Source organism: Mya arenaria, chromosome 11 (assembly GCF_026914265.1).
Source record: "Mya arenaria isolate MELC-2E11 chromosome 11, ASM2691426v1".
Taxonomy (NCBI): Eukaryota; Metazoa; Mollusca; class Bivalvia; order Myida; family Myidae; genus Mya; species Mya arenaria.
The window spans coordinates 51,844,763-51,962,693 of NC_069132.1; the positions used below are offsets into that span (position 1 = coordinate 51,844,763).

At 34.3% G+C, this 117,931-nt stretch overlaps 6 protein-coding genes across 7 annotated transcripts; 2 read left to right on the forward strand and 4 right to left on the reverse strand.

The window, feature by feature from the left end:
* The first annotated feature begins 4,627 nt into the window (after positions 1-4,627).
* On the forward strand, positions 4,628-8,651 carry LOC128207433 (uncharacterized). Its single transcript, XM_052910344.1, has 3 exons — positions 4,628-4,728; positions 7,149-7,250; positions 7,757-8,651. The coding sequence occupies exons 1-3, from the start codon at positions 4,703-4,705 to the stop codon at positions 8,154-8,156; spliced, it is 528 nt and encodes a 175-aa protein (XP_052766304.1). The 5' UTR covers positions 4,628-4,702; the 3' UTR covers positions 8,157-8,651.
* A 7,261-nt stretch (positions 8,652-15,912) lies between these two features.
* Positions 15,913-18,966, forward strand: LOC128207216 (uncharacterized). The gene is made up of 5 exons (XM_052910016.1): positions 15,913-16,132; positions 16,557-16,656; positions 17,542-17,796; positions 18,020-18,265; positions 18,389-18,966. Exons 3-5 carry the CDS (start codon positions 17,748-17,750, stop codon positions 18,550-18,552), a joined length of 459 nt encoding a protein of 152 aa, XP_052765976.1. The 5' UTR covers positions 15,913-16,132; positions 16,557-16,656; positions 17,542-17,747; the 3' UTR covers positions 18,553-18,966.
* A 15,890-nt stretch (positions 18,967-34,856) lies between these two features.
* On the reverse strand, positions 34,857-61,201 carry LOC128208608 (uncharacterized). The gene is made up of 7 exons (XM_052912159.1): positions 60,944-61,201; positions 59,402-59,516; positions 45,423-45,445; positions 40,314-40,737; positions 39,905-40,002; positions 36,039-36,450; positions 34,857-35,564 (listed from the first exon to the last, which is right to left on the reverse strand). The coding sequence occupies exons 1-6, from the start codon at positions 61,199-61,201 to the stop codon at positions 36,337-36,339; spliced, it is 1,032 nt and encodes a 343-aa protein (XP_052768119.1). The 3' UTR covers positions 34,857-35,564; positions 36,039-36,336.
* Positions 61,202-78,716: 17,515 nt separating this feature from the next.
* Positions 78,717-91,474, reverse strand: LOC128209253 (E3 ubiquitin-protein ligase MYCBP2-like). 2 transcript variants are annotated; one of them, XM_052913207.1, is made up of 10 exons: positions 91,192-91,474; positions 89,375-89,608; positions 88,584-88,823; positions 88,374-88,443; positions 87,619-87,824; positions 87,384-87,443; positions 86,952-87,161; positions 80,188-80,298; positions 79,807-79,906; positions 78,717-79,471 (listed from the first exon to the last, which is right to left on the reverse strand). In XM_052913207.1, exons 1-10 carry the CDS (start codon positions 91,312-91,314, stop codon positions 79,323-79,325), a joined length of 1,503 nt encoding a protein of 500 aa, XP_052769167.1. In that variant the 5' UTR covers positions 91,315-91,474; the 3' UTR covers positions 78,717-79,322. The 2 variants fall into 2 exon arrangements, with proteins under 2 accessions (XP_052769167.1, XP_052769166.1); XM_052913206.1 differs by having other exon boundaries at positions 87,336-87,443.
* Positions 91,475-97,939: 6,465 nt separating this feature from the next.
* LOC128207323 (tumor necrosis factor receptor superfamily member 16-like) lies at positions 97,940-101,573 on the reverse strand. Its single transcript, XM_052910172.1, has 4 exons — positions 101,442-101,573; positions 99,129-99,293; positions 98,564-98,987; positions 97,940-98,205 (listed from the first exon to the last, which is right to left on the reverse strand). Exons 2-4 carry the CDS (start codon positions 99,228-99,230, stop codon positions 98,018-98,020), a joined length of 714 nt encoding a protein of 237 aa, XP_052766132.1. The 5' UTR covers positions 99,231-99,293; positions 101,442-101,573; the 3' UTR covers positions 97,940-98,017.
* A 6,127-nt stretch (positions 101,574-107,700) lies between these two features.
* On the reverse strand, positions 107,701-109,398 carry LOC128207220 (tumor necrosis factor receptor superfamily member 16-like). The gene is made up of 3 exons (XM_052910027.1): positions 109,137-109,398; positions 108,612-109,035; positions 107,701-108,300 (listed from the first exon to the last, which is right to left on the reverse strand). Exons 1-3 carry the CDS (start codon positions 109,239-109,241, stop codon positions 108,119-108,121), a joined length of 711 nt encoding a protein of 236 aa, XP_052765987.1. The 5' UTR covers positions 109,242-109,398; the 3' UTR covers positions 107,701-108,118.
* Positions 109,399-117,931: the final 8,533 nt, after the last annotated feature.

Below are 117,931 nucleotides of genomic sequence, written 5' to 3' on the forward strand. Positions count from 1 at the left end.
ATCAACAATAGCACTGTTAATCGGAGTACCTGAAATCAATGACTGCGACAATGTCTGCGAATATGTCAGATTACTGATGTCACCAACCGTCTGCGTAAGTGGCACATGTTCCGGAAAAGGCCTGCTACTGGCCTGTTGCTGTGTAAGCGCTGGCTCGGCAGATCCCGTCGTGCTAAGGGGCACGTCCTCACCTGATACAACTTTACCACAAGATGTCGAACCAAAAACGCCACTCACCGCTTGAAACGCCGACGGATCTCGTGTCGGCGCGGTTTCACTAGTTACATATGGCGTAGAAGGTCGGGGTATGGGTTTTGTTAGTAAAGTATGCCAGTTCGGGAATTCATTTATAATCGTTCGGTTATCTACCACGAGTTCGGCTGGATATTTCAGTTGCACTCAATAGTCCCTATCCACGTATCTTGACCCAGCCAAATATCTTGATAAGATATGCTTGTTGATATTGAGATGCGGGTCACTTGCAATTTATCTGGTGAGTCACACTTACACTTGAAATTTACTAAGCGATAGGTTTTCACGATCGATTGGGTATAAATAAGTGTAAAATAGCATGTATGTTATTATTTAGTTGACAGTCATACTGTATACAGAATAATAATAAGAAGTTCTGTTGAATCATTATGTGTTTATTAAGTGTTGTAAGAGGAATATTTTCGACTCTGTCTTTGTTATTTGGTAAGATTTTGATCGCATTATTATTTTAGTAGGAGTAGTACTTTAGTAGTTTAGTAGTAGTAGTAGTAGTAGTAGTAGTAGTAGTAGTAGTAGTAGTAGTAGTAGTAGTAGTAGTAGTAGTAGTAGTAGTAGTAGAAGTAGTAGCAGTAGCAGTAGCAGTAGCAGTAGCAGTAGCAGTAGTAGTAGGAGTAGTAGTAGTAGTAGTAGTAGTAGTAGTAGTAGTAGTAGTAGTAGTAGTAGTAGTAGTAGTAGTAGTAGTAGTAGTAGTAGTAGTAGTAGTTGTAGTAGTAGTAGTAGTGGTAGTGGTAGTGGTAGTGGTAGTGGTAGTAGTAATAGTTGCAGTAGTAGTTGTAGTGGTAGTGGTAGTAGTAGTAGTGGTAGTAGTAGAGGTAGGGGATGTGGTGGTGGTGGTTTTAGTGGTAGTGGTAGTGGCAGTGGCAGTTGAAGTGGCAGGGGCAGTGGCAGTGGCAGTAGCTATAGAACGTAGTAGTAGCGGTAGCGGTAACGGAAGTGGTAGGAGCCGATGTCGTGCCGATAACATACAAGGGGGAACAGTGCTGACCAACGGCGATCAATGTGTATATTTTTTATAGTATGTCCCTTTAAGTAAATTTTACTCAATACATAAAAAATTCACATACTTATATGTTGTATATGTAACACATTTAACAATTACAAAGTATGTACACTAATTTAATACATTTTCTTTAGGTATCATTTTTAAATACGTTTTGAAGATGAATTATTATTTATCTAACTGTATATTTTTTATTTGGTGCCCCCATCTTCGCACCGTTGCACTATGACCTAAACTTTATTTCAACACTGAAACAACAAAATTTGCTTAAACAATTGTTAGGTTACTTTGAAATCACAATGGTCACACTCTGATATTATGAAGCAATACAAATACTACTGGTTCATATCAGAAAGTGTTGATGGTCAACCCGGCAGCCAGTAACGGCCCAATGGTGTGCAAGACATTAGGCCGGTACCGGGTAATTGCCGTCGGGCTGACTGGAAAGGAGCAAGAACTAACCTTTAGCTTATTAATGAAAATATAACCCTTATTATTCACATTAATGCGTATGATCTTTGTTTGTGACATAAAGAACAGAACCAAACAGAATATGTATTAACCCAGTGTTCATAGATCCATGTTGCTGAATATACAGCTATAAGTCAATGTACTGACAGTAAATGATGTGTTTCAGGGAAAGGTCTTCGCTATCTAAAAAGAAATCACCCAGATATCAAACCTGGAATATTTATTAAAATGATGGAAAGAGATGAAAGGTGAGCTATCCCCCGAACAATCATTTGGTTTGCCTCTATGTAAAAAAGATTTAAACTAATTGTAAATCAAAACAACATTTAATATTCAATGAAACATGGACAAGGTCCTCAACACTGCTCTATTCCGTTATGTTTACGTTCAAGAACTTAAAAGTTCCTGAGTCTCGATCAACCCCTTCTTTCTTTCTGCCTCTGAATATGGATATCAGTACTAGTTCCCATTATATATTTTGTTTTCAGGATTCAAATCATACATATTTTATGCGCCCCCTTTAAATCTTCCAAGTTAACCTTTTATTGAACTGTAAGAGGAAAATAACAATAAAATAGGCTTAAAATGCACCATTTTTGAATACAAATTGTTAAAATGTACTGGAGGAAAAATTCCTCAAACCCCATCATGCAAACAATATATGCCATATACATTTGGTTGTGAGAGTTGCGCCGCTAAGTAATGACCAGTCTTACAGCAATTGCTGGTCCGCCCCTGTTTATAGAAAAGTATAATGCATTTATTCACAACATACCATTTAAGTTAATAAAATATAAAAATAAAAAGTGTATTGTACACAGCCTATGTGTATTGATCTTAATCTAATTGCCTAATTGTTTTATCATATCTATGATAACAGTATCTTGCTATGCACTTTTGGAGGTTTTATTGTGGAAATGGACCCTAAATGGCCCTGAGCCAATAAACAGGAAATTTGCCGCTACAGTGACATCAGTGCAATTAGCAGGAGATTCACAGAGGTTGATTGTCATGCCAAACATTCCTTAATCTAGGCATTTAAGCAACCGCTTTTTTCATTTTCATTGTTTTCAGTTTATAACGTAATTTATTGTGTCTTTTCTGTAGTTGCAGTTCTATGTACGCCCCCATAGACATTGAAGCTGCTAGAGAACAAGAGGAAGAGGAGGAGGAGAAGTCTATGTCCATCTGCGAAACGGAGAAAAACATTGTATGGATAACATTAACATATAAAATGTTCCTTTAAGGATTTAAACTATTTAATCTTTTATGTCTCGCAATTTTCTCATTTAACTGCTTTTGTCTTTGGACAGATTCAATTTTCACAAAAAGTAACATGTGTAATTCTGGCCAACACAAACTCCTCTATATAAATTTGAGATGTATGTTTAAACAGTTAACCTAGCTGTATCGAAAGCGGTTCATCCATTTAGAACGTGAAACAAGTCAGGTTTAATATGGGGACATAAAACTGGAACTGCTCATTTCAAATGTATGTAAGGTTGAAATATTGTCTCATTTAAGTAAATTTGGATTATGTCATTAGGTGACAAACTATTTTATGTGTTTGTCGAAGTTGAAAATGCGCAGTTGTGCTGAATAAGTTATGCTTTTATGTCCGTTATGAATTTACACTTTTGTTTGTTATATTTGAGAAGACAAGGTGCAAGACAAAGTGCTAGCATGTCCTCATTAAATGTCATGAAATAGTGCCCGAATGAATTATTTCTTCCTTCAAGCAATACATCAAATTATATGGCACATTACATAGTTTATGGCCCAAATATTTAAGTGCTTAATCGTAGAAATTATTATACAGAAATTGCAATCAATGGATTTATTGTAAAAAAATCAAGTTCAAACACCATCTAGTTTTGCTTCATATTGTCAAAGCTTTACCTATCCTTGGTAATATATCGTAAATAACAAATAGATTTGTTGTTCTCACATATTTGTGAGCCAATGACAATCGAAAATGTACCCTATTTACTGTAGCTCCATATCATGTAGTGCTGATTTTAAGGTTTCAAACATTTATTTTCTTGAATAGCATTTTGCAGATCTACATGGTTTGGTAAAGTCGTATATTTTTCATAGATCCTTTAACCCTCTGCCCATGCGTGAAGTTATTATACTTGACATATTAGGGTGCCGCTGTCAAGAGACAGATGAGACCCGAATTGGAATTAAATGAGTCATCAACTATCAAATCTTATTGACATATATTCAGTGAACAATTAAATTCGCGCAGCGATCACTATCTCAACAACGTCCACTATTGATAACTATTAAAATCTACATTAACTCTGGAGATAATTAAATTTGTTACAATTAAAGTAATTCTTGTAAGTCCAAGATCATCTACACCATTCATAAATTCCTGCAAATGCTATTTGTACTGTCAGCCAATAAAACGCGACGATTCCCCATTGAAAAAATATCTCGAGGCAAGTTTAAACGACCTGTTTATACTACAAAAATATGTAAGCAAATCAATGAGTATTATATATGTATAACTTATTAAGCTGCAAAACTTGGTATTGTCTTATTTCCTTTATCATGCCTGTTAGTATTTTGTCACTGTACCCGGTGGTAAATTGAAATGGCCTAAATTGGTGTTTTTCGACATGTTGATTATCGAATTGTCTGTATATGCTATTACATGTCTGTTGTAACGATATGTTACCGTGACAAAATAAAAAGTGAATGTTGTTGTGAAAAGTATTCATGTGACAAAAATCAAATAGAAATCTTTGTCTATATTTTTTCCTTAAATATGCTCTTTAAAATATACAACCAATCAAGCAAACTCAATACCAAAATGTGCAATAAGACATCAAATTTACAAACCGTAACAACATTTTAATCCAATTCCAGACAACTTTTCGGCAAGGAAGATTGAACTTGTATTTGTACGTTCTTACCAACAAACTGTGTGAGCATTCTACCACAGAGGCAATGGACCATCAAGAGCACCACCATTGGTTAGTACTTAAGGCGATTGTTCATGCAAGCATAAACGTTAATCAAACACTTTTTGCTTGTACTTTCATACACGTATGTTTAGCTATACCATAGAGCGATTGCAATATCCAACAGATTAAGACAAGCTTTCAAAGTACCTTCCTGAGCGGATCTGTCTTAACACTGCCTGCTTAGTCCCGTATATGCACTACCTGCGCAAAATCAATATGCTTATTAAGCCATATCAGTAAAACAAACCTGCGAAAGGCAGCTGAGTCAGAGATATTTGAGCAATAATGTATTATCTAATCAGTCAATTTGAATAGTACATGCAAAGGTTGATTAAAGTCTCTGATATCCTTGACTATTTTATGCATTAAAACATGTAATTGATGTAAGTAAATACCTATCTAGCGTCTTTTTATGACCTTTAAAACATTGAATACTTGATTCATTTCATGGGCTACTGAATAATTAGTTGACCGTCCTTTAATATCTTACTGCAGCTAATTTCCCCTCATACGATACAGCTTTTCAATGTGGTAATCTTCATTAAATTGAAAAATCTGCAACATGTCCTTGTTCCTTGTCAAAATCGCATGGTGCTAGGTCCGGCGAATGAGGGGGTGGGGCAGGATCTCCGCTTCAAGCTGGATTGTCGCGGTAGTCTCGGCCTCCGCCGATCTATACGCTGGTGCATTATCCTGGTGAAGAATCCACCCATCATGCAACGCCTGTAGTCTCTTTAATGCCATCTCCCTGTACAAGTCACGCCTCAAAACCCTAAATGGAGAACATAACTGAGGCTTATAACATAATGCATTTGTCACGTTTTGCGTGATTTATCAAATATCATCATTAATACTAACACTTATTCAATCCCATATTTTTAATCATACACATTTTTAAACATTGTTTTATACAGATTTAATCAAGAACTAAATATTGATAAAAATTAATTTTGTTATATAACACTTTACCTTAGAATAGTAAGCACCCGTCACAGATTGGCCCTGCGGAACTGCATGGAGTAGAATAACACCGAGCACATCAAAGCAGACAATGAACACATGCTTTCCTATCGAGCGGGATGATCGTGCCTTCTTCGGAGGCGGGGAACCGGTAGTCTTCCATTTACTGATTTGCTGTTTTGTCTCAGGGGCGTAATGAAACAACCAGGTTTCATCGCAAGTGACTATCTTCTCAAGAAAACGGTTTCCTTCCTTTTCGTACCGAGCTAAGAATCGGCTTGATTCCTGTACTCTTTTGCTCATCTCATCTTCTGTCAGCAGCCGTGGAACCCAACGCGAACTCACTCGACTCAAACTATCTTTCATTATCCTCCGTACCGACCCATCACTCATGTCCAACATCTTGCATATTTCATGAAGAGTGACTCGACAATAAGCGTCAACGATGTTTTTCACGGCCTTGACGTCACTCTCCGTAGTTTGTGAAACCGGTCGCCCAGACCTCACGTCGTCACAAACGCTGTCCCACCCCTCACTGAACCGCTTGTGTCACTTGTACACGAGCATTCGCTTCACTGGAGTTTCGCTCGATGCTTCATTCATTAGTTTAAGTGTTTGCGATGGAGTTTTCTTCGGATCACACAGAACTTTATTACTGCCCGTTTCTTTCAATCTGTCTTCTGGCGTCATTTAAAGCAAAATTTAACTATACCGCTTAGTCTAAAATGCTTCCTTTGAAATGAACAAACAAACGCACTGACTTAAAACTTCACGCCATCACACCTTATTGACGTCACATCAAATGTGCAAACTTTCGCGCCGTTTTATTGGTTTCAAAGTGAGTGGTCAACAAAACAAGGTATTGTCATGGGTTATTTTAGCAGCTGCGGAGGAATGCGCGAACACCTGTTTCCATAGTGATCACTACGTTGCCGTAATAACTTGCTATTAGATGAAACTTGCATTCCTAATTTCAAATTACCTGATTATTATTGTATGAAAGTTTTAAAGATATGCTGCATATTGTTTTCAATTTATCAAGCTTTTCCACGAACTTTTGACCATGCCCTCGTATTTACTGACTATGTTCCAGAAAAATAAATTTTACCAGAAATAACGTGACTGTTATTGTTTGACACTATCCTTGATGTCTTAGCGATGCTTGTAAATAGCGCTATAACAAACGGCCGTAGTACTATAATATTTAAATTAAGATTGCTCAAAAGTCAATATGACTTGTTTACATAAATTTTGCAATAGCTTTTTGTTCCGATAACCTTTGTTATAAACTTACTTAACTGAAGGTGAATGCGTTTTATCAAGCAGTTACGGGTTCCATTAGTTATATGCTTATTTTTAAAGGCGTAATTTAGATTTATGTCCAAGACATATTCCTCAAAATTGACATTAAGTTCTTTTTTTCTTTATGTTTTAAATTATTGATTTACTGACCATTTATTTCAATTCAGGTTTATGCATCAAGTAATTCATGCGTTGTCCAGAACATTTTCAAAGCATAACAAGTATGGAAGTCTGCATCAACACGAGGAGATCATTCACGGAACAGAACGGTTGGTATTCTATTAAAATCTATGTTACCTCATAGCAAGGCATGACATTGGGAAGGGCTTGGTTAATCCGGAGCTGCTGCACTGTATAGAGATTACTGTTAGGCTCTCTTACTATCCCAATTTTAACAAATGTTGTATTCAGATTATTTACTGATTTACTCTACGCATAAGTGTACATTTGTGAAAACTTATAAGCGGATAAAACATAAGCATTCGGAAAATGTTCAAGATTGACTAATTTAAAAGCAAACAATGATATACAGTCGAAACATGCCCCACAACACCATTGCCATGATGTGTACAATTTTACTTCTTTGTTCGCATAACTTAGGTCGGAGTATCACGTTTAATATTGGAATCACTTTTAAAACCAGAAGAAGAGTTAAGATCTGGAATTTCTGTCTTCTTGTCGTGTTTAATTTGTATGCCAGAAAACAAGCGTCGATGCCGTAGATAAATCAATTTGGATGTATTAAGTATGATATTCTTGATATTTTCTTCTCCAGAACACGCAATCAAAACATGGAGACAAACTACAGGGCAGGATTACAAAGCGAACACAAATTTAGAAGTGTAAAACCAGTTATTAGAAACCCATGCAAAAAGACATTTGATATTTCGGAGGAATCGTTGAACTATGCAACTGACTATTCATGTAATGATAAAGCTACAGAGGTTCCAAAAGCTCAGCTGAAAAAAATCAATAACGAAAGTTGTCAAGAATTCGGTAGAGAATATGATTCGATCAATAGGTTGGCAGAGGAGGAATTTGTAATTGCAAAGGAATTGCACCAAGAGAATGCAAACTTGTATAAGAAAGCTAAGAAAGTCTTGCGCCAAGAGACAGACAAACTCATGACACAGTTGCAGGAAGAAGCCAGACAACTAAAGACACTATTAAGGTGATGCCAGCATACATCCTCACGTATACATACCTGCCGGACAGATATTGGATTCCCGTCACTAAGCGGATTTCTTCTCCGAAAAGGATACCCGTTTAACCGATCGTAATGTAATTAAAAAGGCAACACACCCAGTGAATAACAAAAGAAATTGACAGGATCGAATTGTTTGAGTATTTGTTTTAGATGTTTTATTGACATGATCAGTAAACAGTATGTGACATATAATAAAAACAACAACATTGTATTGCCAGAGCCATAATGTATGGAAGTGAACATTATTTCTTGCACACAAAACAAGCATTTCAGAAGAATAAGGTCATGTTGGAAAATTCCACCTGGCATCTCATGCCAGATAAGTCACGGGCAACAACGGGCCGCTTTTCACTTTTTATAAGATAGAATATGAAAACTAAACTATGGCATTTCAAAACAGATAAAAAAAATATAATATTAAAAAAAAAAGATCGTAACAAAAAAATATAATCACCTTGTAAAAGCTCCGATTTAGAAGAATTTTTGACGTCACAATCGAACTACAATTGCTTCACATTATGACCTTAGTCAACCCCATCAAGTCCCGTTACCGGCATCCGCTCGTGACCTCGGGTCGAAATTTTATACCGACCAGAAACAAAAGATGGATTTATGAATCATCTCACTTTTTAATAAAAGAAACTATGATTAATAATCAGTTTTTTTACCTTTAATTGCACAATATTTCGCTAATTCTATTTAACAATCATTCATCTTGTGTTCACATTTTGTAATTATGCTTCTTGCATTTAAAATGTTTCAAATATCAGTTTTGACATATGGAAATATATAACAATAAAAATGTTGTTTTCGAAGATTTTTTTGACTTCAATATTGCTCAATGTGTTTTGATAAAAAGATACGTAATTAACGTATGTTACGTATGTTACCGAATGGTTCTAGGTCGATCGTTCTTTTGTTGAGTCACAACGGGATAATTAATACACAGAGAGTTGTTTTTTGGGGGTCATTGAAATAGTTTTATATATCCTTAAGCAGAACTGGAATACGCAGAATTAAAAGTGTATGACTAGAATAAAATTAGAGTCTAGCTAATAAAATCTGTTCTGTTTTTGAAACATTTCAATGCCAGTTACGTCAGTGGATCATCAATCATTGGTGAAAGACGTAATTGTCACGTCCTTATGAGCATCGTATCAATACTTTTAACTACATCTTGCCAAGTTTCCAGTGCATTCTTTGAGGCAAGTTGTTTCAATTTTCTATAAATGAACCTGATGACGCCGTGGTAATTTGTGTTCGTGTGAATTGTTTGACATTTCACCCGGTCATTAAACGTTTATGCCAGTGTTAAAGTAATAACAGAATACAAGAATGTGATGCATTCAGTTGCATTTGTATCGCATTGCTATGTGGTTATTCGTTTCGGGCATTTGTCCCTTTTGTTAATCTAAAACACTTTATTTAGTTATGTGTATGTCCAGGATTATTCATTTCGTCTTTTATAGATATGTGTACAGATTTGGCAATATTTAATTGAATGAATATATTAAAAATATTGAAAGAATATTTGGTCGTATTCGATATATATTTTGCTTAATTACAACATACGATTTATTAATTCACAAATACGTTTGATTTACCAAAAGGTATTGTGTTGGGATTGAACAAATATATTGAAATAAATGTTGCATGGATAAAATAAATAGTTCACGCCATCAAATAAATATATTTAATATATATTTCAATGAGCATAGTATCCTGACAGCCATATCGCGCTTTTAACTCATTATCTAATTATTATCATTTTTACTGTGTCTGCTCTCGATCGAATTAAGCATTTCTTTACAATGTGTAATAATACCCGGATGGTCTCATATACCATAAACCAGTATTACTAGCTTGTTGATTTCACCAAATGATGTCAGTGTGTATGCTCAGTCAAATAAACCAGGGAAGTGTTCCACACTTGTTATTTAATAAAGTTGAAAGTATGACGAAAATCAGTTTATGATATGTGAGGAAAAACTTCATGGAATGTAATGGAATACAATTTCTTATAGCGTCATTCGATGTCAGGCCAATTACCTTAGAGTACGTCCAGTCACTCCTCAGGTTCTAAACAGAACCACCGACAAAGTACAACAATAAGAACTATAATAGTACTACTATACAACTTCTACGTTTCCTTAGTGGTTGTTTTTAGTTTTGCCTATTGGTAAATTAGTAAATGGTAAAAACATGTAAAAAAAACATATCAAAATATATCTTGCTACCTCAAGAATAGTACAACTATACAACTTCTACGTTTCCTTTGAAAAAATGTACGATAAGGGTTTAGGTATTTCTTTCAATAACACAACGGGGTATTCAGATTGTCCATATCGTATGCATAATGCAATTATATGAATGACCTATAATGATAACATAAATTGTTTATTGCATTAAAATTAAAATTTACAAAATACAAATACAGCTCTTATACAACAGCTACGTCATCGGTTCTTACTCTATGTGCATACTAGATCGTTTTCCGTTTTGCAAGGTAATATTTCGTCCTGAATTTCGCTGCAAGTTTTACAATATTTACATGCCCATCGAGTTCCATCAACATAGAAAGTTCCTTCACAACATTTGCGGCATCTTGTGGCTTTACAAGGTAAGTATTGTCTTCTTATGACGTAACATTTATCACAAACCGTGCAGTTTTGGCAAACACAGTTTCTCCATCTTTAAATGTCCCTGGTGGCCAAAGTTGGCACCCGGTATTCTGGTTCTTACTTCATGGTGATACTTCACATAACCCTTAGCACAGGGTCGGCACTTCTTGCATTGTCCAACGCCGTTCTTGTAGTTGTTGAGGTATTTCGCTGGGCCTCACATAGATGGAGGTTTTAAAACTTTAATAAGATATGGAACCTGAAGTAAAAAAAATGGTATGTGTTATCACTACTTGAATGATGATGTATTGCATTTATTAAATTTATGTTGTGTAGTAAAAATGGTATATGTCATGCTTTCATTATTTGGCTGATTTTGTATCTGATTACATTTCTTAAATGTATTTGTTTTACCTAGATTCGTCTACAGGGTTGTTTTAATAGTTTCAACAATAAAATATTTACCCAGTCAAAATTTATGTTGAAATTATAAGTAAGGGTCAACGGCCATACATTATTTATATACAAGCAAAATGATGGCCTATGAATTATTTTATTTTTTTTGTGGTGCAAAACGTTCGTAACAAATGCATTACGTTATTGCTCGGAATGCAAAAAATAATTATATTTTTGAAACTTGGCTAATAAACAGCGTGCGTAACAATTTTAGCTAGGTATAACAGTCATATTTTTTGACATTGTTATTCGTTCGGCTAAGGTTAGCCAAAGCAATTATTGGTACAATAATTACTGTTGACTAATCAAATTGCTTTAAAATGCAAAAATCCAAACGAAAACCTGTCAATAACTTGACTACTTTTATACCATTGGCTGCTGGTATATTAACATGCATGTAAATATTATTCAAATATTCCAATAATAATTACACAGTCAGTTTTGAAAGAATACCACAAGCAATAACATTAATGTGGAACATATTTATATCGATAATAATAAAAAAAGTATTCGTAACAGGAACTATATTATACAAACCGGCTCGACCAAAAAAACCGTCGACACTTGAAACCCTAGCATAACGAAACAGGTAATTATGGAGATAACCCTGCCCTGCATCTTAAGATAAGTATGCTATTTCCCAGCTCGTCCATTTTGAACATTTGTTGAAAACATAATCGCAAAGAAAATGCTTTTTAATATTATTCCTACACAGCCGCGAGATAAAAGTCGTTTCATTTTAAATCAATATTTATAAACAATCTTTGACCTGAATACTTTCATCACCGTTTGATCACGAAGAAATTTCGATTTTATTTCAAGCCTATCAACTTTATTTGGGTCTAGATAACATTTGAAAATCAAGTCTTTTCCAAATCTAACCATCATATTTTTACCCATTTTCAATCTTTTTGAATCAGCAGTCGTTAAACCCAACTTGATTTTATTGCATATTCGAAAACATGTCATGTTGTTTATCTTATTGAAACATGTGATTCTGCAAACATTTTTTTGAAAGTTCAATAACCATGATTATAACCTACTAGTAGGTTGTTCTTACAATTCCACCAAAACATTTCTTATGTTATGCCTTTAAAAGAGATAGCTATGACTTAAGAATGTTGCAGTAAATAACACTTAAGACAGCCTCATAGTAAGCTTCTTTGCTTATTTTTTTATTAATTGATATACAAGACAATCACCCAGGTTGAAGATGGTTTATAGAGTTTTGAAATACAATCTTGTTTTGATGATTTTGTGTATAAATTGATAGTGTAAATTCTTATTTTGGAGTTTTTGGTTTGCTCTTTTCGCCTTAAGCTATGGCACTTAGAAATGGATTTATAAAAGCTCAAAAAAGACTGAAACAGTTTTGATCCCAGTTTTAGTTTAAATGTGGCGGTTACATCTTTTTTGATAATTCTCATCGTTTTTTATCTTCGAGTTTTTGATCTCCATGTCAACAGCGTTGTCAGAAAATATTGCCATTTATATACACTCATACGGCAATTCTACTTTGCCACTCGTCATATTTGGTCTACAGAGTTTAACGGTTAGATTTGTTTTTTTACCTTGAAGTCTAATCATCGACATTTATGCCTACAGTAGTTATTGTTGTACATTTCATCATTGGTATTTTGCGTTCGAAAGTGACATTATAAACAAAGTGTGCAAGGTGTGCTTGCTATATACCTTCCCGTCATCAGCCATACAACCTGCTTGAGTAACCCCGCTTTTTTTCTGTCAATAATCTATCACTGATAGTGCTAAAACGTTATTTCAATATGATTTTTGCAACATCTTTTAAAATTTAATATCGATAAATAAGTTCTGTCTCGAAAGTCGATTTTGAGGTTCTTCGGTTTGTTCAAAGGGAAGTAACAACAATTGATTAAAAAATTTGTTCTTATAAGTTATTATTTTTATGTCTTATTATTCTCTATTACACCTCATGTCTGTATTCTTCTGTGATTTTTTTGACTGTCTGTGTAGCTTCATATTAATGTATTGGAACTGACAATAATAATTCTGAATATCTATAAAGCCTTTTACCCAACCTTGGGTTATGGCATTCGACCGACATGAATGATTCTTTGATATCTTCATTAACCTAAATGTATACACATATAATAGCCAAAGTTTAAATAGTTGCTCTTCATTTGTCTCGTGACATTCTTTGTTTCTCGCTTAGCGTCTGTAAGGTTTTAATCCTACAATACTTGTTCGTGGCTCGATTTTTATTGTGGTCAAGACAGTCAAATAACCATTCCTGCAGACTTCTTAAGAAAATTAGCATTGTATTATAAATTGAGAATTCCTTGCAGCGTCCGATTTATAATCAGTTAAGGAAACACAAAAACAACTTTCCATCCTAGAACGTGCAAAGGACGTTACCCTAAAAAACTGATGGCGATATTTAGTCTGTACCTAATTGATAGGCCCAATCGTAGACTCTCCTTTTCAACACGTGTTCGTACAATATATTACCGTATCGGAACGCACGCGCGTACATAAAATTCTGTAGTTTTTCGGTATTTTCCAATTCCCAGGACCCATGTTAAACCTATGGTAAAGACCGAGACGCGTGAAAGGCTTTGAATGAAAATCGGAATCTACAGACGCCATAAAGATATATAGAGTGAAAACCCTCTTTAATAACCATGATCAATTCTCGTCTTTTTTTTGTACACAAAAAGTCAAACCTGACATTAACACTTGATATATAAATAAAAATATAATTATTATATTTGGAATAATGGCTAAGAATTTCCTGCCTAATGCAGATTAATAACAAAACAAATAACGGTACTTAACTTCCAGAGAATGAATAAGTCTAAGGAGAGACGTGACATACCCTTTTTATTGCTTAAATCAATTGGTTATTTAATTCAACATTAAGGAAATGAAAAGTTATCATATACCTGACACACTAGAAATGGCATGTTGTAAGTATGAAACTTAGCCTTTTTTATTTTGAAATGTATATAAAAAGAATAAAAAAGATTGTACCCTAATCGGCATTAAAGTTTGATATTTTTCGAAGGTTTCCCATATACGTTAATTTACAATGGATAATACTCTATACACATGAAAAGAATGATATGCGTTCTAGTTAACGCCTTTACAGTCAACATTTGTTATCTATAGATACATAGTGTCATCGATAGATAATCTTAACACTGATTGTTCCATAAACTAATGTGGATAGTGTGATGTGATGTTCTTCTAAATGGAATGTTTTAGTAAGGTTTAACCATGCTAAATAAGTAAATATGGACCTATTACAAGGTATGTTCAAATTAGTTTACGTTCAATGTTTTATCTTTAACCATTGAATGGTTTCGTTTTTTCTAATCAATATCAAAGCTTTACGGACATATTTGTATTCGTCGAAATGTATTTTTCTCTAAACATATTGCACTTTTCGACAACGTAATCATGATTTTTTTGGGGATCATTTGTCGATAATGTCTGGAAAGCTTGTATACTTTATTACGTAGAGATTTATAAGCGGGATATTTTGTGTTATTAAAATGGAACTGTTCTATATATATATAGCAGTATCCCTCTGGGAAACCACTCGCAAGTTTTCAATATCACAAAACGAAAATGAGATTTAACCAAAGTTGTAGCATTGGCTGTTTTTTACAATTTGAACTTATAATTACTATACATGTACACAGTGTAATATCTGGGAAACCACTTTTGAAACGCCAATGGAGATTTACTTGTAATGTACTAGCCTTATGTGAAAGGTTTTGGCAAACCAACTATTGGTTTGATATCAAATGTATATTGGAAAAGGGATAGTATAAGGTATAAATTCAACGGATAATGTAAACATAAATCAATCCGATGAACGTGCGTATACAACCCGTTTGTACCACTACTTTGGTTACATTTTGTTAACACTTCTTTCGTATTTCTTTTGCCCTAGGTTGATTCTTTTAAAAATAGTGAATACATTCGTTGCTTATCTCCATGAATCTCGGTTTTATTAGTGGAGGGTTATCCTGGTGAATCCGCACGACTTTTCTACACTTTTGGGGTTCTTTGTGTTTTTAACCTTAGCGCTATCTTAGTGCATTCGAAATTCAGTCCGGCACATTCAAACAGACAGTCGTTGCAAATCGTGGTTAATCGTGGATGAACGTGACGAATAAATAGGACTGGTAATAATATTATAAGCACTGTTACGACCTGTTCCTTTTTATTAAATAAATAAAGAAAATGAAATGGCACTGCTACAGATTTTTGAACAGTTAAATATCAAAATTATCGATAGTCTGATAATGGTGTTATTTGATAGCCAAACCATCTACCAGTATCGATAGCCTGATAGGTTACACTGTATTTTTCGTGTTTGTTTGGTCTTGATCCAATTTCTTATTCAGGATCCAGGTATCATCTTTGCATGTTTTGTCACTGTGGCTTAGATTTTTTATAATTATATATATTATTTTTGTGGTCATCTTTGATTCAAATCTCAATGACATCTGGGAACATTCTGTGTGTGTCGCTATGTCACATAATACGTATACTCTAAATAAACTACTTTGGAAACACACCGGAACAAAGATATAATTATAATTATATTCGGTTTAATTACAACTGTGTATAGACAGTAAAAATAAGTGCAACACTATGTTTTAATATTTCAACCATGATATATCATTCATTTAAAAGAAATATATTACCCATTGTGAAATGCGTTTTTGATTTACACCTTGAGGCTCGCCGTCCATCTTAAGGAACACGATCGTCCAGTATTGTGACTTGCAGAATGAACTCTGCAAAGCTTGTGATGATGTACGTGATGATTGCTTCACCGTGCAAATGCAGAAGAATTGCACCGACTTTTGCCACGGTAAAATCACAATTTATCCTCCTTATTTAAAAAGGTCGACAGGGCGACAAGTGGCTAAGTATAAAATGATGTCGGTGGGAGAGACAATGCGTATGAAAAAGCTGTGTTGATATCGGTTAAGTTTATGCAAATGTATTGTATCAATTTTAGTATTCAATTGAAACGCTAATGCTTTTAAAATTGGTCGAAACATTTTAAGGAAATCTACATCAGAAGTTTTTTGAGATTCCGGCTGCTATTAACTTGTGTAAGAGAACATAACATGGTATTATATGTAAAGCTTTAATGTAAACAAAATTGGATAAGTGAGCTTATTTGAACGCAGCAGGGAAAATAGCTTGAATCTAAATAGCTTTTATTCTGTTCGTAAACACATACGTCTCTGAGATGTTTTTGCTCTGTAGCGAACCTTATTTTGTTTTAGCGATGAGGATATGATCTATTTTTTAGATTTAAAGGCAAACAAGAAAATGAAAGAACTAAGAGGCAAGCGGCTTTATTTATGGAATATTATATTAAACTTTGTAAGTAGAATGCAGCAGTATTGCATGTCAAGAAACAGGTAATGCATATTATTTAGGGAAAATGTATCTAACAATAATGGAAGATTTGATTTAAAATCGAAATTTATTGTCAAATGTCAGAGGTCACAGTGCAGGGGTTTTAATACAATACTTATTAGTACTTTTGAAATATTGGAACGTGTATACCTCACAATGCAAATGTAAGATATTTTATAAACATTGTAAATCTCACAGTGGATATCAGATTAGTGGTTCCTCAAGTCTCAAGTGCAGCGTTAATGGTAACTGGAACGGTAAACAAGGATCATGCGAGGGTATGTCGTTTGAAGACATTGCGAAACTAAACACGCCACTGAGATAAAGATACAATATTGCTTATCAGTGATAATTTGTTGAATATGTGTATTATGATGTCCGTGTAATGAATGCAAATTGTTTCTCATGATCACGCTGGTTATTTAAATTATTCTTATTGTTTATAGAATACGCCTTTGAAATCAGCAAGTAAATGTATATTTTTATTGAGAAAAGTCTTTAAATATAAGCATAACAGAAGCAGACCAGGGTACATAAAATATGTCAACGTGGAACATAATTCACATTGGTGTTAAATATACATTTCATTTTAACGTAAACTATAAGCTGGTTGATAAAAGTGTTTTACCTGCTCAGAAAATGGTGAACTGAGAAACAGAAAATTGCTAGGATTGTAATAGAAAAAGAGTTAGGAATTTGTAAAGCAAGTAAAATGGCAATATAAATTGACATAAATTATACTGTTTAATGAAATCGGCTCTAAACTTAAATTTATTTTTGTTTAATCACACCGTTCCATCACTGAGTACCTGAAGAATAAATAATGCATCAGAAATATTTCTATTTCAGAAATCACATGTTGGGAACTCTTGCCATCATTATGGTGGGTTTATAATGCAACCGGACCTGCATGACCGGGAACAAAAGCTCAGATGAAATGTGAAAACTCGAATGACAGCGTTAGTGGGACTGCTTTAATATGCTCACAAAACGGAACTCGGGTGCCGGAATACATGTCGAGAAGCAATTAACCTACCAATGACCAAAACACTTATATGTTCCTTTGCGAACAAAAAGGAGATAGGAACAAAGAAGTATTGTTATGTAAGTAAATATAAATGATTATAATTCATACGGGAGGTTATTTGCATTGAAGGCATTGACTGTTAATCGATTGTTTTATTTATGTTGTCTACAAAAGTAATTTAAAAGTTCATATATATTCAGTCAATGAATACAGAGGAAACAAATAAAACATAATCAACCATCATGTATAACAAATGTGTTTGAAAAAAAATGAACTATACACGAACATCTATATTTTCAGGGTTGGTAATAGCTCTTTGTATACTCATCTTTATACTAGTTGTTGCTGTGTGTAACAGGATTTTAAAATTGAGATGGCAACGAAAGTTCAAAACTAAGTCATCGGACTCCTTGGACGAAGGCAATAAAGATGAACAAGAGCCATTTGTGGATGTTGAAAACCCAAGAACAGGCCATAACACTAACGAACAACAGGAATCAAGCAGTATTCAATTTGTGCATTACAACGAAAACGGTAGTGTCGGAGGTTTGTTTTTGCATTTTCATCTTAATTAATTAAAGTAATAAATGTATTCTGTCTTATCATGTAAGGACATGTTTAATGAAATACTTATATATGTCATATACAACTCATGCTTTCATATTGCAGGTGAAATGTGTCAGTTAATCAAAAATGTCACTGTAAATTATTCTCAAACAATTAACCAAGAAATCCACACACACGTTCACCAGAGCCACCCTGCTGATGGCGTCGATGATTTTTGGTCGATAATTCTTAAGGGGGAGACTATTGGGATGGAGGGCAACCATTAACACCTGAAGATCCATTCCCTACCCAAGAAAGCAATGATCAAGAAAATGACGAAATACAGCCTAAAGGTCAACAATCAACAAATGCTCAAGCTTACAACAGTAAATATTCCTAAGAATTCCAGAGGACCAGTATACTTCACATAAATTATCCACTAAATTTACCAAGGCCATATTAAAATGTATCGATAACAGTGTAAACAAAAACAACGAATGCACTGATAATGTGTTACGGGAACGTATTAAAGGTCCAATCATGTTAAATGCACAACACATTTTTTTAAGAAAAGTGAACAAAACAACTGACGAACTAGATAAGTGGACGTTTAAAATTATCTTAAACGGTGCGAACACCTTTAACTGTATCATGATGTGATTTTAAAAATGTGTTATTGTATTGTATTTGTGAAGATTATAATGCACGATTTGTACCTTGCTTAGTCAGAGATTAAACTTAGATTTTAAACTTTTATATTTTGTATTGTTCTTATTAAGTCAATGTGTTAAAACTAACTTGCAAACGTTATGCGTATCATTATATAAATAAATGAGATAAAAGAAAAGTATTTTTGATTTGTTTGGTCTGTTGACCACCAGACCGTTCGGACTCATCCTTTCGGTGAAGTTGGCCCAGCGCTAACATTCTGGCTTGATAGGCCTTTGAAACAATTGCATGATTCCTGATTGAACTAAAAACGATGACTAAACGGACATGTAGTGATTTAAAACAAATGTGCCGTCAAGTATCAATTTAATCTAAAATTGAAATATATTCTACCCCCCCCCCTCCATTTCATTCAGAATCCTTTTGAAAACAACTTCATCCGAGAGTTAAATTGAGTCAAAAAAAATCAACCCCCCCATTTAAGCCGGGCCTGAAAGTAATCTTTAAAAAAAGCTAATGGTTATGTATTTAATTAATTTAAAAAAAAAACATAACATAAACTTTTGTAAAAAATGTGCTTCTAGATTGGTTCGAACCACTTCCATTGACCCCAAAAAAGATTTGTATTCCTGTACTTCACAACATAGGCTAAAGCATTAAAACTGAAAAGTTTAATATAAGGTGTATGCTACCTAAAAAATCAAGATCCGTCCAGCGATCCAGTTGGTGTGGACATGAATGTGTATAATAATAAAATCAAGAATACCCTCAACGACTGCTGAGAGAACATGATATTTTAAAGACAATTTGTACATAAGACGGTTGCATATAATGACGTGATATGCCGGACATGGCGTCTTATATCAAAAGAAGGGCAAATTTCGTTAAAAGTATAGTGTTTATGCTGTGATTCTGAACGTATACTGTCTAAGGTGTATTTTACTTATTAACATAATTAAGACGATCGAATATATATATATATATATATATATATATATATATATATATATATATATATATATATATATATATATATATATATATAATATTTCAAATAATTACTAGCACTACATATATCCAATGCATTGGAACTGGCATTGCTTTGTAGTATTTGGCTCATCGGCAACGAAGGTACCCCAGGTAGGTATTGTTTTGCTATCTGTTACCAGATAAAGCTTGTGATAACAAGAGTTCGACTCTCGTCATCGTATAATTCAAAATTTAATAAAACTCATCCAAAGGCTCGTTATCTTTAATATTTCATGAACTCGTTGAATAAAAGAGTGTATTACATGACGACTCGTGACAGATCCTGTATAAAGATCCGTTGAATGCTACACACATGTCTCAAACCGAATGTTTTAATTGTCTCAAGTGATCCAGTGTTATGAGTTGTTTATCTTTAAATAATTTTATGATCTCAGAAAAAGCGACTGCCATATTGGTTTTCCAAGAAACTTCTTACGAAGAGAACTTGGTTTCCATCGTTTTATTGGAATATAGATTGTTTTGTAGTACAATATAAAACATTTGGATGGATTTAAATTGTTTTTCTTAACTTTCAACAAAAACAGCTAAACTTGTATAGTTTTGAAAAATAATAAACAAGAACATATCATACATTCACAAAATCTCTTATTTAAATGCAACTTGCAAGAATGAATTTGTAATTATTAATGTTTGAATACGTATAGTCAATATATTATAATAAATGTAGTTTGTATTTAAACAACCCTATAAAATAGTCAATGCGAGTCAACCTTCTACATTTATCGCCTGCATATAAGAAAAGTAAACATAAATATCACCGTGTTCTTTTCCAAATATTTGTGTTAATTAAAATATATTGAAAACGTCAATAAAATGTCACGTATATCAGTAATTAAGGATTGTTTAAATCTTGTTTTAAAAATGTTTTCTGTTTCACCAGATAAAACATTTAAACATAATTATATTCAGCAAAACAGATCGAGGCCGTACTTTTGTATTTAATAATTTTACCACCGTGCTCCTTTCATGAAAACGCTGTAGAAGAAACGACCATACGCATATCAGTTTACGACCCTTTGTAGGAGCATCGCTTCCCATTGCAGTTATCTTTTTTCATAGTTGCATTGTTCTGGTCACCTTGTTATTTTGGAAGGGCAGAAATTAGAATACTAAATAAGATGGAAAATGTAATATCAGTATACGACACTTGTGAAACAGCGCTAACCACTGTAATTTTATACCTAAATATTGACAGTGTATTATTTGGGAAATAAACACCTAACAAACAGATCATAAGCCTGCTCCTCTTTTTGTTTGCCAGCGTATAATATCATGAAACGTAATCATAAGGTGGTTTTTCTAAGGAAACGGACGAAAGTAAATGCAGTAAAGACTTGTACAGTTCTGTTCCATTGAAGTGAATTTTTTTGGATATCTTTGATAAAAAATCTTAGTGTGATGAGATCATTTTGCCTGTAAGAATTATTTTACTTCTTCTGTACCAAATAAATGTAAACATCAATTGTTTCAACACTCAATTAATCAGAGATCGTCTGATTAACCTGCGAGAAGTTGTCATTCAGGGAAGTACTATGACGAGGAGACTCAAGGAAGAGGAGCTGAAGGAAATGTGTTGCAGAATATTCGCTATAATATAAATTGGTGAACCTCAATTAAAACTAAAAGTAATGATAGAGGATTTTTTCTCTCTCTAATTTTGAAGTAAGAATGATTTATAACATAACACATCTGTTGAATTTATGACTGTCTTTATGATAATTAGTGTGTGCATGCTTATTTCCTTACAATACAGGTCGCATTTCCAGTTATATTCTTGGAGATTGTGGGGTTATTGTTTGGAAAACAGTTGAAAACAAGGAAATAAATTTTAAAAAAAACACGAGCCGTGTAAAAAAACTGAAATTGGTGTTTAATTGTGGTCAAGAATTCAAAGGGCTGGTCAAGGTGAATATATTATCTGAAATAAAGAATAGATAACAGCGGTAATTAAAACATTAAAATTAGAACATCGGACATTTCATTCAATTAATCGATTTTGATAATAACGCAAATATAATATCATATGTTTTTTTTGCCTTATATACAGTTAATGCAGACAGTAATTCACGAAAATCCAGAAAATTTCTTATAAAGAAGTCAGAACACTTGATTTTTTGATAATTCTAACAAAATAAAACCAAAGAGTGGATCTGTTAGTGTTAAAAGTTAAGTAAAGGACTTAAAAATTGTTATATGATACTTAATATTATAATTAGGCACTGTGCACAAAATATAAAGGAAATCTTTGCAAAAGATTGCGAAACAAGATACGATCGACAACTGAAATATATCTTACTTTTGTAGCCAGCTTAACAGGAAGCATTTCACGTGCTCTCAAACTATTGCGCCATTAAGCATGCATTTTGCGTAATGGGACTTTCTCTACTAACATAGTTTAGTTGTTATATAAGTATTGAGTCAAAGTCATAATATTATGGGAGTTGTACCTGTAAGTACCTAAATATATTATCAGTGTAGTATGTGCATGTATTTACATTTATACTTTGGTAAACATTATGTATGCAATATTTCGATTGTCGTGTTGAAGTCATGTTTATGTTATGAAATAGCATCATTCATTATATGACTTATAAATAGACAGTATCTCATTGGTCCAGATAGCCATCGACGATGCAAAATATATATCATATCAACTATGGTTTTCGCAAAACCCTGATCTTATTGGTTTGCGAATAAAACGGGAACTAATAATTTTAAAGATTTTTCAGGTTTGGTTTCTTTTTACCACCTTTTTTGTCCATCTTCATATCTTTTTGCCAGTATTTTAGATAATTGTTTAGTAAGCCAGTACGTAAATATCTTATTGTTTTTGTTCTAAGTTGTAAAATACATCCGCCCTGCCCCAAGACGACTAACAGGTATTATAACCCATGTGATATTGGGACTTCTTTAAGTGACAAACGAGGAGGTCTTTGCCGGAACTGCATAATTTGTGAAAGAGGCCAGTTTTTATGACAATGCAAACTTTTCTAACTGACATCAAGTTTAAACTGACTCTTATGTTGTTCGTATGTTAAGAATTGGACTTAGTATTGGTAAATGTTTTGCAAGTGTAATGTTGAACGCTTAAAAACGGTTAAACCAAGGTTGAGTTCTACTTTGTTTTCACTTACCGGGCCGAGGCGGTTTCCCCAAGATCCCATGTCGGCCTAAAATAGCGTTTTATTGTTATTAATAAAGACAAACTAAGGAAACTGTATACAAGAAGAAAAACTTGGAGCATGGTATGCTTGTCTTCAATGAAGAAGTTAGAGTGTGCTAGTTTCGCATGTGTATTGATTTTCATTGTGGGCATTATCTAGGTCTAAATATGATATAATGATAATTGTTCAGTTTAAAGTCCTCTTCTCTGCTTATGGTGTACATTGTTGGCTGATTTTATTTGAAACTGCGTTGCACACGCCTCTTTTTTCGAATTTGCGGCACGGTTGAAATGTGTTGTCTGCTGATGCCGTGTTGAAACATTATAAATTTGACCAGTCTTTCGATGGATAACCCACCCTATAGACTACACGTTTGAATTGTCAGTAGCCACTGAACAAATTCCTACTTCTTGTGTTGATAATTTGGTTAACTGGGCTCTATTGTATTGATAACTTGATTTCTGTATGCAATTTGTCACCCTAAATTATGTTTGTTTGTCTTCAGTATAGACACTGTATGCATGTTGTTTTAGTAAAAACTCAGCCTTTACCTTTTTTTTTTATTTCAGGTTGATTTCAAGTTCACACCGTTCGGAATATACGTATTATGAAGCTTGATGAGACAGGATTGAAGACTGTGTAATAATTATTTAATAATACATCGTAAAACATATTTGACTCAGAATTATTCATATTATTGTTGTTGTGTTCACGATGGACATATATCTGTCATAACATTAGAAAAATATACTGATTGTCTCAAGACGGTAAAATGTCAAAAACGGCATTTTCACAAGTTAACATGACGAATTATATCTAAATCTGGATAACTTTCACAAGCTATTCAATTTTATTAATTAAATACTGCAAACGGATATCTACGATAATAGGACAGTAATTTTTAAGGGAGTTAACTTTCGGGGAATAGGTATGGGAGCTAAATCTTACGACTATTTTACATGTAAACAATCCAGAGTCGCCTTTCTTCTCATTATCTTATGAAGGCGAATTACCGTCAACATGAGTGATATTCGTGAAAATATTAATGTTAACGTTCATGTGAAGTTAAATTCTCATTAACTTAAAGATGCACTCTTACTCTCAAATAGTGTTTACCAAAATTAATAAAGTTGTTTTAATATACCAAAAGGGATGAACAAATGTCGGAAACAATGGTTCTTATGAAGGATACCGATTCGAATTTGAAAGAAAGCTGCAGAAAACACGCTATTTCTACCTTATGAGATGTTAGCCTATCACAGTAAATCTTTTAGCATTCACCAATCATTTGATATTTTTTGCGTTTTCAGCTGTTAAATACACGGTTACAATTTTATTAATAGTAATCAATCTTTTCCAGAAATGCATTATTTAGTAAGTGGGTTAAGGTTTATCACACAAAATTTATGTTTGTTATACATGTGAATGTATTAATTTTGAATAAGAGTGTCATTTTAGGTATAAGCTGTTGTTGCTCATGACTCGTCTAGTGCCAGGCGGGATTTTCAAGCATGGCTCAATTGCCCGGGCTTTGTTGAAAAGGACAAAACTTCTTTTTCTAACACACCCTTCTCCACAAGTTGATTATTTTAGATTTAGGTTTTATAATATAACTACTTGTATACCAGCAAAGCTATGTATTTGTTTGTATGTGTTATCTGATACCGCTGTATCACCGCTGAATAATGCACATTTTGTTTCAAAACAAAATGGTGCGCTAAGCTTGATCCTGTTAAAAAGAACATATTAGATAGTTCGAGACCTTGTGGACTGTCCGTATGTGTATATACTCATATATACTCTGATTGTTCGTTCAGTTAGTGCAATGATACTCGTGTTCCAGTAGAACGAGGCTCCAATTTCAGTCACACGCTTTTAAGTTGAGCGATTTCACAGTTGTATTCTTCTGACTCTCTGAATAAACGACAATACTTTTCAAAAATATAACAGTTAAAATGAATTTCAGGAATATGGTTGCCTTTTACCCGAAAAAAAGAATATGTAAGCTAATAATATTACTTTTTATTCATGCATATGATAAAGTGCTATGACTTATAACAAAATATCTGATCAACCTTTTTCAGTTCAAATTTAAATAATTATCTACATTATTCAATGTTTCCCAAAGCAGCCGGAATAAAATGTATTCTCCAATACCTTCAATAAGTCAGAGCTAAGCACCCGAAGAAGTGTTCGTCATTCAACCTTGGAGCAAGTGGCTGGGATCTAAAATATGTTGTATAGTATGTGTTTATTATATCAACTTGGGATTTATGCAATGCGATACCTAAGATGTGAAAATGGAACTGTGACATGCTCAAAATAGTCAACCTATATAATCTTATTATGTCATGATAAGCAAATTATACGCCAATCCATGTGTTATTCTTTAAAGCTCTTCCTGACTGTCGTACCAAAAGGCCTTTTTGTTAGAGATTACGTTTCGCAATGTATTCAGAATTCTATAAGTTGTTCAAGTAGTAAAGACGCTTCGTACAAAGTGCTCGGCTGAATAGACATGCGTTGCACATGATAGTGAATAGGGATTGCTTCTTTCAAACGCCGGTGTAATTTTAAAGTTGTAATAAAAGTATCATGCAAGCCAGAAAAAATAGATGTCCAAATTCAACCAATGACAATCGGAATAGAAATATCCGTTGATGTTACGTCGTTACTTTTTGTGCAACATTAAATAACCAAATAAGTCTTAATCTTAGTCATTGATTACGGATTTAAATAATGCATTAAAACATTCAGCTCTCTTAATGGTCAAAAGTACATTGAAAATTGTGTTCCCTGTTGAACCTAATCAGGTTGTTAATGCAATATTAACAATACTTACTCGATCTGCGGTATGCTTCATACGTACTTCAGTACCAAAAAGGTGGTTACTGAAGAAATTCAGAAGGAATATAAGTGTAACCAAGCGTTTCCTTTGACTGTCGATCTATGCAGTACGTGATATGTATTCAATGGAAGAGCGCTGTTTGTATTATTTTTATTTGGTGACAACTAATTCTCTTTTTTTAAATACTCATAAGTATTTGATCTGTATTTTGAATTTATATTCCTTTTTTATTTACGTCTATTCTTATATACATACGACGTTGACGCTGCAACTATGCATTTGAAGGGCAGGAACTAACGTTTTTTTAACTTTCAGCACAACCAATTTCTTCTTTTTGTTTGTAAGTGTATAGCTGAATTCTTGAAATTTACAAGAGAGTTAAATAACGTATGATTAAACTTTAATTAAAACTTATAAACTTCATTTGACTCTTTCTCCCACAAACACATATAAATTACTATTTCGAGATAATTTTTAGTACACTATCCATTAATGAAACATATTACGTTTTAGATCTGAGGGATTTAAAAAATACACCGAAGTTTGTATCGAATTAAAACAAGCATAAGGTATTTATACCCTCAACTTTTACCTCTGAGTGAAATTTTAGCGGACAAAGCATATTGTTTTCTTTGTGAATCCTGCCAAAATGAGTTGAAGGCAACGTTCTTGTAATATTGCTATATACGAGTTAGGTTCAGATCATTAGTTTGGGTATTTATTTTAGTTTTGGTAAATCGTGAGTTTCACTTGTGTCAAGGACATAATACACCTGTCTGCACTCTTTATTCAAAAGATTGTGTTTCCTTAAAATCAGACAAGGAAAAGTATCTAGTTTCTTAGGGTGATTTAAACAGTATCGTTGTAGCGAGTCATGCAAACTACTTAGATACTCGTTAATTGTTAAGCTGAGAAATGAACAATGATACCCGTTTCTAGACTTTTCTGTGTTAACTTTGATAAAAGTGCAAAAACAACGAACTACTGTTTATAATATTTCACATTACACTATATTACTTTTTTCTCATACAAGGCCAACGTTTAGTAAAAGCAAAATTTTTAACTGTGTTTTTTAACAGAACATTTTTATACGAAATGAATGCATGAATCAGTCATTAATTAATCATTTGCATCCAATGGCTTTTATTGAGGCTAGGTTAATTCAGAATTGAACATAAATTTAGTAATGTACAGGAACGTTGCTCTTTTTATGTGTTTGATTTTGCTTGAGTTATGGCCTTATGGTTATATTATTTTTATAGTTTGATAAATTTATTCATCGAATGTCACGATATATTAAAATATGTTTATATATATATGAACAAATATTGACAGGTCCATTTGTGAGTAATAAATCCACCCCCATACCAATAGTTCTTATTGTTGCATTACCTTGCTGCAGTAGAGTCCTTGATAAGCTTTGTTTCTTTTCTTTTCAACATTGCCACCATTCAAAAATAACTTAAAATCTTGATATCAGTCTAACTGCAGTTGTTCAAAAAGAAAACCCCTTTGCATGCAAAATGATGAAAGAATAGATCGATATATACATAATATTACTCCCTCATATCGAAATATAAACTTAAATACCTTGAACTTGAAACATGAAACGTGTTTATTTGCTTAAAGGCCTATTTCTACATATAAATACATAATCAATGGCGTTGTACAATAATGAATTAGATGATAATAAAAGCAAAAAAGCAATACAGACACAAGCATTAAATCACAAATATTTGCACACAGTGCATGAGATGCATAGTCCAATGCATAGTATATAAATTATATACAACATGTAATTACATGATGGGTATTTACCAACGTGTAAACAGACAACAGCACATCAATATATTAGTTTGTTCACGGGTATACATTTTAGAACAATGCATATTACTCTCTCAAAAGATGAGTTTTCAAATACTTCTTGAAGATGTTTACTGAATCACTTTGTCTAAGGCACAGAGGCAGTTCATTCCAAAGCGTAGGGCCAATAGTTCTAAAACTTCTGTCACTGAAGGTCTTTTTATTATTTAAGGGCACAACGTAGCATCCTATTGGTGATTCCGAGGATCGTAGTGTGCGTTTTGAATCTTCTCTAGACAAAAGTTCAATGAGGAATTTAGACTCATTTACAACAGAACAGTTGTACATATAAGTGAGGATCTTAAAATTAATTCTTGCCTTTCTGGGTAACCTGTGCAGATCATATAATGCCTGTTTTAAACTATCACGCCTAAAGCGGTTGAGAACAAGTTTAGCACACATATTCTGTTTATCACATGCTTACCCTTGTTTTCCGTGTAATATACTCATTACGAATATTTTTATCTTACACATGTGTAAGATAACATATCAGACATTTCTATTGGCTAGACTAATCACACGCGACCTAGATATCCCTCCGCATTGTTTGTAAACAAACAGGTTTAAACGCCAGCAAATACTTACCTCAATAATGAAGCGGTAAGACTTCCGGGAGACAAATGGCTAACGAACCATAGTGCCAGAAAGCATCTTGTTCGAAAACTTTCTGATAACAATGTTCCGCCAACCAGATAATGCAGATTACTAGTCACAGAAATATCCAGTCAGTCAACAAATACAGCCACATTAGTGACGAACAACACGAGAACATTTCAAACATCTCCATCTTAACAGGCAATATGCGACCAATGCCATACAATTTGCTTGCCAGTTTAATCAGGTGTCGGTTACCAAAACACAAATAGGAATCCCGCAGCACAGGTTTCTCATCACACGTACGTCCCAAGACGGTAAGAACTGCTTGTTCTCTAGAAACATTCTTGATAGAACTTTTTCAACATCAACACCCATGCAGTGCAGAATAAGGCTTCGTCGTAATCATCTGCATGCTGTGAAAATCCATGTACACTAAGAAAACGGTTCAAAGTCATCGTAGAAAGCGACAGCGAATAACTTTTAAATCCGTGCACACAGTTAAACTTGACAGACCGATGTAGGTCGCATTAACCGCGTAAAGCACGTACTCTCAGTGTGACGTCATCAAATTGTGTACGTATTGTGTTTTAATGGTTAAAATTGTTCGTTATTCATGTCGTTGGATATTTTACGACACATATTTATACTTGTGACTTGTTCAGCGCTTTATCAGAATTAAAACTTGATAACTGCTAGCTGGTGTTGTCATTTTCATTTGGAACTATTTATATGGCGCATCGTTGACATTCCACTCAGTGTTCTTTGGCTGTCAAACAATCGGTTTAGAAAGTGGAACGTGGAACTAAATTGGTAATAAAAACACCGTTTTAAGCATGTGATAAAAAAGATCTGACACTCGTCATTTTATACAAGATTTTTATTAAACTCGTCCATGAAAGTTGTTAGTAAGCTCGCCAGAGGCTCGCTTACTAACAAATTTCATGAACTCGTTTAATAAAATCTTGTATTAAATGACAACTCGTGTCAGATCCTATATATACGTTGTAATTTATGTAGCTCACACTGGGTGACACCGTAAAAAATGACGTTACAATAATCCAAGTGTGTAAATACCTAAATAACATTGATTAACAAGATTTCAATATAAAACCATACATAGATATCATACAGGAAAATCTGGATTTGTAATAGGAATACACAAAAGTAATATTATTTCAAGGTCCGTTTTAAGTGACGACCTGGAGTAAGTATTGCATGATGTAGTTATAGAGCTAGTGATGGAACAAAGCCGGTAAAAAGGGTGTATGTGTTACCAACAATATGTACGGAACGTACACAAATCTGTTGAACTGAAAAATTAAAGCGCAAAACATAGTCAGAAGCAAAGCAAATGGAAAATCCAGAAAGAATGCGTATGATTAAGATACAGCGTGCAAGAGGTAAACGCTACGTTGGCGAATAATTTTAATTTGGACATTGTTTGGCAAAACAGTTGTTATTTTTAAAGAAAACAAAATTGTAAAGGCTAGTATTTTTATCTGTACCAAGATCCTATGCGTTGGTTTTGTTATGATTATTAAAGTCAAATGACTGCTTTTTTACGTATAAAACTTAACGTTATAACCTCAATTAGTTTTATAACTGTGTGTTTAAAAAAGGCAATATGGCATTCTAAAGATTAAGAGTTTCCTCAGCAAAAATAGTTAGTTCGGAATATACATATTATGAAGCTCGATGAGACAGGATTGAAGACTGTGTTATAATTATTAAATAATACATTGTAAAACATATTTGATTTAGAAATATTCATATCTTTGTTTTTGTGTTTACGATGGATGTATATCTGTAATAGCAGTAGAAAAATAAACTGATTATTACAAGACGGGAAAATGTATTCAATTCAGTAGTCTTTCACATATATATTCATAGTTTAATTAAATACTGCAAAAGGATATCTATGATAATAGGACAGTCATTTATAAGGGAGTTAACTTTCGGGGAAGTGATATGGGAGCTTAATCATACGACTATTTTACATGTAAACAATCTGGAGTTGTCTTTCTTCTCATTACCATATGAAGGCGAATTACCGTCAACATGAGTGATATTTGTGAATATGTTTGCTAACGTTTGTGTGAAGTTATATTCACATTAAGTTAAGAATGCAAATTTTGTAGCAATATACATGTATAATATAATTACTTGTTCACAGCTAGGCTATGTATTTTATGGTAATTTCATTACTGTGCGGGAAAATAATAATACAAAAATCATACAGATGTTATTTGACATCGTATTTGGCATCTTTTATAGTACTTTTAATTTGGAAATAAAATGAATCCTTAAACCAATTAAGCTTGAAAATTCAACAAACCCAACGAATAAGTGTTTTTGATACCGCTGTATCACCGCTGAATAATGCACATTTCGTTTCAAAAAAAAAATGGTGTGCTTAGTGTGCTTGATCCTGTTAAAGGGAACTTAAGATAGTTTGAGAACTTGTGGCATGACCGTATGTGTATATATACTCATATATCCTCTGATTGTTCGTTCAGTTAGTGCAATGGTACTCGTGTTCCAGGAGAACGAGGCTCCAACCTCAGTCACACGCTATTAAGATGAACGATGTCACAGTTGTATTCTCCTGATTCTCTGTATAAACGACAATATTATTCAAAATGTAACAGTTTAAATGACGATAATTTAGTTAAAATGACGATAATTTATCATGCAATAACAACAAATCCGTATTTTTTAAAACCCTATTGAGAGACGTTCCAGAATATGGTTGTCTTTTACCCCCCCCCCAAAAAAAAAAAAGAATATGTAAGCTAAGTAATAACATTACTTTTATGCATGCATATGATAAAGTCATATGACTTATAACAGGAAATCTCATCAACTTTTTCAGTTTAAATATAAATAATTATCTGCATTATTCAATGTTTCCCAAAGCAGCCCGAATAAAATGTATTTTTCAATACTTTTTTGGGTCAGAGCAGAATTCACACCTAAAACTTTCTCCGTCTAACGAATAAGTTCCTTTGGGACACTTTCGACACCTTGTATCTTTATAAGGCAAACACTGTCTTCTCATAAACTGACCTCGTTTACACTCAGTGCAGTTCCGGCAAATTCCTCCGCGTTTGTCACTAAAAGTAGTCCCAATATCACATGGATTACAAGACCTGTTGGTAGTCTTGGAACACGGCGAAAGCTCCATATATCCTTTAGGACATACGAAACACTTTCTGCACATTACTGAAATTATTAATCGCAACATGTTCTTCCTGAGTACACATTTAAAATAAGTTTTATTTGAATTTTTTCCTGGCTCAATGTTCAAAACGAAACCGTGATAAACAAGAGGTTTAAAGTTGCTAAAAAGTCACTCAATACTTACAGGTAAAACTCCAATAACGTAATGACTTTGCAGAAGAGACATTAACAGAATCAAAGTGTTCTGTAAACGCAATAGGTTGATTATCGTATGTTGACATTGCATTGTCGTAATAGTTTTCCAAAACTGACAACATATCATACGCTTCATTGACTCGTAGTGGTGCACCTGTAGGAAAATGAAAGAAGAAAACGATTTTCAGCAAGGCTGATCAAGCAAATTATTTATGAGCCAAACTCATTATAGATATCTGCGCTATAATCCATTACTGAATGGTAATAACGTATTCTTCCCTCTAAGGCTTTAAACCAAAGTTCCGGCAATCGTAAACATAAATTTGTTTTCCGTCCTTGTTTATGTAAATTATACAAACTCTAATCTTAAACGATATTTTATACACATGTACAATTTCATTTTCTTTTCTCATATTAGTACACTATGTAATATTAAAATGTCAGTTTTTAATCTACCTGTTACCATCGATACAGTTCATATGGTCAAAATTGTTTTCCTCTTAATCGACTTGCTGTTAATTCGATTATTTCTGATGTAGATCTACATAATTATTGCAGCTCTTACGTTAATATAACCACCTTATTATCAACTTACAATTTCTTTCATAGAAAACAAATGTGAAATTTCTCTATGCAAGTCGTATTGTTCATATTAAATATAGAAACAGCAAACATAGTATGAATTTACGTTTCAATGGGTCTTACTCGCCGCTTTTATGTTGGCAGTGATTGGTTAAAGTTTATTTAATATACATATTTTATATACACACTTTAAACACCAATTGGCAAATACTCAATTTAGCAGATATTTGAATATTAAAAGAAAAAATGAATCAATTTTAAATTGTTTTTTGTCGACAAAATATAGTATTTTCTGTTGTGTATAAAAAAACTAATGAAACCAGTGCAACTCCAAACAACGCTCGTTAATAATATGGGAATGGAAATACAACTCAAAGTTAAAGTTAAAGGTACAAACTCAAAGTTAAAGTAAAGGTAGAATTCCAAACCGCATTCAAAACCTCGTCAATATTGGCGATAAATTTCTATTTTGTATGGAGCATTTAACACCCTAAACATAGGGCTAAAGTTTTAAATTTAAAAAAAATGCAATTCTTCCAGAACAATTCAATGGAGATGGAATTCAATTATTGAAGAATGCAAGCAATTTAACACTTGAATCAAACGAGCAAAGATATCTACCCAAGCTATGTTATATTAAATAAATGTTTAAAGTTACTTGCTCATGTTGTTGATTCTTTTTGTGTATGACGAATTAAAGTGTGTAAATAATAAGGAGTGTTAAAACTAAGATATCTAAAGCTCGAACACTTCAGCAAATGTTGATATTTGCTCAAATATCGCCTTTGAAGAGAACACTTTTCATTAGCGTTAACAACGCAATTGATCACTTAGTTACGGTTTTGTTGTTACGTGACTAATTGATTGACATTATCACGTGATTTACCAACGTAAAGAGGTCGTAATTTCAACCACAATTGTTCGAGTCTTAGTGACCTTGTGGTTAAGGCGCCCGTTTTCTTTATTGACTTTAGCCCCTAGGGTTTGCAACTTATTTAAGTAAAAATACCATTTTACACTTTACCTGTATGTTTTTACTCGATTTCGATATCATAGAGTAAAATAATGATAAATTAAGTGTTTTCAGATGCATTATCAAATAACAAATTATTGGTCCCAAAACATGATCGACTACCTTTAAGACTCTTTCTACTAAGCCGTTCTAAATAAGTTATTGGTTTATTGGAAAGGCGGAAGTCGATACCTCAACAATTCACCCTTAAACACAATAGGATGCATTCCGTTCAGACACATCATTGCTTTTGCCAATTATGGAAACGCCACCCTTTCCGTAAATCCACATATCATGTAATCTTCTAAAAAAGTAATGGAAATAATATATTTCTAATTCAGTACGCTATACAGAGCGAATAGTAATAGCGGGAACATTATTTGCTGAAACCAAGAACATCCGAAATGTATGTAACACAAATTATAGTGTGATTTAATTAAATTCAGAAAGGGCATCTGTGTAAGCAAATTTTAGATTTAGAGTCTAAACTACTTGGCATGTTTAAACAAAAATATAAGCTTTCTTTTACAAATGCATTGCTCTATGGAGTCCATTAAATCCTAAGCAATTGCAACTTTGGGTATATTCTGCATGTATCGCAGCTTCTGTGGACTCTTTTAAGAGTTTATACCTTGTAACCATGCAGATTATTCCACAGTTCACTCCCGTTGTCCTCCTCTAATATAGTTATTTAAATAAAATAGTGTGTAAACCATTGCCACTTAGATCGCAAACACTCAAAATTAAAAATGTCCGACGTAAGACGTTGTTTAGAACATAATTCATACTTCTTGTAATTGTCATTGAGCGTAATATAAAACCCTATGTCCATGTTTTAATGAAGGCCGTCACGGTAAGGAAAATAAATCTCCTGTTGTTCATGCTTTTCGATGAAATATGTGGATTAAAAAGGGAAATAACAACAGCTTATGATATCGTTGAAAAAAAAAAACTAACCGTTTAATAGAAACATTGTCATCCTCTTTTTGAAACGTTTTCATGAACTTTAAAGCTGATTGTTCAAAAATGTGCTTCCATTCAAAACAAATTACAGACAAAAACGACTGCTTGAACATAAACACGATTCGTTCCAATACATGTTTGAGCTATATGTCGTTGTAATACGTAATGCCAACTTCGAATAATATTCACGTAAAAATAAACATATTAACATATTGATCCCGATGATTTATTACTACAACCACGCCTCAAAATTAGACAACAACCTCGCGTGATCTTTAATCTTTACCTTGAAAAGACCTGCCTTCATGCGTTTCTGACTGGTCTGAAAAATGTTTAATCTATGAGTATTTCTTTTGCTAACACGTTCGCCCTTATAATTATTCATTCAATAAATGGTGGCGTACCCCACAAACATTTATCTTAAAGTTTGTTTCTTCTTGAAGTCAATGATACATTTTTGGCTTTTTTCTATATAACAAAACATATATGAATGGTATCTGTTTTAATTACTTACTTGTTTGTTTAGCGTTATATGATTGATACCTCATTTGACCGAAATCATTCGATATATCGACTTGCTAGCACAATGGATATTGATATGTTATGTATAATTTAACAACATATACACATACACCTTCAAAGAACTTTGATACCTACAAAAGCACGCACATGTTTATACAGATATATAATATACACAGATACATCATAACAATGGACACAGGAATAAAAACAGCATTCAGTTAGGTGTGAAAATATGGCATTATCTGTCGCATTAAATATATATACAGTAACCAGCGAAAACATTATAGCCTGAAACAATAATTTATTGAACCACCGCCGAAAAAAAGCATTTTAACTTCAACATTCAGTACCTTGTTTCTTTGTCGATTATGAAAATGAGGAACTATTCCATGAAATGAGTAGGCTATAAACGAATACTAATTGGATAGGCCACGTGTTAAAGGACACAAATTTTACACTGCGTCAACTGATACCGGTCGGCAAAATGGCGATATGTTTGTAACGTCCAAGCGAGAAGGACAATTAAGAAGGCAAATAAAATCGTTGTGCAAGTGGCAACCAGAACCAATCGGGTATGGGTGTTAAATTCATCATTGTCTGCAACTTATGTCTCTATGCTAATTACTTCAGATTGTGCGGAGTCCATCTGACTATCTGAAAAGAAAGTTCGAAAATGTAATCCTATACATGCATTGAATGTTGTAAGTTTGATGTAAAAATGAACAAAGGACCAGGACAATATCGACATGAAATAAAAGCCCTTGATCAAAAAATAATATAAATGTTTTTAGCATGGAAACATGGCGTGAAACACCAACCAATAATTTTCTTGTGTTTGTATAAAATCTTCCCGTTTCCTCATTGTTTGTCAAGCACTTTTACAATATGTTTAAAACTTGAATTTATAAAGTCGCTTAACAATTTTTACATTGTACTTTTAACTAATAATAAACTCAAAACATCAAAGTTTAATTGTGTGCAGCCAAGCTTTGCACATTTAATTCTTAATACAGTTGATGTGTAACCTTCGTTCCAATCATTAAATCTAGAAACCGTGTATGTCATTGCATTCAAATTCAAAATTTCAAAAAAACAAATACAGTACGTATATACACCATGGGTGCTTACTTTTTGTGCATACTTGATCGTTTTCCGTTGTGCAAGGTAAAATCTCGTCCTGAATTTCGCTGCAAGTTTTACAATATTTACATGCCCATCTAGTTCCATCAACAGAGAAAGTCCCGTCAGGACATTTGCGGCATCTTGTGTCTTTACACGGTAGGCATGGTTTTCTTACGAAGTAACCTTTGTCACAAACAGTGCAGTTTTTGCAAACACCGTTTCTAATATCATTATATGTCCCTGGTGGACAAGGTCGGCACCTGGTATTCTCATTCTTATTACATGGTGACACTTCAACAAAGCCCTAAGCACAGGGTCGACACTTCTTGCACTGTCCCCATACGTTTATGTAGTTGTTAAAGTACTTCTCTTGGCCGCACATAGACGGAAGTATTAAAAGTTTGATTAGATATGGAACCTGAAGTGACAAAATGGTATATGTTATCTTTTCTTGAATGATGTTGCATTGCATTTATTAGATTTATGTTTTTTTCCCTCTAAATTCGTATCAAGGGTTGTTTCAACACATTCAACAATTATAAATTCACCCAGTCAAGTGGTATGGTTTTGCACTAGAATAGGCCACCACATATATTATGTAAGATTCAAATGCCAGACATATATAACAGCGAAATGGTGGCCTATTCTATTGCAAAACGTTCGCATCAAATGCATTACGTCTAAGCAGCCTAATGTATTTAACTGGTTATTTCTTTCGGCTAAGGTTAGTACAATAATTACTATTGACCAATCAAAATGCTTTAAAATGCAAACATGCCAAAAGAAAACCTATAGATAACTTGTCTACATTTATACCATTGGCTGCTGGTAAACTAACATACATATATATATTATTCAAATATTCCAATAATAATAACACAGTCGGTTTTGAATTTTTTTTACAACAAGCAATAAAAATGATATGCAACAAATTCATATCGATAATATAAAAAAAGAAAGTATTCGTAACAGGAACCAAATTATACAAACCGGCTCGACCAAGTAAACCGTCGACACTTGAAACCCTAGTAAAACTTAACAGGTAATTAACGAGTTAAACCTGCCCTGCATCTTAAGTGAATTTTGCTATTTCCAAAATCGTCCATTTTGCATTTTTGTTAAAAACATAACCGCAAAAATGCTGTTTAAAAGAAGTCCAACACAAACGCGAGATTGATTTAGTTTTTCTTCATATCTGTGTTTATAAACAACCATTGACCTGATTCCCCATATCACAGCGTACTACATCAGCTATTCTGATACGCGTAATGCACAGAGATAGGCAACGTACCTTTAATAGAGATAGAAGTGGGGCTTCATTTAACAACTTAAGAGTTCGTAAAGTATAGACAAGTTCATTCATTAATAGTCATTCAACATTGCAGTTCCTTGGAATCACCTTTGTTTCATACTCGTAAATGATAAATTAAGATAATAGAAAGATAATTTTGTTATGTAAAGACTATGTTTATACTAATGCGCCTTACTTTTCAACTCACTGGTATGATGATGAATTTATACTGGGATGTGTTTATATCAATGTACCGGTGTGTGATAGGATGTTTACATAAACTTTAATGGTGTCTTGTTTGACATTTAAGTTGGCATACTATGAAATAACACACGGTTATGGAAGCGTTATGGGAAATCAATATGTACAACATTATTCATATACTGTTTTGAACGCCCGAAACACGAGCCTGGTTACATGAAGAAGTAAAATATATCCGTATAATGTTATCCTTAAGGGCAGCGACGCAAAAGTCGATTGAAGGACCAAAATTTAAAATGTTTAAAAACAATCTATTTTCTTTAGAGATTCAATATTTTACAAGCATGATTCATATATCCGTTGCAACATGAAAAGCTGTAATTAGGAGTTGAGCAATTTTTACGAACGAATATTTTATCAGATTTCCAATCAAAAAGCATTTACGTATTTCCGGAAATGTCTTTATACAAAAAGAATATGTTTATCGGAACTGCCAAATCAACAATGTCTTCGGGTTTTGTGATGATTAAAGCTATTCTAAAAAAAAGATATAAGCATACTTAATTATTTTTCTGAATAACTTTCTTATTTGACAAGATACCATCAAGAACTTTCAAGACATTGTTGAATAGGTGTCTGGGGCATTTTGACATAAAACAACGTAATAAAGTCGACAGACTATTCCGAAGTGATGTGAATGCTTTTTTGATACAAAATCTGATAAAATCTTCTGTTGTAAAGCTCCTTTCTACCACAAAATATGTCACCAAGAATATATGTTTCAGTCCTAAAAAAGATCGTTCCTAAAAACTAAATAAAACATGAATTTTTCAAACGTTCCGTATTGTGGCGGGCCCTTAAATATCGTTAAACATTGTATTATCACATCTGACCTTAATGTTATCATTCATGATATAATTAGTGTCTTGATACAAGGCGATATGTCGATACCGAGAAATCAATATTTTGTGAATCTGCCCCCATACTAAGAAACAAACAAATTTCGTTTTCACAAAAGTAAATTAGTTTTCAAACTAATCATATTATTTATCTTATTGATGTATGTGATATTGAAAGTAAAGGTTTTATAAGTAAAATAACCATGATTATAACCTACTACTTGGTCGTATCTTACATATCAGCTAAAATTGTACGCGCATTGTGTTAAATTTAAACCATAACGAGGTTTTTCGAATTGAAACGTATTAATTTCACTCAAGCGTGTGCTTTACAAAAAAAGTTCAGTCTATAAAAGTGTAAAAAGTGAATTTAGGTCTTTTAAAGCTGAATAATAAGGTAGATTGTTGCACAATTATGTCGTGTTGCTTTATTGCACTTAATAACACAGAAGACAGCCTCAAATTCAGACAAGCTATTAAAACAACGGTATGAACCCGAACGACTCTAAACCTTCAGTCGAGGGTTAACAACGGTGTGAACGCGAACGATTCACGACCTTCCGTCAAGGGTTCATAACTGTTTGAACGCGACCGATTCACAACCTTTAGTCGTGGGTTAACAACGGTATGAACGCGAACGATTCACGACCTTCAGTCAAGGGTTAACAACGGTATGAACGTGAACTATTCACGACCTTCAGTCGAAAAAAGTAATAACTGAAAGTACGCAGGTAAGAAGCCAATCATTAGACAACGGCATTTTAAGCCGTGATTTGATAAAACATATATTGCATATTAGCAAATGATTAACAACGCTATAATGTTGTATTTGTTTTTGTGATGTCCGTGACGATATTGCCAATGATTTATAAATAGTGAATGAATAAGTCAACACGTCACCATAAGTATTTTTATTGACGTCTTAATATAAATCCATGCACTCTTTTCAGAACATGTAAACGGTATTGAACAATCATATGTTATAACAATAATGCGAATGGAACATGAGTTGCAAAGCATGGCTCTCTTCGAAAACTTTTTTACAGAATATCATAAAAGTTTACTGTATTGATTTTCAAGAAAATCTAAATTAAAGATTAATCTCTCCTTGCTCTCTTTCAACACATCCAATTTTAGTTTTTATGGGAAAATTAGGTAACTTGCGTAAAATACATATAAAAATGTTTAAAAAAAAAAAAAATACAAGTATAGTTTTTAAATATAGGTTCCGATTGGGGTTCGAAACAATGATAACCGCAATGTTTGAATTAAGAAATTCAGTTCCACTATGCTACCAATGCATAAAGAGTATACATGTATTATCACGAATGTTGAATCTAGAAAGTCATTAGTGTATGCGTGTCTTCTTACCTCTATAATTCCATTGCACCTTATAATTAAAGAGTGATTCTTTGAAACTTCGAGCTGATTGTTTGTAAAATAGTTGCAAACAAGAAAATAAAGAAAGAGCAAGAAACAACCATTAAGAGAGAGAGGAGGACGAGCCGTGTGGAAAAGTTAAAATCCTTGTTATATTCTGGCCCAGTATTCCAAGGGTTGGTCGTGCCGAATGTATAATCTGAAATAAAAATTAATAGCAGGCCTTGTTATTAGATAAAATTCACAGCATTAAAATGTAGAACCTTTATTATCGTGGTAGTGCGTGAACGTGAATTATGGCATGTAGCTAAGATTAGCAATGTCAACCACTTCTTATCTACAATGTCATTTAACATAACGCGTTTCATGAATTGGAACACTCGTAATACGGACGTATATTATTTATTTTTATTTCGATGTCTTCTTCCGTTTAACACAATGCTTGTTTTATACAGAATCGAAATATTTATTTCATATGAAGTAGAAATTTCTATTTCAAACCAAGCGCACCTTCTTTTAAACTACATTCCCGATTCTGCAGTGGTGTACAAGGCGATACTTCTTCTTCATGTTCTTTGCAAACCGAGCAGTATTTACACCCAAAACCTTTCCGGTCTAAGGAATACGTTCCATTAGGACAAATTTTACACCTAGTATCTTTAAACGGCAAACATTGTCTGCTGACAAACTGACCTCGTTGACACTCAGTGCAGTTCCGGCAAATTCCTTCACGTTTGTCAGTGAAAGTAGTCCCAATTTCACATGGTTTACAAGACCTGTTCGTCGTCTTGGAACATGGCAAATGTTCTGTGTAGCCTTTAGGGCAAATAACACATTTTCTACATTTCCTCTTTCCATTAGTCTCTTCATCATAGTACTTTCCTGAAGGACAGCCTTTCGAACGATAACCGGATGTGTTTTGTCTGATTGAGTACTGAAACAAAGTATGTTTAAATGTTTTAGTGTTTCCATTTGAATATTGTTTATGTTAATATACACATATTTCCTTTCGAGGAAGTAAATCATTATACTTACAGGCAAAACTCCCAACACACTTTGTATGTTCATTAAATATATCCAAACCAAAAAATACAATGGTCCAGAACTGTACAGCTTTTCATAGTTTGAATGTAACCGCATTCTCACTCGTTGGCTTCCTTAAAAAATCACATAATTCGTTATTCTAACACGAAAGTAGGAGTAGACTTTAGATCCATTAAATAGTTTGTGCTTAAAATTTTCTTTACATGTGGTTGATTTGTTCTTCTTACAAGAAGGATCTGTACGAATTTTCCGCAGTAGCAATTACGCATACTTATTGGTAAACAAACAATTGAATAATCTTCAATCAAATGGCGATGTTTTGCACATATAGTCATTGAACCTCTTAGATCAAGAGAACTTGCGCGGCAGGAGGGGCAGATGCGCCATTGTTTAAACCCTGGGACATGTCCTACAACTTATATGCCTGGACGAAACTATTGCTAATTCCCATAAAAAAAATCCCACCAACCAAAGATACAGGACTGATACTTGCTCGGAATCTGTAATCTATCTCTGCTTAATACTTAATCATTGCACCAATTACTCGTGTAAGTGGAATTATTTACAGAGATGTCAATAACGTGAGGTCAGTGTTGTTACGGTTTAATACCAGTTGTCAGGGACAATTTTCAATGAGTAGCTAGCTGATATTCGCAAATAATTGTCATTTATCTGTACGGTAAGAGCTTTGCCAACTGATTAACGATCTGATATGAACAAAAACAACGTTAACAATATTTCATATGGTACAAGTGTTCTAAATATCGCTTTCATTCATTACTTATTAATGAAATATTAGTTTGCTAGCTGGTATTGTTTTGAAAGCTTTGATCCGCCCATTTAAGCAACGCCGGATTTAAGTATGATGATCGACATTTAAACAATATACATAATAGCATACATTATTATGTTATCAGGATGCAAGTTTGTTGAAAGATCAAGTGTCATAATAGTTCACACTTATGTCTTACCATGGAGCCGACAATACGCTTGAAGAAAATACTCATAAAACATATCTAAATATCGTCATTGGTCAATGTGTAGCTAACAATCTTGGCACTCGCTTGGGGATTAAATCATCTTGCAGGCACCGCAACATTAATTTACACGTGCACACTAAAACATATACCCCTTTAGATTAATATGAAAATATAAAATAGTTTTGTTATATCAGAATCTAGTCAACATCGGTTAACATTTTAGCGGTAAACAGACTACATTTTCTACTGGCACCTGGGCCCACAATAGAACGACACAGAGGACGGACCTCAAAACAACAACACGCAGGCCATAATATGAAGACGCTTTGGGCCACAACTTAAAGGAACAGCTACCACATAGTAACAGTACAAAAACAAACCCATTGCATAACACACTAGCCACGTTATAAACTAAGTAATGGCTATTTAAATCTCTTTGTAACTTAAGCTTTATACAACATCGTAAATTTGTTTCAGCTGTGAAGTAAATTATCTTATTTAAAATTTAATATTAACATACGTATATAGAATTGTAAACACACATTACAAGAAGTTAACTCTTGTCAAAACAATATGTCCAAATACTTATAACAATCCATAATTGTTAATTAAGTTAAACATTTAATACAAAAAATATATATGACTTCTTTCATAAGGGCCTTACTGGTTTTACCGAAAGGGATAACATTCGTTTTTTGTCGGACAAAAATGCGATTGCTTTTACAACGAACATTTTGTTAATACAATTTTGACGGAATCTTGGCATAACTCAAATATAAAAAAAAACATACTTGTATGAAAATGTGTACTTGGATTGATGGCCATAAGGAAGGAGGTCATGCAAATTAATTTAATTCTGTTTGACAAATGATGAAATACTTGACAGTGTGGGATTTTACTATTGAGAGTTTGAAACGTGTATACAGTTTGAAAAATTCAAAACAATTGTTTGTTTTGGTTCTTAGAAAAAAAGTGCTTTTGCTATAGCAAAAACAGTGTGTGTTTTTTTAAAATGCTTCTAATTGCAAATCATAATCAACAGCCATCATAACTAGAAGTTGCCCTGTTGGTAGATCTTAGAGGATGACATTATCAAAGCCCTCCCCCTTTCAAGATGTTTAGTAATATATTAAGTACAAACGCCACTTATTCTTTAATATAAAACGTTTCGCTGAGTGTAGCCCACTTGAAAGCTCTTCAGATATTCTCGTAATGTACCAATTATATTTAAGCACATCGCAATATTTATAGCACAGTATTGCACATCATGCAGTTAATTTCCGCATGTTTATTACTCCATACTTTACTATACATATTCTTAGATAATTAAGTAGAGACAAGTTGTTTACAGAATGAATACCTATTTCATAGTTTTAAAGTTTAATATTTACACATCACAAAGTCCATTCCTTGAATGAACTGCCTTTCGGCAATTGTGGTTGTTCTCTGATGAACGCAACATCTTCGGATATGTTCGGATCGCGATTCATCGCATAACAATAAAGATGAAATGTTTGTATGTATATATATATATATTTATTGTGCCAGCAGGTCCCGTAAAATATAAATCAACATTTAAGAAAGTGTTAATTTATGATTTGCCATTTTTGAAGTGTTTCAATTTTACTTTTCAAAGTGATTTCAATGGTTGATCTTTCCCTCGTTATTGTGAAGTTATTTGATAAAATCTTTCCGGTGAAAGTCGGGTCGTTCTCTTTACAGAATGAGTAAGAAAGGCTTACTGAAAGGTTTTCTTATATGAAATGAAGTATTTTTTTAACAATTCTTAAATGAAACTATTGATGTTAATATAAATAATGAATTGCGGAATTGATGTCATAATCGGGGCTTTGGACGCCATTGGGCTAGTCAAAGTACGCGGACTCCACACACTTCTGAATTAATATACATTTTGTGCATATAATAAGTAGCTTCGTAAGAGAATTTATGAGATATCGTCATTCGCTTATCTAAATACCTCTGCATGTTTGGAAAATATTGAAAATAAATCCATTTATCGCCTGTCTCTCAAAACTGAGTAGCTCAAGCACTTACTACAAATGCATACGTACTTCCGTGACATGATGAGTAGTAAGTGTTGCACTGCCAGAACGGAAAAGGTTTAAATAGCTTTTTTAACTTGATGTTTAGATTTTAAAAGCAAACATTGACACGAATATTTCATGATATACTGATCAACATTTCGTCATTTTATCAATAAATAAATACAAAGAGGTAAAACATTGTTTCAAAATACAATGTACATTTTGTCCATGACTCTTTAATACATGCTGTTTTAGTGTCGGTAAATTGTAAAAAAGAAAGTTGGTTGGTAGTATAATGTTTGATTATTAATATATTGAATCACATACTTCTGCCATATACCACTAGCTTGTCATATTTCAAGACACGCAGTTACATTTGATGACGAACTACGGGGACTGGATGATAGAGGTCGTACACAATCTAGCTGTAATGCTAAATCAAAGAAACGTGGGGAAAATGACATAATCAACTGTATGTGATAGACATGTAAATTATCATAATTGAGACCATCAATACACATAAACGTACCATTTAGTAGAGAAATGACATTTGCTACGAATTAGAAGCGGTCGCGGATCATTACAATGGATAAATCCTTGAGATTTGGATAAAACAAATATTTGTGAAAACGAAGTGAAGAGTGTCCAGTATCGCCGATCTGTAACGTGTTCGAAAAATGAGACTAGCGTTTCGATGTGACACCAAGAAACATTACGATCAAAATGTTTAGAAAAGTCTGCTTGTTTATTTACAAAAGTTGTATTTTAAGTTTACATTGATGAATTATATTAACAGTGTATTTGAAATATTGATATTTCACAAATACATTACGTTGTTATTATATCTCAGAGGTGGTACATGAAGACATACTTTAATACAAAACAGTATAAATTACAATTGTCATTAATATTGTAGTATTGTTTACTTCGTCCAAAGTTGCAGGCATGAATATGGTTGTGTATGTTAAAACTATATTTAAGGTAGAATACATGCAATACATCTATATATTTCCAACGGAAATAAGTATTTTAATTTAAAACATGAAATGATTGCGGTGGAATTGAATACACCAACATGCAATAACAGTAATTTAGTGATAAAGGGAAATATAAATATTTAATTTTCTAAAAAGCATTCCAGCATTACAAATCAGTAAATAACCAACGAAAAGAGCACATATGATCATTTTAGTTTCACAAAGTGAAATTATATAGTGGCTTTACTGAATTATCTTCTACGTATCAAATATTTCACAAATTCAGTACATTCACTTAGCTGTTTATTAAAATAATTATTTTAATATTGGTTCCAGGTAGAAGTTCTTCGAAATAAATCAAAGGTTGCCTCCAGGCACAAGGAGTAGGATGATACTTACGTGTGTAAGGCCTGGAGAATCTTAATATAAATCTTTATTTTTTCTGTCTTACGCGTTGGGTTTGCAGACATAATGATAACCCAGAAAACAATATATTGTGTTTAAGACTATTTCTGAACAAGACTGTGAATATCATGCTTTTTTATACTAAAATTAATAAAGTGATGTACTTACACAGTATGTATCTAATTGGTATTCTAATGGCATACATTTAAATGCCATATTTATTTTTTTAAATCTGGCCATTCCAATACTAAACACAAATCAATTTATTGTGTACGCCATATTTTTAAATAGTAATAGTTTAAGGGAAGTAATCCAGTTACAAATTAAATTATTGTGTTAACTATATTTTTAAACATTTATAGTTGAAGGGAAGTTATCCGGTTACAAATTAAATTATTGTGTTAACTATACTTTTAAACATTTATAGTTGAAGGGAAGTAATCAGATTTAAAACATGTAATGTGCTTGTAATGCAGCATTCCCGTTCTAGTGTATAAATACTGTGTGATATGCATTTTTGGCCGATGGTCTTTTATTGCCAATTATTTTTTTGGCTTGACTTGACCAGCAAGTAGTGATATAAATCGCCAAGATCTGATCTACACATATGACAGTATCTTTATACATTGCCTATAATTTAAAATTATCATATTTGTATCGGAAATTTGTAATATATTTATCATGATTGAATCTCAAATTAGCTGCAAAATTTAAAAAGCACTTTTTCAATTTCCAGATTTTCTTTTAACAACAAATAGCTGACTGCCATTACTGGAGTTATTTATCAATGAGTGTTCGTCTTGTTTAAACTGATCGTTGAGGACTTGCTTGACTGGTGAAACCGGTATTATTTAAAGTGACACTCTTATTCGAAATTAATACATACACATGTAAAACAAACATAATTTTGAGTGATACGTCCTCAACTTCTTACTAAACAATGCATTTATGGAAAATATTAATTACAATTAATAATATTATAACTGTGTATTTAAAAGCTGAAAACTAAAAAATATTAAATGATTGGTGAATGCTAAACGATTTACTGCGATTTACTATGGTCTCATAAGGTAGCAATACCGTGATTTCTGCACATTTCTTTTAGATTCAACTCGGTATCCTTCATAATAACCACTGTTATCGACATTTGTTCATCCTTTTTGGTATATTAAAATATGTAAAATCTTATTTGGGAGTAATACTACATCTTTAAAATTGATTGTATATGGCCCGTCTTTTTAAAGCATGCATTATTATCATTTTGCTTTACTAACATATAACACTTACTGAGATCATTTAATTAACTAACCTCGACAAAAGGTTGTTTACATATTTATCACTTTTACATTTAATGGTCATATTTATTGAATACTCTCAAGTTTCACTATACAACATTTACGCATGCCTACACTTTACACCGGTTTTAAAATAGTTTTGTCCCTTGAACAGGCATTACACACAGTGTGTTTGCAAAGGTACGACTTCTTGTGCAAATAAACCATGCTCAGTAATATGACGACGTTACAACTGTAAAACGCTCATACAAATCCGGCTTTTTGTTAGAAATAAATGAATTCAATGATGCTTTCAAAATGTTCACAAACAGTACATCTACGCGTCAATAACTTTAAATAAACACAAAAACAGTAAAGGTTTGGTCCGATGAACAAAAATAGTCCGTCTACAAAACAGAAATAAACTGTTTTTATGTTTCTCCTTGCTTTTTAACTGACGAGAGTAAAAGTTGCCAGATGCGCAATAAATAAACTCAAGCACAACATCAATTACTTTGTTACAAAATACAATCATCTGCGTACAGGATAAGACAAATTTAGAAATTAGGAGCACTGTTAATGAATCAAACGGGTGTTCTATGGATGCTAACCGCCACACACTAATGCCCCGGAAATATTTCCTCAGCCTTTTTAATAATGAATTACATGATAGCAAAACTGTATCAATGTTTGGAAATCATTGAATAAGTTTCACCACACTAAACGAAAATAAGAACCTAAATTGTATGAATCAATTCATGTCATTTTTCATCTGTAAACAAAGAATGCAGCATATTGAAACATTATGTAAAATAACACTGATATATCGATGACCTATATTATCATTTCATACCAAAGAATGGGCAGTTGTCCGATTAGCACAGTGGCTAGCGCACTCACCCCTCAGCAAAGAGACCCGGGTTCGATTCCGGTCACCAAGCCTGACAAGGTGTTTTCCGGGCACAACACTCTCGCGCAATATCTTGCAAACGAGAGGGACTTAGTATAGGTTAACATAACTTCACAATTGCTGTAAAATATATAATGTTTAAACTTAATGATTGGCGCTGAAGGGTTTTACATTAAGGTGCATTTAAACAATATATGACATATTCTGGATTCGAGGAACCTTCATTTTGAAGAAAATGCAACCCTTCAGAGCTCTCGTCACATATTGATCCGATATTGGTCAACTATAATTTCATCAAATTTGTTATACAGCTTATTTTAAGCGATTTTATAGTTCACTCTCCGGGGCAAGTTGCGGTGTACTGTTCTGTGGCCCCAATCTGTGTAATTTATAATACCGATGTCACCAAGTCTATAAAATCAACGGCTGTAAACACTGTGAATCATTTTAAAGCTTACAACTGATGCTCTTCGTGTATAACAATTAATGGTGGTATATACATTTAATTTCGATTAAGTTGTGTTTCTTCACTTGACATTATTATATCAATTATTCAATTATTTACACAAAATAAAGGAATCGCATTTAAAAAAACGGTGCTGACTTTTTTATTATTGTAGAAAAGTAACATTCATGCAAGAGTTTATACCGTTCTGAATGACTGACTGTATGAATGAACGAATGAATGAATGAATGCAAATGATTGCTTCTCAATCAAAGCACTTTCAAGCCGAGCAACTCTCCTTTTTGTTATTTAGACGCCCTTTTCCAGGATATATGCTAATAGCGATGACGACGACGAAGACGATGTTTACAGATTTATTTCGTTTCATGTCTGTTAGTTGAAATAAAATGCTGTCTTAGCAGTTTTCTATCAAATAAGGACGTGCTTGGTATCCAATTCTTAAGATTGTACTTAAGCTCCTAATTATATTGTAAGAAAACATTTGGTTTGAATTGAGTTCGTAAGGTTCAACGTTAACGTCTGAATATGTTGAAACCTTTACCTTAGCACATGGTGATTGGATAAAGTCGTCATGTAATCAAACTATGGAGTGATAATAAACATCGTTATGTTTAATAAATAACTACCTTTGGGTATATCATCTTAGGAAATCCATAACACGTTACATATGCATAGTCAAAGACTGCCCTATCCAGTCTCCTTTAATGGCACTGGGGACACCACTGGCGCCGTAAAATAACGGATATTAAGTATTTTAGTCGAAATTTATATATTAAACTGGGTATGATTTCAAAATTTTAATTGTAAAATAATGAAATATTGAGGAAATTATGAATAGTTCTTTGCAAACAAAGTAGATATTTAATGCTTAACAATAACATATCTTTTTCAGCAGCTGTACTAAACGGAAAACAACCCTTTATGAGCGGGCTCGGTCTGACCGTAGGAAGTCAAAACAATATACATTAGAGCCCAGAAATTAAAATGTTTTGTATCGTGATAATTAATGATTCTTTCATGTCTATGGTCTTTGCTTTTTATTTCAATTCAAAAAATATATTTTCCAGCGTTACTGAGATCGAACGTGTGATGTATATAAAGCCTCCAAATTAACAATTTTATAAAAAATTATCATGATGCGTTTCAATTTTTGTTATGTAAAAGCATGAATCTACCTATATAGGATATATCCTATCACATGATAATATCGTTTGAAATACATGCAAGCCATCTGAGTACAGTACGGTTGATAGTTTATTCATCGTATAATATTTACATCTCAACTTCCATTCCTTAAATGAACTGCCTTTCTGCAATTGCGTTTATCAATCGATGAGCGCAACGTTTCGGATATGTTCGGATCGCAATTCATTGCATAACGATATACATGGAAACTATTGATCTTGCTATTGTTTGTAATGTGTCAGAAGATCCCGTAAAATATAAATTAACAATTTAGAAAGTGTTCATTTATTATATTTTAAATGTATTGTTGCCATAAGTGTTTCAATTTTACGTTTAAAAGTGATTTCAAGTTGTTGATCTTTTCCCGCGTTATTGTGACGTCATTTGATCAAATGTTTCCTGTTCCAGTCGGGTCGCTCTATTTACAGAATTGGTGAGAAAGAAATTCTGAAAGGTTTACTTAAATGAAATGAAGTATTTTTTTAACAATTCTTGAATGAAATAACGAACTATTGGTGTAAATATAAGGAATGAATTGCGGGGTTGATGTCATTATCGGGGTTGATGTCATTATCGGGGAAGATGTCATTATCGGGGATAAGATAACAAACAACACGACAAGGTGTGTTTGATCGTTTGTTTCTCCTGTCTGAAACAGAATTGCAGAACGGATGTGTGCAATATTTCCAACGATCTACTATGAAGATGGGTTGCATCACTGCCTTTCATTTCAAGAGCATTGAACAGTTAATGGCATCGCATGGCTACAGGCTATATAATTGTCTACGTTAGAGTAAGAACATTAGTTTCCCATATGCATAATGGAATAACCGCCAGGTGGCGTTTTATAAGCACGAGTGATTCATTCGCACGAGTATTACGTGCGCATATGAATGTAAAGGCTTTCAGCTTTAGGGAGCCGATCTGTTCACATCGATTAAATTGATTGTGAAATTTTATAAGCAAATGTTTATCTGTTATTATGCAATTTCATCATATAAATGGTTTATTTGTTTTCAATTGTCAACAAAGAACATAGCGATATAATATACACTTGCATTACTTGATATAGTACGTATACATGAACCACGTAATTGATATGTTTTTTCTATGCATCATTGTTAAGGACCTTATGGGTGATGAGGCCCGACATCTAGTGGTACAAGGCAAATCCTGTAAATGTGGATGCCAACCGGGCAGAGGTTTCTGAGTTTTCCCAAGAAGTAGGGTTTTATCTCAGTTTTTCCTCGGCCAGTCGACCACGTCTGTTAGTTAAGCTCCAGTTATTGTCAGGCATGTTGTTACCTAGACAAAGTTTGCTTAAGTAGCAAATTCATGCTGTTTGTGTTAATCGGTTTTCAAAGTGCTTCTCTCAGACTTCCAAACTAATAACATTGAAATAGTATTGATTTTGTTGTTTCTATAAGAATTTATAGAATGGTAATAAGGGAAATAATGACTCTTTAAAGAAGGACCATATGATTTAAACGTAAAACATTATATGAACTATGGCGCTGCCTCTATTAGTGCCGGAAACGTTATAGTAAATTTTACTGAATGACTAAATAAAACATGTCAGGATTGGGAAGGAAACGTTTGTCAAAGGGACTCGCTCATGTTTTTGGACCAAGAATAAGTCTTCCCAAAAATGCTATTGAAAACATTTAGTTCATCCGTATTTTATTCTATGATACGAAATTTCAGAAAAAAGTGCAATAGTATAAAGCAAATATTTTGGTTTAAGTGGGGTGCGAACCTACACCGGTAAACAAACGAAAAAGTAGAAAACCAACGATTTCACTAGTAAGCCACCAGGAATTACAAAACGTGTTGGATATTTTGACATTTTAACAATACATGTAGTTCACTATTTTATTTACCTCTTAATAGAATCACATATCTTTTCGAATATATTCAGTCATGGATATAAGTGAAAAAGGTGCTCACGTGTTTGTCATAATTATTTGTACGCAGGCAAAGTAATTTAAAGAGTTGACTATTATCGTTTTGATAATTAAGGTAATATTTTTAAAGGAGAAAATATAAGTTATCCCTTTGATTAAAGGTTGAATCTAAAGACTACTTGATGGACCATATACGGCTTAACTTAACCAAGGGAAACAATCAATACATTCTCGAAGGATGCCACTGGAATATATGAAACATATTTTAACCATATGACGACGACCATTTGCTCAAAATAGGGTTTTTATACCGTACTGATACATATTTCACCTAAAATCATACAGTCAACTGAATATTTTTGCAACATTAATGTAGTATACGGTTGTTAATTCGCATGATTAGGTATTATCCTGTATCAAGAATACCTTTCATTTCGTCATGTGGTAAATCCGTCATAGTTTCGATATTTCCGTGTTTATTTGAAATGTTTACAAAGTAATTCCAATATATATTAATATTCAATGAAACTCATTCGGTCTTGCATCAAGTGCAATTAAGTAATATATTTTAGGGTATCAATTAAGGTTACTACTGGTATGCAAATATTCTCCGCAGCACTCATTCACAATTTCAAAGGTCATGCTCTGATTAAAGGGACTGTACTCCGTATGATAAAACAGCGAAAAAAAAGAAAAGAAAATTGTCGGAAACTAACATAAACTTGGTATCGATGTTTACAATGCATTGGAACTTACTAACTGAAGTACCACATAGTTTACAATTAATTTACTTTTCGCAGTTTTTTTTTTCGTATTTTCCATTAAAAAAAATATTACTTGGTGTGTCTACCTAGTAGAATTCATTCCTTGTTCGTGATTGGCTAGTCGATTTTATCACGTGATATGACCATGCTATGTATATAGCTTAAATATTCCAACTGTGTAGAGTAAGCATTCGTAGCACAGTGGATAGAGCACTGGACAGCTATTTTGTCGACACCGGTTCGACTTTTTTACATTTTGCTTTGCTTTTTAACAATTATGATAATTATCAAAGAGTAAATCATTTCATTAAATAATTGTCCTTAGATTCGTTACAATAAAAACATTTTTATACCTGTAAAATAACAAGAAAAACATCGAATCAACACATCTTTGCGTCACACGGGAAAAGTATGTTTATTAGTACGCGCGTTTTTACAATATGCAATATCTTCATTAATTCTGCATGTTTATGTATTGATTCTGAATAAGAGTGTCAATTTAGGTGGTTAACACGAAACAAAACGCGAACGTTAACAGGTTATCTTACGGCAGTTATATGCCACCATACGTTTCATACTTTTCCGGACAATTTCATTTAATCAAAGGGTCGTTTTTTACTTTTTAAAAAAGTGACATATTTCATACATATTAAGATGATATGAACAATGTTCTTTATGGAGGCGCTATTAACCTTCGTATCCTACGATCGCTTTTCGGAGTAATTATTACATTAAGAATACATAGGTGGTTTTGTCATATTGGGTATTGATACCTTTAATTATTTATGTTAAAATATTATGGCAGAGTTTAGACACGTTATAATAATAAATATAATTATATTTGTTTATCAAAACCATGCATAGTTTTGTATTAATTAGACATTTAAGCTGCACTTCAACAGATTGATCGTTTTACAATTTATCATATTTATGTTCGAACAGTGATGTTTTATTGCTAAAAGCGTTACTATCGCAAAAAGAAAAAAAAGAACTATTCTGCAGTTTTACAAAAGAGTTGAGATTTGTTCTATAATTGTGAATTATCTAATTTGACTGAACTAAACGCCATTTTTGCCCAACTCAGCCGATTTTGAATCAACTTTTTGTTATTAAAAAAGTGCCAAAATTGACGATTTGTGAGAGTGCAGCTTTAACACTCGTGACCCAAAACCTTTAATCCTCGAATATTTTGATATGTTCTTCACACCTGTATTTTGTCAATCGTAACAACTCGGCAATCTCCATAATGTTTGGAACATTTCGATTTTCACACCCATTGTGTTATTCAATGTCACCGGGTAATTTCATCAGGGTTTGAAACCTGATTACCTGAGAACCGCTCGCCATGTCGGCACTGCGCATGTGCAAACGGTATCTTAAGAGCTCCCGGTAATTTTTTCGGCAATAAGAAAATACCGGATAAATTTTGGACATTGAAAAGTGTGCATGAACGTATTGAATACAAATCTGTTTGCTATTTCTTAGATATAATTAAACTTCTTATTAGTAAAGTTTTCTTAGTTTTGTTCCTGTTGTATTTTTTCTAGAATGGGATATGGACCATCACTAGTGATCACGTATAGTCCAAGATTATTGTCCAACCTATGTAAAAATCTACCAATCTGACGCTGACAGTGTACATTCGAGTCATCAATAATACCAGGACATTTTTGTTTAGATTTTGATTTCTCAAACTGCGCATTCTCGCAAATTGACAGTTTTGAATTGTTTTAGATTTTGTCGCTAAATCAGCTGATTTTGAAATGAATGCCATTAATTTAGTAACATAAGATAACTCACAATAAAACTGATCTCAAATGGAACACTGCCGAAATTTTCATTGTTTTTAAGCGTCAGTAACGCTTTTAGCTATAAAATAACAATTTTCGATCATAAATATGAAAACCTGCGATCTAATTTTTTGTCAGCAGACTTGATTCCAGATATTTAGGCAAAAATGGCTGATTCCATGACAAAACAAAACTGTCAGTCTGTGACAGTGCAATTGAAATTAATTTATATTATTTGTTGTTTGTATTTTGTGGACAAAGTCAATCAATTACTTATGATTAGAAATAATATACAAACAAAACTATAAGTTACTTACGTTAAATTAAAGATGGTAATTTAGTTTTGGAAAATAACTGTTCATTTCAAAGGCACACCCAAATCTATATATAAAAAATGTTCATTTTCTATAATATCATTGAAATCAAACAAGCAGTTTCTGTTGGTTTTCTCAATCTTACAGTGAAAGTGCCAGCATCATTCCTAAGATTGCTTTAACCAAACCCGGGTAGCAGAACATGTTAGTTTCGTTTTCATGATATTCGCCACCTTGTTGGCACAAAATTGGGGGTAATTTTTACGCAAAAAACGTGACAGTCTAATAGGCAAACCTTGTTCACAAAATACTTTCCATTTTGTTTTTGGATGTTAATACATTTTGAAACATAACATTATGAAAAGAATAATCGAAATGCCAACTCGGTTGTTAAATTATTGAAAGTAAATAAAATCAAACATGAATCTGGGCGCTGCTGGATATTTAACTTTAAATCAATAGTATATATATATTTATTTATTTCCTCCAATAATTAAGAGCAAAACGTATTTACAATTGATAAACATAAACAATAATATTAAATAATACATGTATAGTACATGTTTGATCTGTTCAATATTTATATATGCAATTTAATGTGGTTGATAAGCATGCAATTTAAATGTATTTATCTAATCAATGCTGATACAATCATACACATTAGGTGATCATTTTCATACATACCAAATATTAATACTTCGTAAAATGAAAATGTAAAATGAAAATTACATTTTTGCAACTTTTGTGCCGCCTTTACTGTCATTGTTTTCAGAAAATATTCCTTTACTGACGGCGTAAGTCGGCATTGTATCGGGAAAGTCAACTTTTAAGCTTTCCGGTACAAGACATTTAAGTAATCTATCCCGCTCGAATGTCACGTGTACATCACCTAAAATACAACAACAAAGCGACTAGGGAATTGTTTAGTAAGTAATATGTTTGATATTGATGCTGATGATGATGATGTTGATGATGATTCTGTTGTTGCTGCTGTTTCTGTCGTTGCTCGCTGCGCTCCTTTTTTCTGATCTTATGCATATATACTTATCGTATACATGTAGTGCCTGCAAGTTTCTGATTAAAAATGCCCACTATTAAGCTACGCTCTTTTATAGTATGTCTTGTTAAAGTACACATGATAGAGCAATTACTGACTTATCTGTCATTTTTCAGGTTCCTGTCCCTCCCACCGGCTTGACACGACAGGCTTCTGTTAAACTTCCCTTGGTTGGTTACATCACAGCTTTCAGATCACATGCATTCCTACTTAGCCACCGCCAACCTCTCCCCAACACAAATTCCGTCTGAACTGAGCGTCACAAAGACTTTATGTAAGTGATGTAAATAATGCAAGAGTTTATATGATGATGATGATGATGATGATGATGATGATGATGATGATGATGATGATGATGATGATGATGATGATGCTGATGATGATGATGATGGTGGTGGTGGTGGTGGTGGTGGTGGTGATGATGATGATGATGATGATGATGATGATGATGATGATGATGATGATGATGGTGGTGGTGGTGGTGGTGATGATGATGATGATGATGATGATGATGATGATGATGATGATGATGATGATGATGATGATGATGATGATGATGATGATGATGATGATGATGATGATGATGATGATGATGATTCTCGGACTTAAGTGCTCAAACGAAAAAAGCATCGTGGTTTTCTTCATTGAAATATATGATATATTTTTACATTGTTTTTATAGTATTTATTTAGCTAAAGAAAACTCAATTGTTAGCAATGTTGTTTCAAACAGTTATGTTAACTTCTTGTACTCAGACTGAAATGAAAGCAATTATTAGTGATCATAGACAGCCCTGATGAAATAGTTATTCCCGTTATGTGTGTTTCTTTTAGACAAATCCTCCAATAGAACGACATAGGAGATAGACGTGGACCTTTTCCCGATCAACATTGTGCAGTCATGTGAACAACGGAGGGAAACCGTGTCGAACAAACAAAAACCCCTCCCCATCCCCCGGGCCGGCAGGCCAATTTCCGGCACTCTACGTCTTCTTTATAACAGGTGCGTATGTAACAATCTAGAAATATTACGTTTTGTGAATTTATCTTTTTAATGTAATCATGAAAGGGAAAGAAAGCCTGGAAGGGCTTTAACACCTAACCGCCAGTAAATGTCAGGAAGCTAGATGGCAGAATTAAGCCTAATTATCTAGATACTTTAGCGTTTATTAGAGCATCAAGCTCAGCAAACATTTTTTGGTTGTATTATATGTATAAAACATCCATTTGTATAGAAGATTGAAAAAAATGATGGAAACTAATCTTAAAGGGACTATAGCTAGCTCTTCTTTTAGTACCATTTTTTTTGTCCCGGTAGACACTTATAGTACAACCTTTTTACTGTTCGAAACCGCAAATACTGAAAAAAAAACTCAAAAGTATAAAATGAATATTCGAACCCGCGCCGGTACAGTCACGGAAAACTGACAACAAAACCTCACGCCTACAAGGATTCGTACACATACATACGGATAACTGACCCTTTAAGTCTGTTGTTGAATCACGTTACTAACGCTATTCGAAATCGTGGACTTCAAAGACAATATTTAAGCATAAATCAACATTTGTTTAAATGTTACATCCGTCAGTATCTTAGTTTTAACACTCGTAACGATTTGCCACACTTTATTTCGACAAACAAAAACGTGCATTTAACTAACAGAAATGGACGAGTCCTTTAAGATAATCATGCAAAACGTTTTTTTTTTTATTATTTTGTTTTGTTGAATCAAGTATAAATGAATAAACAAAGAATCTACAGCGTGTGAGACTTCAGACGAGATTTTGATTTGAGTCTGGTCCTCACCATCTATCCACAGTACATTGTTTGAGCATGTCTGGTTCCCTTACTACTATATGACAAATAGTAAACAAAGTGGTAGGGGTCAGTAAACAGACCGCGTTTAACCATGTACAATTTTGTCTTTCTTTCGGTCTTTAATTTTTATTCAATGTTATTTAATGCTAGTTGAATTTTGAAACCGTTGTTTGATATAGATTTGACAAGAATTCTGGATGAGAACGTGAGAAGTCGGAACTCGACGGAAATGCCCGATGTTATCCGACCTTCACCACGGAAACTGCCGAGAAGAAAATGCAAAACAAGATAAGTCCGTATATTTTATTATAAGTTCGACATATTTTTTTTTCTTGAATGATTCTTTTTACAAAAGATTTTTTTTCATGACAATTTCCCCAAAACTAAAACTTTCTAAATGCAGTATATATCTTGTACTTGAGATGCCGTTTCTAGTGGAAACATTATGGTACCATATTTTTTTTTAAATTTCCCAAACGCATGCCTCATTTGATTTATGTTTATACTGTGGTAAATACATACTACTTTAAATAAAAAAAACTAGCAACGCTCGTGTTTCTTCATGACTGACATCAGAAAATGTCATTTAATAATACTATGTGAATAGAGTTTTTAATTTAATTGTATTTTGTGGACATCGTGGATAAAATATTTGGGACTGATGATTAATTTATAAGGAAAACATCCTTTCTTTTAGAAAGAAAAATGAGTTTTAGTTTCGAAATGTCCATTTAATTTAGATGCTATAACATTAAACTCAAACTAGAATTTTCTGCTGGTTATTGCAATCTTACAGTGAAAATGCTAATGGCGCTAGCATCTTTCCAAAGATTTCAGTATAACCGAACCCGGGTAGTAGAAAATGCTAGTTTGATTTTAATGTTTTTTCGCCACTTTGACACATACTTTTGGCCTATACTTTGGTACAATCGGGACAAATCTATGGGCGAACGTTGTTCACAAATTACTAGTATACTTTCCAAAATTATTTCTGATTTTAATATTTCATATTAAATAAATGTTAAACAAATTTGCTGAAACATAAAATGACAATAGATAAACATGCAAACTTTTATAACTGATTAATATAAAAACATGAAATATGGGCGTCGCAGAAAATGACATGGTTTTACATAGTCCATAACTCAAAAATCGTTCAAGAGATTCAGATGAAACTTGGTTCATATGTTGCAAGAGAAAATACGCACACGTAAAACAAGATGCATTACTTTGGCTTTAATAATTGTTGAGAAATGCCCTTTGTTCGACTGAAAAAAGAAAGTAAAATTAGACGAGCGTTCACATTCGATCCACGGCGCTCTTTTTTTCATATATGTACTTTACCAAACAGTATTTGGAGTATGAGGGTATAAATCCGTGTACATTGTCAATTTATGGCTGTCGTTTTAACAAAAGCAATAATCTTTGATAATCAGCATTGAATAAAAAGAAAATGTTAAACGACTTGTACGCCGTAACTGATTGCTGTTATTGTTTTCAGAAAATCCTCATTTAACCGGAAGCCGATACCAACCCGGAAAACACTCGGTGCTTGTGGCAGCAGGCTCCAGTTTGATGACGTCACACCAATGACGTTGCCGGACCAAGGGTCAAGTGGACATCACAATAGTCACAAGAACATACCCAGAAGGGGATTGATTGCTAAGGGATGTAATGACCCTTTTATAAACACGCGTTTGTATCAAATATTCATTTAAATAAAACAAACAAACTTTATTGAAAAACAAACTAATTGTTGTATTTCTCAAAACATTAGCTAGTCGGCATAGCTTATCAGTGTCAATAAATAGTAAATGATTAAAAAAGAATGAAATATTATTCGCATTTTTTTTACTTGGGTGAATAATGGGAAATTGCTTTACTTTACATTTAATTTTCCATATTTATCAAATTAATTGATTGAGATTGTATGCCATAAAAGATGTAATAAAGAATGTGTGGCATTATGCATTCGGATTACTTAAGATTACCTATTTCCCTTACATATATTGAATAATAATTGAGTTATTTCCGTTTAATGCACAATATTATCAATACGTTTCTGTTTTGTACAGATTTGTTGATATTTGGAAATGCTATTACTTCGAACTGATGTCCCTTTCTGCATTTAAAACATTTTAGACGGGATAGGATACATGGCAGGGTAAAGCCATAAAGCATCAATAGAACGCGGGCTGGCCTTTATAAACCCTTCTATATAAACAAAAGGAATACTCTGCGATTGCTCCATAACACATAATATTTTTTTTACGGCAGTTTTAGCTCTTGTTTAAACCGAAATCTATTGAAAACGTTGACACATCATGCACCATGATACTGAATTCTTATGTAAAACGACCCAAACATTTGACCGGATTTTGAACCAGTTTTTTTTCTGATCGGCTCAAAAACACTCAAACAGTATTCAATATATATTAAAAGTAATCTGGTTATTCAAAATATATTTATCGATTAAGCTTGAATTTACCAATTCACATAGGGGAAAAATTACGTAAATATTGGACCGTTATTGGACCATCATTGGGCCGGCCTACCGGTATTCCGACAAAATGCCGATATCTATCCGATATGGCCATGCTCATTTGGCTGTTCCGGTTACCGTACCTGCTACACCGTACCAGCTACCGTACCAGCTACTATGTACCTGCTACCGTAGTTGCAACTCTGTACTTACTATCGTACCTGTTTCTCCGTGTCTTTACCGTACCAGTTATTCTGCGCCTGTTACCGTACTTGCTACACTTGTACCTGATACGTACCTGTACATTCAACCGATATTGCTATGCTCACTTTGCTGTACCTTCTTATGTACCTGCTACCGTAACTGAAACTCTGTGCCTACTACTATATACCTGTACTCTTATCCAAAATCGACACGCTCATTTTGCTGCCGCACTACCGTACCTGCTACTATGTACTTTCTACCGTACCTGCTACTATGTACTTTCTACCGTACCTGCTACTATGTACTTTCTACCGTACCTGCTACTATGTCCTTTATCCCGTATCTGCTAATCTATACTTTCTACCGTATCTGCTAATCTGTACCTGCTACCGTACCTGCTAATATGTACTTTCTACCGTACCTGCTGCTATGTACTTTCTACCGTACCTGCTACTATGTACTTTCTACCGTAGTTGCTAATCTGCACATGCTACCGTACCTTCTAATATGTACTTTCTACAGTACCTGCTGCTATGTACTTTCTACCGTACCTGCTGCTATGTACTTTCTACCGTACCTGCTACTATGTACTTTCTACCGTACCTGCTGCTATGTACTTTCTACCGTACCTGCTACTATGTACTTTCTATCGTACCTGCTAATCTGTACCTGCTACCGTACCTGCTAATATGTACTTTCTACAGTACCTGCTGCTATGTACTTTCTACCGTACCTGCTGCTATGTACTTTCTACCGTACCTGCTACTATGTACTTTCTACCATACCTGCTACTATGTACTTTCTACCGTACCTGCTACTATGTACTTTCTACCGTACCTGCTACTATGTACTTTCTACCGTACCTGCTAATCTGTACCTGCTACCGTTCCTGCTACTATGTACTTTCTACCGTACCTGCTAATCTGTACCTGCTACCGTTCCTGCTACTATGTACTTTCTACCGTACCTGCTAACCTGTACCTGCTACCGTACCTGCTACTATGTACTTTCTACCGTACCTGCTGCTATCTACTTTCTACCGTACCTGCTACTATGTACTTTCTACCGTACCTGCTAATCTGTACCTGCTACCGTTCCTGCTACTATGTACTTTCTACCGTACCTGCTACTATGTACTTTCTACCGTACCTGCTAATCTGTATCTGCTTCCGTACCTGCAACTATTTTCCTGTTACCCTGCTACTCTGAGCCTTTTATTGTACCTGTTTCTTTGTACTTACAACTGTACCTAATACTGTACCTTCTACTATGTTTGCTTCTCTTTCTGCTACCGTACCTGCTACCCTGCACCTGCTGATCTGTACCTGCAGACGTACAAGCTACCACAACTGCTACACGATATCTGCTACCGTACCTGCAACTCTGTACCTGCTTCTCTGTACCTGCTTCCGTACCTACAACTTTGTACCTGCTATCGTACCTGCTGCTCTGTACCTGCTTTTATACCTGCAACTCTGTACCTGATACCTTGTACCTGCAACCGTACCTGCAAATCTATACCTGCTGCTCTGTATCTGCTTCCGTACCTGCTTCCGTGCCTGCTACTCTGTACCTGCCCCCGTTCCTGCTACCGTACCTGCTTCTATGTACCTGCTTCCGTACCTGCTCCGTAACTGCTTCTCTGTACTTGCTTCCATACCTGCCGTACCTGCTAGCGTACCTGCTGCTCTGTACCTGCTTCTCTGTACCTGCTGCTCTGAACCTGCTGCTCTGAACCTGCTGCTCTGTACCTGCTTCCGTACCTGCTTCTACGTACATGCTACCGTACCTGCAACTCCGTACCTACATCCGTACCTGATACCATGTACCTTCTACCGTAACTGCTATTCCGTACCTGCTACCATGTACCTTCTACCGTAACTGCTATTCCGTACCTGCTACCATGTACCTTCTACCGTACGTGCTACTCTGTACCGTCTACCATACCTGCTACTCCATACCTGCTGACATGTACCACCTACTTTACGTGCTACTCTGTACCTTCTACCGTAACTGCTACTCCATTCCTGCTACCTTTCCTTCAACTATGTGCCTGCTTCTGTACCAGATACTTACTCTGTACCTGCTACCGTAACTGCTACTCTGCACCTGTTACCTTACCTTTAACTCGGTATATGCTACTTTACCTGCTACTCTGCACCTGTTACCTTACCTGTAACTCTGCATATGCTACTTTACCTGCTACTCTGCACCTGTTACCTTACCTGTAACTCTGTATATGCTACTTTACCTGCTACTCTGCACCTGTTACCTTACCTGTAACTCTGTATATGCTACTTTACCTGCTACTCTGCACCTGTTACCTTACCTGTAACTCTGTATATGTTGACGTACCTGCTACTCTACACCTGTTACCTTACCTGTAACTCTGTATATGCTACTTTACCTGCTACTCTACACCTGTTACCTTACCTGTAACTCTGTATATGCTACTTTACCTGCTACTCTACACCTGTTACATTACCTGTAACTCGGTATATGCTACTTTACCTGCTACTCTGCACCTGTTACCTTACCTGTAACTCTGTATATGCTACTTTACCTGCTACTCTGCACCTGTTACCTTACCTGTAACTCTGCATATGCTACTTTACCTGCTACTCTGCACCTGTTACCTTACCTGTAACTCTGCATATGCTACTTTACCTGCTACTCTGCACCTGTTACATTACCTGTAACTCGGTATATGCTACTTTACCTGCTACTCTGCACCTGTTACCTTACCTGTAACTCTGTATATGCTACTTTACCTGCTACTCTGCACCTGTTACCTTACCTGTAACTCTGTATATGCTACCTTACCTGCTACTCTGCACCTGTTACCTTACCTGTAACTCTGTATATGCTACTTTACCTGCTACTCTGCACCTGTTACCTTACCTGTAACTCGGTATATGCTACCGTACCTGCTACTCTGCACCTGTTACCTTACCTGTAACTCTGTATATGCTACTTTACCTGCTACTCTGCACCTGTTACCTTACCTGTAACTCGGTATATGCTACTTTACCTGCTACTCTGCACCTGTTACCTTACCTGTAACTCTGTATATGCTGACGTACCTGCTACTCTGCACCTGTTACCTTACCTGTAACTCTGCATATGCTACTTTACCTGCTACTCTGCACCTGTTACCTTACCTGTAACTCTGTATATGCTACCTTACCTGCTACTCTGCACCTGTTACCTTATCTGTAACTCTGCATATGCTACTTTACCTGCTACTCTGCACCTGTTACCTTACCTGTAACTCTGTATATGCTACTTTACCTGCTACTCTGCACCTGTTACCTTACCTGTAACTCTGCATATGCTACTTTACCTGCTACTCTACACCTGTTACCTTACCTGTAACTCTGTGTATGCTACTTTACCTGCTACTCTGCACCTGTTACCTTACCTGTAACTCGGTATATGCTACTTTACCTGCTACTCTGCACCTGTTACCTTACCTGTAACTCTGTATATGCTACCTTACCTGCTACTCTGCACCTGTTACCTTACCTGTAACTCTGCATATGCTACTTTACCTGCTACTCTACACCTGTTACCTTACCTGTAACTCTGTATATGCTACCTTACCTGCTACTCTGCACCTGTTACCTTACCTGTAACTCTGTATATGCTACTTTACCTGCTACTCTGCACCTGTTACCTTACCTGTAACTCGGTATATGCTACTTTACCTGCTACTCTGCACCTGTTACCTTACCTGTTACTCGGTACCTGCTACCGTACCTGCTACTCTGCACCTGTTACCTTACCTTTAACTCTGTATATGCTACTTTACCTGCTACTTTGCACCTGTAACCTTACCTGTAACTCTGCATATGCTACTTTACCTGCTACTCTACATCTGTTACCTTACCTGTAACTCTGTATATGCTACCTTACCTGCTACTCTGCACCTGTTACCTTACCTGTAACTCTGTATATGCTACTTTACCTGCTACTCTGCACCTGTTACCTTACCTGTAACTCTGTATATGCTACTTTACCTGCTACTCTGCACCTGTTACCTTACCTGTAACTCTGTATATGCTACTTTACCTGCTACTCTGCACCTGTTACCTTACCTGTAACTCTGTACCTGCTACCGTAACTGCTACTCTGCACCTGTTACCTTACCTGTAATTCTGTATATGCTACTTTACCTGCTATTCTGCACCTGTTACCTTACCTGTAACTCTGTATATGCTACTTTACCTGCTACTCTGCACCTGTTACCTTACCTGTAACTCTGTACCTGCTACCGTAACTGCTACTCTGCACCTGTTACCTTACCTGTAATTCTGTATATGCTACTTTACCTGCTACTCTGCACCTGTTACCTTACCTGTAACTCTGTACCTGCTACCGTAACTGCTACTCTGCACCTGTTACCTTACCTGTAATTCTGTATATGCTACTTTACCTGCTACTCTGCACCTGTTACCTTACCTGTAACTCTGTACCTGCTACCGTAACTGCTACTCTGCACCTGTTACCTTACCTGTAACTCTGTATATGCTACTTTACCTGCTACTCTGCACCTGTTACCTTACCTGTAACTCTGTATATGCTACTTTACCTGCTATTCTGCACTTGTTACCTTATCTGTAACTCTGTATATGCTGACGTACCTGCTACTCTGCACCTGTTACATTACCTGTAACTCTGTATATGCTACTTTACCTGCTACTCTGCACCTGTTACCTTACCTGTAACTCTGTATATGCTACTTTACCTGCTATTCTGCACTTGTTACCTTATCTGTAACTCTGTATATGCTGACGTACCTGCTACTCTGCACCTGTTACCTTACCTGTAACTCTGTATATGCTACTTTACCTGCTACTCTGCACCTGTTACCTTATCTGTAACTCGGTACCTGCTACCGTACCTGCTACTCTGCACCTGTTACCTTACCTGTAACTCTGTATATGCTACTTTACCTGCTACTCTGCACCTGTTACCTTACCTGTAACTCTGTATATGCTACTTTACCTGCTACTCTGCACCTGTTACCTTACCTGTAACTCGGTATATGCTACTTTACCTGCTACTCTGCACCTGTTACCTTACCTGTAACTCTGTATATGCTACTTTACCTGCTACTCTGCACCTGTTACCTTACCTGTAACTCTGTATATGCTACTTTACCTGCTACTCTGCACCTGTTACCTTACCTGTAACTCTGTATATGCTACTTTACCTGCTATTCTGCACTTGTTACCTTATCTGTAACTCTGTATATGCTGACGTACCTGCTACTCTGCACCTGTTACCTTACCTGTAACTCTGTATATGCTACTTTACCTGCTACTCTGCACCTGTTACCTTACCTGTAACTCTGTATATGCTACTTTACCTGCTACTCTACACCTGTTACCTTACCTGTAACTCTGTATATGCTACCTTACCTGCTACTCTGCACCTGTTACATTACCTGTAACTCTGTATATGCTACTTTACCTGCTACTCTGCACCTGTTACCTTACCTGTAACTCTGCATATGCTACTTTACCTGCTACTCTGCACCTGTTACCTTACCTGTAACTCTGTATATGCTACTTTACCTGCTACTCTGCACCTGTTACCTTACCTGTAACTCTGTATATGCTACTTTACCTGCTACTCTGCACCTGTTACCTTATCTGTAACTCTGTATATGTTGACGTACCTGCTACTCTACACCTGTTACCTTACCTGTAACTCTGTATATGCTACTTTACCTGCTACTCTGCACCTGTTACCTTACCTGTAACTCTGTATATGCTGAAGTACCTGCTACTCTGCACCTGTTACCTTACCTGTAACTCTGTATATGCTACTTTACCTGCTACTCTGCACCTGTTACCTTACCTGTAACTCTGCATATGCTACTTTACCTGCTATTCTGCACTTGTTACCTTACCTGTAACTCTGTATATGCTACTTTACCTGCTACTCTGCACCTGTTACCTTATCTGTAACTCTGCATATGCTACTTTACCTGCTATTCTGCACCTGTTACCTTATCTGTAACTCAGTATATGCTGACGTACCTGCTACTCTGCACCTGTTACCTTACCTGTAACTCTGCATATGCTACTTTACCTGCTATTCTGCACCTGTTACCTTATCTGTAACTCAGTATATGCTGACGTACCTGCTACTCTGCACCTGTTACCTTACCTGTAACTCAGTATATGCTGAAGTACCTGCTACTCTGCACCTGTTACCTTACCTGTAACTCTGTATATGCTACTTTACCTGCTACTCTACACCTGTTACCTTACCTGTAACTCTGTATATGCTACCTTACCTGCTACTCTGCACCTGTTACCTTACCTGTAACTCTGTATATGCTACTTTACCTGCTACTCTGCACCTGTTACCTTACCTGTAACTCTGTATTTGTTGACGTACCTGCTACTCTGCACTCTGTTATGTTATGCTTCAGTTTCCTACAACTAACCCCCTCGCATGACGCGACTGGCCTGTATCGACACTTGGTTGGTTGGTGACGTTACAACTTTCAGACCTCATAGACTCATGCAAAAAACAACAACAAAAAACAAACAAACAACAACAACAACAGCAACAACAACAACAACAACAACAACACAACATCAGACTTGGAACTGAGCGTCACAGAAGCTTTATGTAAGTGATTATAAGCTTCTGCTGCTAATACTGTTGCTGCTGCTGCTGCAGCTTGTTGCTGATATTGATGATATTGTGATGATAATAATTGTGATTTTGTTATTGCTGATGTGGTTGCTCACTGCAACATTTTTTCTGGATTATAGAAGCATTAACTAATAGTATACATGTACGGAATGGGTAATAGCATTTTTTTATACGACACATGTACTGAAAGGAAGGTTACGATAAAACATACGCTCTTAACTAATATGATTGTTTATACCAGACACCATTCTTCAGGTTGCTGCAACCATCTCCGCTAGCATAATGTGACAGGCCTATATCGACCTTTAGTTGGTTGATGACGTTACAACTTTAAGACCACATATACTTATGAAAAGCCCCTCTCCCCGTAATTTTCGGCTTGGAATTGAGCGTCAAGAGGCTTTTTGTAAATTTTTGTTCTTCATGCATGTTGATGAGTGTTACTAAGGTGCTACTGATATTGTTGCTGCTACTGTTGTTTCTGCTGCTGCTGATGATGATGATGGTGGTGATGGTGGTGGTGGTGGTGATGATGATTATGATGATGATGATGTTGGTGATGGTGGTGGCGGCGGCGGCGGCGGCGACGACGACGACGACGATGACGATGACGATGCTGCTACTGCTGCTGCTGCTGCTGCTGCTGCTGCTGCTGATGATGATGATGATGATGATGATGATGATGATGATGATGATGATGATGATGATGATGATGATGATGATGATGATGATGATCATGATCATGATCATGATGATGATCATGATGATGATGGCAATTGTATTTCATTTTAGGTTTTTAAGAGAATTCAAATTGAATATTATCTTTTTTCAGGTGGACATCGGAACGTCAGATACATTTACAGAAAGAAAAAGAAGAATATGTTTCAACTATTTTTCTGACTTTGTGACTTTAAGTTACTGTACTGTACTGTATTCAGTAGTATATTAATAATGAGACTATAAGGTCAATCCAAATTGAAATTTCATTCAGGGCCACAAAAAGTAGCATTGGGGTTTCCTTCATTGAGATATATGGACTATATTGAGGTTTAATATAGCTGCTTGAACAGAAATCTCTGAAAAGTTAATTATGTGTTTCAAACAGTAAGATTGACGATTCGTTGAATTACAGTCAAAGCAAAGCAAATGTGAGCTTTTCTCTTGAATGATTTGGGAGTTGTGTCTTCTTTGCTAGATAGTTTGTACGATATACGCGTCTGGAAGTCTGAACATATTTAACGATTTAGTATGGCCTTAGAGAAATGAAATCAAGGGGTTTACGAAATATAGAGTTTTGCGGAGTAGCTAAGTTCTTTATCAAGGCATTGATATTTAAAAAAATGATCATTCGATATCTGTATTTTTTCAATCAAGCTGTTAGTGTTACAAAAAACAACAACATATATTTTTTTTTTCCACGACATATTTATGTTTTGGCAAGAATTAATACAATCTTTGGCATTATCGTCGTTATTTTTTCTCAGAATTATATGCAATATGATTTAATTAGATATTATTTCATTTTCTAAAATAATATACAGGTGTAATGTATACATGCATTTATAAATGTTTAAACTTACGAAACGTTAAAAAATGCCGTCTTTGAAGTGGCAAGGCGCCTGCTTTTTTAAAGGTGACACGTCGGTGAATTGCTGAAACACATCAATATGCATGTGCACTTGTTCTCTAACACTAATACCATAAACATCTCTGTTCAAAGATTCATCGACAAAAATCCATTTCTGATAGTAAAAATAATAAGAATGTATGCATGTTTACATTCAATATTATTATTGTTGTTAATACTGTTATTATTGTTATTATTATTATTATTATTATTATTATTATTATTATTATTATTATTATTATTATTATTATTATTATTATTAGTATTATTATTATTATTATAACTGTTACTATTGTTGTTGTTGTTGATGTTGTTGTTATTATCATTGGGAAAGGGCCGAAACTGATGAAACACTCGTGGCCCAATCCCTTTGCATGTCCTTTTTATAAAAATGCTACTTTGTTACACTGCACTGTTTCTGTTTTTGTTGTTGTTTTCATCATCACATATTGTGTAAATATATCGTCATAATTGTATGTGTTGGCTTGATGAATAAAAACGATATATGTGATATTAAAATGGTTTAGTTATTGGAATTCTCTCTAAATATAGTTTAAAAGAAATAAATATTTCAAAAAGAATGTGTGTTAACGTTATTATTGATGACGTTATTTTCGAACCACATCAGCCTCATTTTCGATGGTACGGAAACATGTGTATCACATGTCCTCATGCTTGTGTTAGGTGATAACGTACGTTTTATTGTAATACTTAACGCAATATGTCGAAGTACTTTTGTTTGTGTTTTACGTGATTGTCGAATCGCGAAAACATAACTTGTATAAGAATTTACGCCAATGACGTATTTTTTGTGAACCACGTGACCTGAAATTGTTTGACGTAAGCAAAAATTGCGTTTAAATTTACGCAAATTTTAATGACGTTTTTTATGACGTGACTGACGTAAACATTAATCGTGTATAATTTTAAGGATAGTAACAAAATGATGTAGAATCTCAAATTGTGCTGACGTAAGCAATGCATGTGAATTTTTGTGCTTTACACAATTTCTGATGATGATTTGTATGTGTATCACGTGACAAACGTAGGGATTCATTTTGTATAAATGTACAATCGTACCACGTGACCTAACATTGTGCTGACTTAAGCAAAGTTCATGTGAGTTTTACGCTATTTCTAATGACGTACCTTTTGTGTGCATTGTAACCTGAAATTGTGCTGCCGAAAGCAATGTAAGAGCTATTTTGTACGCAAATTATAATAAATTTTTCATGTCTTCCATACGTAGCATTTATTTTGAATAAATGTACACACAAGTAAATGTGAGTTCTACGCTAATTATGATGGCGTACTTTTTTGTTTACCACTGACATAACCATTTCTTCTATATAATTTTTCGCAAATTTAGACTTGGTTACCATGTGACCTCGAGTTGTGCTGATGTAAGTAATGTTTGTGTATGTTTTATGCAAATTCTGACGACATACCATTCGGAACTCCTCGGCCATTTTATCGAAAACAACCTCGGATGTATTTGGACGGTTTACATACTCAAAATGTGGCACGTTTAAGTCCGCTGCAAGTAGATCGCGTAGTAATTTTATTAAGCAGTTAAACTTTATGACTTTACTCGTGGGAATCTTAATTTTGTTTACAATAATTCACTTCACTGGCAATCAATTTAAACTTAGATTAATAAATACAACTCTAAAACAATACATTTAATTAATGATATAATTCAAAAATTTACGAACTACTTCAACTGATGTACCGGCATACATCCGAGTTTGTTTTTGAAACAAAATGGCCGAGGAGCTCCGAATGACGACATACTTTTATATGTACCACGTGACTGACGTAAGCATTTATTTGTACACACGTTCTGATGACGTGCTTTTTATGTTCCACGTGACCTTACATTGTACTGACATTTATATAAGCAAAGTTTGTGTGGGGTGGGTATTACGCAGATTATAATGACGTGCTTTTTGTGTACCGCGTAATCTAAAACTGAAACGGTACGTATTTTTTCGCTAATTCTGATTATTTTTTTGTGTACCACGTGACTGACGTAAGCATTTCATGTGATTTATTTTACGAAAATTCTGATGACTTACTTTTGTGTACCACGTGTCTGACGTTAGCATTTATTGTAAAAATTCAGGCGCAAAATCTGGATGACGTGCGTTTTCTGTAACGTGTGACTTTAAATATGCTTACGTTAGCAATTATTCTGTAAAATTTACGCAAATTTAAAGGACGTTATTCTATGAATACCACGTGACTGACGTAGGCATTTCTTTTGCCTTTTGCATTATTTAACGGATATTCCGATGACTTAATTGTGTGTACAATGTGACCTAAAATTCTGCTGACGTAAGCAATTCTTGAATAAAAACTTATTCGAATTGCAATGACGTACATTTTAGTGTACCACGTGACTGACGTAGTCATTTTGGGCAAAATTGCATGCACAATTTGATGACGTACCACGCGACCTTAAATTATGCTGACGTAATCAATGTTGTTGTAAAATGACACGCATGTTTCGATGACGTACTCGTTTGTGTATGAAATGACATACCTAAACATTTAATGTGTTGAATTTTCGTAAATTATGAAGTCGTACTATTTTGTATACCACTTCATCTCTATTTGTGCTGAGGTATGCAATATTTGTGCAAATTTTAATAACATTTAGATTACGTACCTACGTTAGGTACGTGGTACACAAAAAAATACGCCATCAGAGTTTAGGTAAAATTAACACACATTGCTAACGTCAGCACATTTCAAAGTCACGTGGTACACAACAATCTCAGCATCAGATTTTTTGTACAAATATACGCAATGAATACTACCCTCAGTCACGTGGTACAAACAAAGAACGTCATTAGAAATTGCGAAAAAATAAATAATCGTTGCTTACGTCAGCATAATTTGAAGTCACATGGTCAACAAAAAAAACGTCATCACAATTGAAGTCAATTACACACAATAAATGATTACGTCAGTTATGCGGTACAGAAGAAAGTACGTCAGCAGAATTTGCGTATCATTATAAACTATAAATGGTAACGTCAGTACCGTGGTACACAAATGCACTGCACTAGAATTTGCGTAAAATCTAAAACAAACATTGCTTACGTCAGTACAACTGGAGGTCATATTGAACTAAATAAAACGCCATCCAAATTTACGTGAAATCATACACAATTAATGCTTACGTTAGTCAGGTGGTACGGAAAATAAACTGCATTAGAATTTGCGTACAATAATAGACAAATATTGCATACGTCAGTACAACTGAAGTTCATATGGTACTAAATAAAACGCCTCCAGAATTTAGGTAAAAAAATGCAAAATGAATTTCGTCAGTCACGGGGTACACAAACATGTATGACATCAGAATTTACGTAAAACGTTGTACACAAACATTGCTAACGTCCGCACTATTTCAGGTCACGTGGTACACAAAAGCACGTTCTCAGAAGTTGTGTATAGTTATACACAACAAAAGCTTATGTAAGCACGTGGCTCAAAAATTACGTCATTAGAATTCGCCTAGAGAATACACAAACATTGCTTACGTAATAAAAAAAAACAATTAAGGTCGCGTGGAACACAAACAGAACGTTATCAAAATGTGCGTGAAATTATACACAATAAATGGTTATATCAATAACGCAACACAATAAAACATGACATGAGAATTTGCGTAAAATTACAAACGTCAGCAAAACTTAGTCTGGTGGTGCATATAAAGTACGTCATCAATTAGTGAACGGCTATACACTATAAAAGCTTACATCACTCACGTTGAACATCAAAAACGACGTCATCAGAATTTAATGACACGTGGTACAAAAAAATCATTTCATTAAATTTTTGTCAATCACGTGGTACAAACATGTACGTCTTGAGAATTTGTGTAAAAAGTACACGAACATTGCTTTTTTTCAGCACAAATTGAGTTCATGTGACACTTAAAAAGACCGTCATCAGAATTTGCGAAAACATATACACAATAAATGCTTATGTCAGTCAAGTGGTACATAAAGAAGAACTTTATCAGAATTGGCGTAAAACTCACACAGACATTGCTTACATTAACAAAATAGGAGGTCACGTACGAAAGTATATCATAATAATTTGCGTAGAATTATGCACAAAAACATCCTTACGTCAGTCACGTGGTACACAAAAGATTACGTCATCATGATTTGCAGAAACCCTCTCAACCTTTGCTTACATCAGCATAATATAAGGTCACGTGATACACAAAAGCACGTCTTCAGAGCTCGATATGTATGTATGCATGTTTACAATAAAACAAATTCCTTAAAAATGATTTTAATACAGTAGTTGCTTAAACTTTTTGTGTTCTATTTTTAACTAGTTTTCCGATAAACACATTATGGTGAACAAATGGCATTTATCTGTGAATAAATGGGTCATAAATTCATATCATTTATTACTTGTTAACTATTAATTGATTAATTAATCAATGAATTATATTTTTTAAAAACAAATGGATGAGTAAATATAAATCGTAATTAACAAATGTATTGAACAATACCTCTGTGTTTGTGTTAGCTTTATCAATGAAAACGATATGTGTGTAAATTAAATGGTCTAGTTATTTGATTTCTCTCAAAATTTAGTTATAAAGAAATAAGATAACTGTTCATAAAATAATAAGCTTAACGTTAATCTTTCGGACGTTATTTGCAAATAATATGAGCCACATTTTCGATGATATCGAAACATGTGTATCGCATGACGTAATGATTTTGTTATGTAACATATGACCTTAAATTTTGATGATGAACTTATTTGTAATATTTTACGCAATCGGAAATCATCTTTTTGTGTACGGCGTGAATGAAGAAAGCATTAGTTGTACAAGATTTTACGCACATTCAAATGACCTCATGACCTGAAATTGTGCTGACGTTCGCAAATGTTGTGTGTAATTTGATGAAAATGCTAAAAACGTTGTTTTTGTGTTTATCACATGACTGACGTAACATAAACTGAGTAAATTTTTAAGCAAGTTCCTTGTGGACCACGTGCCCTGACGTATGCAAAGTTTGTGTGAGTGTAACGCAGTTTGTAATGGCGTACTTTTTGTGTACCCTACGTCTGACGTTATTATTTCTTGCGTATAAATTTACGCCAATTCTGATGACTTGCTTATTGTGTTCAACGTGAATTCAAATTAACAATACATTGATAACAACTTGTGATAATGTCAATCAATCAATCACGCAACAACAAAGCCGTAATTAAGTGCGATTGCGTTGTTTACGCTTATGAAAATTGTGATATTCAAAGACGATAATAGAGCAAAAGCCAACAATTGATGAAGGGTTCATCAACATTTGCTGAAGGTTCAAGCTTTTGGTGTCTTAGTTTTAACACTCCTAATGAGTTGATTCACTTTATGTCGTCATACAGAAAGTGCATTTTACGAACACATAAGAAAATACCTTTAAATATGCGCGCACAAAGTGATATATTTCACGTTTAAAAGTTAATGACGCTTAAGTTAATCACTTTGTTAGATTAACAAACATCTGAACAATCGACCCTACATTTATGTCTGAAACTCATCGGGGGCTGATTGTTTAGAACTTTATTTAAAGTGACACTCTTATTCAAACTTAATACATGCACATGTATAACACACATAAATCTTGAGAGATAAATCTTTAACTACTAACTAAATAATGCATGTATAGAAAATATTACAGATGCACTCTTACTCCCAAATGAGATTTACAACAATTAATTCAATTGTTTAAATACACCAATAGAATGAATACATTTCAAAAATAATGGTTGTTATGAAGGATACCGAGTTTAAATTGAAAGAAAGGTACAGAAAACACTGTATTCTTCCTAATGAGGCAATAGTAGATCATACTAAATCTTTAAGCACTCACCAATCAATTAATATATTTGCGTTTTCAGCTTTTAAATACACGGTTACGATCTTGTTATCAGTAATTGATATTTTCCATAAATGAATTATTTAGTAAGTAGTTAAAGGTTTATCAATCAAAAAATGTCTTTGTTATACATGTATATATATATTGATTTTGGATAAAAGTGTCACCTTAATTACTGATTACAAGATTGTAACCATGTATTTAATAGCTGGTAACCCAAAAATATTAAATGATTGGTGAATGAAGATTGACAGTGATCTTCTATCATATTAGCAGCTTGCAAAAACAAATAAAAAGGCGAATTCGCGTCATCGATAGAATAAGCGATTGACTCACGAACTTCACTCAATTCTGCATATCATAATCGTCAAAAAGTCCCACTAATATTTACTTTGTTAAAAATGGCCGCGTCTAACATCTACAGAAAATGACGATTAGTGTATACTCGTAAATTAAGTACCGTCTTTTTTGTGCTGTGACATTTAATAATTGTTTTCCTTTCAGCAATCTGTTAATTTTGCTAAAACATAACTTATATTACTCAATAAAGTGAATTCTGTAACTTCTGACTTCGTTTCGCAGTAGTAGCCTCCCTTGACTTCATTACACAAAACTACGTAAAACATTGGAATTCATACACGCATTTGACAGATGGCGGTAAATTTAAATCAATTTGAAACCGAAAAATAAAAAGAAATAATTAAATAGGCAGGTATAAAATAAATGGAAAATTACGATAAAACGATTTTCTGGTGACCTGCATCACTTCTCGTTCAGTCTCTGCGGTCTCGACGGATACGTATGTACACACCGCACTCAACGTGATACAGGTCACCAGAAAAGTATCCTATCATAATATCCCTATGTATTCATCATTTCTGGTATATCAAAACAATGGTATAAATTGTATTAAATCTTATTTGGGAGTAATAGTGCATCTTTAATGTTTACAACGTTGTTAACGTCATCGCACTCCTATTTCACCTGATGCTTTGAAATAATCAACTGTATACAAATACTTCAAAATCATTTTTAGGGTTTAATACACCAATACACTAATAAAACACCCATTTGACATAACCATCCTTTGCAAATTCAACGTGCGTAACAGTTTAGCAGAACAATATTTGACAACAAATGATTTATTGAGAGATTGGGTTCGTTAGTGTTTTTCTTTGCATGCAAATGGTCGGATAACCATCAGTGAAGTTGTGCTTCATTTCTAGTTCAATAACATAACTTAGTAAATTTATCAATAACATTGGTCAACTTGAGATAACACATCTAAGACTAAACAAATTCATATAAAGCATTTAACTTCAGGGGCGTAGCTTTCTATAGGCCGTGTAGGCCGCGCAGCCTACACATTTTTCAGAAAAATCGAAAAAATAAAATTGCTATATATGCAATAATAACTGGGGGCTTGGGTGGTGGGCGTTGATGGAGCTCAAATATGAAATCCCGACAAATGCGTATATCGGAAACTGGGTATGTCAAATATATTGCTATATTTTGCTTAAAAATACATTTTCACACGACATTGATGCTCCGTATATAATTTTTCGAATGTTGCATACCAGAAGTCTGCGCTTTGAAGCCATGCATTAAACATTCCCAAAAGGCTTGGTTAAAGTTTGCTGGCGGTTTTTTATTTGAAATTGTAAACAGTCTGGTGCCAAAATGTCCGAACAAAGTCCTACGTATCCTGATTTTGGATGTCTAACTTTGACTTCAATTGATGAAGATACCAAACAACAACTGCAAGAAGGAACATGACAACCAAGCCTCCATTACCAGTTTCCATCCCGGTTAGATACAGCAACGTGTTAATAAATAGATGAATGATTATTTGATGTACTCGCATGACCTAGAAACACAATGAATATAGAAATAATAATAGATATAATGAAATGTATTGAAGCTTTGTAACATTTTGTTGAATAACGATAGATATAGCTACTTTGTACAAGAAAATTTCAAAGCCCAGTAAAATTTACAGGGATAGGGTAATATCGATAAAGAATAAAAATGAACTATTACTATGACAGTGTATGCTTGATAGTTTAGTGGAGCAGTGGAGGTTTCGCAAAAGAGAGAGCGTTGTTCACGTTCTTTACATTTTGTTTTAACATATTATTCTTTTACGTTTGAACGATATATCGTATATTTAGTATGCTAACGTTTTTACCTTTCAGGGCATTTGGAGCCCAAGGAAAACAACGAAAACTCAGCGAAAAATGGCTTGTAGAAACACCTTGGATAAGTTACTCGACGACAAGAGACGCGGTGTTGTCCAGAATCATTGAAATCATTGTACTTGTGCAAAGCAGAACATACAATTGCTTGGTCATTTGGAAATAAATGGCATATTTTTCGCAATACTTTTGCGTAAAATGATATTGTTTTGTCTGACCATTTGGCAAACGCACAGTATAATGCTAAATACACTTCTTCTGAAATCCAAAACGATCTTATTGATATTTGTGCCAGCAAAATAAGAGTAAAACTGATATATTCACGATCAGAGCTCAGTTTTATGACGTTGCCGCCAACATGTCGGGAAAATATCTTGGGCTCCAGGCTCTCGTGCGTGAATGTTCGCCGCATGCAAATGATGTGCATTGCAAGTCGCACTGCTTGAATCTAGCGTTGGTCCATAGTTCGAACATTCCCTGTGCCCTATAATGGCAACTGCTCAGGACATTGGGTTCTTGTGCGACTAATGACTGGCGAGCTGATCCTGATGGGTGGAAGGGAAGTACATGAAATCAACGGATTTAAGCTCAGGCCATTCAATCATCAATGCCAAGAAGAGTTGTTTATCAACAAAACAGAGCAAATCCTGAGGTGCAAACAGAATCTGACTCCTTCAGAATAACCTTATACAACCTATTCATTGATCATTTAGTACAAGAAATGGAGAGCCGTATCCTGAGAAATAAAGACAGATACCACGCACAACATTCGTTTCCTTCAAAACTTGACATTCTGCAGGACAAGATGCTGCCATCAACTTATGCTGCTTATGCCCCTGATCTCCACGAAAGATTCGACACATTTAAAACAGAAATTGCATGATGGATGGTCAGATAGAGCATCGCAGCCGCAAGTCCATCTAGACTACAATATACTCAAGCAGAACAACAAGGACCTATATCCTTGCATATTTACAATATTTGAATAAACAACAATTTTTAGTAAAAAAACACATGTAAATGTCAGTAAATCCGGTATATTCCGAACAAGTTTCGTGATGTGTCTTGTTTGATCTTTACAAGAAAACAAGTTGGTTTATACGATACAAAAGGCATGAACTGTTTGATTATAAGATCATATACCAACAATTACACTGCAAAACCTGAACTCATTAACAATTGATATATATACACGTAAAATGAAAATAGCACAAACAAATGCTGCCTAATCTCGCCAAAGAGAAACGGCCCACTGGTTGTTGTTTCTCGTTTTCTATGGAATAGCCTCCAAGTGCTTCGTTCTCATGGCGTCGCCAGTTACTGGTGCAGCAAAACGTGTATTTCCTGAAAATATAAGAACATTTGGTAAAATATGTGATTTGCGATATTAATAGTAGCATTTCTTGTATTATACTTTATATATTTTAATACCTGGATTCGGAAAATGTCCACGTATAATTTGCATTTTTGACGTAAAAATAATGAAAATGTAAATTACCCTTATCCTCGCACTTTAATAACTGTTGAGTAGGAATGAGAAGAAGCTGACTCTGTATTTCCCTTTCTCCGTTTTCAAAACCTCTGTGAGCAATGTTCAATTGTCAAATAATATGTCATAACCACTCTTCTTCGTGACCAAACGAAGAATGAACCAAATTCAATGTTCAGGGGAAATCCGTTGTTATTTAAAACAACTGCTTGAACGAAGGAGCAGTTTTTCGCTACCTGACCACCCCGTACTAAATGCGATCTGCCATTTCACTATTGCATTGGCTCTCCATTCAGTGTTTGACAGGTCTTTTTGACAGGCTCACGCAGTGATACCTTATATATGATTAAGAATTAATGGTGTTAATACATACCATTTGGAAGACAACCATTTTAAAAACCACAATCTACATGAAATAATAAGTATGCAAATTGTTTGAATCTGTTCATTGACAGCGACAGTTGATGCAACTCTGTCAACGAGTCCTAGCACCGGTGTAACGGTATTGCTTTTCTAGAATGTTCAAATTTAAACAAAGACAAACCTTTTCAGCTGAAACCTTTCCCTCTTTAATCTTCACTTTTATTTTACGCGAAGTAATTGATTAAGAATTTCATTTTATTATATACCTCTTAATTGGTTACGTACGAAACGAAATTTCCAAATGACGTCGTTAATATTGTTTCCCAGCCTTGTGCGCGCTGGTATTGGCTTTTGATAGCAGAACGGGCTATCAAAACAGTGAAAAGTATCATTTTTATATTTTCACCATTTGAAACAGTGATTTTTTATTTTTATTTCACTGATAAATCCCAGTAAACCAATTGAAGGATAAAACAACCTGCCAGTATAGAAGTGGCATGTCGAAAAATATGTTCCCCTTTTAAACGCACTATTAAATGACAAGGTACCTACTAGATTAAGAAAACCTCAAATTTCACATTATAAAACGAACAATCAATCAAATAACATGTTTATTAAAACATTTATCCAAATAATGGTATCACAGATTTATTGCTTTCTTCACTTTGAGCGAATTATTCAACGGTCGATATACAAATCAGCGAATAGTAGATAATGAAGAAACAAAACAAACCCCTTGTGCAACAATATAATCAAAATGGGGACAGACATACGAGTATCTTCCCTTATAACAAAATGAAATTATTGGGAAGGCGAAGTAGTTATGATAGCAGTGGACTAGTATGTTGATGTTTATAATATTGAAATTTTTGAAACTTTTAAACATACTTTCAGATAATATATATATATATATATATATATATATATATATATATATATATATATATATATATATATATATATATATATATATATATATATATATATATATATATATATATATATATGACTGTATGTTACTGCTCTTTTATTAATGGGTATATGTTCTTTTGATTATATCCCATTATAAATATTTCTGTATTCTTATTTTACCTATATATGGCATAATCTTAGCATCATCTGATTTACAACGTCAAGAATTCATCGAAAAAAGAAATGTGGATTTATATATAAATACTGCTGATGGAGTATTTGTCTTAATGATTTATATTATTGCATGAGTTGCACATAATCATATCACTTATTATATATTGTAAACAATTGATAATCAATTGGCCAACAAGATCAGCACGATGTCAATAAAAAAACACACTCTTAAACACTGATAAGTGAATTTTTACACATACCAATATAGTCAAACCTAACAATTGTTTTTAAACGTTTTATCATTATAGTCTCAATAAGCCGAAAGCATGTATGTTAACAAGTTTTATAACGTTTACATTCCATGACATTCAATTGTTCCATTTTGAAAGTTTCAAATGTGAATAATTTGTTTTATCAATGGATACTGTTGAATCACATCGACACATGACCCTTTGTTAAAAACGGAATGCGCGATGAGCAGGATGTCTACGTTAACGTGCAAATTCATCCAAAATTATCCAGTCTTTCATCAAAAGAACTCTCCGAATCTTCAAAAATATCTATCATCATCATCATCAAAACTCTCTGAATCTTCAGTCCAATCAAACTGATGCGAACCACAACTGGATTTCCATTTTGTTTCACACAACCAGCAAAAGGAAGTTCCACACACAAAGCACGTCATCTGATTACACCCAGCTGAAATATACAATTAACAAATATATTTTTAAACAGATGCCTCGAAAGCACACAAACACACAAAGAATGAAAACTAATACGTCTTCATTGAAACAATCTTCATCAATGTATGCCCGTTATGTACAATTTTATTACCTTTTTATATCTGAAAATAAATGATGTAAATGAAACCTGAAATAGTATCGGAAGATGGAATGTCATCAAGAGAGTTATAGCCTTCTTTTATTATGATATATTACTTGAATATATTCTAAATAACGTATGGAATCATTGCAACATTAAGGTTTGTTTTATTGTTTTTGTTGCTACATTGCTAATAATATACAAACACATACCATTTTTCTCTATGTTGACTTCACAATGTGGACACTTCTTCGTTGTTGATTTGATTTTCTTCTGTGATTCCACGTTTTCTTCTTTCTGTATGTCCTTTCCCTTTAGTAAATGATAAATGGAATTTTGCAAATCAAACATATAATACACGGCAGAATATTTAAAATAAAAAAGTAAATTATTGAGCAACATCAAAATAGGATGCATACTCAAACCAGTTGTGTTTTTACATATTACATAATTGCGTTTTTTTTAAAACCCCAAAGAATTTTGTTTAACATATACATGTACTATTTTGTTTCGGGTCAAATAACATAATAAAATATAATCTAATAAGAACTGTACTGTATCAGCATTTGCTCGAGATGAAAATAAAATCTTACTTTCTTGGGTGCTCTCCTTGCAAGACAAGTAGAACAAATAAGGTTGGTCTCTTCCAAAGTGTCCTCCATCGCTGATGCACAGCCGTTCGAATCCTCACCGGCAAAGTAAGGCTGAAACCAGCAATGACATTATGAGGTTTATTACTTGTGTCGCGGGGTCAATTTGCCCTGCTCTATATGTTTGTGTTAGTGTCATATGTCTACATGTCTACATGTATGTTTATCCAGTACACGTACTTTCCAAGTCCATCTTTCTTGTGATAATCCATTTTCCTATTCTTCCATTCCTTTCAGTCATTCCTATCATTCACTAATTCATATACTAATTTCACTTTCATTTTCGCTTTCACTTTCTATATTTATTAAAGTAGTTCGCCTCGTGCACAGCTGGTGGCGGTATTTTCCTCGTGCACAGCGCACTCATATTTTGTCGATGGAGACGTAAACATCGTTGGATAAATTTGGAAACTTTATTGTTTCATTTCTTTATAAAAGTGTATTTGGATAATTCCAGGTATGATTTATTACTATAATATACATGTTGGCATTGTGTGAATTTGTCTTTTGTGTAATTTGATGTATTGGTACTCATATTTTGTCGATGGAGACGTAAACATCGTTGGATAAATTTGGAAACTTTATTGTTTCATTTCTTTATAAAAGTGTATTTGGATAATTCCAGTCGCCCTGAGAGACGAACCATTTTCATTCGCGACATTGGTGGCCAGTGTGGGGGAAAGTATGTCACGGTACCGATACCTACACATGTGGTGAGGAGGTGTGTAAGCGGTCCGGTAGCTCAGTCGGTAGAGCACTCGCCCTGATAGCGAGGGGTCCCGGGTACGAGCCCTGGTCTGGCTGCACACTTTTCTCACCCTGTGACATTTGGCGCCCAACGAGGGACCGTGGCAGCACTGTTTGGCAGCATAATGCGCTCTCAGTGTTAATTACGTGCATTCCTTAGCACTGGTGTTCCTCAAATTCGAGGACGAATTTCCAGTTTGCGGGGAAGTATGTCACGGTACCGATACCTACACATGTGGTGAGGAGGTGTGTAAGCGGTCCGGTAGCTCAGTCGGTAGAGCACTCGCCCTGATAGCGAGGGGTCCCGGGTACGAGCCCCGGTCTGGCCCTAGGCCTACACTTTATAGTCTAAAAGATTTTGAACTTGATATTTCTGGTGCAAATGATGCGAAGGTTCCATATTGTGGATACTGTTTGATTGATATGACATTTCCGTCGCTGGATAATGTTCCTGTTTCTGTACCGGTACTAATCATACCTGACACAGCTTATTCATCCAGTGTTCCTATGCTGGTAGGTACCAATGTTATCAACTATGTCAAGTCATCTTCACAATTACAGCATATGCCTCCTGTATGGCAAGATGTATTGTCTTCTTTGACAACAGTTACCACACTTTCTGTGAAGGCATTTTCAAAGAAACCGATCATAATTCGGCCGAATGAGACTAAGACAGTTACCGGTTTGGTCAGAGGAGTGGGAGATTTTACTGATGGCATGACAGACACTGACGAGCGGTCACAAGGATTGAGTGTTAGCCCCAGAGTTGTTCGGGTTAATCCAAACACGTCGTTCAGTAAGATTCCTGTTAGAATTTGCAATCTCTCTGTTAAGACTTTATCTACCATTCCTAAGTCTGTCATTTGCTCTCTTCATGAGGTCGACGTTGTTAGGAAGGTTGATCCCTCGGAGGGTTCCATTCCCAAAACACGTAACGCTGATAAGACTCTTGAAGAGCTAGGCATTTGTGTCCCCAGCGGTACATTGACACATGGTGAGCAGGAACAGGCCAGAACTTTTCTTTCTCGGTGGAAACACTTGTTTTCAACAGACATTACTGACTTGGGTTGTACGTCTTTGGTTCAGCATGAGATTAACCTTACAGATTCAACTCCATTCAAAGAGCCATATAGACGGATTCCACCTGGGATGTTTGAAGAGGTGAGGGAGCATTTGCGTGAGATGTTAGATGCAGGAGCTATTCGAGAATCTAAATCTCCTTTCTCTTCCAATGTGGTTCTCGTTAGAAAGAAGGATAAGTCTTTGCGTTTCTGTATTGACTTCCGGCGCCTTAATAGTAAAACTATAAAGGATGCTTACGCTCTTCCTCGTATTGATGAGACAATTGACGCTCTCGCTGGCTCCAAGTATTTCAGTAAGCTTGACTTACGTTCCGGCTATTGGCAGGTTGCCATGAAAGAGGCTGATAAGCCCAAGACTGCTTTTTCTGTGGGGCCTCTCGGCTTCTTTGAGTGTAACAGGATGGCCTTTGGTTTAACCAACGCCCCAGCCACATTACAGCGGCTCATGGAACGTAGCATGGGAGAACTGCATTTGAAGGAGTGTCTCATCTACTTAGATGATATAATCATATTTAGTGATTCTCTTGATAGTCATTTCAGACGTCTTGAATCTGTCTTTCAGCGCTTGGAGTCTGCTGGATTGAAACTGAAAGGGAGTAAGTGCGAGTTCTTTCAGCGAGAGGTGAAGTACTTGGGTCATGTTGTGAGTGAGTATGGAGTGCAGACAGATCCTGAGAAAATTGAAGTATTGAGGAGGTGGAAGGTGCCCTCTAATCTGAAGGAGTTGAGGAGTTTTCTCGGGTTTGCGGGGTATTACAGGCGGTTCATTCCCCAATTTGCCCATCTCGCCAAACCACTCAACGATTTGCTTGTTGGGGACAAGAAGGAGAAGAAGAAAAGCAGAGAACGTCAGCCTTTGGAGTGGGGTGAAATCCATCAGAAGGCATTTGAGATCATTATCGATCGTTTGTGTTCGGCTCCTGTTCTTACATATGCAGACTTCTCTAAGCCATTTATTCTCAACATTGATGCAAGCAGTGTTGGTCTTGGAGCTGTTCTATATCAGAAAGTTGGCGGTGTTGAAAAGGTCGTCGCATACGCGTCTCGTGGGTTACGCGGTGGTGAACGCAACTACCCGGCTCATAAGCTTGAGTTCTTGTCACTCAAATGGGCTGTCGTGGACAAATTTTACGATTACCTTTATGGTAATGAATTTTGCGTTCGCACCGACAATAACCCCTTGACCTATGCGTTCAAATCAGCGAAACTTGACGCTTTGTCACACAGATGGTTAGCAGCGTTGTCAGCCATCAATTTCAATATTGTCTACCGTTCAGGAAAAGAGAATATAGATGCAGATATTCTTTCCCGTCTTCCTGGTGTTTCGCGGAGTGAGGAGAACGTTATGTTCCCGGACGTCATCAAAGCTTTGTTTGATTACCATCTAGTGAGAGTTTGTCCTATTATTGAGTGTTTGTCATTCTCACAAACGGCAGCTCAGACACCAAGGGACGAGGTTGATCTTGACACTCCATTAGCTGATATTGATTGGAAAGTTGAACAGGCTCGGGATAGAGCTATCAGTAGGGTGGCAGAGATTTTGAAGTCAAGTTCTAGACTGACTCGGCGCCAGATGTGCTTAGAAGATGAGTCAGTCAGGAAGTTGCTGAGGGAGCGGAACATGTTATTCTTTCGGGATGGTTTGTTGTACCGTCATGGTATGTCAAATGGTCATCCTGTAGACCAGTTGGTTGTTCCAGACGTCTTTTACGATATTATATTTGCGGGTCTACATGATGAGGCAGGTCACCAGGGCAAAGAACGTACACTTTCTTTGATAAAATCTCGATTCTTTTGGCCAGGTCTCGACTCATTTGTTGAAACACGTATCAGGCTCTGTGAGAGGTGCATTTGTCGTAAGACAAGAGAAAAGGTCTCTGCAGAATTGGTTTCCATCGAAACCACGTACCCTCTCGAACTTGTATGCATTGACTTTTTTACCTTAGATATGTCCAAAGGAGGATTTGAGAAAGTGTTGGTCATCACAGACCATTTCACTCGGTATGCGCAGGCCATACCAATGAGAAATGAAACAGCTCGGTCCACTGCCAAAGCGCTATTTGAGCAGTTCATTGTACATTACGGGTTCCCAAGTCGTCTACATAGTGACCAGGGACGCAACTTTGAGAGTGCTATTATAAGGGAACTTTGCGACATTGCAAAGGTCGAGAAAAGTCGTACGACCCCGTATCACCCACAATGCAACGGCATGGCCGAACGTTTCAATCAAACACTTATGAACATGATTGGGACACTCGATGATGAGAGAAAACAGAACTGGAAAGCCCACTTACCAACATTGGTACACGCTTACAATGCTACTCGGCATGAGAGTACCGGCATGACGCCATACTTTTTGATGTTCGGGAGACATCCGAGACTAGCTATAGATGCGTTCTTGGGCATTGAGCCAGAGTTTTCTTCTTCAGATAGGTCAACTTTTATTCAGGGTATTCAGGAGCGTCTTGGGTTTGCCTACAAAGCTGCGACTCGCGAGGCTCGACGCCAAGCTCGTCGTCACAAGAGACGTTACGATACAAGAGTACGGGAAGCGAAGGTAGCGGTTGGCGATAAGGTTCTTGTCAAGATGGTTGGTATCAGGGGTCGCCACAAGCTTGCGGATCGGTGGTGCAGGGACGTGTATGTCGTCATCAGTCAGCCGAATCCTGATATCCCCGTCTTTCGAGTGAGGAAAGAGTTTGCTAGAGGTCCAGTGCGAACACTTCACAGGAACCCTATCCTGCCTTTGTCTGGCATTCCACTTCTTGTACCTCTTCGTTCCCCTGATTCAAGGGATCTGTCTGGCATCGATGTAACCGACGATACAGATTGTTCTGGCAATATAAGTGAGGCGTTACCGCAGAGTTCATTGTCACCTACTGCGGCTGTAGCTAATACTGCCGTTCAATGCGACAACTTACCGGATAAGACACATGCGGATGTATTACCTAGTTTGTCAACGCCATCGCCAAGGTATGTGATACCACAGCGGAGGACAAGACGCATCACTCAGCGCCCTGCTTGGATGCAGAGTGACACGTGGGCCACATAGTCACCATTTACCGTTACACCAACAATGAAATAAAATAGTGACATCAAAGGATTCACATCATTTACAATAAGAGTGTTTTTTGTGCGGATTGAGATTTTTTTTAATACACTTGAAGATATTTTGGTAAAATCTTCTGACAAGATTTTCCGTGATATGTTTTTATACAACTTTTGTGCCAGTTGTATAATATATGATGATTACATAATGTGCGTCATTCTGTTTAAGACATTGAGCATGTCTTAATTCAGACTACGCCATAAAGGCAGGGTCTGGTATTGCATGGAAATAGGCCTATTTCAGTTTTTTTTTTTTGTATGATTATTTAGTTTGTATGTATATGTGTAGCTAGTGTTTAACAGTGCACTTAAGTATAGAATGTAGTAGTAGTTACTGTAAGGAATGTTAAGGTATTCATTTAGCTTGCAGTTGCTAATTACGGTAAACCTAAGTAGACAAGCTTGTGCTCTGACAGCATTTGTTTTCATGTTAGTAACTATGGACAGTAAACTATGTACTGAATTTGAAATGTCGGGACGCCATTTACCCGAAGGGGGGAGGGTGTCGCGGGGTCAATTTGCCCTGCTCTATATGTTTGTGTTAGTGTCATATGTCTACATGTCTACATGTATGTTTATCCAGTACACGTACTTTCCAAGTCCATCTTTCTTGTGATAATCCATTTTCCTATTCTTCCATTCCTTTCAGTCATTCCTATTATTCACTAATTCATATACTAATTTCACTTTCATTTTCGCTTTCACTTTCTATATTTATTAAAGTAGTTCGCCTCGTGCACAGCTGGTGGCGGTATTTTCCTCGTGCACAGCGCACTCATATTTTGTCGATGGAGACGTAAACATCGTTGGATAAATTTGGAAACTTTATTGTTTCATTTCTTTATAAAAGTGTATTTGGATAATTCCAGGTATGATTTATTACTATAATATACATGTTGGCATTGTGTGAATTTGTCTTTTGTGTAATTTGATGTATTGGTACTCATATTTTGTCGATGGAGACGTAAACATCGTTGGATAAATTTGGAAACTTTATTGTTTCATTTCTTTATAAAAGTGTATTTGGATAATTCCAGTCGCCCTGAGAGACGAGCCATTTTCATTCGCGACACTTGGACCCGCCACGTCTCTTTACAAGCGTATAATTGACCGCTCCAGTTTTAAACACGAACCATCGAATAAGTATCAAGATATTAAGTTAGATCATTTGGACTTATTTCAAGTACAAGTTACTTTTTTGTCTGCCATATAATATTGTGCAATAAAAACAAAACATAATTTAACGTTCTTAGCTGAGACAGCGACACAAATTTCTTTTTTATCATGTAAAATGATGTATTATCGGCCTAATACTAGGTCTAGACTTTTGCGGAAATAATGTTTTTGCCGATTTTGGGAAAACTGGTGTCTAGCCCCTTTAAGACGCGTACAAGAGGTCTAATACAACCAGTTACTAGACTAAATAAATATTAGGGCTTTAAGATGAACTTTGTTAAAAATATTAAACGGGCACATAGCTTTTTGAATAGTGACTTATTTCATCTCACCGTCCCAAAGCAGTTAACCCCAACAATTGTAATATATTTGAATCAATGTGTAGCCTATAGTTCTTGTTTTTTGACGTTTTGTGTCTCCCGATTAGTGAAACTTCTACTTTTGTTTGTTTATTGTGCCTTCGTTAAACATTTAACAAGTGAGCTTCTCCTTGTAGTTTCAAATGCATCATTGACGTAAGTTTCGGTTCTTGGAAGAACTTAATCCGAAAAAGCCCGTTATATCAAAACAACGCAAGTGTTAAGAACCGGTTACCTTTTTGCAGGCGTAACATGAATAGAAGATAAATTTGTCTGTGGCAAATCCGGCTGGGTTGTTGAAATACTGTCCGTCGGGGTTGGTTATTTCTTTGGATTTGGTAAGGCCATCCTCTTCCAGCCTTGCCGTCGCTGCTTTGTTAACCTTGTTTTCTAAAGAACCTAGCGTCTCCAGTAATACCTTCAGCTTTGGGTGGTCAATCTTAACCTACGGAACAATGGTAAGCATAATTGATAAACAAAAAAACATGCTTTTAAATAACTATGAGGATACTTTAGAATAACAATGAATATTTGCATATTGTTTACTGTACGTCTTGCAATAAAATGATTATGTTACTCATACTTGTTTGAAATTAATGAAAACGTGAAGTACACGTACATTGCACAAAGGGCAGTTCATGAATTTGAAGTTGATTCTTGCTCCTACCCATCTGTTTTGAAGAACTCTTTCAACGCAGTGCAAATGGAAAATGTGTCCACATTTGATCTGAAATGGGGGGAGAGGAAGGGTTATACAAGGAATTTATTTTGAAAATCAATATTCATATGTTTAATAGGCATACTATTTACACTATGTTTAAGTAAAACATGGACACAAGAAAATAATGCGTTTCTATGATTTGCTCAATTATAAAATGTTCTTGCTTGAAAGTGTTCCTCACCATTATAACTGGAGCGCGAGACAGGTCATCAGTGTAGCAAATCACACACGTATCATTTTCGTTTTGCTTGCCGGTGGCCTTACATCCCACCTTCAAGCATGGTGAGCAATCCTTTTCATATCGATATCCACCGCACTTGTGACCACAGTGGAGGGTTTTGTCACATGAATTTAGCGCCAGTTGCCTGACGCAAGTTGACGTAAAATCTTTAAGAAAGAAGACGATTTAAGGCAAGTGACAAACAGGGACTTGACAGTTTAACTTATTATTATTAGTGTCAAGATATAGAACGTCACTGAAGCCAGTGCTTTGGGGCATTAAAAGAGTTCCAATTTTCACTGCAATCTATGAGCTGTTCAATAAATTGAACTGTGCTTTCGAAATATCTCCATTTCAGAATGTATTACATTAGTGAACTAGCATGAGGGCGATAGTAATATAGCGATGTAGCAATTTCCGCATCTCAAGTTAGAATCTTGGCTTCTTAAATTGAACATCAGAACTTGCTTTAACACAAAAAAACCGGAAAGGAATCGATATACTGGTTTTTTAATCAAGCTTAAACACTTATATAAGAAGAAATATAAACTAAACTAACATATCGTTACTAGAAATTGGAAACTATTTCAGACCGCGTTATCATGGCATGTTAAATACAAGCATTGTTTAGTGAAATGAATGCCTAGAAAGTTTGGATAATATAAAGCTATATTTTGTTTTGTAACATCAAAACAACCATTAAATTAATGCATTACCTTTAGCCAATTTTCCTTGGCATGTTCCCGATGATAAATCCAGTATACTTGACCTTGCAGCTTCGAACACCTGGAAATAGATATGTCATTAATATTTTGGGGTTTAGTCTGTTAAGCCTTGAATATTGTGCCTCTAAAAAGGTTATTGTTTAATCTTGGCCAGAAGTCTCCACTACTGTATCATAACAATAAAAAACAGTAGCAAAATACCTGTTTCAAATGCTTAGTGTCGTCGACAGAACGACCGGGGATAACGACAATGATCACTTCTTGCAGCGTTAGTTTAAGCTTTTCGTCCGATCCAAACACTGAAATACACTGGAACAAGGTTTCAGCCACTGCCTCGGGTGGATAGTTCAGATATCCACATCCCAAAGTTGGAAATGCAATTGAAGTCATCTTATCCATGTTAGCGTGCTGAAGGCACGAGTGAAGAATTTGCGTCAAAATCTAGAAATAAAAAGTGTGAGTTATATAGAGCAAAAAATCAAGATAACAAAACCTGAACATTTACTTAAAAGGGGGTCTGTCATAATTATTACAATCATTAGTATATTTAAACAAAAGACAGGAAATAAGAAAATTAAACGAGATTGAATAATGCTAAAGTTATTTCGAAATGTCAAAGGTCAAGCCCCATTATAAAATATAACATAGCTTACGTTTTACAAAAGTTACATATAACATCACGAGTAATAAAAAAAAGCACACAGAACTGTAAAAACATTTTTATTCATATTTTGAAAATGAGTGAATCCCAACCGCACTTTTCAATACACATATTCTATAAAAGAATGCGCGTTAAAATATGAAACTTAAGACTTTTGGTTGGAAGTTTTACCAAAGTTTTCGATATAGATTCTTAGAAAGTTCGCTTTCAAATAGAGTAAATTTATATAAAATTTGTGTTACTTTTGATGTTACGTGGTAGACTGAGTTGTGATGGAGATAAAATATTTAAGAATAGTTATGATATATATGTCTGTTATATCTGAAACAACCTGTAAAGACTCGACATAAAACGCATCCCAAACAGGTACAGCCACGTGGTATACATTCTTGCATTTTAAACCATATCCTTTGGTCACTGCAACTTCCCCGAAAGCAATTCCATTTGGATATCGTCTGGTACATTCCTGTTGCAGTTTTGGCCCTGCGACTGTCAGCATGGAGTTCGATATCCGCCCCGTCTTTAATTGCAGAGTTTGATTGGCACTGTTCACCAAAACATCTGCCTTAAATTGGTAGTTGATTGATTTGACAGTATTGATTCAGGTGTCTCAGGATGAATTTAACAAAAAAATCTGCCCGAAAAGAAGCCATGCCATAGGTTGTTAAATTGACTTGAAAATTGTGATGGAGAGGCCTCATTACACAAGCCTGTCTTGTATTTCGTCTAGTATTTATATCTGAAATATGTTACTGGTAGATAGGATGAATTTAAATTTGGTACAGAGTGCTCAATACAAAAACTATTCCTTCTTTCGTCCAGTACTTCCGCCTATAATGATGTCTTTGATTATAAGATTTATTCGAAAATGCTAATTCAGGGATCTCAACGAGACGGCCGTCCCGTATCTTCATACACCTTTGTATTTTTGCTATTAACTGGGCATGGTGTATAGGTTATGTTTTGCGCTTCATAGGACTCGGTATCGTAAAAAAGAGAAGTGTAATATCTCCTCCTTTGGGAATTTGAATAATAGATTATATTTATGCACGTACAGTTTTCAATGAACGCCAAAATATTAATTTATTTGCAAATAGCCGGAATACGCAAGTGTGCTTTGAAAAGGTGTCTGATAACCGTCCAAATAATGTCTCAAGAGTTACCACCAAGAAATGTCTACAATCTAAGGGAATCAAAATTATTCCCAGAGTAAGGCAACAACAGTCTTTGTCAAATCGAGCTTCTTCATCACTAACCGGAGATTCTAATTCCTTTGTTGAAAGTGAAAGCAGAGATTCATTATATCAATATAAATTTATTTTTGAAAGTTTGGTTTCTTTATATTTAAGCTCATTATTATATACGTTTAAACTGGTTTGCTGAAATCTCATGCATAACAATATATTTTGGGAATAAGTCATAAAGAGAAAACAAGAAACTCCAAAAACGAAATGTAAAGTGGCGTTCCATACACAATAACCTAACAACAAGGCCATGTTGAATTGAAATTTCTTTCTACCTGGGTTACGATCTCCGTTACCATTTCACGAAATATCAAGAATATAATCATTTTAAAATGTCGAAAACGTAAAAATAATTCTCACAAATGGTACAAAAAAATGAGAAAAAAAACGGAAAAAAGAATTTATGCTTGAAAATCGATTAAATTACAGATTTCAACAACTATAAATACTTTATACATATGTTACTGGCTCTCATATCTTTTGGCAATATTGTATAATATGAAGTACACTGTACAATAAGAATCCGATTTTTTTTTGGCAAAAACTTGAGTTTTAACACTACAAAAACGTTCAAGTTGCTAAAATGTTACATGCCAATAAAATTGGACAGCCATAAAGAAACATTTTTGTACGATGAAACCCAAAAGTAGAGGAATCAAATCAGTAAGTTCTTTACACATGTTCAATTTAAAAGTTGCTTGAACATTACGTTTAATGACAATACATTGCTTTGTATCTTAGAAGTCTAAAAATCACAATACCTCAAAATAAATGTATACCAAATGATTGTGAAAGGGACGACCTTTTCTCGCCGCCACACAGAACTTAATGCTAAGTAACAAAAAATATAATGGTGAATCATAATGTTTAAAATAGTCACACAAAATAAAACCACAAATCATACCTCTTCAGCAGACAAATTTCCAATTTTAATCTTCACATTCATCTTACATGAAGCCACGTCAACCTTATTTGAAGGATTCTCCTTTCTAGCATTAGGTGAAATTGTTGCTAAAAATTTCCACATTTCTAAAACCTGAATGCAGTAATGTACTTCCGTAATCGAGCACACCGTCGTTTGTTAGTTTCCTTGATGAATAAACTGTTTACAACTCGTAAGCTATATCCCTAAATAACAAATTAAACGCCTGTCATTAAAATGTAGTAATTTACTTCCGCTTGGGAAGACTTCGTCGTTCTTAGTTCCCCTGAGTACTAAACTTTACATCTCGTAGTCTTTATCACACAATGGCAAATGAAACGTATAACAAGTTGAGTAGGTAAACAGATAACATTTTATCTTAAGCTTGCACTTACATGTTTATCAGCTCCGTTGTAATCTGGCATACGTGTGTATACAGTGTTCATATAGGAACAATGTTTAAAATCAGTACAAACACATGTATAACAAACATAAAATTTGAGTAAAAACCATTAACTACTTTCTTAATAATATATTTTTAGAAACTAGTAATTACTGATAATAACATTGTAACCGTGAATTTTATAGCTGAAAACGCACGAGTATTAAATGACTGGTGTGTTCTAAACACATTGCGTGTGTTTTCTGCATCTCTCTTTCAAATAAACCACGATATCATTCAAACGAAACCATTGTTCTCGATATCTATTAATCCGTTTCAGTAAATTAAAACAATTGTTTTAATTGTGGTACATCTTATTTGGGAGTAAGAGTGTATCTTTAACATAACGAACACGATAAATATTAACAAGTACAAAATGTAGCCTATTTAGTAACAATATCCTAAAGGAATTTTCCAGCTTAAAGCTGCACTCTCACAGATTTACCGTTTTTACCACTTTTTATTATTTGTCTTAGAAAGAGCATATTTTTGCGTACATATCTTCAAACCAATGATATAAGACTGAAATTCTCGGATCTGATTTTTTGTCAGCAGTCTTATATCATTGGCTTTTACAGATTTTCGCAAAAAATGGCTCGTTCCGGGACAAAAAATAAAAAAAAGTTGTCAAAAAGGTACAATCTGTGAGAGTGCGGCTTTAAGAAATTTATTTTTTAATACCGATAGTAAAAAAATCATGTTAATGAGGTAGAGAACTTATTATAACACTACATCATTTAAGACTACGCAAATACTTGGGGGAGGATCCCAAACCCCTTTTTAAGGTTTAGAGCCTATTTGCGTGATTCCTGTGAAATGGGGCTCACAGATAAAGGTACGGCCCTAAACCCACTCTAACGTTAAAGACTTTAACCTCGACGATTCTTTTAACAAACATTTGTTATTTATAAAAACGGCAAAATTTAAAAAAAAAAACCAACGTAATGATTCATTGTTTTAAATATTGAGGTTTAACAGGGCGAATACCACTAAATATACTCCGATATATTTCATAGTCTTGAACTCAAGATAAGACTGATTTTTAATGCTTCAAGACTCCCAACACCATGAATGGATAACAAGTTCCACTTGTGTCCTTAACAGCTGAAAACGTCAGGAAAAAGTTGTGCTTGTAATAAGAAAGAAATAGTCGAAACGCAACTACTGTGTTTTCGATAAAGTTACTATATCCGGTGTATGAGTACAAAAAATGATAAGAGTAAACAAACAAAAAGTAGATCAAGTGGATTCATGCTACGTGTCCACAAAAGGCAAGGTGCAATATTTGAGATATTATTTGAATATATATGTAGAGAAACAAAATATTACGATTTCGAAGTTTTTGTTATGACATCACCAAACATTGGATAAGAGCTCTACTTATTGCAATCGTTAAAGGTGAGCATTTGTAAAATAATACAAAAATAGTTATTTGTAAATTAATTATAGATGAGGAACGCTCTCTACTAATCGTTATAAATATTTTTTTCTGAAATAAATACTAAAATTGTCTTACCGTTTTCGTTTTATAATGACCCTTTAAATGCAATTATGTTAAAAAATAACGGTGTGCATATGTTAACATCGATATTTTTTATAGGCAAAATTGAAATATCCAGCAATACGGTCAATGTTACAATCTGTGACCGGGTTAGAAGAATACATCACAGACAAAGCTATGCTCATGTTGAGGAAAGACGGTCTACTCTTTGCGGCGGAAATCACGGACAGAGAGAGTCCGTATTTCAACGACCGCGACAGATACGCATTGGATCGGTACCAGTATTACATGTGCGTCGATTGTAAGAAGGTAATTTAAGTGATGGAGATTCTCATCAATACTCTCAGTGGTCTTTATATAAGCTTTAAGAATATCCATACTTAAAATATACAGCCTGAGGTTTGATTTACAGCACGTTAGTTTAAAATTTTAAACGTTCTTTAATTTAATAAAATGCGTGCAAGTTATAACAAATCTTGACCTATACTGACAATAAAGATTTGTATGTATCGGTCCACTACTTGGATATTACTGGAAAGGCTTTCTTAAAATAAACCAATTAAAATCTCCAGTACAGTTCTTAGAAATATAACATATCATTTGCAGACGTTTTATGGTGGGATTAAAAATGGAGAATGTGTACATGAGGATCGGGAAGAGGATGCTACCTGTGAGAAATGCACACACAGGCGTATCCTTAAACGAAAGAAGGTAACTGTACAATTATTATACAAATAGACACCTTTGATTTTAAGCATTCAAACCTATTGCTGATGTTAAAATGTATTTTATGCAAGACAAGCGAAGAATACATATTGTATTACTTTTCCATAACATAAGCTGTATGACGTTATATAACTACACACACGTTTTTACAGAGACTGAAACAAGAAAAAGTAAAAACGAAGGACGTTATTGAAAAAACAACAAAGCAATGTCCGAAATGCCTCGTTCGTATAGAAAAGGAAGGTAAATGTATACAGTTATTTCTCATTCCATTCCCATTGTTTGTATGAAACTGTATTCATGCGATTTAGGAAGGATGAAAATCGAATTGTTCCTGGTTCAGGAAACATCCTGATTAAACTAAATTCGACAATAATTATATTTTCAGGAGGATGCGATTTTGTGTACTGCACAAATTGCAAACAAACATTCATGTGGACCAAACACTACGATCTAAAGAGATTAAGGCATAAACAAGGAACCTCTGAAAAAAGAAAAGCGACTTCACGAAATGCTGAGACGAGAATGACTGATTCAAGGGCACTTGAATCTAGAAACACTGACTCAAGAGCTCTTGAATCTAGAAACGCTGACTCATGGATGTCAGAATCCAGAAATGCTGAGTTAAGGAACTTCGAGTCAAGGAATACCGAAATAAATCAAACTGATTCAAGGAATGATGAATCGATTACTATTGAATCAAAAAGAAAAGAGCCATTGTTGAATGACCCGGATAACAATGATTAGACGAAAATAAATCCTCCTGATATTGGTGGTAAAACGATGTCTGAAAATGCTGACTCACAGATGGTCGCAGCCGTCTCTTACTAACCAGGACGTTTAATACCTATTCTGCACAAATATTATTAATATTTCCTATTTAATCAAGCAAGTATCGATACATAACAGGGTCCTCAAATTGCTATATGTTGTATCGAAAATGGAATTGTTCTGGACAAACGGATCATTAATGATTGTAAAACTAATAACAACCCACGGTTTGGTAAATATATACCCTACTGTATATACACAAACCATGACTTATATTGTTGATTATAAACGATTACATGTGAATGAAGAAAAATCCATTATAACATATGTAGCCTTTCATGGAGCACGTTGAAAATGAGTTCTGATAAATGATTACCGTTCAGAAATCCTGAATAAAATGATGTTTGCTCTATATCTGCGATATGGTTCGACTTAAATGATTACAAGTAAATAAGTGCTTTTAAACGACTGCAGAACTTACAATGTCGTCATCCCTCACGATGTAATGCTTTGTTATTGAGTGTTTTGCAATGGTTTGAAAATACCATTTCAAATTAACCGATTGCTGTACACGCTGAAACGCATAGGAATTAGAATAGAAGTTATTTGTGTGTAAATAAGAGTAGGCAAGTCAGGTAGAAGTTATTTTCCTTTGTTCTAAGCATATATGTATGAATCTAATATTGAACGATGTTGAATACTCTTAGTATGACTAGCACTTTTGTAAAGTGTATTTCATCTACACAAAACATGTTTTGTAGGTTGTTTATTAGAACTTTAATAATACTATAAGATACCGACAACAATCAATGTGTATACTGAATGGGTAATCATTATTGTTGTAAATAAGTTTTGTATGTTATATTAAATACGTATAATGTGTACCTTAAGAGCCGTATATAAGCATTCTAAGCAGAAACACGTTATTCTGCCAAAGATAATCTGCTAGCTATTACCATGATACAGTCTGTACTAAGGACTCTTTCAACACAAAGTACATCGTGTTCAGTCTTGAGCAAACACCTAGCAATGATGTAGCAGTGCTACAAGTAGCTTTTGCTACTTTTGCTAAGAAACAGTACTCATTACATTGAAGCTGGGTCAAAGACGCTCAGAGAATTGACATCGATAGAACGATCAGGGACTGCAGTCAGAGAGAATAGTTGGGACGCGTGGTAAGAGCAAAAGCTATTGCTTGAAGCATGTTGCAGTCGCACAGGGATTACTGAAACGGACATGCAGAGAGCTCCAACTATGATTGGTTCAACCTGAAATAAGCACAATCGGTACACTACTGTCATGAAAGTCAAAGACATCTTACGGTAGACCCATTTAACACCAAGAGCAAAGTGCTTGACAGTTCCATGGCGTATACCGATCCACAATCTCTTGATACGCATAATATAATAACCGACATGTTTATACATTGTTATGTCCATATTACAAAACAAATAAAAATGTTATAAAGGACGCTCTGAAAGTTTGCCCTTCGTACGTTAGCAAATAATTTCCGAGAATAAGAATTCATTTAAAAAAATCATAGAATTATTTTGAAAGAGACGTTGATATTTTATATGAATTACCTGTCTGATTATAGAAGCAATCGACAGAAGCTTTATCAATTAATACTAAATGTTTGCATAATTAAAACTTCCAAAGCCAATGCGCATATTGGCAATATTTAAACAATTGAAAGCGCAGTTCCATCGTTCTTATACAAGCTCATCCATAAACCATTGTATGATTTTATAAAATGCTCTCCATCTACAAAGGGATGCACTTTTGGACGAGCCCCCCGCCCTTCGAAACTCTTAAGAATGTTGATATTTTCGGTGCTTTTATATATTCATTTTTTTGGGGAGGGGGAGGATGTAATCGGACGACCTCCTTCGATAAATATTTTGTAAATAGTAAATTTAAATGGTGATTTCTAGTGCAATCTACACTATATTTTGCCATTGACACGAACAAAACAATTGCTGGTGAACATACTGCATACCCTGCTTGGCGTCTTCCTGTCATTGTTTATTTCAATGAAAGTTATTTGAAATTAAATAACTTTAGGCTTGAATATACAAATTTCTGTTCAAATAAATATCAATGCTCATTACTGTTTAATGGTGAACGACATTCAAACGAAGTTTCTTAACTGAAAAATATCGTTGATATTTCATGTGCATTTGCTGTAAGATATAAAAGCAAACGATAGAGGTTATATCAATTAATACTGATTGTTTGCTTAATTAAAACTCCCGAAGCCAATGCACGTTTTGGCAATATTTAAACAATTGAAAGCGCAGTTTCATCGTTCTTATACAAGCTCATCCATAAACCATTGTATGATTTTATAAAATGCTCTCCATCTACAAAGGGGTGCACTTTTGGACGAGCCCCCGCCTTTCGAATCTCTTAAGAATGTTGGTATTTTCGGTGTTTTTAAATATTCATGTTTTTGGGAGGAGAATCGGACGAACTCCTTCGATAAATATTTTGTAAAAAGTAATTTTAAAAGGTGATTTCCAGTGCAATTTACACTATGTATTGTCATTTATACAAACAAAACAATTGCTTGTGAACATACTGCACACACTGCTTGGCGTCATCCTGTCATTATTTATTTCAATGTTATTAGAAATTGAATCCTTTTAGGCTTGAATATACATATTTCTGTTCAAATAAATATCAATGCTCATCAATGTTTAATGGTGAACGACTTTCAATTGCCTTGTAGCAAACAATTTGACACGCTAAACTTGTTTTAGTTGTACACCTACAAAATAACATTACATATATGGAAGACCTTGCCGATAGTGACAATGATTTCTAAATAGTGTATACAAGAATCAGCAAGTCGTTTCACGTTTCACATGAATCTCAATATAAACCCTAATGCTTGCAAAAAGTAATCTGGATTGAATAATCAATATCGTGCCAATTATATGAATAGAACATGAGTCTTTATCTTGGCATTCATTGAAACGTTTTGGCATGAAGTTTTGAAAGCAAATTGATTTATTAATTTTCAGGGCATTGAAAACTAAAGAGCTTACTATTAGATTGTTTGCTATTTGTCTAAATTCAACAATCTAATTCCTTAGTAAATGCATTACTTTTTTCAACAAAGCAAAGCTTAAAGTTAAAAGTCCAGTTCCTTATCCACAGCACCAGCAAAGTTAAATTGATAAGTATTCATTGGGGATATAAATCCTTAGTATATATATATATATATATAAAAATAACACTTACGTGTTTTGTATTTTTATTATGATTATATTTTTTAGGGTATTAGATGTATGTCTTATCACGTATGTTAAATCCAAAAAGTTATTCGTGTATGCGTGTTATTCACTAAATAATGGAGAAGCACTTCACACTTGAAGGCTAATTCTTGGAAATCTAGAGCTGATTGTTTGTAAAACAGTTGCAAACAAGAAGATTAAGAAGGCACAAGCAATAACTATTAAGAGAGAAACGAGCACAAGTCGTGTTGAAAAAATGAAATCCGTCTGGTATTCTTGTGCGGAATCCGAAGGGTTGGTTATGTTGGAATAAACCGCTGAAAGAAATAATTCATAACATTATTACAACAAAAACAAATCAGAGGTTTAAATTCTAGTATTTTAGAGTTAAAGTAGGACGTGAAATTGTGTTAGTTATGCAGTTAAGATAAACAAGGTCAAAACATGTATTAATTTCAATGTCATTTAACACCGTTTCAAATACATATATAGGGAAACTTAAAATACGGACTTCAATTCATTTCACTTTCATATATTTTCTTCCGTTTGAAAATAGTGCATGAATGGTATCGTACGGTTTATTCGATATGTAGTCAATGCATCGCGTGAGTCAGTTAAGACAATTCAGAACATGTATGTAGTCATAAGTACATTTTTAATTAACAGTATACATACCTTCTTTTAACCTACACACTCGATTCTGCAGTTGAGTACAAAGCGATATTTCGTCTTCATGCTCTTGGCAAACAGAGCAGAATTTACACCCAAAACTTTCTCCGTCTAAGTTATAAGTTCCTTTGGGACACTTTCGACAACTTGTATCTTTATAAGGCAAACACTGTCTTCTCATAAACTGACCTCGTTTACATTCAGTGCAATTCCGGCAAATTCCTCCGGGTTTGTCACTAAAAGTAGTCCCAATATCACATGGATTACAAGACCTGTTGGTAGTCTTGGAACACGGCGAAAGCTCCATATATCCTTTAGGACATACGAAACACTTTCTGCACATTCCAGTTCCGTTTATATCCTCTTGATAGTATTGTCCTGTTTGACAACTTTCCTCCCGATAACCAGCTTTAATCTTATACGGTGGGTACTGAAATTATTAACCGCATCATGTTATTCCTGATTACACATTTGAAATAAGTTTAATTTGAACTTTTTCTGGCTCAATTTTCAAAACGAAACCGTGATAAACAAGAGGTTTAAAGTTGCTTAAAAGTCACTCAATACTTACAGGTAAAACTCCAATAACGTAATGACTTTGCAGAAGAGACATTAACAGAATCAAAGTGTTCTGTAAGTGCAATAGGTTGATTGTCGTATGTTGACATTGCATTGTCGTAATAGTTTTCTAAAACTGACAACATATCATACGCTTCATTGACTCGTAGTGGTGCACCTGTAGGAAAATGAAAGAAGCAAACGATTTTCAGCAAGGCTGATCAAGCAAATTATTTATGAGCCAAAGACATTATAAATATCTGCGCTATAATCCATTACTTAATGGTAATAACGTATTCTTCCCTCTAAGGCTTTAAACCAAAGTTCCGGCATTCGTAAACATAAATTTCTTTTCCGTCCTTGTTTATGTAAATTATACAAACTCTTATCTTATACAATAATTTATACACATGTACACTTTCATTTTCTCTTCTCATATAGAGATATTCTACATTATGTAATATTAAAATGTCAATTTTTAATCTACCTCTTACCATCGATACGGTTCATACGGTCAAAATTGTTTTCCTCTTAATCGACTTGCTGTTAATTCGATTATTTCTGATGTAGATCTACATAATTATTGCAGCTCTTACCTTAATATAACCACCTTATTATCAACTTACAATTTCTGTCCTAGAAAACAAATGTGAAATTTCTCTATGCAAGTCGCATTGGTCATATTAAATATAGAAACAGCAAACATAGTATGAATTTACGTTTCAATGGGTCTCACTCGCCGCTTTTATGTTGGCAGTGATTGAATAAAGTTTATGTAATATACATATTTTATATACGCACATTAAACACCAATTGGCAGATACTCAATTTAACAGATATTTGAATATTAAAAGAAAAAATGAATCAATTTTAAATTGTTTTGTCGACAAAATACAGTACTTTCTGTTGTGTATAAAAAAACTAATGAAACCAGTGCAACTTCAAACAACGTTAATAATATGGGAATGGAAATAAAACTCAAAGTTAAAGTAAAGGTACAATTCCAAACCGCATTCAAAACCTCGTCAATATTGGCGATAAATTTCTATTTTGTATGGAGCATTTAACACCCTAAACATAGGGCTAAAGTTATAAATTTAAAACAATGCAATTCTTCCAGAACAAGTCAATGGAGATGGAATTCAATTATTGAAGAATGCAAGCAATTTAACACTTGAATCAAACGAGCAAAGATATTTATGTTATATTTAATTAAATGTTTAAAGTTATTTACTCATGTTGTTGATTCTTTTTGTGTATGACGAATTAAAGTGTGCAAATAATAAGGAGTGTTAAAACTAAAATTAAAAAATTAAAGATATCTAAAGCTCGAACACTTTAGCAAATGTTAATATTTGCTCAAATATCGTCTTTGAATAGAACAATTTTCTTTAGCGTTAACAACGCAATTGATCACTTAGTTACGGTTTTGTTGTTACGTGACTAATTGATTGACATTATTACGTAATTTACCAATGTAAAGAGGTCGAAATTTCCACCACAATTGTTCGAGTCTTAGTGACCTTGTGGTTAAGGCGCCCGTTTTCTTTATTGACTTTAGCCGCTAGGTTTGCAACTTACTTAAGTAAAAATACCATATTACACTTTACCTGTATGTTTTTGCTCAATTTCGACATCATAGAGTAAAATAATGATAAATTAAGTGTTTTCAGATGCATTATCAAATAAATCCTTCTTGGTCCCAAAACATGATCGACTACCTTTAAGACACTTTAATTTCTACTAAGCCGTTCCAAATAAGTTATTGGTTTATCCGAAAGGCGGAAGTCGATACTTCAACAATTCATCCTTAAACACAATAGAATACATTCCGTTAACATCATTGCTTTTGCCAATAATGGAAACGCCACCCTTTCCGTAAATCCACATATCATGTAATCTTCTAAAAAAGCAATGGAAATAATATATTTCTAATTCAGTACGCTATACAGAGCGAATTGTAATAGCGGGAACATTATTTGCTGAAACCAAGAACATCCGAAATGTATGTAACACAAACTATAGTGTGATTTAATTAAAATCAGAAAGGGCATCTGTGTAAGCAAATTTTAGATTTAGAGTCCAAATGAGTAAATTATATGAAATAATTGACAAAGAAGACTCATTTTATGCCAAAACTAAATTCATTACATATTTAAATCTATCTTTAATCTTACATGTAACTACTTGGCATGTTTAAACAAAAATATAAGCTTTCTTTTACAAATTCATTGCTCTATGGAGTCCATTAAATCCTAAGCAATTGCAACTTTGGGTATATTCTGCATGTATCGCAGCATCTGGGGACTCTTTTAAGAGTTTATACCTTGTAATTATGAAGATTATTCCACTGTTCGCTCCCGTAGTCCTCCTCTAATATAGTTATTTAAATGAAATAGTGTGTTAACCATTGCCACTTAGATCGCAAACACTCAAAATTAAAAATGTCCGACGTAAGACGTTGTTTAGAACATCATTCATACCTCTTGTAATTGACATTGAGCGTAATATAAAAACATATGTCCATTTTTTAATGAAGGCCGTCACGGTAAGGAAAATAAATATCATTTGTGTCATGCTTTTCGATGAAATATGTTGATTTAAAAGGGAAATAACAACAGCTTACGATATTCTTGAAAATAAACAACTAACCGTTTAGTAGAAAAAAATGTCATTCTCTTTTTGAAACGTTTTCATGAACTTTAAAGCTGACTGATCGAAAATTTGCTTCCATTCAAAATAAATTACAGACGAAAACGTCTGCTTGAACATAAACACGATGTTTTTTATTTGTTCGAATACATGTTTGAGCTGTTTGTCGTTGTAATACGTAATGCCAACTTCGAATAATATTCACGTAAAAATAAACATATTGACATATTAATCCATGATTTTTTACTACAACCACGCCTCAAAATTTGGCAACAACCTCGCGTGATCTTTAATCTTTACATGGAAAAGACCTGTCTTCATGCGTTTCTGACTGGTCTGAAAAAAATGTTTAATCTATGAGTATTTCTTTTGCTAACACGTTCGCCCTTTCAATTATTCATTCAATAAATGGTGGCGTACCCCACAAACATTTATCTTATAGTTTGTTTCTTCTTGAAGTCAATGATACATTTTTATTTGGCTTGTTTTCTATATAACAAAACATATATGAATGGTATCTGTTTTAATTACTTACTTGTTTGTTTAGCGTTTTATGATTGATACCTCATATGACCGGAATCATTCGATATATCGACTTGCTAGCACAATGGACATTGATATGTTAATTATAATTTAACAACATATACACATACACCTTCAAAGAACTTTGATACCTACAAAAAGCACGCACATGTTTATACAGACATATAATATACACAAATACGTGTACATCATAATAATGGACACAGGAATGAAAACAACATTAAGTTGGGTGTGAAAATAAGGCATTCATGTGTCACCTTAAATATATATACAGTAACCAGCGAAAACATTATAGCCTGAAACAATCATTCATTGAGACACCGCCGAAAAAAAGCATTTTAACTTCAACATTCAGTACCTTGTTTCTTTGTCGATTATGAAAATGAGGAACTATTCCATGAAAGGAGTAGGCTAAAAACGAATACTAATTGGATAGGCCAGGTGTTAAAGGACACATAAATTACACTGCGTCAACTGATACCGGTCTGCAAAATGTCGGTATGTTTGTAACTTCCAAGCGAGAATGACAATTAAGAAGGCAAATGAAATCGTTGTGCAAGTGGCAACCAGAACCAATCGGGTATGGGTGTTAAATTCATCACTGTCTGCCACTTCTGTCTCTATGCTTTTTTTTCAGATTGTGCGGAGTCCATCTGACTATCTAAAAAGATAGTTCGGAAAATATAATCCTATACATGCATTGTATGCTGTAAGTTTGATGTAAAAATGAACAAGTACCAGGACAATATCGACATGAAATAAATAATTGTTTTCAGCATAGCAACATGGAGTGAAACACCAACCAATAATTTCCTTGTGTTTGTATAAAATCTTCCTTTTTCCTCATTGTTTTTCAAGCACTTTTACAATATGTTTAAAACTTGAATTAATAAAGTCGCTTAACAATTTTTACATTGTACTTTTAACTAATAATAAACTTCAAACATCAAAGTTTAATTGTGTGCAGCCAAGCTTTGCACATTCAATTCTAAATACAGTTGATGTGTAACCTTCGTTCTAATCATTAAATCTAGAAACCGTGTATGTCATTGCATTCAAATTCAAAATTTCAAAAAATACAGTACGTATACATCAGCTACGCCATGGGTTCTTACTTTTTGTGCATACTCGATCGTTTTCCGTTGTTCAAGGTAAAATATCGTCCTGAATTTCGCTTTTACAATATTTACATGCCCATCTAGTTCCATCAACAGAGAAAGTCCCTTCAGGACATTTGCGGCATCTTGTGGTTTTACACGGTAGGCATGGTCTTCTTACGAAGTAACCTTTGTCACAAACTGTGCAGTTTTTGCAAACGCCGTATCTTATATCATTATATGTCCCTGCTGGACAAGGTTGGCACCTGGTATTCTCATTCTTATTACATGGTGACACTTCAACAAAGCCCTTAGCACAGGGTCGACACTTCTTGCACTGTCCCCCTCCGCTTATGTAGTTGTTAAAGTACTTCTCTGGGCCGTACATAGACGGAAGTTTTAAAATTTTAATTAGATATGGAACCTGAAGTGACAAAATGGTATATGTTATCATTACTTGAATGATATTGTATTGCATTTATTAGATTTAGGGTTTTTTTCCTTTAGATTCGTCTAAAGGGTTGTTTCAAGACATTCAACAATAATAAATTCACCCAGTCAAGTGGTATGGTTTTGCACTAGAATAGGCCACCATATATATATGTAAGATTCAAATGCCAGACATATATTACAGCAAAATGGTGGTCTATTCTATTGCAAAATGCATTACGTCCAAGCAGCCCAATGTATTTAACTGGTTATTTCTTTCGGCTAAGGTTAGTACAATAATTACTATTGACCAATCAAAATGCTTTAAAATGCAAACATGCCAAAAGAAAACCTATAGATAACTTGTCTACATTTATACCATTGGCTGCTGGTAAAATAACATACATTTTATTCAAATATTCCAATAATAATAACACAGTCGGTTTTGAATTTTTTTACAACAAGCAATAACAATGATATGCAACAAATTCATATCGATAACATTAAAAAAGAAAGTATTCGTAACAGGAACCAAATTATACAAACCGGCTCGACCAAGTAAACCGTCGACACTTGAAACCCTAGCAAAACTAAACAGGCAATTAACGAGTTAAACCTGCTCTGCATCTTAAGTGAATTTTGCTATTTCCAAGATCGTCCATTTTGAACATTTGTTAAAAACATAACCGCAAAGAAAATGCTTTTTAAAAGAAGTCCAACACAAACGCGAGATTGATTTAGTTTCTCTTCATATCTGTGTTTATAAACAACCGTTGACCTGATTCCCCATATCACAGCGTATTACATCAGCTATTCTGATACGCATAATGCACAGAGATGGTCAACGTACCTTTAATCAAGATAGAAGTGGGGCTTCATTTAACAACTTAAGAGTTCGTAAAGTATAGAGAAGTTCATTCATTAATAGTCATTCAACATTGCAGTTCCTTGAAATCACCTTTGTTTCATACTCGTAAATGATAAATTAAGATAATAGAAAGATAATTTTGTTATGTAAAGACTATGTTTATACTAATGCGCCTTACTTTTCAACTCACTGGTATGATGATGAATTTATACTGGGATGTGTTTATATCAATGTACAGGGGATGTTCAGATAAACTTTAATGGTATCTTGTTTGACATTTAAGTTGACATACTATGAAATAACACACGGTTATGGAAGCGTTATAGGGATTCAATATGTACAACATTATTCATTTACTGTTTTGAACGCCCGAAACACGAGCCTGGTTACATGAAGAAGTAAAATATATCCGTATAATGTTATCCTTAAGGAACGGCAGCGACGCAAAAGTCGATTGAAGGACCAAAATTTAAAATGTTTAAAAAAAATCTATTTTCTTTAGAGATTCAATATTTTACAAGCATGATTTATACATCCGTTGCAACATGAAAAGCTGTAATTAGGAGTTGAGCAATTTTTACGAACGAATATTTTATCAGATTTCCAATCAAAAAGCATTTACGTATTTCCGGAAATGTCTTTATACAAAAAGAATATGTTTATCGGAACTGCCAAATCAACAATGTCTTCGGGTTTTGTGATGATTAAAGCTATTCTAAAAAAAAGATATAAGCATACTTAATTATTTTTCTGAATAACTTTCTTATTTGACAAGATACCATCAAGAACTTTCAAGACATTGTTGAATAGGTGTCTGGGGCATTTTGACATAAAACAACGTAATAAAGTCGACAGACTATTCCGAAGTGATGTGAATGCTTTTTTGATACAAAATCTGATAAAATCTTCTGTTGTAAAGCTCCTTTCTACCACAAAACATGTCACCAAGAATATATGTTTCAGTCCTAAAAAAGATCGTTCCTAAAAACTAAATAAAACATGAATTTTTCAAACGTTCCGTATTGTGGCGGGCCCTTAAATATCGTTAAACATTGTATTATCACATCTGACCTTAATGTTATCATTCATGATATAATTAGTGTCTTGATACAAGGCGATATGTCGATACCGAGAAATCAATATTTTGTGAGTCTGCCCCCATACTAAGAAACAAACAAATTTCGTTTTCACAAAAGTAAATTAGTTTTCAAACTAATCATATTATTTATCTTATTGATGCATGTGATATTGAAAGTAAAGGTTTTATAAGTAAAATAACCATGATTATAACCTACTACTTGGTCGTATCTTACATATCAGCTAAAATTGTACGCGCATTGTGTTAAATTTAAACCATAACGAGGTTTTTCGAATTGAAACGTATTAATTTCACTCAAGCGTGTGCTTTACAAAAAAAGTTCAGTCTATAAAAGTGTAAAAAGTGAATTTAGGTCTTTTAAAGCTGAATAATAAGGTAGATTGTTGCACAATTATGTCGTGTTGCTTTATTGCACTTAATAACACAGAAGACAGCCTCAAATTCAGACAAGCTATTATGATTCTATGCTTGCTATTTCGTGAAATGGTATACAAGGCAATTACCTAGGTAGCAGGTTTTATAGATTTTTGAAACATGAACAAGTTTTGATGAAATTGAGAATACACTGTTTGTTACAATTTTGATTTTGGAGGTTCAGGTATGCTGTTTTTGAAGTATCAATATCCTATATTATTGATTGCTTTAGGTTCCAACTTTTTTGTTAAATCTTGCACTCATATGTTTAGAGATTGACAGTCCGACCTCTCAAAAATATTGTAATCTAATAATTCTTTGTATACTTTGTCACTTTAAAGTCAGCTAAATACTGGATACACATATCAAAGGAATATCATCAGCTTGTATATTAGCTAAAGATATACTTGTATTGCAAAACGTGCATACACGATCTAAGACACCCCCTATGTTTAATAAGACGCCATTTTTGTCATTGAAAACAAACACAAATTAACTGCTAACGTGTTCATTTGTTGAACTATTTAAAAGGAATAAATTCTTTCAAGTATTCACGACCTTCAGTCAAGGGTTAACAACAGTATGAACGCGAACGATTCACAGCCTTCAGTGGAGGGCTAACAATGGTATGAACGCGAACGATTCATGACCTTCAGTCAAGGGTAAACAACGGTATGAACGCGAACGACTCTAAACCTTCAGTCGAGGGTTAACAACGGTATGAACGCGAACGATTCACGACCTTCAGTCAAGGGTTAATAACGGTATGAACGCGAACGACTCAAAACCTTCAGTCGAGGGTTAACAACGGTATGAACGCGAACGACTCTAAACCTTCAGTCGAGGGTTAACAACGGTATGAACCCGACCGATTTACGACCTTCAGTCGAGGGTTAACAACGGTATGAACCCGAACCATTCACGACCTTCAGTCGAGGGTTAACAACGGTATGAACGCGAACGATTTACGACCTTCAGTCGAGGGTTAACAACGGTATGAACCCGAACGACTCTAAACCTTCAGTCGAGGGTTAACAACGGTGTGAACGAGAACGATTCACGACCTTCAGTCAAGGGTTCATAACGGTATGAACGCGAACGATTCACAACCTTCAGTCGAGGGTTAACAACGGTATGAACGCGAACGATTCACGACCTTCAGTCAAGGGTTAACAACGGTATGAACGCGAACTATTCACGACCTTCAGTCGAAAAAAGTAATTACTGAAAGTACGCAGGTAAGAAGCCAATTATTAGACAACGGCATTTTAAGCCGTGATTTGATAAAACATATAATGCATATTAGAAAATGGTTAACAACGCTATAATGTTGTATTTGTTTTTGTGATGTCCGTGACGATATTGCCAATGATTTATAAATAGTGAATGAATAAGTCAACACGTCACCATAAGTATTTTTATTGACGTCTTAATATAAATCCATGAAATCTTTTAAGAACATGTCAACGGTATTGAACAATCATATGTTATAACAATAATACGAATGGAACATGAGTTGCAAAGCATGGCTCTCTTCGAAAACATTTTTACATAATATCATAAAAGTTTACTGTATTGATTTTCAAGAAAATCTAAATTAAAGATTATTCTCTCCTTGCTCTCTTTCAACACATCCAATTCTTAATATTTATGGGAAAATTAGGTAACTTGCGTAAAATACATTTAAAATGTTTAAAAAAAACAATACAAGTATAGTTTTCAAATATTGGTTCCGATTGGGGTTCGAAACAATGACAGCCGCAATGTTCGAATTAAGAAATTCAGTTCCACTATGCTACCAATGCATACAGAGTATACATGTAGTATAATGAATGTTGAATCAAGAAAGTCATTAGTGTATGCGTGTCTTCTTACCTATATAATTCCATTGCACCTTATAATTAAAGAGTGATTCTTTGAAACTTCGAGCTGATTGTTTGTAAAATAGTTGCAAACAAGAAAATAAAGAAAGAGCAAGAAACAACCATTAAGAGAGAGAGGAGGACGAGCCGTGTGGAAAAGTTAAAATCCTTGTTATATTCTGGCCCAGTATTCCAAGGGTTGGTCGTGCCGAATGTATAATCTGAAATAAAAATTAATAGCAGGCCTTGTTATTAGATAAAATTCACAGGATTAAAATGTAGAACCTTTATTATCGTGGTAGTGCGTGAACGTGAATTATGGTATGTAGCTAAGATTAGCAATGTCAACCACTTCTTATCTACAATGTCATTTAACATAACGCTTTGCATGAATTGGAACACTCGTAATACGGACGTATATTATTTATTTTAATTTCGATGTCTTCTTCCGTTTAACACAATGCTTGTTTTATACAGTATCGAAATATTTATTTCATATGAAGTAGAAATGTCTATTTCAAACCAAGCGTACCTTCTTTTAAACTACATTCCCGATTATGCAGTGGTGTACAAGGCGATACTTCTTCTTCATGTTCTTTGCAAACCGAGCAGTATTTACACCCAAAACCTTTCCAGTCTAAGGAATACGTTCCATTAGGACAGATTTTACACCTAGTATCTTTAAACGGCAAACATTGTCTGCTGACAAACTGACCTCGTTGACACTCAGTGCAGTTCCGGCAAATTCCTCCACGTTTGTCAGTGAAAGTAGTCCCAATTTCACATGGTTTACAAGACCTGTTCGTCGTCTTGGAACATGGCAAATGTTCTGTGTAGCCTTTAGGGCAAATAACACATTTTCTACAGTTACGCTTTCCATTATTCTCCTCATCATAGTACTTTCCTGAAGGACAGCCTTTCGAACGATAACCGGATGTTTTTTGTCTGATTGAGTACTGAAACAAAGTATGTTTAAATGTTTTAGTGTTTCCATTTGAATTTTGTTTACGTTAATACATACATGTTTCCTTTCGAGGAAGTAAATCATTATACTTACAGGCAAAACTCCCAACACGCTTTGTATGTTCATTAAATATATCCAAACCAAAAAATACAATGGTCCAGAACTGTACAGCTTTTCATAGTTTGAATGTAACCGCATTCTCACTCGTTGGCTTCCTTAAAAAAATCCCATAATTCGTTATTCTAACACGAAAGTAGGAGTAGACTTTAGATCCACTAAATAGTTTGTGCTTAAAAGCATGAACTGGCGTTATATATTAACCTACAGCGGGTACCGACATTTAATCGTAGATTTATTATACTGCCTTCACATAAAACAGATCACTGTGATAATAGCAATGCATTGTCGAGCTATTAAATAAAAATATTACGGTATGATATGATCTTATCTATTGAATTGAAGTATGTCTTTTTTTTCAAAACAAATCAAATGTTTAATCAAGGGTAATACAATCCGTAATAATAAACGTAATATTTTATCGATATTCAAAATACTTCCTACATAAATATTTAAAAAGCATTAAGGATAACATTTATGTTTGCTATTCTACTTGTATGTATGCAATAAATTTAATGAGGTGAATTGAATTGAATATTGACATGTTTGTAGTCGAGGTCCTGCACTGTACGTTTATTTGGTTGTTTAAAAAAGTCATGTATAATTATTAACGATTAAACATTAATGCCAGTATTGTTTTTAGGATTTGTATTTGAATAAGTGTCTTTTTTGTATCTTAAGCCTTTTATTTAATTAAACGTTATAAAACATAAATCTACTTCCTATTGTCCTGTCATACAATGCACATTACAGATTCTTATAATGCAATGCATTCATAAGAAGTAAATATAAGAAACCAATAGGGGAGTTTATTATTCATCGTTGTTAAGATTTTTCAATAACAAAACTCTCACAATGCTTTAACACTTGAAACTTTTTAGACAATTGAATTCGGATATGTTAATGCTTAATTATGAACTTTTTCCTTACAGATAAGCTTGCATAATTCACCCTGACGTTACAATATGTAGCTTTATTTTAAAAAAAACCCTATTTATGTGATTTTATTTAAATAAGAACTGAATGTCAGTAAAACAACAAATATACGGCACAAAAGCATCTGGTGTTATATATGCTTAATTATCCATCATACTATACTCAGCATATCATATAAGCTTCCGTTATAACCAAAACCCCGGGGTGTTAATATTACTTGTTATTGAACATTCGAAATGTTCGATGAGTTAGGTAAAATACCTTTTCGTGCACAACGGATAGGCATTTCCGGTCAATTAAGCCACGCTCGAAAATCCTTCCTGGCACCAGAGGAGTCACGCGCAACAACATGCCACTTATATTTCTTTTCGTTTGGCTTATGAAAGTACATACTATCATTACAAAAAAGCGCATTGAACTATATGAGTATGCAAGACATTTAATTAAAAATGCAAATAAAAATCTGTAAAAAGCCACTTTTCGAGGATGACGTAAACAGTGATACATATAACTACTACGCTTCATGAAGTCAGTAAACAAAGTCGCCTGGGCTTTGTTGAAAAGGACAAAACTTCTTTTTCTTACACACATTTCTCACAAGATGATTATTTTAGATAAGCAAAATACACGTTACCGGCTTTTGCGCAAGCTCTCAGGTCGATTTTTAATACAGACCGGATTCAATGATATATATATTGAAAAGCTATAAACGCTTAAGTTTGTTTATTTGCTAGCGATATTTAGAAATTTTTATAAAGCCTCTTAACAATTTACAATCCTGGAAAATTACTTTAAATTATATAACATACATTAGATGTTGCTTTTCTACTGAATACTATCTGTGTGCGAAATAAATCGTGTCTTAAACAATGCAAACTGTTACATATCTTGTGTACTTTAAAATAAAAATATCCCATTCCAATATTTTGTACAGTTTTGAGCTGTAATAGAAAAGGCAATTTAAAACAATAATGTTTGTAAGTTGTTAATTCGAATAAATCAAAGTAAGAAAATTAGAAATATCAAGTTTGAGGGGTATTTTAAGGACTAAGTTCTTATTTCACACAGATTCATGTGGCGTAATGATGACAACGCCAGTGCCAAATAAGGTTCCTATATGTAGTAATGAGTGATATGGAACGTCTAAGCAGTCTCATACATTCGATTTCACTTAATACTTCATTATAAAGAGTTTGACTCTGTATTTAGTAATTGCCGAGTTATGACCCTTTACGTAAACTATAACAGACGAGTGTTTTTTGTCTTTGCTCTTTAACTATTCTGTTATAGTTGCACACACCGTTCGGAATATACGTATTATGAAGCTTGATGAGACAAGATTGAAGACTGTGCAATACTTATTAAATAATACATCGTAAAACATATTTGATTCAGAAATATTCATATTATTGTTGTTGTGTTTACGATGGACATATATCTGTCATAACATTATAAAAATAAAATGATTGTTCCAAGACGGTAATCTATTCATAATTCCCTAAATTGTTCAAGTAGTTAAGACGCTTCGTACACAGTTCTCGGCTGAATAGACATGTGTTTTACATGATAATGAATAGGGATTGCTTCTTTCAAACTCCGGAGTAATTTTTAAATTGTAATAAGAGTATCATGCAAGCCAGAAAATATGGATGGCTAAATTTAACCAATGAAAATCGGTGCGGAAATATCCGTTGATGTTTCGTCGTCACTTTCTGTGCAACATTAAATAACTAAATAAGTCTAAAACTTAGTCATTGCTACGGATTTAAATAATGCATTAAAACATTCAGCTCTCTTAATTTTGAAAAGCACGCCAAAAACTTTGTTCCCTATTCAACCTAATCAGGTTGTTAATGCTATACTAAAAACAATACTTACTCGATCAACGGTATGCTCCATACGTACCTCAAACCAAAAAATGTGTTTATTGCTGAAATCCAGAGGGAATATAAGTGTAGACAAGCGTTTCTGTTGACTGTCGCTCTATTCAGTACGTAATAGGTATTCTTTTGTTGTATTATTTTATATGGTGACAACTTATTCTCTATTTGACATACTCATTAGTATGTGATCAGTGTTTTGAATTGATATTCCTTTTTTATTTACGTCTATTCTTAGATACATATGAAATTGACGCTTCAATTGTGCATAGGAAGAGCTGGAACTAACGTTAAAATAACTTTCAGCACAACCATTTTCTTCGTTTTGTTTCTAAGTCAATGGTATAACTAAATTCTTGATGTTTACAAGAGAGTTAAATAACGTATGATTAAACTTAAATTAAAACTTTTATATTCGTTAATTGTTAAGCTGAGAAATGAACAATGATACCCGTTTCTAGACTTTTCTGTGTTAACTTTGATAAAAGTGCAAAAACAACGAACTACTGTTTATAATATTTCACATTACACTATATTACTTTTTCTCAAACAAGGCCAACGTTTAGTAAAAGCAAAATTTTAACTGTGTTTTTTAACAGAGCGTTTATACGAAATGAATGCATGAATCAGTCATAAATTAAACATTTGCATCCAATGGTTTTAATTGAGGCTAGGTTTATTCAGAATTGGACATGAATTCAGCAATGTTCCTTTTAGGTGTTTGATTTTGCTTGACCTTATGATCATATTCTTTTTATAGTGCGATAATTTTATTCAGCGAATGTCACGATATATTTAAATAAGTTTATAAATCTATGAACAAATATTGACAGGTTCATTTGTGAGTAATAAATCCACCCCAATACCAATAGTTTCATAATGTTGCATTACCTTGCCGCAGTAGAGTCCTTGATAAGCTGTGATTCTTTTCTTTTCAACATTCGCACCATTCAAAAATACCTTAAATATTGAAATCCGATCTGAATGCCGTCCTTCAATAAGAAAACACAATTTGAATGTAAAAGAATGAAAGATAATATCGATTTCATGGGCAGTCCGGGCTTAAGTGTTCGCCATTTTAAGGCACAACTTGTGGCATGTGACCCCTCACAAATAATTGAATTATACATGGTTACATTGCTATAAGAGTGGTATGAGTCGTCCTTATTTACGTTAGTGTTTTTTCCAAGATTTTGACATACACTATCACGGGAATGCGCGCCGGATTATCAAAACTTCCCCCTTGAACTCCACTTTGTAAATATAACGATTATTCTTAGTAGCAGAGTAAATAAGCTTGAAATAGTACTTATGAAACATAGCATAAATGCAAATTATTCGGTTGGAAATAACACGCACTTGCAAAAGTCAACGTTACCAATGTACTATAGATTGACTTGAAAAACAACTGGAATACTCGTATTGGTTATAAAATGAAGCTAACAAAGATCTAAAGTCATTAAGGCGGGATATTGTAGGCATCACAATTATGCATTGAAGCATTATTTATGAAATCAATATTAAATACAGGACAAATAAGTACATGCGACATAGTTTAAATGAAACTTCGGTATTATTTTCATTTATTGAATTTAATATTTTGTCTTGTTTTAAGTACAAAGGGAAGCTCATAAATTTGCATAATAACGCCATAAAAGCGTGTACAATTTACCTGCATACCATTGCCTTGCCTTGTTTTGTCGATTTCATTCGTTTCTCTTAAATAAAGCTGAAATCTACGGCCGAAACACTCATTTCTAAGCAAAACTGTTAAAAAGACGTAAAGTTGATTTTTGCAAAAAAAACTTGTGCAATAGACGAATAAAGGAATTTAAAGAATACGCACAATTGATGAATAAGTACATTTATCCAAAATCCTGCTATTGTAAGGGAGTTAATTTGCGTTTGAAACATATTCAGTTTTGTTTCACATGAAATGAAACTGTGTGGCCGATCTAAACTTAACCACAAAAATGCAAGGACAACCTCAGATGGACCGATATAAAACCGTATGTAAAACCAGGTTCAAAGAAGTATTAAACTCAACAGAAGTACATAATAGTATTCCCTCAAATCGAAATATAAACGTAAATACCTTGAACTTGAAACATGAAAAGTGTTTATTTGCTTAAAGGCATATTTCTACATATAAATACATAAACAATGTGGTTGTACAATAATGAATTAGAAGATAATAAAAGCAAAAAGCAATACAGACACAAGCATTAATTCACGAATATTTGCACACAGTGCATGAGATACATAGTCCAATGCATAGTATATAAATTATATACAACATGTAATTACATGATGGGTGTTTACCAACGTGTAAATATACAACAGCACATCAATATATTAGTTTGTTCACGGGTATACATTTTAGAACAATGCATATTACTCTCTCAAAAGATGAGTTTCCAAATGTTTCTTGAAGATGTTTACTGAATCACTTTGTCTAAGGCACAGAGGCAGTTTATTCCAAAGCGTAGGGCCAATAGTTCTAGAACTGCTGTCACTGAAGGTCTTTTTATTATTTAAGGGCACAACGTAGCATCCCATTGATGATTCCGAGGATCGTAGTGTGCGTTTTGAATCTTTTCTAGACAAAAGTTCAATGAGGTATTAAGGCGCATTTCCAACAGAACAGTTGTACATATAAGTGAGGATCTTAAAATTAATTCTTGCCTTTCTGGGTAACCAGTGCAGATCATATAATGCCTGTTTTAAACTATCACGCCTAAAGCGGTTGAGAACAAGTTTAACACACAGATTCTGTATACGTTGTAATTTATGTAGCTCACACTGAGTGACACCGTAAATAATGACGTTACAAAATCCAAGTGTGTAAATACCTAAATAACATTGATTAACAAGATTTCAATATTTAACCATACATATATATATATCATATAGGAAAATCTGGAGTTGTAATAGGAATACACAAAAGTAATGTTATTTCAAGGTCCGTTTTAAGTGACGACCTGGAGTAAGTATTACATGATGTAGTTATAGAGCTAGTGATGGAACAAAGCCGGTAAAAAGGGTGTATGTGTTACAAACAATATGTACGGAACGTACACAAATCCGTTGAATCGAAAAATTAAAGCGCAAAACATAGTCAGAAGCAAAGCAAATGGAAAAACCAGAAAGAATGCGTATGATTAAGATACAGCGTGCAAGAAGTAAACGGTACGTTGGCGAATATTTTTAATTTGGACATTGTTTGACTAAACAGTTATTATTTTTAAAGAAAACAAAATTGTAAAGGCTAGTATTTTTACCTGTACCAAGATCCTATGCGTTGGTTTTGTTATGATTATTAAAGTCAAATGACTGCTTTTTATGTATAAAACTTTACGTTATAACCTCAATTAGTTTTATAACTGTGTGTTTAAGAAAGGCAATATAGCATTCTTAAGATTAAAAGTTTCCTCAGCAAAAATAGTTAGTTCGGAATATACATATTATGAAGCTCGACGAGACAGGATTTCAGACTAAGTTATAATTATTAAATAATACATTGTGAAACATATTTGATTCAGAAATATGCATATCTTTGTTTGTGTGTTTACGATGGTTGTATATCTGTAATAATAGTAGAAAAATAAACTGATTATTACAAGACGGGAAAATGTATTCAATTCAGTAGTTTTTCACATATATATTCATAGTTAAATTAAATACTGCAAAAGGATATCTATGATAATAGGACAGTCATTTATAAGGGAGTTAACTTTCGGGGAACTGATATGGGAGCTTAATCATACGACTATTTTACATGTAAACAATCTGGAGTTGTCTTTCTTCTCATTACCTTATGAAGGCCATTTACTGTCAACATGAGTGATATTTGTGAATATATGGTACTCGTGTTCCAGGAGAACGAGGCTCCAACCTCAGTCACACGCTATTAAGATGAACGATGTCACAGTTGTATTCTCCTGATTCTCTGTATAAACGACAATATTATTCAAAATGTAACAGTTTAAATGACGATAATTTAGTTAAAATGACGATAATTTATCACGCAATAACAACAAATCTGTATTTTTTAAAACCCTATTGAGAGACGTTCCAGAATATGGTTGTCTTTTACCCCCCCCCCAAAAAAAAAAGAATATGTAAGCTAAGTAATAACATTACTTTTTATGCATGCATATGATAAAGTCACATGACTTATAACAAGAAATCTCATCAACTTTTTCAGTTTAAATATAAATAAGTATCTGCATTATTCCCAATGTTTTCCAAAGCAGCCCGAATAAAATGTATTTTTCAATACTTTTTTGGCTCTTTTGACAGAGTTAAGCACCCGATAAAGTGCTCGTCAATCAACCTTGGAGCAAGTAACTGGAATCTAAAATCTGTTCTGTAGGACGTGTTTATTGTATCAACGTGGTATTTATGCAATACGATTCCTAAGATGTGAAAATGAAACTGTGACGGGCTCACAATAGTCAACCTATATAATCATATTATGTCATGATATAAGGTAGCGAATTATATGCCTGCCAATCCATGTGTTGTTTCTTAAAGCTCGTCCTGACTGTCATACCAAATTGCCTTTTTGTTAGAGATTATGTTTGGAAATTTATTCATAATTCCATAAGTTGTTCAAGTAGTAAAGACGCTTCGTACACAATGCTCGGCTGAATAGACATGCGTTGCACATGATAGCGAATAGGAATTGCTTCTTTCAAACGCCGGTGTAATTTTAAAGTTGTAAAAAAAGTATCATGCAAGCCAGAAAAATACATGGCCAAATTCAGCCAATGACAATCGGAATGGAAATATCCTAATTACCTAATATTGATATCGTTGTGTACAACGCATTGGATCTAAACTACTGATGTATTAAGACACGTGTATATTTTGCAGTTTAAATTACATGTTTCAATTCTAATTTACTGGGTTTTACTACCACCTGAGTACCAGTTTATTGAAAAATAGCGTCGGTATATGCATCTGTACTAAAGACGTGACTTTTATAAGCCAATTGTATACACTATAAAGTGGGAAACCAATGTCACACTATTTACACGGGTAAATATAATTAAGACAGCGTTTTGTCATTTCTAAGCTTTTATGAAGAAATACTGTAATTTGGGACTACCTTTTAAAACAATAATTACAGTTCGCCCGATTTCGCCAAGAGCAAAGTTATGTCATCGATAGCATTAAACGTGTTGCCTTATGACGGATGTAAATTAATTCCATAAGATTCTTAATTGTACATCACATGTGAAATCCTCCGTTTGATAGTATACGTAGTATACGTAAACTTAAAATGCTTCATCCAAATGACATGTTAATACGTCTTTGAACCCAGGTTATAACAGCAGTTTGTGCATACAAACACGTTGATCTCTTCTCTCTGTGACATTAGTTGCCTACCATGTATGATACTGTGATAATAAAATAATACGATAGTATTTCTATCGCCATTTCGGCCGCCGCGGGCGATAGCGTCCGCGAACTGTTTGCTTGTAGTTTTCTACTAAAGGTTAATTCAATTGCATTGTAGAAGAACTATGTTCAATATTTTTTTTATTTTAATGGAAAATGCCATTCGCTTGTGTATCCAACACTCAATACCAGAAGCTGAATGTACGAATAGTAAGCACCAATTACGCCTGTTTAAATAAAAGTTCCAGTCTGGTCCGGTCCGGTGTCTGTTAAGTCCGATAGAGAAATGTATTGTCAACATGCTTTTTTATTTAAATTAACTAGGTCATCGCCTTATGTGTGTACCCGCTCATTACGTCACAGATTCAATGTAAGCAACTCTGTCCGAATAACTGGTCTCAGTATTGGATAATGGACATGTTTAAGACGTTCAACTCATACCCATTACTTTTGTCACAAACGCTACCGGTCTGTTTCTGAAAATGACTAAGACAAAAGCATTTATCCCCCTTATTCCCCTACAATTCGATTTAACAGTAGCAAGAGACG

Coding starts and splice junctions, on each gene's coding strand:
- LOC128207433 (XM_052910344.1), top strand. CDS start 4,703: ATGGACCATCAAGAGCACCACCATTG. Junction 4,729..7,148: donor CATCAAGAGCACCACCATTG/GTTAGTACTTAA, acceptor ATTTCAATTCAG/GTTTATGCATCAAGTAATTC. Junction 7,251..7,756: donor ATCATTCACGGAACAGAACG/GTTGGTATTCTA, acceptor TTTCTTCTCCAG/AACACGCAATCAAAACATGG.
- LOC128207216 (XM_052910016.1), top strand. CDS start 17,748: ATGTTCCTTTGCGAACAAAAAGGAGATAGGAACAAAGAAGTATTGTTA. Junction 17,797..18,019: donor GAACAAAGAAGTATTGTTAT/GTAAGTAAATAT, acceptor CTATATTTTCAG/GGTTGGTAATAGCTCTTTGT. Junction 18,266..18,388: donor CGAAAACGGTAGTGTCGGAG/GTTTGTTTTTGC, acceptor TTCATATTGCAG/GTGAAATGTGTCAGTTAATC.
- LOC128208608 (XM_052912159.1), bottom strand. CDS start 61,201: ATGTACGTAGAAGCAGGTACGGAAGCAGGTACAGAGCAGCAGGTTCAG. Junction 40,003..40,313: donor GGAATGTAGTTTAAAAGAAG/GTGCGCTTGGTT, acceptor TTTTTATTTCAG/ATTATACATTCGGCACGACC. Junction 36,451..39,904: donor TCCTCCTCTCTCTCTTAATG/GTTGTTTCTTGC, acceptor TTGTCACTTCAG/GTTCCATATCTAATCAAACT.
- LOC128209253 (XM_052913206.1), bottom strand. CDS start 91,314: ATGTGGAAATTTTTAGCAACAATTTCACCTAATGCTAGAAAGGAGAAT. Junction 87,444..87,618: donor CTCGCGCTCCAGTTATAATG/GTGAGGAACACT, acceptor CCCCCATTTCAG/ATCAAATGTGGACACATTTT. Junction 79,907..80,187: donor CAAGGAGAGCACCCAAGAAA/GTAAGATTTTAT, acceptor CATTTACTAAAG/GGAAAGGACATACAGAAAGA.
- LOC128207323 (XM_052910172.1), bottom strand. CDS start 99,230: ATGCAATGTCAACATACGACAATCAACCTATTGCACTTACAGAACACT. Junction 98,988..99,128: donor ACGTTATTGGAGTTTTACCT/GTAAGTATTGAG, acceptor TAATAATTTCAG/TACCCACCGTATAAGATTAA. Junction 98,206..98,563: donor AGTGTGTAGGTTAAAAGAAG/GTATGTATACTG, acceptor TATTTCTTTCAG/CGGTTTATTCCAACATAACC.
- LOC128207220 (XM_052910027.1), bottom strand. CDS start 109,241: ATGCGGTTACATTCAAACTATGAAAAGCTGTACAGTTCTGGACCATTG. Junction 109,036..109,136: donor GCGTGTTGGGAGTTTTGCCT/GTAAGTATAATG, acceptor ACTTTGTTTCAG/TACTCAATCAGACAAAAAAC. Junction 108,301..108,611: donor GGAATGTAGTTTAAAAGAAG/GTACGCTTGGTT, acceptor TTTTTATTTCAG/ATTATACATTCGGCACGACC.